The sequence below is a fragment of the Cornus florida genome, unplaced genomic scaffold (assembly GCF_030987335.1).
Source record: "Cornus florida cultivar Cherokee Brave unplaced genomic scaffold, ASM3098733v1 CherokeeBrave_3.0.0_Hap2_Chr08, whole genome shotgun sequence".
In the NCBI taxonomy this organism is placed as follows: domain Eukaryota; kingdom Viridiplantae; phylum Streptophyta; class Magnoliopsida; order Cornales; family Cornaceae; genus Cornus; species Cornus florida.
In genome coordinates this window covers 80,655,010-80,778,985 of record NW_026775578.1, presented here as the reverse complement: position 1 = coordinate 80,778,985, position 123,976 = coordinate 80,655,010, and the positions used below count along the sequence as shown (strand labels likewise).

General features: G+C 37.8%; 2 protein-coding genes across 7 annotated transcripts; one reads left to right on the top strand and one right to left on the bottom strand.

Annotated features, from left to right (window-relative positions):
- Positions 1–24,304: 24,304 nt before the first annotated feature.
- Positions 24,305–50,254, top strand: LOC132268191 (uncharacterized). Of its 5 annotated transcripts, none has more exons than XM_059768978.1 (9): positions 24,307–24,447; positions 24,552–24,600; positions 25,101–25,220; positions 38,072–38,152; positions 42,158–42,206; positions 42,365–42,461; positions 46,752–46,804; positions 47,745–47,807; positions 49,742–50,254. In XM_059768978.1, the coding sequence occupies exons 3-9, from the start codon at positions 25,120–25,122 to the stop codon at positions 50,021–50,023; spliced, it is 726 nt and encodes a 241-aa protein (XP_059624961.1). In that variant the 5' UTR covers positions 24,307–24,447; positions 24,552–24,600; positions 25,101–25,119; the 3' UTR covers positions 50,024–50,254. The 5 variants fall into 5 exon arrangements, with proteins under 5 accessions (XP_059624962.1, XP_059624961.1, XP_059624960.1 ...); XM_059768977.1 differs by having other exon boundaries at positions 24,307–24,457; XM_059768976.1 differs by lacking the exon at positions 24,552–24,600.
- A 1,629-nt stretch (positions 50,255–51,883) lies between these two features.
- On the bottom strand, positions 51,884–92,877 carry LOC132268189 (uncharacterized). Of its 2 annotated transcripts, none has more exons than XM_059768973.1 (18): positions 92,314–92,877; positions 91,620–91,678; positions 91,409–91,540; positions 88,375–88,515; positions 87,751–87,807; positions 80,921–81,015; positions 80,466–80,598; positions 80,185–80,364; positions 77,505–77,695; positions 77,336–77,402; positions 60,865–60,998; positions 60,439–60,505; positions 59,442–59,504; positions 59,104–59,348; positions 58,897–59,026; positions 54,568–54,660; positions 53,257–53,448; positions 51,884–52,262 (listed from the first exon to the last, which is right to left on the bottom strand). In XM_059768973.1, the coding sequence occupies exons 1-18, from the start codon at positions 92,657–92,659 to the stop codon at positions 51,969–51,971; spliced, it is 2,619 nt and encodes an 872-aa protein (XP_059624956.1). In that variant the 5' UTR covers positions 92,660–92,877; the 3' UTR covers positions 51,884–51,968. The 2 variants fall into 2 exon arrangements, with proteins under 2 accessions (XP_059624956.1, XP_059624957.1); XM_059768974.1 differs by having other exon boundaries at positions 91,409–91,544; positions 92,314–92,404.
- Between the last annotated feature and the right edge of the window lie 31,099 nt (positions 92,878–123,976).

Sequence of the window (123,976 nt, the reverse complement as noted above, 5' to 3'; positions counted from 1 at the left end):
AGGTTTGATCAATTTTTTATTAACCAAAACTCGGCGAACCAAGTATCTTCCTTCCCTAACGATTCTCATCGTGCATCAAATGAAACATGTATGACTTGTTCTAGTATTCTTCATTCTACTTCTCATTGTCCTCACGGACAAATGCAAAGTGATCCTAATGAACAAGTCAATGCGGCTTTTGTGAACCAAAGGAACACTACTTATGGTACTCATTATAATCCAAGTTGGAGAATCATCCGAATTTCTCTTAGAAAAACCAAGGAGAGGGCTCAAACCCTTCCCAAGGTGGTTTTCAAGGGAAGTACATTCCACCTCCACTTTAAAACCAAGGATCCCAAGGTTATAGACCCTATCAATCACAAAGGAATCAATTTGCTAATTCTCATTTTCCCAACCAATCTTATTCCCAAGGTAATACTAGAAGTCCCGCCTTTGAAGAGAAAGTTTTGAATGCTTTGGGCACTTTAGAGGCTAACACTCAATTGCTTCATTCTCACTCTCAATCTATTGCGAAGCTGGAAACCCAAGTAGGGCAAATAGCAAGCACTCTCAATGCAAGAGAGAAGGGAATATATGCCTATAAATGCCCTACCTAAGCAACAATGTGTTGTGGAAACCCATTCCTCATCGGAAGGCCACACCATTGAACATGTTAATGCGGTGACTACCTTACGGAGTGGTAGGATTGTGGACAATCAAGTTGGAATGTCTAATAAAGAGAGTGAACCAGTGCAACCTCAAGTTGTCACCCGTCCCGTTTCACATCCCATTCCTCTTTCATTGCATATACATGATCTTGTAAATGAGAAAGTTTTAAAAGATGTGTTTGGAAAAGAAGTTTTGAAAAATGATGTTGAAAAGGTTTTATTGAAAAATGATTTGAAAACTTCTTGTGTTGAAGAGAGTTTAAAAGAAATTTTTGAAAAAGTGTTTGAACCAAAGGTTCCATTTTCGGATGCCTTAAAAGGATCTATTTCAAAAGACAAGCAAAAGACAAAAACCAATGAAATCATGGAAATGTTTAGGCAAGTGAAAGTTAATCTTCCACTATTAGATGCAATCAAGCAAATTCCGACTTATGCCAAATTCTTGAAAGACTTGTGCACCCAAAAGCGGAAGAACAAGAGCCAAGCACTAAGAAAAGCGGTTTTGACCGAGCAAGTAAGCTCAATTTTGCAACATAACACTCTTCCAAAGTTTGAGGACCCTGGTTCAACCACTACATCATGCATTATTGGTGATCATATCATTAATCGGGCGCTTCTTGACTTAGGAGCAAGTGTTAACCTTCTTCCATACTTGGTTTATATCAAATTGGGCTTAGGTGAATTGAAACAGACGTCAGTAGTTTTGCAACTTGCCGACCGATCCATTAAGAAGCCTAGGGGTATAATTGAGGATGTTTTGATAAAGATTGACAAATTCTTCTTCCCGGTTGATTTTGCTGTCATAGACACGGAACCGATTCCCAATCCTAAGAGCCAAATTCCCGTTATCCTTGGCCGTCCTTTTTTGGCAACCGCTAATGCCAACATCAATTGTAGGACAGGGATAATGAAGATTTCATTTGGCCACATGAAGGTGAAGTTGAATATCTTTAATCCCATACCCAATTCATTTGACAAATATGAAGGAGAAGTTAATGTTGTAAATGAATGTCATGATCTTCCATGCCAAGGAAATGAGCTTTTGTGTAAAACCAAAACTTCCAAAGGATCATCTTCAACCTTGCATTCTAAAAGTCTTATTTCAAACTCTTGCTTTGAAAGGGCATGGAAGTCCAAAGGTTATAATTGTATAGATAAGGGACCAAAGACTTCTTTTGAGCTTAATCCAACAAGTTCTTCAAAGAACCATTTGTTGGGTGAAGTTCAAAGCATCTATCACCCCAACAAGGAGGGGATGCATTATAAGATCTTTGATCCGGGCTAAAAGAGCCCAATGTCTTGCTAGAGACATTAAAGACTAGCAAAAGCATTCGTAGGGTGTCAAAACCCTATTCCTCCCCCATTTCTATCTTTCATTTCATTTCTTGCGAAGTCTAGATACTTGTTTTCGGTTCATATGCATTTCAAGGAACTTTGGTGAAGATTGCATAAGCTTTCATGTCATTATTGAGTATTCTGCATAGTTCGATTGATCTCAAACTTGAGTTCGATCGATCTAACTCTTCTCTGCATCCAACACTTAGAAAAATTTTCGACCTGCAGCAACTTGCATCCAAATCACCTCTCTGTCCCATCATTCGAACCAACTCCAAAATCGATCAAGAAACCTTCGATCGATCCAACTTCCAAGTTCGATCGATATCATGACTCAACACTTAGAAAAAAATTTGAGCCTGTATCAACCTACATATTTCAGCTCTCTGTCTGATCGTTCGAAACATTCCAAGATCGATTTGAAAGTTCTTCGATCGATCCAACTTCCCAGTTCGATCGATCTCGTATTCCAACACTTAGCCAAATTTTTGAACCAAAAACCAGCTTATTTTTGCTCTCTGTCTGATCGATCGAACTCTTGTTTCGATCAATATCAATCTTCACTTCATTATTTTAACTTTATTTTGACTTTTCAAATTTTCAAAAATCCAAAAATATTTTCATTTTTATTTTTTTATTTTTTTATTTTATTTTATTTCATTTTACTTTATTTTATTTTCATTTTATTTTATTACATTTTCAAAAATCCCAAAATATCTTAATTAATTTTTAATTATTAAGTGTTTATTCAATGAAAAAAAAAAAGGTTAAAAAAAACCACTTTGAAGAGAGTTCATCAAAGTTCGATCGATCACAGTTGAGTTCGATCGATCGAACTCTGTCGGGAATGTTTTTAAAAATAGAACCGAGGGTTTCTAGATTGATACCTTAAATCGATCCAACCCTCTCAAACCCTATCCCTCAATCCCTCTCCGCTGTGAGCCTCTGCCATTTTCATCATCTCCGGCGTGTTTTCCGGTGAAATACAGTGAGCTTTGACTCTCTTTCTCTCTCTTGCATTTTAGATCTCACCCTCTCTTCGCATCCACTTCTCTTATTCGGTTGAGGTAAGATCCGAAGCACCATAGTTGATTGCAAGCTTCAATCTCATGTATCTATGCTTTATATGCCGAATCCATGTCATTTTCATGATCAAATCCTCCATGGTTGAAGCTTGAAGTATATTTGTATATATTTGTATATATGTGTATATATTTTTTGTATTTTGATTCAATTTGGAAGGATAGGCCATGATTGGGTGTTAGAAATTGTTGATTTGTTGTGTTGATGGGCCCACGAACACGTTCGTGTGGGCCCCATGCTTCCAAGGTCATAGTTATGTGACCTTTGGATTTTCATCGTCGCACAGTTCGATCGATCGAACTAGTATCTCCGATCGATCTCAAACTCATGTATTCGATCAATCGAAGTAGTGAGATCGATCTCACTTACTTTCGATCGATCCAACTTTTGTGATCGATCTCACTTCTTTTTATGATCTATCAAATTTCATAGATCTCACACACACACTTCACTCATCATATCCTATGTTCATGCTATCATATCTATGCCCAATGCCTGTGATATTCCACATTGGATGCATTTCATACTTACATTGTTTAGCATGTTTCATATTCTACCACTTGTATAGATTCATGTCATATTTGTTTTGTCTATTTTACTTGACATTCATGATTCTATTTCATGCTTTTAAATTTCTTATTCTGGCATTAACTCCCATTGCAAGTTTTTCTTTTTCTTTTTGCAGGCCATGGTAAAGAGGAAGACCGTTGCCAATAGGCAACACGGGCCCACCCGCCATACTAGGCCACAAATAGAGGAGCCCGCAGAGCCCTCTTATGCACAGCGGGAGCCAACACAGGCTATCCCGCCTCAGTCACCATCTCATGAGCCTGAGGATGACTAGAAATCTTTCATCTTTCAACCCGTGCTTCACTTGATGATTTTGCAGTTTAATTCACATGTGTATACTAACATGTTAACTATCTTCTAGCTGTGTTAATATTCTTGTCTTGAGGTCAACAGCTATGTTATCTATAAAAGAGCCATACACATGATTCCAAATCTGATATCTGCCCAATGCACAGAGCACCTCTATCAAACAAGGTATCTCTGTCATAAAAAGTTTCTCTGCCAAATGTTGTTATGTCATGTCTTAATCAAAAGGAGGTTTTACAATGGCTCTTGACCAAGGAAGATGTCTATATATGTTGAGTTTAGTTATCTGCAAAGGTGTGCTTGAGCCTCAATTCACAACGAGCTATTCATACCATCTTGCAGAGTAAAAAGTTTGGCCATCCTTCATTCATTGATTCTCTAAGCTAAACTTCTGATATTTCTTCTCTCACATAATTACATCATTTAGAGAAAGTGAGCTTCAATTGTATCATTTGATTCTCTAGAGAGTGTTCATTGTAATTACAAGTTGAGAGAGTGAGATATTTGTACAACACTTCTATACTTCATTGTAAGACTAAGAGAAGGAATTCTCTTAGCAAGGTTATTGTAAAGGGCTGGTTTAGCCCTAAGTAACGACTAAAAGAAGCTGTCTCTTAGCTAGAAGAAGAAAGGAATCACTTCTATTCAAGGTTTGCTCTCCACCCATAAGGAGGAGCCATATTGGATTGGGAAGTCTCAAGAGGGGTCTTAAGCCGAGGAGTAGGAGTTTCCGAACCTCGCTAAAATCGTTGTGTCTATGTTTGTAATTCCTCTATCTCTCCTCTTTACATTTCAGTTTATACTTACATCTATTGATTTACTTAGCACAAGACTGTCATTATAAAATTGCATATCTGTTTAAGTTGTTAACTATAATTGCAATACTATAAAACTTTGAATTTCCCATAGTTGGACAAGGACTCTATTCACCCCCCTCTAGAGTCTATTCTAGGGCAATAGTGGCGATTCCAATGCACCCCAAGACCTCATTCCTCATCTCTTAAATCCCTAGCTCAATTTTAGTTTTATTTTAATTACATTTTCATTAATTGAAGTAGTTTAATCACCAACCCAAATCTCTTTGCAATCATTTAAATCCCTAAAGTCGAAGCTAAAATTCCAACACGTATAATCTCTTAAGACGATCCTTTTTCACTCATACTACATAGTATAGGTGTTAAGCGGTTTATAAATTTAAAATATGATGCCCACTTGACACTAATTTCCATTCTCAACGTGTTGTGCATTATTTTGTGCACACGCTCGGGTCGCATCATAATTTTGGCGCCGTTGCCGGGGATTAACGGTTTTGTTGGAATTAAACTAGACAATAGTGTTTATTTGATTGTTTCTATTTTATTTTATTTTGCATATTCTTTTCTCATTCTTGATATTATTTGTTCAATTAGGTACTTGACTACAAGGAAGGGAAACATTGGATCTTAAAGCATTCATTGGAGCTTAAAGTTAGCATTAGAATTTGAAGTTGTTTAAGGACCTTTGTGAGCATTTCTTGAAAATCTTGTAACTTAATTGTTTCATTTCTTTGTATACTTGAGATAGCCCTTGTTGAGGCTAATTAAATTGCTTTATTTTAAGTCCGGCCCACATGGAGGCCTTTATTTGTTGCATTTGGATTTTGAGTGTGGATAGAGCCATTGTTTGATTCAAGTTTGGGGGAAAATCACTTCCCCTCACCTTATGTCCCTCTACCATATTTTGATCCTTATGAGATTAAGTCCAATGCATTTCAAGCATCATCATTTAACAATGGACTTAATCACTTTCATGATCCTCCTTATGACTACTACCCTCTCCCACCATTTTATGAAGTACCAACTCTATCATCTTATTCACCCGAGTTTCAAGAAAAAGTGTTAGCTTTACTTGATATGCATATTTCGCAAACTTAACTTACTAATTCTCATTCTCATATCTTAGCCAAGATTGAAGCTCAAGTTGAGCAAATTGCAAATACTCTTTCTTATCAAGAGGATGAGGAAGAGGCAAATGAACAAATAGCAAGCACTTTAATTTATATAGATGAGGATGAAGAGGATAAAACAAGTGAGCTAATGTCTGGCACTCTATCTTGTATAGAGGAGGAAGTGGCAAGTGAGTTAGTGGCTAATCCAATAGAGCATAATAAGATTAATGAGGACTTTCCTTGTTTTGATTATGATTTTATCCCGGCCTTTGATACTTTAGAGAGTGAGGAAACGATGACCACCATAGAGGTAGGAGATGAGGAGGAGGAACCTATTGAAGAGAGCCTTCCTTCTATTATCTCCAAAGACCATCTTGAGACATGCCTTGTTGAAATGTATAAAAATAGTGGTTTTGACCATGAAAGCTCTAAAAATGAAATGAACTCTCTAATAGACTCCTTAGCTAACTTGGAAGGTGAGGAGATGGTGATTTTTTAGGAAGATAAAAAGGATGAAGAGAAGGGGTGTTTCTTGATCTTCCAAATGAGTCTTTGAAAGACATTGACTTGCCAATTCACAAAGGGAGTGATTCTTTGAATACACTTCAAGAGCACAAAAGTGAGACAAGGCTAGATTGATTTTGTTTTCAAGACCATGGATGAAAGGAATGAAATCATCTTCTTCATTTCTTTTCAAGTGATTCTTTTAGAGGATGATTTCATTGTCGTAAGTGAGGCATTAAATAAGAAAATTAAAAAGAGGGTCAGTAAAGATGTTTCATATCCGATTTTTGACACTTTCGACTAGTGAGTCGAACCAACGTCTTACTAGAGACGTTAAACACTAGTATTCGTAGAGTTTCACAACTCTATTCCTTCCCCATTTATATTTATTTTTCACTTCTTGCGACGTCTAGATATGTTCCATTGAGCTTCATTAAATATTTCATGCATGTTAGGCCTAAGAAAAAAATTCTACCTTTGAAAAATGTGCCAAAAGTTTTAAAACAAATTCAAAAAAATTTCTGCCCAGAGCTAGTTCGATCGATCGAAGACTTTCTCGATCGATCGACGCTTATCACGATCGATCTAAATGGTTGTCGATCGATTAAAGCTTCTTTCGATCGATCGCCTACCACGTCGAAAATTTTCACGACCCAGGGGTATCCTTCGCAGAATTCTTGATTGATCGAGAATTTTCTCAATCGATCAAAGCATTATCTCTAAAAAAGAATAAAATAATAAAAATAATAATAATAATTCTTTGCATTCTTTATTTCATTGCATTTTCATTCGTTGCATTTTTATTTTATTGCATTTTATTTTTATGTGTGTGTACATACTTGTTATGTCTTAAAAATAAATAATAATAAAAAATAAAAAAATAAAAAATTCTTTCAAAGTAGCATTCCATCTTGCTAGAGACGTTAAATTTAGTATCCATATAACACATTATATCTTTTATCTCTTGTATAATACATGTTCATTTTCATCTTTATTTCTTTATTTTTCTTGCATTTTATTTCATTGTACATACTTTCATAAAAAATATATATAAAATCTTTTCACCATTGTGCCCTTATGTGTAGTCATGCTACTTTAGTGTTTTATCTAGGGCTTGATCTCATATCTCTCTTACATCTTGTGTTATATTGCCTTAGAATGCATGATTTGAGTATTCTTATCCCATTTGATATTTGATGTGAGTTTGCTAGTATGGTTATTCAAATAGGTTGTTGATTCCAAGTTTGGGGGAGACCCTTTTCATATTGGATCATTACCGGGCTTCATGCTTTTGCCACTGCGGTATACTCTTTCCATCTTTTCCATTGTTCTCATTGCACATTGAGGACAATGTGCAGTTTAAGTTTGGGGGTAAAGTGTCATTATTACATTTTACTTAAAGTTGAGTTTTAAATGCATGATTAAGATTGGAGATCCATGCTAGCTATGATTTTGATCTTTTAAGGCTTATGATCCTTAGAATTTAAAAATTGCTTGACTTGTGAGTTTAATACTCCTTGTATGCCTTATGGATGCCATTTAAAAGTAAATTTTTCGAAAGATTGATATCTTGTTTGCATTTGTGGTCCACATCATCTTAATCTTATGATTGTTTTGAGATTCACTCTAGGATTCTACACCAGTATAGGCGCACACTAACATTCATTTGTGGGGTACATGCTTTGTTGACTATTAATTTGGTTATATCCCAATTGAGCTAGTAGCGCTTTGAAAGCTTTCATTCTTGACAAAGGTAGATGACAAACCCTTTTCACTAAGTAGCCGAGATTCTTGCCTCATCAAGTATTGAATTTCTCACCGAAAGGTGGAGGGCCCAAACTCTAGGTTAAAAAAACTAAAATAAAAATAAAAAAAAGTTTTGCAAAAGCAAATAAAGTGGGGACTTCTTACCAAATGTGAGGAGTAGGAAATAATTAGATAGAGCTTGTTTTGATTTGTAGCCTAGTTAATTTGAACTTGTAAGTCCTTAGGAGTGTCTCTACACCTAATGCCCTAAAGTCGTCCAGTTTGAGAGTCATTAACCTAGTGTTCGCCTTATGGATCTTCTAGAAAGCTTAAGAGATCACTACATTGTACCATGCTTCCATCTTTGATCCTATAAAAATAAAATAAAATTTGGAGTGAAAAAAATAAGTGCACCTAGTTGAATAAAACTTTAATAAAAGGTTTACTCTTTGTCTTGATGATCAGTACTAGATTTGTGTGTTAGCTTAAGGCCAGATGTGACCATTTCATTAGTTGGCTAAGATAGCAACATATTTGATGCCGGTTCACTTAAAAAGGATTCTAGAGTTGTTTTGATTTGCATGATCATTCTCTTGACGTGTGAAGGACCATATTTGCTTGCATGTTGTTAAAAGTTTGGAGAGTTGCTTAGGGGTGGTTGAAAAATTGCATACTTGAAGTAGTTTTCTCCCAATGCTTGTTTGGAATGTTGGTGCCTCTTTAGTGAGAAAGAGCTTAATGTTTGTGGGCATCATTTCTGGAAATCTTCACGAGACTTCACACGTCCACTAGGGGTAACCTAGGAGTTTAAAAGGCTTATTGCATGCGCTAATGCAATCGTGTTTCCTACGAAAGTGGTGTTATCTTTTTATTGTTTTCTAGTTCATAGTTGTGTAGTTGTTTCTTTCTTTCTTTTCTTTGTAGTTCATTACTAAGGACTAGCAATATCTACGTTTGAGGGTATGATAAGTGCTCAAATGTTGCACATTTTAGCACCTAAGCTAGGGCATTTTGGTCCATTCATCTATCTTTATTTTCCTATTTTAGTACGAATTCATGTTTTTTTCTATTTCAGGTCAATAAGGTTCAAATAGGTTAAAAATGGTCCATTACAGCCTTTTTGGAGTCAAGCATAAAGTTCTGGAAAGTTTCAGAAAAATGCAGAATTTCACCACCAGGGACTTGGATCGATCAAAGAATTCTCGATTGATCGAAGATATTTTGGATCAATCGAGAATACGCTGGCAGTGAGCTGTTTTATTCCCGCGTTGTCCCAAACTCCACCTACCACATGGTTACAGTATTAGATATTTTAAAGGCTTATTTTCTAACTTGTTTACTACTCCAAGAAGCTTGTATAAAGGTGGAATTGAACCAATTGTAAAGGGACTTCAATTATTATTTTATTTTTACATTGTAATAGTTAGTTTCTCTCTCTAGAAAAGTTAGAGATTAGGGTTAGAAGAAAAGAAAAGAGTGGAGGCATCAAGAACACATCTCATGATCTACACACACTCTCTCTCTAGAATTCAATAATGAAGAAGATTGAGTTATGTTTGGGAATTACCCTTGAGGATTCTAAGATCACACGCACCTCCTCCATGATTGGCTAAACTTCTCCTTGGGGCTTGGATGAGCCCCAAATTTGTTATCTAAACCTCTATCTCTTTCATAGGGAATAATATCTTTTGATTAGTATTTTAGCCTTGTGAGTTTAATGAATCTTGGGTTCTCCTTTGATTTCTATGGTTAAATACTTCCATCTAATTCTCTATGTAATTACATATTGTCTTCTATGTGATTATTAGGGAATTGATCTTTACACTATTTTCTCTATGTTTGTTGCATGTCTATGTGGGATGAATTAAGGATTTAGTGATAGCTATGCATGATTTTTATTGAATGGGTTTGTTAATTAATTTGATGGGTTATGCTTATACTTGATGGGTTGTTCTACAATTTAATTCATGTTTGTAGGTAAGTAGACAATCTATACTTGATTTGATATTCTATGGCTTATTATTGCAAATTCCATGATTCTCTAGATGGATGTGTCCTATAATTGTCACTAATTTGATGGGTCATGCTTAGAATTGATGGGTTATTCTACACTTAGTTTAATTATTGGTTAGGTAGACATTTCATACTTGAATTTGATGATCCATTCTTAATATTGCAATTAGTAGTCGCATTTTGTTCACAAGAAGGTTTTCCCCAAATTAGTTGAAAGTGTATAGTTTGGCGAACGAGCTTCGTGGCGATTCCAATGCACCCCAAGACCTCACTCCTCATCTCTTAAATCCCTAGCTCAATTTTAGTTTTATTTTAATTACATTTTCATTAATTGAAGTAGTTTAATCACCAACCCAAATCTCTTTGCAATCACTTAAATCACTAAAGTCGAAGCTAAAATTTAAACACGTATAATCTTTTGGGACGATCTCTTCTTACTCATACTACATAGTATAAGTGTTAAGCAGTTTATAAATTTAAAGTATGATGCCCACTTGAAACTAATTTCCAAACTCATGTGCATTATTTTGTACACACGTTCGGGTCGTATCAGACTGCGAGGTCCTACATAACACAGTGGATGGGCAAGACATTATTATTTCCGTAGCTACTATCGAGATAGCTTGCAGATGCCCGCATATCCCTCCAGTGGCCACGGATTCAGAGCAGCCATTATATCCTTTATCACGGAGTATCCTTCAGTTCAGGATATAGTTGTCTTCCTCTCTCCTCATATGGCTCATTTGGCCAACACTTGTGCTGAGCGGGTCGAGATTCTCTAGCGGTTGTGGTTTATTGATTCAGTGTTATATCGTAATGTCTTTCTATCAGGGCATAAGACATAGAGGTAGAAGAAGTTTTTGGAGGCCCTTTACAGTATTCATATGGAATGTTGGCTCTCGATTCCCTCAGTCATCTGCAATGTTTTCCACAAGTACTGGGATGGTCTAGTGTTCAGGCGCAATAAAAAAACCAAGGCCTAGTCTCTTCCTTTCTGTTATTTGATCAGCTAGCTACTAGAAGATCAACATTTCCCATTCGACCCAACAGAGGAGCTTGAGCAGCCTAATAAGAAGTATGGTGCATCTAGTTGGAAGAAGAGTCGTGATAATATTCAGTAGAGTCTGAATGCTCCTACGAAGAATAGGCTCAGATCTATGGTTTCATCGGGTTAGATCTCCTTCTTCTTCAGGAACCTAGACTCGGCAGCACACATCTCAACAGCTCACATTTTCCACATCTCAGTAGCAGGAGCCGCCCATCCCATCCCAGTTTCAGCCAGGCTCATCTTCCGCTCCACCTCCAGATCTAGTGTCTTAGACAGATCTGCCCTCTCAGCACGCCAGTTCTTGTAATGACCCGGTCATTTTCATTCATTTCCCTTTTCTCAGATTTTCACAGATATTTTTTTTTCGTTGATCTTTTCCTTTCTGAGTTCAATTCCTCGTCGCTTAGTGTCGTCTCGAGTGCTCTGGAGTGATTTTCGAGACTCTTTTCTTTGGATTGACAACTTCATTTGAGGACCGAGTCATTTCCACATTTTTCGTTTTTCGACATTATTCACTTTTCATCCTTTTCCCTATTTCGTCTTTTTCCCTATTTTGTCTTTTCCCTGATTGTCACTTTGTTTGCAAAACCACACTTCTTGCATTCGGAGTTGGTTTTTGACTTCATGTATCTTCATTCTAAGTGGTTTCCACGAAATACGTATCTTTACTTTTGTAAGAAAGTACTCTGGTTGCTCCCGGTGTCCATAGGGGCATGGATGCATAGTTCTTTGGAATTATTTTCTTTTCTTGGGCTGTTTTTCGTAAATATCATTTGAAGATATTTTATTTCAGGGGTTTTTAAGAAAATATTTTTGGAAGATATTTTCTTTCTGTGGTATTAGTGCAGTTTTCACTTTTTAGAGGGGCTATTGTGCAATTAACGAAAGTTATTGCAAAAATATCTCATCTGGAGCCTGGATCCTCGCACGGGATTCATTTTCATATTTCATTAAGTCGTGTACTCTTAGAATTTCCTCCTGGTCATTGTTTTCCAGTTTCAGGGTTTCTGGCCCCAGTTGCCGCCAAACTTGTTTGGGGCATAACTTTCTGCTCGGAACTCTGTTTTTGACGTTGTTTCTTCTGTTGTTCATCTTTTCTCATTTTGAATCTTATTTGTTTCTGGAGTTTTGTCGTTTGAGTACGTCTGCTCAAATTCCACTTTTCCAGACCCGACGGGGCTCTTTCAGGGCACTTTTTGAGATTTTCTATAAATAAGGGACTTAAAGAAGAAAAGTCAGATTTTGATCATCTTCCTCCCCCTCTTAGCCGGTAGCCATGGGAGCTCCTTGGGCTGCCACCTTTTCTTCTTCTCCTCCACTTGATTTCCTAAGTGAAAAGTCTTCGGCCTTAACATTTGTTGTTCCCTTCGTCGTGCTCTATCTTTCATCCTTATTAGAACTCATTTCTGACCATTTTTTGAGTTTAGGTTTGAAGTCAAGTTGTGAATTTGATGGGGCTTCTTGGGGGTTCATATAGATCGTGTTGTCCCCTACAAAACCCTTTGGTATCGCCAGATTTGGAGCACTTTTTTTTCGGTGAGCTTTTAAGATTTTCATCTCAAATTGAGGTAGGGGATGTTTTAGGATTGTTTTGTGTTGTATTAAGTGTTTCCCATGATTATACAACTTGTATGCATGCTTTTATTTAAAAATCTAGAATTTAATTTAATTAATTTCTATGGTTAAGATTTAATTCTCACGATGTTATATGACTTAGAATTAAATTATGACATGTTAGAAAATTAAGTTTTGATATGTTTGTTAACATATATTAAATTAGAATTAATTGAATAAGAATTGCACTTTTTATTTAATAATTGTCTGTTGTGAAAGTTTAATTATCATGGACATACCTTGCATGAAATTAACTTGTAGCATGCTTTTAAATTAAGTCTTGGCATGTTGTTTAACATACTTTAATTTGAGAACATTTGGTTAATTATGAAAATCTAGAGATTTTAATTAAAATGATTAATTAGAATCTATTTAAAGGTTCCGTTGGCTTAATTAAGTTTTTAACTTAATATTTGTGATGACTAGGACTTGTACACTAGCATATGTTAAATTGGGACCATTCGATGTTGTTTTAGAATCTAGAAATTTAATTATCATGTTTTAATTAAATTCCATCATATTGTTTTAATGACCTAATTAAGTTTTTCATGTGGTATATGTAATGACCATGCTATGTTGTATAACATGTGTTAATTAGGGATCATTAAATCGAGACTTGAAACTTACAGAAATTAATTAGGTTATGTAATTAATTTTCGTCTCTATTGCGTTGAAGATTTAATCATGTATATAACATTGGTAGTATATTTGAAGCATGATTTTAGACTTGTAATGGATTTATAAGTTATGCTTTCAATATTGAATTATATTGTTATAGCGTGTAACGCATCGCACACTGAAGATTCGACATGTGATGTTATTATAACGCGTAACGAATCGCGCTCTGAAGATTCGGCATTGTCATCCTATAGTAGTTGTGGATTTAGAGCATGTATTGTGTGGTTTCAACCTACTTGTGCATGGAATGTAGTTTTGTGCTGTATATATATATTTCATATATAAGTTGTTAACTTATTTATTTTGGAGTCACTTGGACATGGTTACTATAACATGGCTAGAGTTTAGCTCTAGTGTGGGAGGTATGAGTTCTCCCCGTCGAGATAGTGCGCACTAGGGGTGGTATTACCAGCGGGTTAGTCCCCGTAATAGCCGTTGATGTCTCGGCAGAATTCCGAGCTTAGATGTCCAAGTGTTCCACTAATTAATTTCGCACTTTTAGATTTCTAGTTGATAACCTAGAGAATCTATGTCTTGATGTGTGGCATTAGATATTCTAATTATACTAAATTACTATATTTAGTTGATTTCGCACTTTTAGACTTCAAGTTGATGACTTTGAGAATCTATATCTTATTGCTTGGTATAGCATGCTTCTATGTTAGTTAAATTGCATAGATATTGTGATTGTGTTTTGTTGTTCAAATGTAGCTTAGGAGTGAACCTATAGATTCATTTGGAACATAGACGTTAGGTGGCATGACCCACTTTGGTTGTTTTCGCACCTTAGATTTTAAGTTGGTAACTTTGAGAATCTGTATCATGTTGCTTTGTATAACATGCTCCTATGTGGTTTGAATTGCATGGATGATGTGATTGATGCTAGAAATGATCTAGGGTAGCTTAAGATACTCCCTGAGTCTCATCTTAACATAGACGTTAGGTGGCATAAGCCTCTTTAGCATGTTTCACCTTAAGGTGATAAAATTGTAAAACGTTAGGTCGATGTATGCGCATTTCCTACGAGTAGCTTTATGTTGCTCACCCCAAAGTTACTGGGGCATATTTCGGGTACAAGATACAAGATTGGAGATTTGCACTTGCTTTGGTGATTTGCATAATTGAAGTTTCTTTAGAAGCATTCTTGTTCACATACAAGTGTTAGCATGTTTAAGTTTTGCCTATTAAATGTAATTTTTATAACTTGGAGGTTTGACATGTCAAATGTTGTAATTGAATTGTAATAAGGCCATAGGCCATTTCAGCATGTTTAAAATGTTATTTTACACTTGCGTGTATGTCCACATCATTACACACTTACATAGAATTCATTTTGATCATGCAATGGGGGATCCATTTGAGACTTAAGAATTTCTTTTCAGTTTTGGTTCTTAACAGATTCATTCTTTGCATTTTCTACCTGTTTCGGTCGACCGATGGCCTTTGAATTTCAATTGAACAGTAAAAGTCCAATTCCAGTAGCCATTTTTCACTTCGAGCCACAAATCGGTAGACCGGTTTGTCATTTCGGTCGACCGAAATGAAGGCTCATTTCTCTTCTCTTCCTGGTCCATTTCGGCAGACCGAAGCTCCATTTCGGTCGACCGAAATGAAGGCTCATTTCTCTTCTCTTCCTGGTCCATTTCGGCAGACCGAAGCTCCATTTCGATCAACCGAAATAGAGCTGTTTTGTGGGTTTTGCTTGGTCAGTTGTTTCGGCTGGTTGGCTTTATTTGTTTGTTCCAACATAACCTTGTCGATCTCGTTTAAGCCATTTAATAGTGTACGTAGTCTAGTTTGAACTAGATCACATTCCTTTAGTCGTCATTGGTACCATAAGGTATCATTTGACCTTTTTATTCTAGTTCCGCTTCTGGTTATTTCTTTGAGTTTCATGACTTCATGGAAAGTCATTTGGGTGTCTTAGGGATGATTGATATCTCTACAGGTCTTGTTTTTGGTTTCGCTTCCGTATTTCAGATCCTTTATCGGGTCAACCTTCGGTTCATCACTGACGCACCAGGTTGAAAAACTTGGGCCGTCACAGTTCTGACTTTAGCTTCAGGGGCGATCTGACTCAGCTCCGATCCGACTTTACAGCTTTCAGAGCTCGGATAGGACAGAAGGCTAATGACCTAGAGAAAGGTGTCATAGATGTGAGGAAGGATATTACATTATTTCATATAAAGGTGTAGCTTACTTTAACTAGCTTCCGCGAGTAAATTACAGACATGATTCAGCACCTCACAGACATGCTTGCCCCCATCGAATGCGACTCCATGATTCCACCATCCCTATCTCTTTACTCATCTACTTATCTGATATTAACACTATTCATACACTCTGTTTTTGGGATATGTACTGATTTGATACACAAGTTTTGGATATTGGTTTTGGATATTTATTTTTGGATATTTGTTTGGATATTTAGGTATTTGATTTGATATATACTTGATTTTTTTGCCCATTCAGTCAGAGTTCTCTATTCTCTCTCATTTTATCACTTTATGCATATGCTTTGACAGTTGCTAGTGTGACATTTTCTGAAGGGTTTTTAGAATCTAAGTTTGGGGGTACTCCTTATAATGCTTGAGTATTCCATTGCCCATCTGGTATATTCTTTCCACCTTCTGTCGTTCTCTTTGTACATTGAGGACAATGCACAAATTAAGTTTGGGGGTGTTTTAGCATGTTGCACTTTATTTTCTATGCATGTGATATGATGTGAGACTTTAGCAATGATTTTGATCTTTTGAGGTCCATATTCCTTTGAATTGAAAATTTTCTTAACTTGAGAGTTCAATACTCCTTGTATGCCTTTAGATGCCATTTAGGAGCAAATTTTTCAAAAGTTTGATTTCATGCTTATTTTGTGGTCCATATCATCTTGTTTGTAAGAATGCCTTGAGATTCGACTCTGGAGTACTACATTTGCACAAGTGCATACTAACATTCATTTGTGGGGTACATGCCTAGCTGATCATTGTCTGGTTATATCCCAATTGAGCTAGTAGGCTTTTAAAGCTTTCATTCTTGACAAGATGACCTTGCATGCTGATAACAAACCCTTTTACCGAGCAGCTGGATTCTTGCCTCATTAAGCATTGAATTCTCGCACCGAAAAGTGAAAGGTCCCACACAATAGTATTTAAAAAAAAAAAAAAAAGCAAAGAAAAGTGACCGCTTCTCACCAAAGGTGGGGAGTCCGGAAATGACAAGATGAGAGTTGTTTTGATTTATAGTCTAGTTGATTTGAGCTTGTAAGTCCTTAGGGATGTCTTTACCCTTAATGCCCTAAAGCCGTCCGATTTGGGAGTCATTGATCAACGCTTGTTACATGAATCTTTTAGAGAGCTTAAGAGATCATTACATTGCACCATACTCTTATCTTTGATCCCATAAAAATAAAAATAAATAAATAAATAAGAGAAAAAAAAAAAAAAGAGAGCATATTGGAAATAAATTGAAGAAGAAGGTTCATTTTTTGTCTTGATGATTGGTACTTGATTTGTGTGCTAGTTTGAGACCGGTTGTACCTATTTCATTGATTTGCTAAGATAACAACATATTTGATGCCAATTCACTCAAAAGGATGCTAGAGTTGATTTGATTTGCATGATCATCTTGCTTGATGTGTGGAGGACCATAATTGCATGCTTGTTGTTGGAATTTTGGAAATTGCTTAGAGATGGTTGAAAAATGGCATACTTGAGGTAGTTTTCTTTTAATATTTGTTTGCAATGTTGGTGCCTCTTAAGTGAGAAAGAGCTTAATGTTTGTGGGTATCATTTTAAAAACCTTCACGAGACTTCACTCATCTACTAGGGGTAACCTAGAGGTTTAAAATGCTTGTTGCATATGTTAAATGCAACCGTGATTCCTACGAAAATTGTGTTATCCATTTATTGCTTTCTAGTTCATAGTTGCATAGTTGTTCTTTTCCTTTTTACTTCGTAGTTCATTGCTAGGGACTAGCAATATCTAAGTTTGGGGGTGTGATAAATGTTTAAATGTTGCACATTTTAGCCCTAAGCTAGGGTATTTTAGTCCTTGCATCTATCTTTATTTTCCCTTTTTAGTTCTAATTTGTGTTTTTGTTTATTTCAGGTCAATAAGGTTCAAACGGGCTAAAAATGGTCCATTAAAGCCTTTTTGGAGTCAAGCAAAAGTTTAGAGAAAAATCTAGAAAAAGTCTAAAAATTGCCAAAAGGGGCATGTGATCGAACGCAGGCCAGGTGTGATTGATCGCATCGCCACATCATTAAGGGCATGCCACGTCAGCAAAATTGGCCAAGCTTCATTAGCACTTGCAATCACAAGTTAAGGCTGCGATCGATCGCAGCATCATGTCAGCTCCATTACAGGATAAAGTCTAATAATGCTAGCTAGCTACAATTGATCACAGCCAAGTTGCGATCGATCGCAACTTATGCTGGCAGATATTTTTTATGCTCGTTTTTTTGAATCTCCACCTACCAAAGGGGCTGCATGTTTGCATCATTTTTGGGCATATTTCTAACCCATTTTGGCCTCCAAAGTTCTTGTATAAAAGGGGAATTGAACCACTTTATAAGGGGTTGACCATTATTTTATTTAGAGAGCTTTTGATATTATTAGAATCATATTTTGTTAGATAGTTTTCTCTCTCTATAATTAGGGTTTTGAAAAGAAAAGAGGCAAGAACATCAAGATCTCTAGGGTTTCTACCAAGAAGACCAAGAGGAAGAAGATGAAGCCATATTTGGAGATTACCCTTGAGGGTTCCATAACCACACCCACTTCCTCCATGAGTGGCTAAACTTCTCCTTAGGGCTTGGATGAGCCCTAAGATTGTAATCTAAACCCTTGTCTTTATCTTTTTGGGGAATTTATTGTTGTAATGGATGCTATAGCCTTGTGAATAGATAAATCTTGGTTTTTCCTATGATTTCTATAGTTGAATTCTTCTTATTAATTCTCTAAATTGGTTGCATGTCTATGTGTGATTATTTGAGGATTATGTCTCTACGTTAGATACCTTTGTCTTTTGTATTTAGTGATGGCTATGCACGGATTTCACTAGATACACTTGTTGATTAATATGATAGGTTATGCTTATGCTTGATGGATTGTACTACACCTTTAGTTTAATTGTTTTAATTTCATTGTCTTAATTTAATTGTGGTTTAATTGCATTTCAATTCTACTTAGGTAGACAATCCATGCTTGAATTTGATAATCTATGCTTATTGTTGCAAGTTGTATAATTCTCTAGATTGATGTGTGCTTGTAGCCACATTTGTGTTACAACATGAAGTTTCCCCAATTAGATGAAGACTTGTGGTTTAGTGAATGAGCTTAGTGGTGATTCCTATGCCCTAAGACTCCCTTCCTATTTTCTAAATTCTACTGTCTTAGCTTTAATTTCCTTTGCATTGCTTAATTTTAATTGAACATTAAAGTAATAAACCAAACCAAACTCTTTTCAATCTCTTGACCTACTAAGCCAAGTTTAATTCCAAATACCTTCAAATCCTTTTGGACAATCCCTTTCTCACTATACTTCATTGTATTAGTGTTAAGTGGTTTATAAATTTTAATCTTTGATGCACACTTAGCATATTTTTCTTGCACAATCCAAAGTTCACACACTACACCTCCTCGTGCGCACGCACGGGGAACACATCAGATGGAAAAGGTGCATTTGCATGGCATGGTGGAAAAGAGGAATTGAGAAAGGGTTGAAATGAGGTTTTTATACAAAGAACCGAATTTTATGAGTCCGCTGCTAATTTTGACCTAAAGGGAGCGCGTGCTGGTTTAGGACGTGTAAAAAAATTGATTACTAGGCCCCAAATGGTCGTCGGTATAGAGACCAGGGATTGTTAATCAATCTCACCTTAGTAAAGTCGGTTAACGGTTTTCAGAATGGGTTAGGGTTGGTAGAGACCAAGGTTGGGGACAGGGTTCATTGCATTCATTCCTTGCATACTTGTGAGAAAAATGTGAAATGATCATAATGGAGATTGATATTATGATATAAGTGTTATATAACCCTAAGGCATGACACTGGTTCCGTTTTATTCCCATTATGTGTTTCATAGCTCAAGGGAGTCCAAAGTTGACACCTTATGCAACTTCAACTCAGCCTCCGTGCTCACTCCTTCATTTAATATTTTTTAGGTCATGGCAAGGACGTGATTGATGACGGACTTTCCCAAGGATAGATGATGTAGATATTTTTTTCTTTTTGTAGATTTTAGTAACTAATGCTAGTGACATGATCATTTTTGTATAAGGGTTTTAATCTTGGCATTTTTGTAATAAGTATTGTAAATTTGGTCTTAAGGACCTTAGCCATTTAGTTGCAACTCATTGGGCTACCCTTGAATTATTTTGGATATGTACATGATGGTAATGAGGACAATGTCCGTCTTTGATCATCTATGTATTTATTTTGAAATGGAATGATGATAATGATGTGGATATGTTAATACATGACGTTTAGATCATTTTATATCCGTATCTGTGAGTTGGGACAGGTATTCTAAGGTCTAATTGATCATATTATAGTATGGGATTGTGTACCAAGTTATGGTAAAAAGAATGGAAAATTTCAAAAATTTAATTTTTGGGCCGAATTATTGTTCACCAGAGAGTTGCCAAATGGGCGACCAGCCGCCGCTTATCAAGCGCGCGCCGGGTGGCCCTCATGCCCATGCCGAGTTGCTAGGGGTGCTGGGCGACTAGTCTATGCTTCCATACTTAGCCAAAATTCCTCTTTTCTTGTATTTTCAAAACCCGACTTCAACGCATCATATCTTTTTCATTTCAAACCCGATTATACTCATTCTTGAGTCAAAGTTACTTGATTTTAAACCCTCTTTCACATGGTGTGGGTTTTATCTCATAATTTTGACAAGAAGGGACGATTTTACTCTTAGTGGCCAAAAGGTCTTAAATGAACCCAAAGTCTGAGATAGGTTGTTCATATGACCCGTGGTGGCTAGAAATGACCAATATAACCTTTTTGTGACTCTTATTATGTAGTTAGTGCAAAATGACTATTCTACCCTTAAGTATCCTCGGGATCAGGTAAGGACCCAGTTAGCGATCCGGTTCCTCGAGTTTGGATCGTTACAGATTTGGTTTTAGAGCAAAGGTTCGAAAAACTTTAGGACGACAAGTAGTAGCTTACCTAAATGGGGTAGAGAGCTAATTTGCATTGAGTATGTGTTTCGTGTTAAAGTGTTAAATGTTCTGGATTCATCTTTACTTACTACATGATTACTTGCTTAAGTGTTATATGACTACATGTTTAAATGTTGAGGTATGCTAATTACATGGCCATGTATGTGAGGTATTTATATGAATTGAGCATGGATGTAAATTGATTCAATGTTAAGGATCATATGAAGCATGTTATGTGTTTACGTGTTACCATTATTGTTGAGTGTGTTGCATGAGGACGTCCATATGTGTGGGTATTTATATGAATTAAGCATGGATGTAAATTGATTCAATGTTAAGGATCGTATGAAGCATTTTATGTGTTTACGTGTTACCATTATTGTTGAGTGTGTTGCATGAAGACGTCGTTCTGGGGCAGGCTATATTTTATTGCTATTTTGGAATCATTTTCTCATTTTATAGCACCATGCCACCAAGAAGGGATCTCGAGGAAAGCTCTAGCTCCAATCCCATGGAGAGGGTTGAGGAGCAAGTTGAGGAAGATACACTATTGTGTGATTTGGTCCCGCCTAGAAGGGGACAAGTTAGAAGGAATGTTGAACCGCCTATCCAAGTGGGCGAGGACCAAGTTAGGCAAACCCTAACTATGGTCTTCCAGGAAGTTCTTCGGGCTATAGTAGTTTTTTCGTCACAAGTTGTGCCACAACCGGCACCACCCCCGGAAAAGAGTGAGTCGGAGAAGACTCTTGATTATATTTCAAGGTTTGTGAAGTTAATGCCGACCTTGTTTGAGGGCGGTCTGGATCTGCTTGTTACGGATAGTTTCATTGATAGGGTAGAGAAGCATCTTAATACTATGGAGTTGTCATCGGATAGATTGAAGATCATGTTGGCTACTTATAACTTCACCATAGATGCAGAGATTTGGTGGAAGACCATTTATCACACACACAATGTGAACATTATGACCTATGATGCATTTAAGAAGCTTTATTATGAGAAGTACTTTCCGACACCTAAGAAAAGAGAGTTGAAGATAGAATTTGATGGTCTCAAGCAAGGGAACATGACAATTACGGAGTATGAGAACAAGTTCACATCCCTTTCAAGATTTGCACCTGAGATAGCAAATGATGATGAAGAAAAGACCTTGAAGTTTGTGGGTGGTCTTGATTTCAGCATTACTCCAGTAATGGCCGTCGCAGAGTTGACAGAGTATGCAAAAGCGGTGAGGAAGGCCTTAGTGGTTGAGGCGTAAAGCAAGGATAAACGGGCTATACGGGAGTCTTATAGACAAAGCAGGAATGCAGGTGCTACTTTCGAGAGTCAGTCAAGGAAGAGGCACATGAATGAGCCATCAGGTTTCAGGGACAGCAAGCTACTAGGTCTCCACCAGCGGTTACGGCTTCTATAGGGTGTTCTAAACCGGATGCCGTGTGTTTTAAGTGTAAGCAGCCCGGGCATTTCAATGCATAGTGTCCACAGACTCAGTCTGTTCAGGGAGGATGCTTTGGGTGTGGCCAGCAAGGTCACTTGGTGAAAGATTGTCTATGATGAAGTAGTGGTACTAGCAGGGGTGGAGGCTCACAACAGAGGCCGACACAGTCTGCCACAGTTTAGTTAGGGTTTCGATCACCTCCAACTGGATAGAAGTATCACTTAAGGTCTTAATATATGCACGTTCAGGGGCTTGCATATGCAATATTTAGTGCTCATCATCAAGCTCCACACTACCAATTAATATATATATATAAAGTGTGGAGTCCATATAATCGTTCTCTTCTCTTATCTTAAGCTTTTGATGTGCTATACATGTAAATGAAAATTTGTAAAACATATGACAATAAAAAAATCAAGCATTCAACCTTAAAATGGTGACCAGGGAGCGTATGAGATGTAGATGTGATGCTTTGTGTACATACTCCATGTTACACAAGATGAATAATAGTTTATTCTCTTCCTAAAAGACTTTATGTTGCGTTTGGTGTGCAGGAATGGAATGCCCATTCCAACCATTCCTTTGTTTGGTATGCAATTTAAAGTGGGAATGACTATTCCTAGGAATAAAAATCAATTCCACAACTAAACTTATAGAATGGCCATTCCATTCCCAAGTAAACTTTTTTTTTTTTTTTTTTTTTTTAAATCAACTTCCCAAAAAACATTTATGTTCCAAGTCCAAAAACCACCACTACCTTCCACGACAACCACCTTCGCCTTTCACCGCCACCACCACTACTATGCTTTCCATCACCACCACTGCCACCGACTTTCATCATCGCTTTCTACTTTCCACCACCACCACCTTCACCACTTTTCATCACCGACACTGCCTTCCTTTGTTGCAACCACTGCCGCCGCCGTTTTTCACCACCTTCCACCACCACTGTCACCACTATCGCTTTTCACCACTACCACCACATTCCACCACCATCGCTACCACATTCCACTACCACCGCCGCCACCACATTCCACCACTACCATCACCGCCGTCATCACCTTTCACCATTGCTGCCACTTTCCACCACCACCGCCACGACCTTTCGCCACAACCACTGCCTTGCACCACCACTGCCATCATCACCTTTCACCACCACTACCACCTTCCACCATCGCCACCGTCTTTCACCACCGCCACCATCTTCCATCGCCACTGCCTTCCACTGCCACCGTTTTACACCACCGCCGCCTCCGCCACCACCACCACCACCATCATTACCTTCCACCACCACCACCACCGCCGCCATCGCTACTGCCACCACCGTCATTACCTTCCACCACCACCATCACCAATACCACGGCCTTCCACCACCACTGCCACCACTTTCTACCACCACCGCCTTCTACCACTGCTATCGCCTTCCACCACCACCCCCACCACTTTCCACCACCACCATTGTCACCCAAACCACTGCCTTCCACCACCACCACAGTCAACTCTATTGCCTTCCACCACCGCCACCTACACTACTATCTCTTTCCACCACCACCATTACACTACTGCCATCGCTTTCCATTAACATCACTGCCGCGCTTTCCACCATTGCACCACTGTCACCTTCCACCATTACCACCACCGCCGCCTTCCAACACCACCACCTACACCACTATTGCTTTCCACCTCCACCACCATCCACCACCACCACGGCCACTATTAATTTTTAAAAAATTATTAGAGATTGTCATTTTGTTAATTTAATTTATATGTTACTACGACGAATATATTGGAGAATTTAATTTGAAATTTATTTTATTCTAAATTTTAAATTGGTCCAACCAAACACTATGATGGTTTATATCATTCAATTCCTACACGTTTCATATTTACAATCAAACAATAGAATGAGAATGGTTATTCCATTACATTCCCATTCTCATTCCATTCCCACTTGCATTCCATTCTATTCCTGCACACCAAACACGACATTAGTCTTTTTTATTTATTCTCTCAATTTTAACTTCCTAATTATAATTGTTTTAATCATATTATAATATATTCCTAATTTTCAAGTGAGAAAAATGGGTTATTTTAGTTACTTCAGCTTTTGGGCTTTCTAGCCCATTTCTGTATTAAAAGCCTCAAAGCCGTGCTCAAATATAAGGAAGGGGTTTAAAGCCCTCTTTTTGGAGCCCAATCCCAAAAGATAAAACGATAAAGATAAAGATAAAAATACAAATAAAAAATAATAACAATCTGAACCTAGAGCTAGGGCTGAAAGTCGCGTGGAAGTCGCAGACGAACAGCCTCCGGACACCTCCGTTGCCTGACTCTGAAACTTCCGGCGGGGCACTATACCAGTTGAGAGGTTGATATCAGTATGGCTTCGAAGTTCAAAGCTTCTTCTATCAATTTTTGTTCTATTATTTATTTATTTATTTTGACAAGAAGCCCACTTCCCTCCCAACTCAGCTCAACTCGCCAGAGTCAAGCGAGTGACGGCCGATGCTATGATTATCGGGTAGTGTTTATATAAATGTGTGTATGTATGTTAGTTAAAAGCTCCGTTTCTCTAATCCCATGTGAACAACTTCACGATTACTTGCTAACAGATGGTTGTCACTTTGAATTTCCCACTAAGGATTCATGTATCGATCTCATATCCCAAAGTCATTCCTCTGTTTAGATTTGTTGATTTTTTTTTTTTTTTTTTTTTTTTTTTTTTTTTTTTTTTTTTTTCTGAATTAGTTGGTTATAATAAACGTTTGGAATCACCTTTTGTTATCTATCAATTTTTTTCTTTCTCTTTCCTTTTACTTTTTTGTTTTTGTTTCAAGTTATGTGGAGACATTATGTTTTCCTTAGTTTAAATTTGTTCCCACGGTCAGGTTTGATGTCATTTAAAAAACACCGATATATTTATAGAGTTTCCTGTTTCCTTGAGGATTTGTTTGATTTTGACACACACACATATCTTATGATTCAAACATTGTGTGATTATTGTTTTAATAATTTATTCAGGTGAAGGCCGCTTGGCTTAATGGAGACCTCAACAAATGAAAATTCGCAGCACACAACTGTTTCTCCCAATGACATCAATCACGACCATGATATTTTGATTTCTAATCTCTCGAATCATGGGTGAGTGTTACTAACCTTAAACCGGAGGTTGTTTCATTTCGTAAAATAGGAGTGTTTGATTTGGAAGATATGTGGTTATCAGTGAAGCCCAGTAATCTATTATGTCCATGAATGAACATCAATTTCGTTTTCATCAAATACCTTATTGAAAATGTTTCAGTTTGAAGCTTGCAATATTTGGCACTTCTAAATTTAGGTCACCAGACAAACCCAAGTATTTCCACGATCTGCCTTAGATACTATCGAACCAGACCTTCTTTTCAGTCTATTACAATTCTTGCCATATCTTAGCTCAGCTTTATGAGCTTGGGTTTTGTTAACATTTTTTTTTAACCATAAATAATACATGCATGCGTGTATAAGATTAATACAGATAAAAGGAGAGACAATACATGAACAATTATTGAATGAGAGGGCCTCCTGCCTGTGCTTTCAGAATTATAGGTGCTTCGTTAGCTTTATCTGTCTCCACCATTGCAGTCATAGTAGCTGTCAGACCCTAAAACCTTCCTTTCACCCAAGAACTGAGAATATATATATATGTGTGTGTATATCTAGAGAGAGAGAGAGAGAGAGAGAGGGAGGGAGACCAAATCTGACCTAGTTGCATCCTTTGTGATGCATTTACAAAGGTCTGCGTTTTGGTCATCTTTGTATCCACTGATTTTGATGCTAAGGAGCCCCACTTCCTAGTGGAAAGACGATCTTTAAGCCCTTTTTCTCACCGTATGTTCTATTTTATCTACAATTTATTTCAAAATTTAATTTGTTGGAACATGCTAGACTAATTATTTACTTGAGGGATTCAATTCTTTGCCTGTCGATCCCCTTTCCAAGCACCTAGGACTGTAATATAAATCTAGCCAAGTTGAGCACCTGAATTTTCCAGCTCAAGTTGAGCACACACATGAGTTTTTCGAGTTAAGCTTGGACACTACTCATCAAGTTCAAGCTCAGGTCGTATGACTCACTTAGTCGAATTTGAATTAGGTCTCGAGTTTGAGCTCAAACTCGAGCTTGAGATTACGGTTGATAAGGAGAAAATTTGATTATAAATCCTAACAAGTCTTAATAAAAATGCTTTATGTTAACAAGCCTTAGTGAGTTTATGAACATGTTCACAAGTTTAACAAGTCATAATGATTTATGTTAGATTAAGATTGACAAGGAAATTTTTTCGATAATAAATCCAAACAAGTCTTAATAAACGAGTCTTAGGGAATCTAATCATCAACTCCTGTTCAGTTAAACGATCACGAACCTAACAAGTCGAGTAACGTCTTGTTTGGACTTGGGCCGTTTTCCTATCGAGCTTGCAGATGCTGTTTGAGATTTTCTTTTCAGTTAGCTAATAAAAATGAAACCGAGCTGTTGTCAAGCTGAGTCTAAGGTTTTTATGAACAATTCCCACTAGAAAATCAAATAAACACTTAACTGTGAAAGGGCATCACTCCCATTTGACAAGGCATTTTGTTATATTAATCTAGAATTATATCCTTTTTAACGAAGGCTCTTTTTGCATTAGAGATGATCATATTTCTCTTAATTTTTTTTGATAAGTAAAAATAATATAAGAAAAGGCGTTCAAAAGGGGAACGCGTCCCAATTACAAGAGTGGGACCAAGACTAAGGCCCCAACGAATCCAAGAAAGTAATTAGATCATCCGAATAAGAACAAAAACTTCTCTTCACATAATTGAAAAGAGAGCGAAGAATGTAAAGTTTGACCATTGCCGTAGGCGACTCTTTCCCTTCGAATATTCTGCTATTTCTCTCCTTCCAGATGCACCACCATACACAATGAGGTACAATTCTCCAGAAATCGCGGACATCTCTTCTCACCCGACATCCTCTCCAAACATGAATTAATTCCTTAGTAGATTGTGGCATAACCCAACACATGCCAAACAACCCAACAATAAGATTCCAACAATCGGTCGCTAGAGGGCAATGCAAAAGGAGGTGATCAACGGACTCTTCAGTATCCTTGCATAGACAACACCAATTAACAATATAATTACCCCTTTTTCTCAAATTATCAACTGTCAAAATCTTTCTCCTCATAGCAGTCCAAACAAAGAAAGCCACTCTAGTTGGAGCCATAGACCGCCAAATGGTTTTCCATGGGAATTCTCGATTAACAAAATTAGACAAACATAAGAACAAGGATCTAACTTCAAAACGACCGTGGGAAGAAGGAACCCAAATCAAAACATCACCATCTCTACCAACGCCCTCCTACCGATACAAGAGATCCAGAAAAACACATACTTCGTCCATCTCCCAGTCCTGAAGAGAGCGCCGAAAATTCACATCCCACGTAATCCCACTGCTATCAAGCCGATAACAATCAACTACATAGGCATGTTTATCAACAGCTATACTGAATAATCTAGGAAATGTACGAGAAAGTGGCTGATCCCCACACCAAAGATCATCCCAAAAACGAATACGACGGCCATCACGGAGTTTGAATCTAATATGGGCAGGAAAAGCATCCCATCCTTTCCGAATAGCTTTCCACATCCCGACTCCTCCCGCGAGGGTAATTGGACGTGTAGACCAATCTCTAGCCTCGTCCCCAAACCGACAAGATACAAGCTTGCACCATGGACGAGGTCTTTCCCTCCCATATCTCCATAACCATTTACCTAAGAGAGCTTGATTGAAAGGAACTAAACGTCTTATTCCAAGTCCACCCAATTTCACAGGCTTACAAACGTCCTCCCATTTGACAAGGTGGTACTGGAATTCATCGCCCTTTCCTCCCCATGGGAAATCCCTTTGAATTTTTTCAATCCTATCTACAACGGAACAAGGAATTTGGAACATAGAAAGAAAATAAGTGGGAAGGCTCGATAACGTACTTTTGATAAGAGTAACTTTACCCCCCTTTGACAAGTATTGCTTCTTCCAACCTGCCAATCTCTTCGCATACCTATCAATCACGGAATCCCAACTCCCCACTAACCTTGCAGAAACCCCTAGGGCTAAGCCTAAATAAGGAATAGGGAAAGAACTCACTATGCATCCAAGGACTGCAGCTAAAGAGGAAATGTCCTGAACATTCCCTACTGGGACAAGCTCACTCTTAGCCACATTGACTTTAAGCCCGGAAACTGCCTGAAAACAAGTCAAGATACACCTCAAGTATCGAAGTTGAGACACATCAGCATCACATAAAACCAGGGTATCATCAGCAAAGAGTAAATGAGAAATCTCCATCTGATGGTCTAAATCTCTGCCCACCCTGAAACCTTTTATAAAACCAAGGTCTTCTGCCCTGCGCATAAGTCTGCTTAAGCCCTCCATAACAAGAAGAAAAAGGAAAGATGACAAAGGGTCACCTTGTCTTATTCCCCTAGAGCAACCAAAGAAACCAACGAGAGAACCATTTACAAGAACTGAAAACTTGACAGACGAGAGACAAGTCTCGATCCACTTCCTCCATTTACTTCCAAACCCCATTCTTTGTAACAAATAGAGTAGGAAATTCCAATTCACATGATCATATGCTTTCTCAATGTCAAGTTTGCATAAAACTCCAGGAATACCACTACGCAATCTGGAATCTACACATTCGCTAGCAATAAGAACTGAATCAAGAATTTGCCTACCGCCAACAAAGGCATTCTGAGAATCCGAGATGATTCCATCCATACCTTCCCTCATCCTTAAAGCAAGCACCTTAGCAATAAGTTTGTAAATACAGCCCACCAAACTGATTGGATGGAAATCCTTTATATCTGAAGCGCCTCCCTTCTTTGGGATAAGGGCAATGAAAGAAGCATTAAGCGACTTCTCAAAGACGCCAAAAGAATGAAACTCCTGAAAAGTACTCATTACCTCATTTCTTACAACTGCCCAACTTTCCATCAAAAATCGCATGGTGAAGCCATCAGGTCCCGGAGCTTTGTCCCCATTACAACTTGATAAAGCCTTAAGAACTTCCTCTTCAGTGAAAGGATTCTCAATCCTATCTCTTTCAAGCTCAGAGATAGCCTCAAAAAGAAGACCATCAAGTTTGGGCCTCCAAACTAAAGGCTCGGTATAAAGCTTCTGATAAAAGGAGGCAATACCATTACGCACCTCTTCCTCTCTCCACAACTCCTCACCATCCCCCCGAATTCTTCCTATGTGGTTACTCCTCCTATGAGCATTAGCAAGCCGGTAGAAGAATTTTGTGTTCCGATCACCTTCCTTTAGCCAAATAGCCCGAGATTTTTGTCGCAACGAGATCTCCTCCATACTTGCAATCTCAGCGAAATCCGCCTGACAAGAGACTCCTGGAACGTAAAAATTCCACATCCCCTCTTGCCTCTTCAAGACGATCAATCTCAGAAAAATCAACAAGAACTCTATTCTTTCTTCATTCCAGATTCCCAAAGACATCCTTGTTCCACTGCTTAAGAGCAAATTTGAGAGCCCTTAACTTCTTTGTAATTATTTTTTTTTGATAAATAACTTCTTTGTAATTATAAAGCTGGGCGATCCCGAAGCAGTAACTTCCTCCCACCAAGATCTGACTTTCCCTTGGAAATCTTCCGCTCGCAGCCACAGATTCTCAAATCTAAACGGGGATCTTTGAGAACATAAACCACCACAATCTAAGACCAAAGGAACATGATCAGAGGTAACCCTTGCTAACACTGCCTGAACAACATCCGGGAATTTCTCTTCCCAATCCCCTGAAATTAAAAATCAGTCCAGCCTTGAAAGAGTGATTCGATCCCTACCATTTGATCAAGTAAGGCTGCACCTTCCATTGGTAGATCAATAAGAAGATGCTCATCAATAAAATTAGAAAATTGGTCCATTTCCAGGGATCTTCTACCACCTGTAGACCTCTCTGACGGGGATCTAACAGCATTGAAATCTCCTCCCAAACACCAAGGGAGAGACCACAATCCTTGGACATGGCGAAGCTCCTCCCAAAAGATAGGTTGCTCATCATCAACAACCGGGCCATAGACACCAGTAAAAACCCATTTGAAGTTGTCCTCTTCCAACTTAAACACACAGGATGCTGAAAATCTCCCCATCCAGACCTCCGTTCGAGTTAACCATCTACTATCCCACATGACTAGGATCCGACCCGAGGAACCTATAGCATCCAAAGCCTCCCATTCCACAAACCTTCCTCCCCACAAGCTCTTAACCACCCTATCAGAAATGGATGCCAGCTTGGTTTCTTGTAAGCAAACAAGCTGGGCACCCCACTTCCTTAAAGCTACCTTCACTACCCTTCTCTTGTTCGGATCATTGAGACCGCGAACATTCCTGAGATAATTCGTAGCTTCATTGTAAACCAGATAAAATAATCTCCCCCCCACCCTTCCTAAGACTCCTGCTCCTGGTTCTTCCCCTTTCCTTCGCCACTCCTCCTTTCCTTTCGTAGTTGACTTCAGAGATGAGATTCTTTATCTCCTGTACTCCTTTCCAAGACGATAAAGGCTTCGTGTTCATAACCTCATTGGTAACTGCAACCTCTCTCCCTTCGACAATTGCTTGAAGGATAGATAATGTCTGAACATCATTACCTTCTGAAGAGACTCCCAAAAGCTCACTAGTTACTCCAATATTGTCAACTACCCAATCTTTCCCCATATCAGCAATATGTTCATCCGGTCGCACCGCAGCCAATGGTACCTCCTGTAAGATTTCAGAACTATTCTCCACCCAAGGTGTAAGCTCATTGGAGCAAACCTGTTGGATAGAACCCAAATCATCAGGCACCTCCTCATCCACCTCCCTGTCATTCTCATAAAAAGAATCAGTGTCTGTAACAAAAGGGCCCATTCCAGCGAAGCTACCAGAATCAGTCTCGTCAATCCCTGTATTAAGACCTTTCAGGGCTACATTTAATCGAAGCTCTTTGATCAAAGCTACTGCCTCCTCATTGGACAACTGAAAATGCAAATCTCTGCCCACACAGACTGTAACCCCTTCAGATAATTTCTTAACAGCACAATTTGCAATTATCATATGTTTAGAAATGCCAAACTCACTATCTCTCCGTCCCTCCGTATTCAACCTATGCGAAGAAACAGTAACATTATTCGTGACAGTCAATTCGCACCTCTTCTCCGAATCCGGCACAACACCGGCGCTCCTCATCGTACAAGAAGGGGTAGAAGAAGAGGATGGATCATTAAGATTCTGAGGATGTGAAACTGAATGCGTACCTGGAGCATTAGTAGGAATCCACTTTTGCTTCTCTTTTCGAGACCATCTAACACCATGATTTCTGTTAGTGTCCCGAAACGAAGACCTGACAGTACTTCCTTTTGGCTGTAAAGAATCAGAGAGAGATGAAGATGATAAACTTGCACAGCATTGAGAGTGGCGAAAACCTTTCTCAATAGGACCTCCACCAATCGCCGCAGCAGAAAAGTTCATCCATCTCCTTTTCTTCGGTGAACTCCAGAAGATTGTAGAAGTATCATCAAAACGACGCCTCTGTAATTGGCTAACACCTTTAGAAATAGGTGGGCTGGGCTTGGAATTGATGAGAGAGACAATTAAGATGTCACAAAATGGGATTAAGGACATTTAAATGACTAGCTTTCCTATTTTGTGCGGGAAATTTTTCTTTGAATTAATTAATTCTTTTGATCAGCTTTGCTGAGTGGGAATTTTCATTTCAACTTCCAAATTATAGTGATTGAAGAATAGTGACTTTGAGGAAGGAGATTTATGAGTGAATGTTTCATGGTCAATGCAAGACATCATTTGGTGTAGTGTGGACCTTGTAGATCAAGTTTTATGAGGGTCGGGGGATTTGTGATGTAGGACAAAGAATAGGCTCAAATAGAAGAAAGCAAATAAGAGTTGTGGGCTGGAAATTCAGAAAACAAAGCTAAGATTCAAGGGTTGTTAGCAGAGAAGAAGGATTGAAAATAACAAAGAAAAGCCTATTGGAATCCCTCCAATAGGGCCTAGGTATCGCACCTAGAGAAGGCCTCACACCCTTAGAATTTGTGAATCAGTCACAAGAAATCTCAGCAGATATTTTGTTATTCATTTATTCATTGACTGAGTAATCAGAATTACATAATATCCTTTTTATAATAAAGAACGACCCTTGGATTACACTACAATGGAGGTAATCAAAAGTTGACTCTAGTTTAATAAAGTAACAAATATCTTAATTGATGCAATTTAATCTAATTGATGCAATTTACCAAAACAATGAAATTTCACCATAATTAATGTAATTACCAAAATAATGCAATTTGACCAAACCCCTAATTATGCAAGACTCCAAATGGGCCCCCATCGTCTAGCATGTGCCAAATTAAGGTTTGAGCCTTAGAACCCTCCTTGCCACGCCTTTTTTGTACTTTAAAAGGCTGTTGCCACTGTTCTCTACCAATTCTCCCCGGCCTGGAAAAACTCGACCCCGGCGAGGTAAATGCATGAAATTGTTCATAGAGGTTTGGAGCTAGGTGTTGGAACTCATCAGAAAGTGGCCGTCCTTTCCACTTAACGAGGAATTTTTGATAACCACCTGCTCTTGTTGAAACAAGTTGGTGATCAACATCATCTTCTATTTCCTCTTTTAAACGTGGGGCTGGGGGAAGGCGAGTGATAGGATCAACAAGAAATGGATCAGCAAAATGGCCTGAATGCAAGGTGAGATCTTCTATGTTGAAGGCTTTACTGATACCCATCTCTTCTGGCAGGTCAAGGACACAAGCATTGGAGCTAATTTTCTTGAGAACTTTGTATGGGCCAGCACTCTTTGCGCGAAGCTTCTTATAAGCACCTTTAGGATAGCGTTCTGGTCTTATTCGCACCACAACCATATCTCCGTCCTCAAATTCAGCAAACTTCCTCCACAAACCAGCTTGTGTTTTGTAAGTTTCATAGCTCATTGCAATCTTCCTTCGAACTTCTGCATGGATGTCTCTGATATGCTTACTTAAAGCATCAGCTTCAGCACTAGGGCATGGCACAATTGGTAAAGGCACTAAGTCAATTGGTTTCCGAGGACATAAACCTGTCACAATCTCAAAGGGCTGTGCCCTGTGGATTTGTTTACAGAACTGTTGTACGCAAATTCAGCCATAGGAAGAATCTGGTCCCAGCTACTAATATGGTCACCAACAAGACAACGAAGCAAATCACTCAAGCTGTGATTAATAACCTCGGTTTGGCCGTTAGTTTGGGGGTGAAAAGAAGAGGAAAACTTCAGCCCTGTATTCAGCATCCTCCATAATGTGCACCAAAAATAACTCATAAACTTTGTATCTTGATCAAAAACAATGGTGTTTGGCAATCCATGAAGCCGAACAACTTCTTGAAAGAAAAGCTTGGCAATGTGGACATCATCGGATGTCTTGGAACAAGGAATGAAGTGTGCCATTTTTGAAAAACGATCCACAATAACAAATATAGCGTCATGACTTTGACTTGTTTTGGGCAACCCAAGAACAAAGTCCATGCTTAAATATTGCCATGGCTCATGAGGGACTGAGAGCGGCGTATATAAACCTGTATTTTGGCCACATCCCGTTTCAAACTTGGCCAAAAAAAATGATCTTCCAGCATTGCAATGTCTTATCTCTTCCAAAATAACCTGCTGCCCCACCAGCATGCAACTCCCATATCACATGTTCACGAAGAGATGTCTTAGGCAAACAAAGTTGGGTTCCTTTGAAGAGATAACCATCATGCACCGAATAATCAGGATATGTACCCTGCTGTCCAGCTATCAAATCAGCATGTATGATGCTGAAGTCCATGCAAGATAAGTAGTCTCGTTTAAGCATATTGAAACCAAGAACTTGGACAGCTATGGAGGCAAGAATATGAAAAACTCGGCTAAGTGCATCGGCTGCCTTATTCTCAACACCAGCTTTATGTTTGATGACGAATGAATACTCTTGCAAGAGTGAAACCCACTTCCCATGTCGGTGCCTTAACTTCTTTTGGGAGTTAATATATTTGAGGGCCTCATGGTCAGAATACAACACGAACTTCTTAAAAAGAAGGTAATGATGCCAGTAGTGAAGTGCTTGTCACAGCGTAAAATTCTGTGTCATAAGTGGAATACCTTTGCTTTGCTTCATTAAGTTTCTCACTAAAATATGCAACTGGATGTCCTTGATTAAGCACGCCACCAATTCCAACCTGTGAAACATCATATGCAACTTCAAAAACTTTTGAGAAGTCTGGAAGGCGCAAAATAGGAGCTGCAGTCATTCTTTTCTTCACTTCTTTGAAAGCATGTGATACTGCCTTTGTCCAAACAAACTGGATGTTCTTCATACTATTGGTGATAGGGGCCATTATTGTGCTGAAATTTCTAATAAATCGCCAATAGAATGAAGCTGGCCCATGAAAACTCCGTGCTTCCTGCGATGTGCTGGGAATTGGCCAATCTAGAATTGCTTTCACTTTATCAGGATCAACTTCTAGCCTTCTACCCCTTTTGGAAGAAACAACAAAGCCCAAAAACACCACACTCGGCAACATGAAGGAACACTTCTTCAAGTTCATGTAAAGCTTCTCTTGGCGGAGAACTCTCATAACTTGTTGAAGGTGGGAAATATGTTCCTCCCTCGTTCTGCCGTAGATTAAAATATGGTCCAAGTAAACAACCAGAAATCGACCAATAAAGGGGTGTAGTACCTGAGTCATGAAGCGCATGAATGTACTAGGGGCATTGGAAAGGCCAAATGGCATAACAAGCCACTCGTGGAGTCCATCTTTTGTATTGAAAGCTGTCTTCCATTCATCCCCGGACCTTATGCGAATTTGATGGTAGCCACTTTTCAGATCTATCTTTGAAAATATACAAGAACCAGCCACCATGTCTAGCAAATCATCGATTTGAGGAATAGGAAACCGATACTTGATTGTAATCTTGTTGATGGCTCGACTTTCAACACACATGCGCCAACTTCCAACCTTCATTGGTGTGAGCAAAGCTGGGACAGCACAAGGACTTAAGCTTTCACCGATAAATCCTCTGGACAGCAGTTCATTAACTTGCCTTTGAAGCTCGGCATACTCGCTTGGATTCAAACGATAAGCTGGAAGGTTAGGCAATGGAGACCCTGGTACAAAGTCGATCGCATGATGGATATTACGTAGAGGAGAGAGTTCATTAGGGAGATCTTCAGGAGACAAATCTAAGAAATCTGACAGCAAGTTGGCGACCTCTGATGGCACTGAAGAATCATGAACAACAACAGTTTCTTTGATTTCCCTTGCTACAACAGCATATATTACACCCGTCTCTTTAATTTTCAATTGAAACATCTTCTTGGAAAGAAGATGGAGGGACTTTTTCTTGCTTTTCGCATCATCTACAGCCTGCCCACCTTTATATTTCTCCATTTCAGCTGAAGAAATAGGCTTCAAAATAATCTGTTTGCTGTTAAACAAGAAAGTGTATTTATTCTCCTTCCCACAATGATACAAATCTCAATCATCCAAGGCTGCCCAAGGAGAATATGCATCACTTTGATGGGAATTACATCACACCAAACAGAATCATTATAAGCTCCACAAGAGAAAGAAATGAGACAACGTTGAGTTACCGGAATAGAAGTACTATCTATCCACGCCACTTTGAATGGCTGTGGATGCGGTTGGATTGAAAGCTTGAGGCGCTCAACCGTGGCTGCAGACACAACATTCATGCAACTTCCGCCATCAATAATGACCTTTCGCGCTTGATTCCCACAATGAACTGGCATTTGAAAAATAGATGTGCGTCACCAATCTTCATCTTCAACTTTAGGGTTTGCAAGGATGTGCCTGACAATGGAGATTGATGGAACATCTTCATCCTCTTCTAGATCATCAGGGTTGTAGATCCCATAGTCAAACATGTTCCCATTATCCTTTCCCCTTTCCCCTTTCCTCTTTGTTCTTCTGGCTCTTCTTCATGCATTATCCCAATGTGTAAATTGTCTTTGGACATTGGTATGCCATGTGACCTGTTTCTCCACATTTGAAGCACTTGTTATCCTTTCCACTATCTTTGTTGGCCACAATACTCTTCCCTTTAGGATTAGTCATTTTAGAAAAGTGCAGTTTTGATCCAGTATTTCCACCATTTGGCTGCGCTGCTGCTGATTGTGTGCTGTGATTTCCATCACTGGACTTCTTGGGTGCTGCCTCCCAGATTTGATATCCAGATCTTCAAGCTGTTTGATAACTCAAGTACTCCTCCATGTCCAATGCAACCTAAAAAACATGTTCAACACCATATAATGACTCGCGAAGCAATTCGCTTCTGATATCAGACCTTAGACCAGCCTTGAATCTTGCAAGTGTTTGCCATGGGTCTTCCACAACTTGACTTCTAGTCTTTAACTCATCAAATCTTTGCATATATTCCGCGATTGACATGCTGCCCTGCTCTAGATTGATAAGTTGATCACACAGTTTGTCATGGTAATTGGCAGGCATGTATTTCTCTTGAAGCTTTGCCTTCATTTCTTGCCATGTGCTGATTGGTGGTTGTCCCAGCCTCCTAATATCCCCCCCTTCAACACCAGTCCACTATATTTTTGCTACCCACAAGCTTCATTCTGGTAAATCTCACTCTACGATCATTACTCATATCATACCAATCAAAATATCCTTCAATCGAAGCAAGCCAATCCGAAAATACAATAGGATCAATCTTACCTTCAAAATCTGGCACCTCCATTTTAATTTTCTTCGTGATATCCCTAGCGTTATCATGTGGCTCATGATAATTCACTCCCAGCAGATTTCTTGGAAACTCGAACATTGGGAGTGGTGGTGGATCAGCCCTCACATTCTGCCTTTGCTGCACATTTAAAGGATGTTGTTGCTCTCGACCACTACCATCATTTGTCCTGGATGCAGTTACTTGTTCAATAGAAGCAAAATTGTTAATAGGTTGACATATTCGAGCTTCTAACTCATTGAATCAGAGATTCAACCCATTAAGCTGCTCCACAAGCTTAAATATTAGCTCATCTCGCTGATTACTACCCGATCTCTCACTTCCTGAGTGTGTCGACATGATGCCAACTAAGGCTCTGATACCAAAAACTGATGTAGGACAAAGAACAAGCTCAAATAGAAGAAAGCAAATAAGAGTTGTGTGCTGGAAATTCAGAAAACAAGCTAAGATTCAGGGGTTGTCAGTAGAGAAGAAGGATTGAAAATAACAACAAAAAGTCTATTGGAATCACTCCAACAGGGCCTAGGTATCATACCTAGAGTCTAGAGAAGGCCTCACACCGAGAATTTTTTGAATCGCTCACAAGAAATCTCAAAAGATATTTTGTTATTCATTTATTCATTGACTGAGTAATCAGAATTACATAGTATCCTTTTTATAATAAAGGATGACCCTTGGATTACCTTACAATGGAGGTAATCAAAAGTTGACTCTAGCTTAATAAAGTAACAAATAACTTAATTGACGCAATTTACCAGAACAATGAAATTTCAGCATAATTAATGCAATCACCAAAATAATGCAATTTGACTAAACCCCCTAATTATGCAAGACTCCAAGTGGACCCCCCATTGTATAGCATGTGCCAAATTAAGGTTTGAGCCTTAGAACACTCCTTGCCACGCCTTTTATATACTTTAAAAGGCTGCTGCCACTGTTCACTACCAATTTGTTTAAATCTCTGCTTACATTGTGCTGTTTTTCAATTTTTTCATAATACATTTTGTGCTATAATTTTACACAGGTCCAGTGGTCAATTCCCTCTTTTATTTATTACGGAGTACTTTTTAGCTTTTCTTCTGTTGTAATTTTTTAATTCCTAATATCTTCTATGAAAGTAAAGATAGTTTCCATTTTTTATAGTTTACTAAACATGTGTTGTACTTGAGGTTCCCAGAGGTGGGGAATCCAATGATGGGTTTGCGGAAGAAGAAATAAGAGGCATACTTGAAGTTATTGCAGCCACTGGGAAATTCTGGTATGCTTACGTGTTAATAAATTTCAGCATTTCAGCCTTTGCTCATTTTGCTACTGTTAGTGTCTACCTGCTCAAATCACCATCATCATCATTGTCCTCGTCTTCTTGTTTTAAGTTGGGTTAACAAGTATAATAGTTGTCTGATTCCTTGGTGTGCATGTGAGATAGCACTGCTGGCTATGAACATGGCATGTATGTCTTACTTAAAATGGGTTTGTTCAGCACATGGGGGTCTTTGGCTCCCTTTACCATGCTTGTCCTGTTGACATGTCAACAAAATTTAATTTCTTGCTGCAGTGGGAAAAAAAAGCAAGCACCCTCTGTCTGGGAACTTATGAGAGGGATTTCTGGAACTTCGTCTACTTCAGTGAAGACTTTATAAAACTCACATCAAAACCAAGCGTCTCATATGCTAGACAAAGTCACTACCATTACCACCTTGTTTCTATAACAACCATAGTCAATGTCACTGCCACCATCACTGCCTCTATGTCACCATCACTAACCATCAGTCTCCATTGCTACTGTTGCCATCATTGAGGTTGTTGTTGCCAACTTGCCACTGCTGACATGTTATCATAACATTCACTGAATTCACCACCACTATTGGTGATCCCTTCCGGCATGTGGTAGTTATTGGTACCATGAACAGCATCATAATGTTCCTGTGATTGGCATCACCACCAAAGTATACATGCTACCACTGGTGATGCCATCACTATTGCATTAACAACTGAATCACTGTCAAAATTCACCATCCTGATAGCACCATCATGTACTTTTACCTCAATTGTTGTTGCTGTTTCCACAAGTGTTATCATTGCCAGCATCAGTACATTAATTTTTCGAAGTCCATGCCATCACGGAACCTTCACTGTTGCTGCCAAGGTTGCCGTCATTGTCCCTGCCATTACCTTTTTGTAATTGTTTTCACAAATGTCTCTTTCTTCTCTAGGTACCCTTGGCTTTTTGCCCAAGTACAATAAAAATTTTAAAAGCCAACTTCATCAAATATTTTTTTCAACTACGTAAAGTTTGTTGTAGTAAGGGAACTAAAACCGTGATGTGTGTGCCAAGCACGATCATGTTGTTTATTATATGAGTTGATAGTTCTTTATGACTATTAATTTTGCTTATCTATTCCAAGGCCATAATCAGAGCATGGATGAGGCCCAAAAATGGGCAACAAGACTAGAATTAGAGAACTCCATCCCAATTACATCAATTGGGAGGCCCACTAGGATTGGAATTTAAACTGCTTGGGTTAATTATACAGCATTGAAAATAGCATGCAAGCCATGCATTTGAAGTCTTGGAAGAGAGTACAAAATTTTGATCACCTAACTGATGGAATTCTTGAAGACATCAGAGCCTTAATAAGAAAACATGTTTATTTTGTTGGGCTTCTTGTTCGTCTTCTGTGCCTATGCCACAAAGTGGATCTCGATTTTTGGTTATCAATTGCCAACACTCCTCCCGGGTGATTCCTTTTTTTCAGATTGATGCTTGAACAGATCAAATTACACAGACAAATTAATGTCTATGAGGATGTTTTTATTTTTTGTGGTAAAGAAGTTCAATTAGGGTTTTAAGTAGCCACTCCCGCTTTATTTTTTCAACTTAGGGTCTTGTGGAGAGCACACTTTTTCCATTATTACCAATTATTCTACTTAATGAGGAAAATTCTGATCTGACCTTCTCTTGCCGGTACTTGGATTTCTCTTTCTGACATGCTAATTTTATCTCATTTATTATTTTAGTAGAATTCTATAGTTTTTTTAGTTGAACAGGATAATGTTGGGAACTGGTGATGTGGCGACTTTGTGGGCGGGTGTGCCGTGGGCGGGTGCAAGAAGCACTGGCAGACTATCACACTGAGCGAGCTATAGGTGCACAATCCCACATTGCCTGGGTGTGGAAAGGGAAAATGCTATATATGTGGGATTTGTACACCAATTATTCTAGGGGAAAAATATGTCTAGCTTTTTCAAGAAGACATATTCTATTGATTTTCGCAAAAGTATTTTGTGGAAAATCATTTTCACCAACTAACTGGGCAAGCTTTAAAAATCAATTTATGTGAGTTTAAAGAAAAATATTTTTCCCAGTCAATTGTTAAACAAATTTGGACGCAAAGCTTTTTAAGCTCTTCGGTCATAGCTATTTGTTCAGCAATGAGGGAAGCAAGAGCACTCAGGTGTTGTCAGAATTTCTTATTGCAGTCGAGTTGATGCATTTTCCATACACCATTAATTTCATCATAGAAATTTGTTTCGGGGTGAAACCCAAGAGCAAAACAGTGCGGTCTCGGGCCTAAAGCGGACAATATTATACCATGTGGTGGAGTGGGTTGTTGCAAATGGTATCAGAGTCTGACCCAGCCGGAAGTGTGACCAACGAGGATGTTGGGCCCATTAGGAAAGGGGGGGGGGGGAGGGGGGTGCACTGGCAGGCTACCACACTGGGCGAGCTACATGTGCACAATCCCACATCGCCTGGGTGTGGAAAGAGAAAGTGTTATATATGTAGGATTTGTACACTCCAATTGGTACGAGGCTTTTTTGGGGTAAAACACAAGAGCAAAGCCATGCGGGCTTGGGCCCCAAAGCGGACAATATCATACCATGTGGTGGAGTGGGTTGTTACCGGTGAATTCAAATTTATATAGTGAAGCAGTAATCTGTTTTGCTACCCAGGTCCTTCACTTTCCAGGTTGTAATAATTGGCAAGAGTTTCAAAACAGGATTTGCTCCTTGTTTAGTTTTAGTTATCCATATTCACTCGTGTGGTTTTCTTTTTCCCCTTGAAATTCCTTCTTCACTGAGCTAATTGAAAAGAGAAAAAGCTTCTGTAATTAAAACTATAGAATCATAATTCTAATTTGATTCCAGTTTCAATGGAATTTGAATTTGATTTGGAGTTGGAATGCAATTCAATACTCCAATTCCTATTAGATCCTAAGATCACATAATGCTTTCGAGTGGTGACCTAGGTTCATTTGGCATAACGTCTAACCCCCACCACCCCACCCACCAAAAATAAATAAATAATAAAGTAAAAAAATAAAAGACAATTTGTGTTGAAGCGGTCTCGGCTTTCTCACATATAAGAACACAGGTCTTATACTTGTTTATGGGCATTGTGCATCTTATATTTTATATCTGGCCTATAAATTCTTGAATATTACATGTTTTATACATGTCTTTGTTTGTACAGACAATGGTGGCGTCAGAGCTTTTCCCTGTAGTGGGGGCCAATTATAAATGTCTAGATTATAGTTAAATAAAGAAGTTGTAAAAATAATTCTTCTGTTGTTAAAGATTTAAAAAGTTTTATCACCATGAATATGAAAGATAAATTTCTATGTGATGAACAATTCAATAAATCAATAAGAGTTGATGATGTCAACTGTGGTATAAATTTCTACAAAATTGAAAATAAGAAAATTTGGAATTGTACTTTACGAAATTGTCCTTGGTAGTTTAGATCAGTCTATAACTCCTTAAAATCATTTTTCTTGTAAAAAAAAGTTCAAAAACTAATCCGTACTATCTTCATCATAATATTTTATATTTATTTTTCCCCTGGGTAAAGTGGAAATTTTATGAAAATATGGAACAATATAGTACAGTACAAGAAAACAAACAAGGGCATACCTGTGAAAGAACAGCCACAAGGCTAACAAAAGAGTAAAACAGCCTACAAAAGGCACGAGAAGAGAACAAAAAAAAAAAAAAAAAAATTAGAATAACTTTCAGGGAACGTGTACCACCCAGGTATTTCTTTATACACTTGATAGGTTCAGGTCCCCTTCTTGGCATCTTCTTTTTTTTTTTTCTTTTTTTTTTTTCATAATTGGAGTTGTATTAAAAAAAATGGGAAGAATGGCCTCTTATCCTGGCACTGTACAGATCATGAAATTCTGAAGGAAAATACCCAAGCCGTAGATATTATCTTTTGTTTTATTGTTAATGACATACTCATGTTATGTATGTTGCACCTCAGGCATAATTGGGACAAATTGAAGAACATGCTATCCTTTCATCTAAAACAGGTAAGGGGATGTATGCCAGGCTGCCAGTATGTAGCTTTTAGTTCACAAAAATCATCCATGGTTTTCCTTAAATGCAATGGGAGTGAACAGTTTCTTCTTTAGTCTTTTTATGTCCTCGATGATGATCCTTATCCTCTTTACTCAAATTTATTTGGAAGGTCCTCTCAGAGTATCCAGAGGCAAAGATGGCTAGTGACCAACAAATTTCTTCATTGGGGGAGACTTTCCCAGAGTTGGTGAAAAGGTTGGATGATGGTATTTCCATAGTCATTTACCTTCTCTGAATTTTTTCTCTCTGCAATGTGGCTAGTCTAATGTTATTGTGGAATGACATTCCATGCATATAAACAAAAGATTGCCTACTAAATGTTTCTTCGTGGTATCCCGGTTCCTTTTTTAATTTTATTTTATATATTAGTGTATCACTTTTAAGGATTATGTAGCTTGTGCTGGAACAATTGTATTTTGGTTTTATTTATTTATTTAATTGGCCTAAGCATGCTGATAAATACAAATCAAGTGTAATCCTTATTTTCTTAAAGCTTGTCTTGGAATTGTTAGCGCACTACCAGCTTAACAAATAGTTCATATGTCACTGCTGTCTGCCTATTTCATCTTTTATTTGAATGGTGACCTTTCTGTAGGTCAAACTTGGTGACCGTTTAAGTTGATGAAATGTGGCTTTTTTGAATAGCCAGGGACTCTCCTGTCTTGTCTGCGTGTGTAGATTGAATTTTTTGGGAGAGTTCTATTTTGTATTTGTAAGTATTGTAACAATTAATTAATACTTCTCTTAGGTTTATGTGCGGTATGGTTTGTGTCTTGCCTAAAAGGTTGATTCTTCTCCAAAATGTGAGAAGTGCGATATATAATTTGTGTGACATTAAGGGGGCGTCCAAAAGTTTGATTTCCACAAATTTCCCATTTGATTAGGGGGGACAATGTGATTAAATTACAAGCCACCAAAGTCCTCTCTACTCTTCAAAAGGAAAGGGAAAAAAGTAATAATAAAAAGTGGCATAATGCGGTGGATTTTTTCGAAGTTTTCTTGTTCGCTAAGCCTGAAGGCTTGCATGTTGGCCAAGTGCAAATATTTCAACTGTGTCTGATATCTAGGGGTAGCTGTTCGTGTTAACCTTGTTATTTTTTGTGTAATGTGAAGCATGGGTATGCCAAACAATGGAAGGGAAGCATAAATTTGGTATATTATGTAAAGTGACATTATTACCCCCATCATTTTTTGTAAAATTATGTAATGAGTGTATAGTGGTAAAAACACAGTAAAAATACCTCCTCTCTTACCAAGCAATGGAATGTGTCACCCCCTTCTACACTCTTCCACTCAACCAAACAAAAAGTATCGGGCTTTAAAATGAATAACACATAGGTTAAAAGGAAATTCTATAGGATCGTTATTAGGCCAACTATGCTTTATGGAGTGGAGTGTTGGGTTATAAAAAAAAAAAAAAAAAGCATCTTCATGTTGCGGAAATGAGAATGTTAAGATGGATGGTTGGAGTGACTAGAAGTGATAGGGTCACAAATGAATGTGTAAGAAAAATTAGGTGGGGCACCCATTAACGAGAAAATTAGACAGAGTAGACTAAGATGGTTTGGGCAGGTTCCCCGGAGACCTATAGATGCACTGGTGAGAAGAGGAAGTTTAATTTCCATAGAGGTAAGAGACGAAGAGAGAGACAAAAAATAACGTGGGATGAAGTTATTAGAAATGACTTTAAAAAGTTGGTGATATGGAGGGTAATAGAATGGAATGGAGACGGAGAATTCATGTGGCTGATCCCATTCATATGGGAACAAGGCAAGAATGATGACAATGATGATGATGACATGATGATAAGTCTATTATGTTTCTTATTTATAGTGTTATTATATAGCATTAAATTTTTTACTACACAATGTTAATGAAGGTACTGTAAGAGTTCGCTTGTTGGACTATGATCTTACTGAGTTGCTAGCTCATCTTGTTGAATATTCTTTTAGGTAATGCTCAAGTGGTTTGCGAGTAGTGAATCTAGGTAGCTTATTAATCAATTTAACTTGCATGTGTTCATTTTATGTTATTTTAAGAGACTTGTAGTGAGTCTCTCAGGTTAGCAAGAGCATTGGTTTATTTTCTTATTATCTTTTCCTTGCTCAAAAGACACTGAGAATTGAGATAGAGAATATTATTTCATAATGATGATCCACCAAGCCTATTGTAGCAGAGTGACCTATCTTTCTCATGGACATGCATAAGACAGGGCCATATGTGGCCTTAACAGTAAGGATGCAGCATTCTCTACACAGGATGCATGTATTTGTGTAACAAAATATCATTGAATGGTGGATGCATGCAGGGTTGGAAGGACCAAAAAGCTGAAAAGGTACTTCAGTGCAACCCTTCTTTGCATGCCCGAACTCGAATATGCCCTCACCAAATGGGGAGAAGCACATCTCCAGCTTTGTTCATTGTTCAAGGCCTTGTATTTCTACACTATTCCTACACCAGTTCTTACTTCAATTCCGTGACTGCCATAATTTTCATCTAGCTTCGTCACTAACATTACCACTGTTTATGGATTTGGTGAAAGGCACCTGCATCATTCACCACCAAAGCCAGTTATGGCTGAATTTCCCTGACCACTTCACTTCTATTGATCTTCTTAATTTATGCTATGTTTGGTTGGAAGGAAGGATTGAGGAAGGATGGAAGAGAGGAAGGATGGAAGAAGCTTCCTTGTTTGGTTCGAAGGAAGGGAATAGATGAAGGAAGCAAGGAAGGATGAAAGCATTCTTCGTAAGCGATGTTTTTGGAAAGCTTTTTATCCGTCAACATTGGGCGGAAGAGATGAGGGAAAGGTAAAAAAAAAGTTACTATACAAATATGTATACCAATTTTTAGCTTTAATTACTTACAGAATAACTTGAACCCTAGTGAAATTTTCTCACATGTATAGTAAGGTTATATTGGTAAAAAAATATAAAAAATCTCATTCTCTTCCTTCCAACCAAACAAAAAAGGTGTCACTCCATCCCTTTCAATTATCCCTTCCATTCAACCAAACAATGAGTGAGGGAGACATCTTTCCTTCCCTAGGGATGCCTCAACCATCCCCCTTCCATCCATTTTTCCATCCCTCTAACCAACCGGAGTAGCGTGTTCAGATTTTTACACCCTTTTTTTTCTCCTGCTGTTATTTAACTTCCTGTACTTTTGCTCTCCCATGTAGTCAGGCCACTCCATTCTTTTGTTTCCTACGTCTCTTGGTAGTCATCATGTCTTAACAGGTTTGATCAAGATAAAAATAGTGAAATTTGATTTGTGTAATAGTAGAAAGTAATTACTTGTCTTGCTTTTCAACCTATCAAAGAAAAGTAATTTTCTCTATTCTAATCATAGTAAAGTGGTTGAGAATATAAGATCAGCTTATCTCGAGGGGAAAAAAAAAGAGGAGGGGGGGCTTGGGGGGTGGAAGTGGAAAGATGAAAAGAGAAATCTATACATTTCCGTTGCATAATCTCTCTTCTGCTGTGGACGAATAGACAACTGGAATAATATGGTGGATACATAGAGTGGCTTAAAAGATGTTTCCATGAGAGATTTCGGGTGGTCTCCGGCTAATTAGCAGAGACATGGACATCATACGCGGATATGTTGACAGATCGAATCCTAAAAAAGTAGGGCATGAACAAAATGTAGACACTACTATATATAAATATAAATTTTTATCTATGTACATATATTGCTTAATACAATGTAACTTTAATTAATTTTTAATTTTTATACTACAAGTTGCATAATTTAGAAGCTGAAACTATGAATAATATCGTAAAGATTATTATTTTATATATTATATGCAATTGTCTCCTACTTTGGTATTTATGACTATATTTTTGTGTTTTTTTTCCTTTTAAATTGCCATTGTATTTGTATGCTTGACTTTTGGTGACTTTGGATGCAATTTCAATTTTCTTATAACTAACAATGGTTGGACACATTATGCTGTATTCATATATTCAAGATAGTCTGACGTGAGTACTATTAGATGTGCTTATGTAATATGACTTGTGTCGACCAAGTGTCTAGATTGTGGGCAAGTGTTCAGGATGTGTGAGTATCCAAAATAATGATTTTTTTCCCTTTATTTATTTATTTATTTATTTTTTATAATTATGAATGTGTCCACATATGTTCGCCAAGTGTCGGTATTCGACATGTATCTAAAGTGGACCCAACACCTTTGTAGAAGTGTCGATGGTTCTTAAGTCTTCAGAGTTTGACGGGATGGCTACATATAGAAATGCAAGAAGTCTTTGCCACTTAATATGTAATAATTTAAGAATTAGGATAAGAGAGTTGGATGCCTTTAATGATTGATTGCGCCATAGCCCATTTCACAATTTTTTTCCTTGACAGAGTCCATCATCCCGCAGATATGTATAATTTTAATTTTAATTTTAATTTTTTATTTTTAATTAGCTGAGAATCATGTTTATTTCTTTCTTTCAATTAAAGCATTCACAATATGTCATTTTGTTTTGCAGCCCTTTATAGCTTTGTTGAAGGTCCTCCATTTACCCTACAGAGGCTTTGTGAGGTACTAATCATTCCATTCTGTATAAAAGTATCATCATGATGACAGTTCTGATCTCTCTTTTTTATTTTTATTTATTTTTATTTTTTATTTATTTATTGCTATAGTAGAAGTTTTGGAACAAAATTTCAAACTTCTTAGCTCATGATTTTTAATTGTTTTCTGCGCTTTTCTTTAATTTTGTTTTTTTTTTTTTTTTTGTTTTGGTGGGTTTACAACTTTACATTCGTATCTGTTCTCCTTTCAAGAAGAGGAAGACTAATTTGCATAGAAGGTAGGAGATTGAAGCAAACAGAAAGAAACATAAATCTTCTTACAGCACTAAGAAAGAATAGGGTTACTCCAATCACCGCTGGAACCTAGATTTCTAAAGGGAAATCTGGGAAAAGCCTTAGAGAAGTTTAAAATCTGATAATATCTCAAAGTCTATTGATAAAGACTTGGTTACAGCAGATAAGAGGGCTATCCCTTTTATAAGAGCACTATTAATGTCACTTACTTTCTCTAGACTGACTTTCAAGCTTCCCTCAAAACATTAATGACAACTTTTACTATTCCCATGACATTTTCAGATTCCCACACCGTAGTTAGTACTTTGACTAGAGGCTATTGACTTCATTAATCTGACTAGACACTTTTCAATACACCATAAATTATTTGCAGCTGAGATTGAGAGGGACATTGAAATTAACTGAGGATGAAATTATTGGGAATAATTTAAAAAATTCAAATATTGTGGGAGAGATGTCTTGTAATAGGAAAGAGTGAAAAAAGATAATTCATGTGGCTGACGCCATTTATATATAATTAATGGAAGGATGATGATGATAATCTGTTCTCCTTTCATATTGATATTTTATTTTTTATTTTAGCCATGTTAAATTTCCTGATGTTAGGTTGAGTATTTTCATTTTGTGTTTTCTTTTAATCTTGTATTGAACAGATCCTGTTGACTGCACAAAACATTTATCCAAATCTTTCAAAGCTTGCTCTAGCACTAGAGAAGGTATGTTGGTTAAATTTTTGTAGCACAAATCATATGAAATTCTTGGACTGCTTTCCTCAAAGCTTGTGATCTTCCCATAGGCATACTTAAGTTCCTTCTTAATTTTTGCATCTTCTATTGTTGATAACAAATTTCCTTCAGCAGTTGACATGCCTTCACTTTTTTCATGGACTACTGTTCCTAACCCTCATATCAAAGATGGTCTTTCTAAAGAGACACCATATAGGTTCATGAAAACACTAGAGTTGTTTTATATCCCTTACAATAGTTTTTGGTATGGTTTTTTTTTTTAAAAAAAATTAGGTTGCTCACCATCTTATAGTTTGTCTGGAGTCCCTTGTGTTCTTGATAAACTGAACGCTTGCGACATAAATCAAGCTATACATTTTTCATGGTACTTAGGAACTTATGTATGGGGAAGTTCTATTGGACAATTCATTAGCCAAATTATCGATTATTAAACTTGGTTGATGACCTGCACTCCATTTTAGGTCTGAGAGGACTCTATATTAGGGACACTAACAAGTTCTTTAGTATAATGTTTGGTATTGACATTTGTTTTTGGGGAGTCGACGATTGTGGTGTCAGGCCTCTTAGAGCATCCCATAATCCATCACCGGCACATGCAGTCCTCTCGTCCCACATGTACCGGGCATAGGGCTGTAAACGAGCCGAGCTGAATGGCAGACTGTTTGGGCTCGGCTCAATCATTTTATAAGACTGTCCGAGCTCGGCTCGAGCTTGAGCCGAGCTTCTACATTGCTGTCTGTGCTCGGCACGAACATAAGTATGTAAGCTCAAGCTCGGCTCGCTTAGCTCGTTTAGTTTAGCGAGCCGAGCTTGGGCTCGAGCTGATTATCAAGCTTGACTCACAAATGCAATTCTGAAGCTTGTTTCAAGCTTCACAACACTTGATGAAGAGAGAGAGAGAGAGAGAGAAGGGGGGGGGGCATGTGGGGTAACAATTTTGCAACATTACCCACCAATCATCCAACACAACTATTCAACAAAGAGAAATGAATTACAAAAATTAATGAATGAAGCCATAATAGAAAATTTCAAGAGACGAAATTAGGAGGGGAAGATGTTAACAAATTAAGCGAGAGAGGCTACATCATCGGTGAATATCGCTGGCGCCCTTGCAAGATGCGAACGCAAAGAATGAGAGCCGGAATGGTACGGATTTCAAAACAGAACCCCATTGAATTGATTTTAGAAAAACTTGTAGGAAGAAATGAAAACCGTAAAATGGCAGAGAAAAGATTGGAGGAGAGATTTAGATAGAAAAAGTAGTGAGAAACTAACCTGTAAGAAGTGTTTGGTGTCACTTGAATTCCAGAGACACGTTTGAGAAGAGTTTGTGAAAGGAGGCCATACAGAATAGCCTGGGGGTAGCCCCAAGGGGATTCGAACTCCTGACCTCCAGGAGGTGAGGTGAGAATCTTGCCATTAGTCTATCCCCCTTAAGGTTATTCATATTATATATATTATATCTTATTGCGGTTCTTCATTTGGATCCCATGTTTGCCATCCAAGTTATTAGATTCACTGTCATCAGCATTCTAGGGTGGGTATGGGTGTGTGGATATGGTGTACTTTTGGTCCTTCGTCCAAATACTGCAAAAAGGAAAAATAAAAAGCACAGAATGTAAAAACCTTGATATTGCAATCAAAATATGGCTCACATACCTATTTCAGCAGCGTGTGTATTATTTCTAAACAAGTTCCTATATGTTCATAGGATTTTTAAGCTATATTTCTGATGAGTAAATTATATTCCAACTGATTTCTCATACTAATGTGTTTAGTCAATGGGGTTTTTATTCCTTTGGTGCAGTTTTGCTAAACGTCTCGGCTTGAAAAATAGGTCTAAATAACATTAGTATTGTTCACTCATGATACTTCCATCAATGAAGTTTTTTATTTTATTTTAGAATTTGTTGGTGACATCTACGTTGACGATCTCTCCTGATCCATATCCACCAACAATGCAAAAATCGGATGTTCCGGACGAAGGATGCAAGGAGCCTCAGTTGCAGCAATCTAATGCCTTACAAAATGGTGTCGAACCTATGGTAGGAGATACGGATGAAATAATGAGTGAGGTGGAGGTGGAGGTGGCTGATGTTAATGATGATATGGCCTTTGATTTGGAAGCCTTAGAAGAAACAGTTGGATCATCAGAAACAAATTCCGCGCCAGCCAATCATTCTTAGCCTTCTGATGAATGTTTTGAATCTGTCAAGTAACAGATTACGAAATTGTCTCTCTATGTTCAAATCAAATGCAAGGTAAAGCTTTTGAAAGGCAATAGGAGAGTGCATAGATTGGTGTCACAAAATCAAAGATAGACCTATTAACACAGCCTTGGTGCTGTACTTATGCCACTGCCAGTGTAACTATTTTGTTTCTTGCCTTTCCAAGATTTGGTTCTTATTTTTAGTGAATTGTTGTGTCGTCTATATTCTTTTCGATATGTTTCTTTTGGGGGTGATAAACAGGCTGAATTCAGCCTGACTCGTCGGAGCTGGGATCCTCTGCTATATGCGGTACACCAACATCAGAGGAATAAGACAAAATAGTGGCAAGTTAAGGGGTAAAATTGTAAAAGAATAATTAAGTATTTTAGTAAGTAAATAAAAGAAATAAAAATATAATCCCAATTTGAATAGGATATCTATTACAAGGGGTTATTTGTTTGGCTTTGGAGATGAGAAAGTGATTGGGTATAAATGGGTGGGTATGTAGCATTATCTAACAACTTGAGTTTTTGGGTAAATAGGTTAGTGTCAATCCGTTACAGTTGGTATCAAACTTGGTCCTTGATTTGTTACTATGCCAAGCGCTTGCTTCGGATGGCATCGGGATAAGTTACCCCGAGTAGGTAGGGTGGTCCGACTGTAACGAGGGCGTTGCGAGTCCGGTGGGGGAGAATGTTACAAGGGATTATTTGTTCCACATCAGATCCGGATGGGAAAGTGATTGGATATAAATGGGTGGGTATATAGCATTATTCAATAACTTGAGTTTTTGGATAAATGAATAAGCCATAATATTGATAATATTCATGTATGCATGATTATAATGATGGGGGAGAATTTGCAAAAGTAATATTTTTTTGATTCCCAAGAATTTTCATGTCAGTGTCCAATATTTTGGATGTTATACAAGCAAAAGATTTAGTGATTGTATAATTTTGAAATTCTTAATATTAATACTGATTAATTGACTTTATGAAAATAATCATAACCATAGAGAGAAGTAGATTCACATGGGCATATGGTTTATCTTCAGGGCTCATATTAGCGAGGAGTAAGCTGACAGACCCCAGCGTCATGGTATCGCGGATTAATTAATTTGAGTGTTGAAAAAATAAGAACTTGGAGAATTGTTCTAAAAAAAATGGATTAAAAATTAGTAAGACTTAAAACAAATACATGAAATGTAAATTCAATAAAGATTTAGAAATTAATAATATAACAATAACATCATTTTTTATAATTAGGATCAATAATACAAAAAAATAAAATAAATAAATAAATAAAGATGGAGAAATAGATCAAGAGATTACTAGTAGGACTGGAATGATAGACCTAATAGAGACAAACTAATAGTATTTTGTGTGATAAAAAAAAAAAATCAAATAAGTTAAAAGGAAAAGTTTGTAGGTTGATCATTAATCTATGAAGCAAAGTAAAGGGCGTAAAAGTAATTGAAATGATGATGTTTATGTGACCTTTTTTTTTTTTTTTAACAAAAAAAAAAAAAAAATGAAATACTTATTTATTTGTATATAAAGATAAGAGATCGATTAACTCTATTTTATTTTATTTTATTTTATTCATAATTGATCTCACGCACTGCCCACACTCCAAGGAATTGTTTACGTGACATCATCTAGGGGGAAAAAAAAATTGTTTAAAATTTTCCAATTTAATCTGAGCAATAAAATCGGCAGTATGTACACCAAAATAGCCATACAGAGACAACCTGTGATCGAATGCTAGTCTTAGATTCTTCAACTGAATGTTTTCTTAAAATTTAAAAGCTCAAACAAGATGATGGATGACTGAAACTGAGAATGAATATGATTTTCTTTCATTTATAAATATAAGTATAATTTTTTTCTACATTAACCAACTGTACAGCCTATAGAGCTATTTACATTCTCACCTCAACTACATCACCATCTTTGAGCTCTGTGGCGGGCAATACAAGCTGGCCGTTTACGGAAACCAGCTTTCCTTCAAATCCTACTCTTCTTGCTGCGTCGGCTGCAGTGCTTCCGGTTCTTAACCTCATTATCTCACCATGAGGCCAACATACAATCACCACTTCCCCAAGAGCATCAGAGTTAGGGTTACTATACAGTTTCGAATTATGCATTGGCTGTTCAAGACTAGCCTCTGAACGCAGCTGCTCCTCCCATTGAAGCATTGTCCTCAGTAGATGAACCTAGAATTTACAAGCGTATATTAGTCTAGCATATATTTCACGATGAAGTGATCGATCATATGAGAACTCCATATTTGTTGTGCATGCATGCGTGTGGGAGGGGGACTGTTCGTGTGGGTGGGGTTCATCACTACTAACTCAACAGATCCTTTTCCCAACCCTAATTGTTAACTACTGTGGTGGGGAAACCATTTCTATTTCTATTTTATGGTCAGGCTCGCACAATCATTTATAAATTATAACAGACAATTTCGTAGGTCAGGAACAAAATAAAATTGCATGTCACTGTAAAGAGGCAATGGGGTTTAGAGAAAACAATTCAAATTTAGGTACTTATGCTATGTTTAGAAAGGGAAAAATAGGTCCAAGGTATGGTTCAAGATTTATCCAACAAAAACCTGTTGGAGAAGAAAAAAACGAAAAAAAGGAAAAAGGACTGATTCATCCAGAAAAGGTTTTCATTATATTGCAAAAAAAGGACAAATGTCTTTTTCTTTGTTCCGAAAAGGAAATTTATGACAGAACATCATAAAAAGCTGGTTCTACAGTATTAATCATCATGAACTTATGCAAATATAATAACAGAATACGAAATTATTTTTTGCTTTCAGAAAAAAATTTTCATTTCCAAATTCAGCCAAAGACGATAAGTGAGATAAAATATGTTCCTCATCTCTATTGCAAAATATGTTTGATGCTTTTGATTTGGTTCGGTTCAGTCAGCGAGAATAAGTGAGATCAAATATATTCATCTCTACTGAAACATGGGTTTGGGGATTTTGATTTGGTCTAGAATCAAAAGTATTAACAATCATCATCATTTGCTTCATATTACTCGCATAACTTGGCAACCAATGAGGTAATTATGCTCATATAGCAAGTGTTACATTCTTGTATGTAAAAAACCAAAACTCATGAAGATTATAATGACATGTTTCCAACAACTAGTAATAAAGGAAATGGACTTTCCAACGTAAGACAACTGTAAACAAACCTTGTTATTGATGCCAGTTCCCATAGAAGTTGAACTTAAAGAGTCAGAATTTGTCCTCTCATAGCGGCTAATGGAAGCAACCTGTTTTCCCTCAAAAACAGCAGATACAACTGCCCGATATTCAGTTCTATCCTGTTCTGTCAAATCAATAACTTGGATGAAGGTTGGCAGTAAGCGCTGGAATTGATCTTGCTGCACAGTAATATAACAGATTTGACTCATTTCTTTCAAACTCCAATGATAAAGAAATGATTCTGTCAGTATTAACTAAATAAATGCTAATATTATTAGTAGTTTTTGATAATTTTATGAACCCCGGTTAGAACAAATGCCAATGGAAGCAAAATCCAGCTAATACAGAGAAATTCAGGATGTAAACAAGTTTCATCGCCCACCAGAATGCCTTGATGAACAATAACATCATCGTTGACATCAGGAACATGCCATCAATCTTTTATCACTTCTACAAATACTGTAATATTTGAGAAAATTTTAAAATTATTTGATATTTTTTTTCTAGTACTCAATGTAATTCAATTTTTTAAAATGTACTAAAAAATAATTAAAATTTATAACCTAACGTATAACCATCACATATTTCAAATACTAAAAGCACAGAAAATCACAACAAACATAAAGAAAAGAAGCCTTCATAGAGGGGAAAAAAAAAGTTTCAAATGAGAATTTTAAGTCCACAAATATTTCTGATGGGTAAAATGAGTAATGCCACTGCAAAAAGTCATGTCATAAATGCATGGATGCATGTCACATGTGCATAATGATCCAGAGCGCCTCATGCATAAAACATGAACTCATTTTCTTATTAGAGAGAGAGAGTGAGAGAGAGAGTTGCAACAAAATATCAGATTATGTTGTATTAGAAGAAGTCCAAAATACCAATTTCCAGCATCAGTGCAAACCTGCATAATAATATGATACATGCAAGGGACACCCGGAAAGCTACAAAGTAGAAACTTCCAGCAACTCTGTAAACCATTTGCTCATTTGTTTCCAAATCGTAATACCATATGAGTTTGATTTCAAATTTCCTTTTTTCATATGGGCTATGCCCTAAGTAGTACACAATTGGACATGTAATACAGATGCAATGTCAACACAGTTACACAAACACAACAAATCCAAAAATGGTAAAATAAGGAGAAGGCAGAGACATGGACAGGACTAGTATATTATCATACATAAATATACAATTTTAAATGTATACATCTATTACGCAAGACAAATATATAACTTCGATTAATATTTTCAGTTTCTATCAAAATTGTAAAAGGAAAAGCTCATCGAACATACCTTGTGGTACATACCATCTCGACAAAGTGTGTATTTTTCGAGGCAAGTACACCAATCTCCATGTCCTGGTTCACACCACCACTCGTCAGACACCTGGAAACTAGTTCAGTCAGTACAAGTCAGATAAAGACATTTCCCATAATATCATTCTCGAACATGGTGGAAATATTATGCTTATGTATCAAATACTATTATATAGGAGAACAAAACAAATTATTAGTAGGGTTCCCCCATTTACTTAACTAAAAAATACCATATGAGATCTAACTTATCTCCTTATTTGGCAGATCAAGTAAGCTTAAATCATCATTTTTTTTTTTTTTTTTTTTTTTCCCTTTTCTGATACCAGTTCAATATATTCATGTTTTTGTTTTTATACTGTTGTGAGCCTGTGATGGGCACCACATGATCATCCAGTAGCAGTAGAGTGGTGGTTAGCCATCATCATAGCGAAGTTATCATGATACTCTGATAGTGGGCCGAGGCAACCCTAAGAGGGCCAACTGAAGGGAAAGGGAAGAAGTGCAGATGCCACGAGAGAGAGAATGTCATTCAGATGTTGAGACGAAAATTTGTCTGATGTATTACTGGCAACATAGTGATCACCAAGGGTTCACGAATGCTAGTTGGCGAACTTCATTGTTTGTAAAATTGGATATTTACTAGTCCAGAAAGAAATCATTTACATATAATCATATAAAAAAAATGGTGCTACAGACAAAATATGTTGAAATTTCTGAAAAACAAGAGACTCACTTGAGTTAAATTTTTAGTGATCAACATGTAATAATTCTCCAAAATGAATGAGAAGGAGACACTGCAGATCGAACAAGTTTTGGGTAAGACAGAATAGAATTAAGGAGTTGCCACATAATGGAGGCCTAACACTAAGTGCAAGAAAGAATTGTAATGAACTGAAGCATTGTGCAAACCACATTACTGGTTAAGGATGTGAACGACCCCCACACCATAAGGTAATTCTAACCAATGAATTAATGAACCATGTGCCAAAAATTACGACAGCAAAAGATATAAACTAGGCAAATCTGGAAAGGTCTCCAAGGAAGGGATAATCCAAATAGAAAGGGGGTAAAAGACACTAACTTTTGAATCTTAAAAACATTTGAAATAAATTTGATGGAATACTATGCCCTCCGACAGTTGAAAGAAATAACATTTGAATTCACTTAGGTCTAGAAGACAATAGTTATGGAGAACACATTTACTGCCAATTTACATAGAACTTTGCTGGATAAAGTAAATTTAAAGAAAACTTCAATGAAGATGTAAAAATTGAAATTAATATAACAAGAGGTCTTCATTCTTTTGTGAAATAACTATGAGTCATTATCGAGGAATGACCAAAACAAGGTCTATAATTAAATATTTCCAAAGGAATTTATCACGAATCTGTGGCTTGAATATCCTCTGTGACCTTTTATTAATTTTAAGGTGGTCTGTGTTTTGCCTTAGAAAGCAGGATGAATATACTTCAGTCTGCAATTTGATCATGGCTAATTTTTACGTCCACGAACATGTTACAGATAGAATAATTCAAAAATCACTGTTATTTTTATACATTTAACTTTGTGAAAGAATAGTTTCCAAAATTCTAAATATTTGATATACTAGGAGCACCATTGAACTCCAACTAAATTGTTTATATTTATAACAACTGTTAATACAAATCAAACAGTGTGGTCCAAACAAGAAGTATGATTTAGTTGTGATGGTAATGGCCTCAACAAGTCAAAAAGACACAACAGGACTTAAGAGCCATCGTAAGAAATCTACCACAATATTCCAGGAGAGAACCTGTCATATACCATTTTATGAAAAATTTTATGAAAATGACGAATGAATGGCTGGACAAACACAAGACAATTGTTTATAAGGTCCACCAACATCTGTTTTAGCAGACAACGAAAAAGACGAGAATCCTAAAATCAATCAAAAGATCTATTCTAGTTAAACCCCAAAATGTACTACTTCCTGGTGAGTCTAATTTCCAAATTTTTTACAGAAATACCATCTAGAACAAGCTTCGTGTATATGTTAAACAAGATTGAGCAAACACTCTTCATCAACTGTTTTATCGTTGGATTTAAATCCTATGCTGCCATCGTTGAATCTAAAACCATGTCTTGCATTTAAATCTGGAACTTCTTCTGCTTGATTTCTATCTTTCCTTTTAAAGCAGTGGCGTACAAAGTTTTTTTGCACATGACTAAATTATCTATTTCAGACAGCTCTATTCATAAATAGGCTACTTAAAGTCGTCTCTTCCAGGTTCTCTCCAATATAAAGAACTGCTAATATTGTCCTTCAGATTAGGCAACTTATTTACATTGATAAATTCCTCAGTAATGTTTAGTCCTTTAAAATGTTAAGTCAATTGCCCAAAATTCTACTCCATACATTTAGATAGATGCTGAATAGTATTCTCTACTAAGGTTTTTAGAATAGCATTGTCAAAGGACTGTTAAAGCCAATCCTATGCATCAGCCATCAATAGCTATGGGTTACGTCATCCTGAATATTGTCTTCCTAACACATGATTGATGTAACGTGATAGAGCGCAGGCGCAAGACCATAGATATGCTTTATTTTGCGTGCATCACACTCTAGCCTCGTAATCAACAGCACTTCACTTTCCAAAAAGAAAAATATTTTCAGCTGCTATGAAAATAAATCAGCATTCTGAGCATCTAATAAATAAATAAATAAATAAATAAAATAAAATAAAAAATAAATAAATGTGCTTGACAAAGTTGATGCAAGACTGGGCCATTGGAACACTATCAACCTTTCCTTAGCAGGTCGGTTGGAGTTGATTAAATCAGTTCTCTTCTCTTATTTAAATCATTGGATTTTTGGTTTCAAAATTCCTTGGGAGGTCAAAAATCTGTTGGAAAGAAGATTTAAACATTTTTTGTGGAGTGGTAAACAGGATACTAAGAAGATGGCTCAAATGAAGTGGAGTCTAGTTACTCTTCCTGCAGATGAGGGTGGTTTCAATATTAGGAGGATCAATGGCATTGATTGTGCTGCCAAAATGACCATGTGTTGGGATTTTGTTCAGAAAAAAGATAAGCTATGGATTAAATGGTTGCATGTTGTCTATTTAGGCAGAACTTCCTTTTGGTTAGTAGTCCCAAAAATCACTGATTCAGCAGTTTGGAAACACCTTTTGGGGGTTAGGGATTTGATGCTAGAGAATGTTTCATTCCAGATAGGAGATGGCAGGCAGTTCAAGTTAATGACAGATCCATGGTGTAACGAACAATCTTTGATTCAAATGTTTGGTGCTACTATGTTCAGGAATTTTGACAGACACTTCTGGCCTCAATCATAGATCTTTCTCTCCTCAAATTAGGAATTCTATACAACAGTTGGTTATACACCCTGTGTCTGATCAAATCAAATGGAAGCATGGTAATTTTTCTCTGAAGGCTGCTTGGAATATTTGCAGATCCAAAGGTCAGACTTTGAAATGGACATCTATATGCTGGAAGAGATGTAGGCCAAGGGTGAGTGTTTGCACTGCTATCATTCTTCATAACAAGAATCTGTCCTTTGCGAACTTACAGAAAAGAGGAATGCAACTTACATCCATTTGTCATAACTGCTTTGCTTGGGATGATTCAAATGATCATCTTTTCTGCACATGTGAATTTGCTTCAAATATTTGGAGAGACATCTTTGATTTGCTGCAGATGGAGAGGCCTACATTCTCTACTCTTCTTCAGGTGGTGGACTGGTTTATTCAACATACTTCTAACAAATCCATCAAATCCAAGATTTTGAGTGGTATTTTTGCAGTCACAGAATGGAAGATATGGGCTATCAGAAATGCTACTCTTCATAATGGGACTAGAGATCAGATTACTCAAGTTGTTCAGGCTATTGTTTGGGATTTTATTTCATATCTCCACATTAGTCTTTCAGATTTTCTGATTGTATTTGGTTCTTAATGTTTTTTTATTTGCTTGCTTTTAGCATTTACTGGAAGTGGACATATTCCATTCCTTGAGTAGTTTTATGGAGGTATGCCTCCTTGTGTAATTGTACTGCTTTGTTTTTTATTTATAAAATAGCCCATTCAGGGAAAAAAAAAAAAAAAAATTCTAAAACAAATGCACGGAAACTGAAAAAAGATCCCCATCAACTAATTTATTTCTGTTTGCAAGAGCTACACTGTTGTTTATCAAGAACTGAAGAAACAAGAAGACATGCAAAAATGTTACAACTTTTAAAAAATCTAGGAACTTTGTAAGTGATGAAGCTACTTTTCACTAAAACATAATCAAGAAATCAAAGAAACTCGACCTTTTTGTATAATCTTGCATAAGCTTCCAATCGCTTGATTTGGAAAGTAGATCTCCTGTCTGCCACTGCTTCAGAAGCTGCTAGTCCAAAGCTCACAGCAACAAGCAGCTCTCTTCCACCCTTATCTACTCTGGAAATGCAAGTTTTGGGCAAAGACTTAGTGAAGGAAAAGCTTCGCATGCAAGTCCATAATTTAAAGATGAAAACCTGACAATAACCGCAGCAAGCAAGTGACTTCCTTCCACTCTAAGGACTGGATGTCCCGCTTTCAGGGAACTGTACTTATGAAACACGTCTTCTTCAATAGAACTTTGATCCTCCATATCTTTTGAGAGATATGAGGACGCTGTTATTTCAGGATCATCCATGCTGCTTACAGAAGGCAATATGTTTTCAGCTTCTTTATACAGCCAATGTGCAGCAAGTCCATGTTCCGCATACTCGTGCATCCTCTGAAAATTTAGTAGTGACTATTACCATGATCTAAATTAAATGCATGTAAAATTCAGTTTGACCTGAATGCAGTATTGGAAGAAGTAAAGCACCTGCGTTCTAATTTGAACTTCCAAAGGGGTATTATCAGGACCTTGTACTGCAGTGTGCAGAGACTGAGATTAGAAAAGGAAAGTTAGGGTCTGTAGAGGAGTAAGAAAAGAGGGATAGATAAGCATATATAATGTATTTACTATTTATACATGTATGTAAATATGTTGTTATAGTGGTAGTTAGAAGGAATATAAAATATGTACGCAGTTCATAATATGAACATAAAGATAAATAAGCGACTCAATTGAAATAACCTCTAAACCATCCCTATTGTTCGTCACAACCTAGTGCTGGAAGTTAACTGGGAGCCTGTGAATGTAGAAAAATCTTTCACAATTACATGTCATAAGATGAAGGATCCAATAATATGACTGTTCTGACAAACTTATGGTAGGGTCACAGGTCACCTGAAATAAGTAATATATATTTACGAGTACAGGCTATATGTTTGTAGGACATAAGGAGAAAGTACAATTTATAGTTTCTAGCTCTGACAGATCAAAATAATGTTGTTGAACTTTGTTGTGAAGTTCCCAACAATGATCAACATAATGGTTGGTACATGTCCAGCCACCACAAACACCTCAACCACGATGCCACCTCTGCTAGGGTGTGAAAGACCACGTCCCTCTCAGCTACCTCGTGAAGTATCTGATCGAAGGTAATTGGAACTTCAATTTGGTAGTAGTTATAGAACCGAAAAAGAGTCCTTGTTTTTTGATTTGTCACCCATGATAGTAGAGACAAGACAATCCGAGTACAAGTGTCAATCATGAAAAACTAATGAATTCTCAGCATGAAATCAAAAAGAAAGGGACTACTGAATTTTGAGCATGAAATCAAGAAGAAAGGGACCAAAATGGAGCTCTTGCGAAAAATATGTCCCAATACCAACAACCTTGTTTTGCGTGTGTGTTACGAATGTATATTTCCAATGAAATTACCAGTCGGAATTTTCCATTAGTACTAATACTGAAACAAGAAGGGAAATTCAACCTGATAGCCACTTGGTTTTGGATTAACAATGTAGTCATCAAATTCACCATCAATAGGGGTCCAAAGCCTGCACAGAGTAAAAGAAAACATTAGCCAGTTTTTGGTCACATTAAGCAGGTGCGATTTAGAACAGATGCCTTAGTTAGTTTTCGATGAATCATGCGATGTCCTTTCTAAGTAGTTTATGCAGACCTATATCCAGTGACAATATCGTATCTCAGAATTGAGAAGCAAAATAGCACCAGCACACATTTCATATCATTCAGTAAAAGTATAATTCAATTGCATGTATCACATAGATAGAGGGTCTACAATTTTTTATATCCATTCACCTGTGCACACATTTCATATCATCCGTTTTAAGTATAATTCAATTTTATGTATCACATAGATAGAGGGTATATCATTTTTTTTATATCCATTCACCTGTGCACGATGTTGAGAAGATTGTAACAACACTGAACTGCCTGTCCGTGTAAAGTCCCATTTTTGTCTCCAACAACTACCCTCAATGCACGGGCATCACATACTTTATTGATGCCGACCTCTTTTCGTTTCATCTATGACAATTGAAATTAAAATCAGAATTTTCACACAAAAAATTAACATGAGTTTTCTGCTGGGGCTTATCCAACAAAACTTCATGTGGTGAAGGTAAATGATAAATATACAAAACACTACCTAAATCCACAACATACAAATTGAGAGTAACTAATTGTAATATTATCAGACAATAGCTGCACACTGTAACTTAAACATGAAAGATAATAGTAGTAATATTCAATGATTGGCGTTTAAGAAATAAGAGTCAATCAATGCATAGCTAAATGTTGTTGATACAGACCAGCATATGCCGCACGGGCTACTTATTGTCAGGGGCTTATTTGTTATTACTTATATAATGTTGGGGCTTATGTGTAATTTCTAAAACTTGTTATTATAAATAGAATGTGGTGGAAGGATGAAAGTATTCTTTCATTCTTTCTCTCTTTCCCCGTCTCTCTTTTTTTTTTTTTTTTTCATCCGCTTTCTTCTCTTTTTCTTCTTCATCATCACTTACTATTGATTTAATTATATCTTAAAGTCAACATGGTATCAGAGCATGGTTTGTAAAGCTCTAGGTGTGTAGTTGAAACCCTTGGGCAAGTTTGTGTACACCCTAGTGAGTGTGAAGGGTTTTGAAGAGATTCCATGATGGGATTTGTTTGCAAGGAAGTAGTATTAAAAAAAAAAAATTGGACCTGTTTTTTATCTATTGCAATCTCGATCGGTTTTTTTTTTTTTTGTGTTCGCAAGGTTCAACAACAGCGGCTTTTTCTTCATCATTCGTGATTCTGGTATAGTATACTTTGTTGCTTTCTGGGGTTTATGTGGTGACTGTGTGGTCGCTTTTTTATGCATCTCAGAAGATGGTAATCTTTTTAGTTGAAGTTTATGTGTTAGAGAGGTGGTTCTCTACGTATTTTGTTGCTGTTTTTGTTTCTGAGGATTGTATACCCAGAAACTGTTTGATAAAATGTCTGGCTCAGAGGTGACTTCAAAAGAAGATGGGTCTGCTCCTAGTCTGACTCCAGTATTAGGTGGTAGTAGTGATCATTATCCAAGCCTTTGTATTACGACTGTTAGGCTGGATGAGACGAACTATGTGAAGTGGGCTCAATCTGCTCGTATGCATATCACTGGTCGTAGAATGATTGACCATATCGAAGGGATTGTCATGTATTGCTCCAAGAGCGATCCTGAATTTAAAGAGTGGAGTGCAAATAATGCACTAGTTATGACGTGGTTGTTGCAGTCAATGCAACCAAAGATCAGCAAAGGGTTTCTGTTTGTGAAAACAACTAAAGAGCTATGGACGGCTATGGAAGAGACGTAATCCTCGGTTGGTAATTTTGCAAAATTGTATGAACTCCAACAACATATTTCAAGATTCAAGCAGGAAAACCAAACTCTTGCTACATGTTACCACACTCTACGTGATAAATGGGAAGAGTTAGATCACTACCAAGACTACATACCTGTGTGTGCAGCTAATGTTAAAGCATTTTATGCTATGGTAGAAAGGAATTGAATCTATGAGTTCTTGGGTGGTCTACATCCGAGATACAAGCATGCAAGGGTACAAGTGTTAGGCAGGTATCCAGCCCCTACTTCTATTAGAGATGTGTTTTCGTATATCCAGGAGGCTATGTTTGCCCCTGTATACACTAAGCCTGAGCCAGAAGTACAATTGTATGAGAGGTCTACTCTTGCCACACAACAATGGAACAAGCCCAATCCTCTAAAAGGAGGGAAACAGGATGACAAGAGCAACTTGAGGTGTGATCACTGTGGGCGTATGCGCCACACTAAGGAAACATGCTGGAATCTACACGGTCGCCTTACTCTAGCTCCTGCTAATGGGAATGTTAGGCCGAGGCCTAGTCCATTTAGGGGGTTATCTACGGCACATACTACAGAGTGTGAGATTGCTTCTACTGGTCATGCCTCTTTAGGGCCACCGAGTTCTTTGTCCGGGGTTGAACTTGATGCTCTCCGACATCTACTAGCACAACATTCCTCCATTTCCACCTCACTTCGCTTAAACAGGTACCTCTCATTCGGCACATCAAGGTTTCCACATTATCTAGTGGGCCACCCTGGATAATTCATTTAGGAGCCACTTATCACATGATTGGTATAGCATCTAATTTTTCTTCGTATAATTTATGTTCTGGTAAGGATAAGGTTAGAGTGGCTGATGGCACCTTCACCTCCATTGCGGGGAGGGCACTGTTTTTGCCTCTTCTAATCTTACCTTATCCTTTGTTCTTCATGTCCCAAAGTTTACCAATAACCTCCTTTCTGTCAGTCACACTACAAAAGGCCTGAATTGTAACGTAACCTTTTTTCCATCTCACTGTGTGTTTTAGGACTTGGACACGGGGAAGACGATTGGAAGTGGATGTGAGGACAATGGCTTGTATTTGCTGAACGCGAGACCAACTTCTTATTATGTTGCAAATCAATCTGGTGTTAGGAATAGTAATGTCAATAAAAATCTGTTAATGCGATGGCATAATAGACTAGTTCATTTACCTCTTCCTGTTTTAAAGCATGTGCTTCCCCAATTTGCTTCTGTTGAATCTTTTGAGTTAAATTGTGAAACACGCGTTCTTGCCAAACAATGTCATGTTTCTTATACTACTAGTATTAATAAAAATGCAGCTCCTTTGCAGCTTGTTTATTCTGATGTGGGGGGTCCTACTTTGTTACTTGGTTTTCGTTACTTTGTTGTGTTTGTTGATGACTTTAGTCGATATATTTGGCTTTATCTTTTGAAAACCAAAGATGAAGTTCATTCCATTTTTAAAACCTTTCATAGGATGGTATGTACTCAGTTTGGTTGTCCCCTCAAAATCCTTCAATCAGAAAATGGAGGAGAGTTTATGTATGGTGGTCTTGCCTCCTTTTTTGCTGATAACAGTATTGTCCATCAAACCTCTTATGTCGATACACCACAACAGAACGGTGTAGCTGAAAGAAAACACCTTATTATTATGGAGGTGACCTATTCTCTTCTAATTGGGATGGGAGTGCCTAAAAGTTATTGGGTTGATGCAACCTTAACAACTACATACCTTATCAATCGCATGCCTTCTAAGGTTCTTGGCTATCAATCCCCCGAAAGTGTTTACTATCCCTACGAAAGTGTTTGGTTGTGTTTGTTATGTTCAAATTCATCATCACAAGGACAAAATGGACCCTAAGGCAATCCGATGTGTCCTTCTTAGCTACTCTGCCACTCAGAAAGGGTATTGGTGTTATAACCCTACCACTCGTCGTCGCTTTGTCTCCAGGGATGTTACATTTTTTGAGTCTGTTCCTTTTTTTTCCACTGCTCGGGATTCTCTACAGGGGGAAACTACTATACAGGTAGAGAATCTGTTGTCCATTCAGAGGGAATGCCCCCCTTCCTTTGCCTGTTCCCATTCAGGGGGAGCTTCTTACTGAGGTGCCTATGTCTAGTCCTCCTAACACTAATGATTTACAGCAGGGAAAGCAACCAATTGTCTACACTAGGATGGCAAAACAAGTTATTGACTCACCCCAGGACTAAGAAGTCTCCCTCGATCCAGGTAATTCCTTAGTTGACATTGATACTCCTGATTCTTTTCCTAATAGCATTCCTGTTGATCTTAATGTCCCTATTGCCTATCGAAGGGTGTTTGTAGTTATACAAAGCATCCTATATCTCAGTTTGTATCCTATGATGCCTTATCTCCAACATATCGTGCTTTCACTTCGTGTATCTCCTCTGTATCTGTTCCTTCTAGTGTTTCAGATGCTCTCAGTCAAACTCCACGGAAGAAAGCTATGCTTGAATAAATGATGGCCCTTGAGAAGAATGGTACTTGGGATATTGTTCCATTACCTAGGGGTAAGAAACCAGTACGCTGCAAATTGGTCTACACAATAAAGTATCATGCAGGTAGACCAATTGAGAGTTATAAAGCTCGGTTAGTTGCAAGGGCTTCACACAGACCTATGGAATTTGATTATCTGGAAACATTTGCTCCAGTTGCCAAAATGAACTCTATACGTGTTCTTCTTTCTTTGGCAGCTAATTTGAATTGGCCCTTACATCAACTGGATGTAAAGAGTGTTTTCCTTCATGGTGAGTTAGAGGAAGAGGTGTATATGACTATGCCACCAGGGTTTAAGCTTGCTAATGGTCAGAATTTAGTGTACAAGCTAAATAAAGCCTTGTATGGCTTAAAGCAGTTGCCACGAGCTTGGTTTGAGGGGTTCAACACTGCTGTGAAAGTAGGGTACACAGAGTCAGGCAGATCATATTTTCCTCATTAAGAAGCATCAGGGCTGCACCACTGCCCTTATTGTATATGTTGATGATATTGTTATCATTGGAAATGATCCAAAAGAGATTCGTTGAATGAAGTCATTCCTGGGACAGAGTTCGAGGTTAAAAGACCTCGAATCATTGAGATACTTTCTTAGCATCGAGGTGTGTAGATCGAAGTATGTGTTAGATTTGTTGGCTGAAACAGGTAAGCTTGGAGCTAAACCTATTGATATTCCCATTGAGCAGAACCATAGGCTTAATGATGTAGATGGAGACCCATTACATGATGTGGGAAGATTTCAGCGATTGGTTGGAAGACTGATTTATTTCTCTCACGCGCCGGGATATTGCCCATGCTGTTAGTGTGATTAGTTAGTGTTAGCATTTATGATACCACGATTTATGGTATAACTTACCATAATAGCCGAGATATGATAGGCCCAAATCATGGGATGTGATTTACCATATTATCTGTGAGATATGATAGCCACTAATCATGTATTTGACTTTATTTACGCATATGTTTAGGCATAGAATATGCAATGGTTTGATTTTGTTTCCTTTCTTGTAATATGAGCATGTGCTCATTTTATCTATAAATACTAGAGCTGTGAATGGGTAATTCATCTCATTCAAGTCTTTACGCAATTCTCTCTTTTCTCTTCTTTTTATATTTCTACTTGGTATCAGAGCCAACACCTTTCCACACCTTTCAGCAGCCTTGCTACTCGTGCGACAGCTACCTTAGGCTATTTGTGACATCGTGTGACGTTGCCTACACATGTTTTTCTGTGTTGCTGTTTTGTGATCGAAAACAGGTATTTTCAAGTTTAACAATTTCTTTTTCCCTCTTCTAGGGTTGGGTAAATTGGGATAGTTGGTTTCCAACACCTAGAAGGGCTTGGGTAAAAAAAATTAGTTTACAAAGAGGTTCCGAATATTAAGGAGGAGGCTGTCTGGCTATATGTAAGCGGGCAGCGCTCCTTAAAAAAAGTATTTATTTGGATTTTTTGAGAATGGTCTGAGGAGACATTGTTTATGGTCTGAGGAGACCCTTTGATTTATTAACAGAATTTGTGGTGTTTTTGGAGTTCTTTTTATTGTCGTGTGACAGATTATGGCAGATTCAGGGTCCTCGACTGTTAATTCTCTTGGCTCACGTTCTGTGGGTGGTGGTGCCATTTTTCCTACCAACTCATCAGAAAATCCAGGACTTCAAATTACCACAGTGAAGTTGGATGGTTCCAACTATTTGATTTGGGCACAGTCTGCCAAGATGTTCATTGGTGGCAAAGGCAAGATTGGCTATATTACTGGTTCTGAAAAAGAGCCAGCTGAGTCAGAGAAGGCATATCCACAGTGGTTTGCAGATAACGCTATGGTTATGTCTTGGCTAGTCAATTCGATGCAACCAAACATAGCTGTTGGCTATATGTTTATGAAGACTGCTAAGCAGATTTGGGATTCAGTTCAACACACTTATTCTCAGAGGCAGAATAATGCACGAATTTTCCAGCTGGGGCGAGATATCACCAGGATTTCTCAGGGTGACTTGACAGTTTTAGGTTACATCGCCAAGCCTCGTGCTATTTGGGAGGAGATGTCATATTATGATTCCTTCCACTCTTGGAGGGATCCTGATGATGCAGTTTTATATGCAGGAATTGTGGAGAAGAATCGAGTGTTTCAGTTTCTTGCCGGGTTGAACGACGAGTTTGAGTATGCTCGTGTTCATTTATTGGGCTTATCTTTATTCCCTACTCTTGAGGATGCATATTCCTATGTGTTATCAGATGAGAGCCGCCGGACTCATCCATTAGGTGTTGCTTCTGTTAATCGTTCTGCTATGGCAGTTCGGATTCCCAACCTTTTAGGAACTTCACCATCCCAATCAGTTTAGAGCACTACCACCGGTCCTCCTCTGGGACGACAACGTGGACGGTGTGACCATTGCGGAAAAATTGGTCACATCAAATCTCGTTGTTATGCTCTACATGGACGTCCACCGCAACAGAAACAACAGCCTCGATCCTTTGCACATTCTGTTACACAACCAGTCTTGTTGTCAACTCCTGACAACCCTGCCTCTACATCTTTTGCCACAGTTACCTTGACTTAAGCTGATTTGGACAAGTTCAAGCAATTCTTCAACCAAATGGAGGCATCATCTCAGCCAACCTCCACTTATGCCCACTCAGGTACTATTACATCTGCACATAGCGTATCTACATCTTCAACACCATGGATCATTGATTCTGGTGCTTCAAACAATATGACTGGTATGTCCTCACTCTTCCAATCTTATAGTATCTGCTCTGGCCAACGCAAGGTCCGCCTTGCAGATGGCTCTCCATCTTCCATTGCTGGGAAGGGTCACATATCAGTTACTCCTTCATTAACTTTGTCAAATACACTTCATGTTCCAAAGTTGACTACAAATCTTATTTCTGTTAGTAGCGTTACCAAACAATTAAATTGCAGTGTAACGTTCTTTCCCTCTCATTGTAGTTTTCAGGATTTGGTGTCGAAACGGACGATTGGCAGTGGGCGTGAAGTGGACGGTTTATACCTGTTGGATGCTCCTTTGTCACCGCAAGCACATTCAGCTTCATTTTCTAATATTGTTTCATCTAATAAAGCCCAGCTTATGCGTTGGCACATGCGTTTAGGACATATTTCTTTTGGTTATTTGAAACATTTATTTCCTTCCTTATTTTGTAATGTGGCAGTGTCAGATTTATCCTGTGAAACATGCCATATGGCTAAACATGTTCGTTCCAATTATCCTACTAGTAGTAATAAATCTGCTTTAACACCTTTTGATCTTGTTCATTCAGATGTGTGGGGTCCTTGCCCAGTTACTTCTAGTCTTGGATTTCGATATTTGGTGTTGTTCATTGATGATCATAGTCGTGTTACTTGGGTTTATCTTATGAAAACAAAAAATGAGGTATACACCATTTTTAAAAATTTTATGACAATGGTTCAGACTCAATTTGATCGTACCATTAAAAAATTCTGATCTGACCAGGGTACAGAGTACACTTATGGGGAGGTACAACGGTTATGTACAGAATTTGGGATTGCGCATCAGCTGGCTAATGTTAAAACTCCTCAACAGAATGGTCGTTCTGAGAGAAAGAATCGCCACATCCTTGACTTAGCCAGAGCAATCTGCATTGGCATGAATGTTCCCCAGTCATTTTGGGGAGATGCAGTTCTTACCGCTGTTTACATCATTAATAGGACTCCTTCTAGGATTCTTAACTTTGCAGCCCCACTCTCAATCTTACATCCCAATTCATCTCTATTTTTGATTCCTCCTCGAGTCTTCGGGTGTGTGTGCTTTGTTTAACAGTTGGGGCAAACTCATACAAAGCTTGACCCTAAGGCTTTGAAGTGTGTGTTTTTGGGCTATTCTCACTCTCAAAAAGGTTATAAAAGGGGCCTTAGACAAGGAGATCCCATCTCTCCTTTTCTATTTGTTATTGTCATGGATGCATTTTCCTCCATTGTCTCCAATTATGTGAGTAGAGTTTCTTCCTTCAAGTACCATTGGAGGTGCAAAGAACAAAAAATCACTCACTCATCCTATGCTGATGACCTACTCCTATTTTGTCATGGTGATATCTGCTCAATTCTAGTCCTCAAATCAGCTATTGATCTTTTCAGCTCAATGTCTGGCCTTGAGATCAACTTATCTAAAAGTGCAATGTACTTCTCAGGCATCAATGATCACACTTAGACTGAAATCTCCTCTCTTCTTAGCATACAAGCAGCTACTCTCCCAGTAAGATACTTAGGAGTGCCTCTCATATCCACTAACCTGAAGACTGAGCATTGCAGCTTACTGGTTAGTAAGATCACTCATAGAGTCACAAGTTGGACATTAAGATCCCTCTCCTATGCAGGTAGATTGCAGTTAATCAAATCAGTTCTTGTCTCCACTCAAAACTACTAGTGCAATATCTTCATCCTTCCTAAGGGGGTTATAGATGATTTGAACAAAATTTTTAGAAGGTTTCTATGGTCTGGTCCAGAGTTGAAAGCTATAGGTTCAAAGGTGGCTTGGGGCAAGGTTTGTACCCCTAAACTTGCGGGGGGTTTAAGGATCCCAAATTTGGAAGTTGCTAACAAGGGTGGAATTCTAAGGTTCATATAGGACCTCCAAACTGACAATACAAATAGGTTATGGGTTAAATGGTGCCATTCACACCTCCTTAAATCCAGGAACCTATGGACTCTTAATTTCCCCCAACCATGCTCTTGGAGTTGGAGGAAGATGCTCCAGTGTCGGCGGTTTATATCCATGGATGTTTCTTTCTTTGAGCATACACCATACTATAGTGGTTCAGTTGGTTCTCAAAGTGAATGGTTCCCATTGAATATAATGGATGATCACCTTCTTCCGTCTTCAACTCCTCTACCATTACCTGTTTCTTCTTCTATAATTCCTCCTCGTGATACCCCTCCAGCAGGGGGAATTGTTCCTTTTTCACAGGTTTATAATCGGAGACAACAGGTACAAGCTTCTACTCCCACGATCGACTGCCCTGTTCCTTCGGCACCAGCTCCGCCTTCTTAAGCTATTGTTTCGTTTGATGATCGCCCCATTGCCCTTCGAAAGGATAAACGTTCTTGTACTTACCCTATTTCTAATTTTGTTTCTGATTATGCTCTCTCACCCTCCTATCGGAGTTTTCTTGTTTCTGTTGCCTCGGTTCCTGTTCCTTCCAGTGTTGCAGATGCGCTAGCACAACCTCAATGGCGTGATGCTATGACAGAACTACAAGCACTTGAGAAAAATCAGACTTGGGACATGGTTCCGCTTCCTATTGGACGAAAGGCTGTGGGTTGTCATTGGGTGTTTACAGTCAAGCATAATCCAGATGGGTCAGTTGCTCGTTACAAGGCCCGATTGGTTGCCAAGGGTTATGCTCAGACTTGTGGCATAGATTATCAAGAGACTTTTGCCCCTATTGCCAAGATGAATACCATCCGTGTATTATTTTCCGTTGCTGCAATTCGATCTTGGCCTTTATTTCAGTTAAATGTCAAGAATGCCTTTCTTAATGGTGATTTGCAGGAGGAGGTGTACATGCTTCCTCCTCCGGGCTTTCGTTCTCCTGCTCATTCTGGTATGGTATGTCGTCTTCGTCGTTCTCTATATGGCCTCAAGCAGTCTCCTCGAGCTTGGTTTGATCGCTTTGGCACTGCTATGCTCAAGTTTGGTTTCCATCAAAGTGCAGCTGATCATACCTTGTTTCTACGTCATTCAGGCGGTAAGACAGTTGCTCTCATTGTGTATGTCGATGATATTATTCTTATTGGCGATGATACTACCGAAATTAATGAGATTAAGAGCTATCTTGGCCGTCAGTTTGAGATTAAGGATCTTGGTCGCCCACGATACTTCTTGGGCATTGAGGTGGCTTGCTCCAAGACTGGCATTTTCATCTCTAAACGCAAGTATGTTCTTGACTTGCTTTTTGCTTCTGGTCAGCTTGGCACTCGTCCTGCTGATACTCCGATTGAGTAGAATCATCGGTTGGCTGATTCTGAGGGGGAGTTGTTGTCAGATATTGGTCAGTATCAACAACTTGTGGGGAAGCTCATCTATTTATCCATGACTCGACCTGACATCGCTTATGCCGTGAGTGTCGTGAGTCAATTCATGCACTCTCCTCGTGCCCCACACCTTCATGCATCTATTCGGATTCTTCGCTACTTAAAAGGGTGTCCAGGCCGTGGTATTTTGTTTGCTAATCATGGTCACTTACGTGTTGAGGCTTGGACAGATGCTGATTATGCAGGATCAATTTCAGATAGGAGGTCTACTTCAGGTTATTGTACCACTATTGGTGGTAACTTGGTTACTTGGCGCAGTAAGAAGCAGGATGTTGTCTCTCGATCTAGTGCAGAGGCAGAGTATAGGGCTATGGCTCCTGGGGTAGGTGAGTTGCTTTGGCTGAAAACCTTGATGACAAACTTATGCCTTCCAGTGTCGCTTACATTCTCACTCTACTGCGACAACAAGTCTGCCATTAGCACAGCAGCAAATCCCGTTCAGCATGACAGGACTAAGCATATAGAGGTGGACCGTCACTTCATTCGAGAGAAGATCATCTCTGGTCAAATTTGCCCTCCATTTGTCACAAACTCTAAGCAGCTTGCAGACATTCTTACAAAGGGCGTCAACAAGATTGTGTTTGAGAATGTATTGTCCAAGTTGGGCGTTTCAGATATCCACGCACCAACTTGAGGGGGAGTGTTAGCATTTATGATACCACGATTTATGGTATAACTTACCATAATAGCCGAGACATGATAGGCCCAAATCATGGGATGTGATTTACCATATTATCTGTGAGATATGATAGCCACTAATCATGTATTTGACTTTATTTACGCATATGTCTAGGCATAGAATATGCAATGATTTGATTTTGTTTCCTTTCTTGTAATATGAGCATGTGCTCATTTTATCTATAAATACTAGAGCTGTGAATGGATAATTCATCTCATTCAAGTCTTTACGCAATTCTCTCTTTTCTCTTCTTTTTATATTTCTACTGTTAGTTTATGCATGCTTCACGTACACCTCACCTTGAGGCAACTCATCATGTTCTTCGCTACCTCAAGGGCTCACCTGGTAAGGGGATATTGTTTGGCAGTCATGGCCACTTGCGTGTTGAAGCCTATACTGATGTTGATTAGGCAAGGTCTGTGATAGATCGACGATTTACTTCAGGATATTGCATATTTGTTGGAGGTAATCTTGTTTCATGGCGAAGCAAGAAACAGTCTGTAGTAGCTAGATCTAGTGTAGAAGCTGAGTTCAGATCCATGGCACATGGAGTTTGTGAGTTGCTATAGCTACGTTCGATGTCGGGTGAGTTAGGTTATCCTGTTCACGAGTCAACAAGGCTGCTATTAGCACTGCCCACAATCCAGTTCAACATGAGAGGACAAAGCATATTGAAGTCGATCGACACTTCATCAAGGAAAAGCTTCGTTTTGGGCTGATTTGTACTCCATACGTCAATACACATGATTAGATGTTTTGACTAAGGGTGTGAACAAGACTTGCTTGCAAAAAATGTTAGTCAAGCTGGGCATGGTAGATATCTTTGCACCAGCTTGAGGGAGAGTGTTGTTAGGGGCTTATTTGTTATTACTTATATAATGTTGGGGCTAATGTGTAATTTCTGAAACTTGTTATTATAAATAGAATGTGGTGGAAGGATGAAAGTATTCTTTCATTCTTTCTCTTTCCCCATCTCTCTCTCCTTTTCTCTCATGCTTTCTTCTCTTTTTCTTCTTCTTCATCACTTACTCTTGATTTGATTATATCTTAAAGTCAACACTACTCTCCTTTTTAGAATCTAATTTTATTTATTTATTTATTTATTGATAAGTAAGATTTCTTAAAAGACGCTCAAAAAGGGACCGTGCCCAAAGAAAACAAAAGCCATTCAGGATGCCCCTATAGCTTTAAGCTATCAACAAAATCCAAAAGACAATCCATAGAACTACAATCCCGCCGATTGACCCAAAAGAATAAATAAGTAAGAATAATGTATTTAAAAGCCCAAATGGAGACTCCAATCCCGCCCAATAACACTGTTATCTCCTTGACGGATCTCTCTGAGTTTCAGCGTTAGTTCATAGACTTGAGGCTGATTTCCCAGGTCTGAATACATCTGGTTGACATTGTCCTAGAGTTCTTTTGCTGTGTGGTAACACATATAATTAGAACTGATGTCCTCCTCCATAGAATTCACCAACCAGGTCATCACCATCGAATTCATCCCAGGTCGAGTAGGATGGATCTTCAGGTTTTGGTTCCTTCTTTTCTCCTGTCAGGTAGCCGATTTTGCCTCTGCCTCGAATGTACGTCCACACGGACTGGGACCAGCGAAGGAAGTTTTCATCGTTCAGCCGAATTGTGGTAATCTGGACCGAGTGTGTCTGAGAGTTTTGGACTTGGGACTCAAAGGTCTTGGTCTTGGACTCAGGTACGTCATCAGACATGGTGATTAGGGTTGTTTGGAAGAGAGAAAAAAAAAGAGACGGCTAGGTTTTTTTTTTTTTCTGAAGAATCGGTAAGATACTCTGATACCAAATAAGCGATTTCAAGATTGAAAAGAATCTGTATATTGCCGTACAAAGAATGGTTTACAATGCTTTAGTTACATAGGAAATACGAGGAGCTAAAAAAAGGAAATTACAGGCTGTAACAGGAAACTACAAGCTGTAACTACAGGCTGTACACTAACAGAATTTCCTAATCTTAGTCATTGACTATTTATATTTACACGCCTATCATATCCCCTAAAATCTGGTCTTATTAAAACCGAATATCTCTTTTTCAACAACATGATCCCGTCTACTTTTTGCCTATTCTTTGTGTGGATTCACGGGGTCATAAGAGGTGTGTCTTAGACACCTCCTACTAAGCTTATGCTCACCCCATTATTTTAACATTTTTCAGGTTTGGGGAAAGAAGGGACGGGCGGCAACCCATCGCAAATTAAGACTGGACTAGAACTCTTATTTTGTTGTCTTTTGTATAGAAACATGATCATGTACCTTTTATAAATAAATAAAAAAATTAAGTGTAACTTGTATAGTGTTGTAATGGTAGAATTTGTGTAAATAAATATATTTCATGGATTTTAACTTAATGTAATTAAAGTGATTCCTTATTTGGAGGAGATGGAGGAACGGGAAATTTTGTATGTCCGTGTTGATTTTGGGAATGTTGTATATTATTGCATTGTGCGTTGGGACAGGATAGATTAGTTTTGAGGCCAAGTGAGACTATTGCATATTATATGTATTTAAGCAGGTCGTAGTAGGACTTTTTCTGTAGAGGTCATGCCGAAATTTTTATTTTTATTTATTATTTATTTTTTATTTATTATTTATTTTTGGTTGTTACATATTCCTCGGTTGGTAATTTTGCAAAACTGTATAAGCTTCAACAAGAGATTTCAAGATTCAAGCAAGAAGCCCAAACTCTTGCTACATATAACCACCACACTCTACATGGTAAACGGGTAAATTTAGATCACTGCCAAGACTACATACCTGTATGATGTTAAAACATTTTGGGCTATGGTAGAAAGGAATCGAATCTAGAGTTTTGGGGTGCTCTACATTTGAAATACGAGCATGCCAGGCTACAAGAGTTGGGTAGGTATCCAGCCCCTACTTTTGTTAAAGAGGTGTTTTCGTATATCCAGGTTGAGGAGAGTCGAATGAAGGCTATGTTTGTTGCAACTGTATACACTAAGCCTGAGCGAGAAGTACCATTGCTTGAAAGGTCTGATTTTGCCACACAACAATGGAACAAACCCAACCCTCCAAAAGGAGGGAAGCAAGATGATAAGAGCAAGTAGAGGTGTAACCACTGTGGGTGTACGCGCCACACTAGGGAAACATGCTGGAATCTACTTAGACGCCTTACTCCAGCTTCTACTCTTATTCATGCAAATGCTAGGCCAAGGCTTGGTCCATTTAGGTCATCTACAACACATGTTGTTGCATATGAAACTACTTTTACTGTTCATGCCTTCTTAGGGCCGCGAAGCTCTTTGTCCGGGCTTGAAGTTAATGCTCTTTGACATTTGCTAGCTCAAAATGCCTCCACTTCCAACCTCTAACTTTGCTCAGATAGGTACCTCTAATTCGATACATCATGTTTCCACATTATCTAGTGGGCCACCCTGAATCATTGATTTAGGAGTCAATGATCACATAACTAGTATGACATCTGATTTCTCTCAAACAGTTTATGTTCTAGTTGGGATAAGGTTAGAGTGGCTGATGGTACCTTCTCCTCCATTGCGGGGAAGGACACTGTTTTTGCCTCTCCTAATCATACCTTATCCTCTGTTCTTCATGTCCCAAAGTTTACCAATAAAATCCTTTGTTAGTCACATTACAAGAGGCTTGAATTGTTTTAGAAGTTGGGCATGGGGAAGACGGTTAGAAGCGGACATGAGGACAACGGCTTTGTATTTGCTGGATGTAATGCCAACTTCTTATTATATTGAAAATCAATCTAGTGTTAGGAATAGTCATGTCAATAAAGATCTGTTGATGCAAGGGCATTATAGACTTAGTCATTTACCTATTCCTGTTTTCAAGCATGTGCTTCCCCAATTTGCTTATGTTGAATCTTGTGTTAAATTGTGAAACATGTGTTCTTGCCAAACAATGTCGTGTTTCTTATCCTACTAGTATTAATGAAAGTATAGCTCCTTTGCAGCTTGTTCATTTTGATGTGTGGGGTCGTGAATCTACTACTTCATTACTTGGTACTTAGTTTTCGCTACATTGTGGTGCATGACATAGTGTTGTTAGAAACCTCTAGGGAAGGATTAGGACCAAAATTAGAAACTTGGAGAAATGCATTTGCAACAAAAAGGTTTAAAAAATTAGTAAGACTAAAACTGAACATATGGAAAGTAAATTAAATTTAGATTTGAAAAATAACAATATAACAATGGCAATCCAAGACCATAAGGTTTCTCAAAATCATCATTTTTGATAATCAGGATCACAATACAAGAAAATGGAGAAATAGATGAGGATATTACTAATAGGATTGGAATAGGATGGTCCAAAAGGAGACAAGCTAGTGGTATCTTGTGTGAGAAAAAAATACCAAAAAAGTTGTAAAAAAAAAAAATTAAAAATTTATATGGCGGTCATCAGGCCAACTATTTTATTTGGGGTAAAGTGTTGGGCGATGTAACTGAAATGAGGATGTAGAGGTGGATGATAGGAGTAACTAGAAAGATAGATTTACAAACCAAAGTGTGAGGGAGAGATTAGGAATAGCGCCTATTAGTGATAATGTAAGAAAAAATAGACTTAGGTGGTATGGACATATAGAACGTAGACCCATGGATGCACCAGTAAGAAAGGGAATACAAGTTCGCATAAAAGGTAAGAGAGAACGAGGCTGACCAACACAAACAAGCAATAGAGTAATTAAAAAGGACTTCAAATAATTAAATATTAAAGGAGATATGGCATAAAATAGAACAGAATGAAACAAGAGAGAATTCATGTGGCCAACCCCATTCTTTTGGGAAAAGGCTAGGATGATGATGACTGGTGGATGGAGTTCCAAATCTATTCGGAAGCATTGTAGAGTCTCGAACACTAAGAAAATTTTGCACAAGATCCATTGGTACAATGGCAGACCTACTGCCAGTGTGACTTCATTTCTTGTGCGGCAAAATAGAGTCCCCACTCTTGCTAATATATGGAAAAGGGGCATCAGCTTGGCCCCCATCAGCCATAACTGTATGAGAGCTGGGGATACTATAGACCACATTTTTTTTTTTTTTGTTATGTGGACATCGTTTTGTGACTTGTTTGAGTGGAACTGAGGGCAGATCTGTAGCTTTGAAGAGTTGATGCAGTGATTTGTGACTCATTTCAGCCTTAACTCTACCAAAACAGAGTTTTCAGACAGCTTTTTACTGCTGCAGTGTGGAAAATATGGAAAAAGGAATCAAAATTTGTATGAGGGGCTATCTCAGTGTCCTATTCAGTCTGCCAGGATGGTTGTGTTGGAAGTGTTGGATTCCTTGGGGCTGCAGATTTCTGATCTTAACCAACTTCATGGCTAGAAGTGGTCATATTTCTGTATATAGGCTGAACTGCTACATTTTACCATGGAGAAGTTAGTATCATCCTTTGCGATTGATGGTTTAATCTCATGCTTTATTCTTTAATTATTTACTCTTTCATTATTTACTCTTTCTGGTTATCGGAAGTGGTTCTTCTCTGGCTTTCATATAATGTGACGGTATGCCTCACTTCAAGCCTTGCACATTGTTCTTTTGATTGTTCTAATAAAATCACACTTAAAATATAATTATTTATTCAATTAACATAATTACTCCTACAGAACATTTTCAGCATAAAATTAATTAAATATGTGCTTTATGATGTCTTTCTACTTAAATTACAATGATAAAAGTCCATGCCTAATTTTTTATTGGCTACGCAAGTATTAAATTCCACTTATACCTTGCTGTAAATACCGTACAAGCTCTTTAGACGGCTGGATAAGGTTACTTCCATTCCAGGAACATAACTGCAAACATAGAACAGAGAACAAAGTCATTGGGAACCACATGAGGCCCAAAATGATAACAGTTGATTTCACACACAAAATGAACAGATAAATTAAACGTACGAATTTGAAATTAGTAACTCCTGCTCGAGTGCTTCCTCACAAACTACAAGAGATGCTAAAGCAATTCCAGCATCCCTTACAACTTTCGGTTTTCGTTGAGACTCTGAATATGACCCAATAGTATGAAGAAAATTAATTCGCTTTCTTCGATCGAGCAAGAGATCAAACGGAAGAACAGCCTGCAATAGGTCCTGCAAATAGAAAATAATTTAAAGCAATGAGTTTTCCCATTCAATCAAGATCGAAAAACTTATGGTGTGCAGATATTAATTTACATACCAAAAAAAAATCGATTATTATTTGTTACGATATGTTGAATTCGGAACAAGTTTGTCAGTAAAAGGAGGTTCGGCAGTCAGTTTTTGGCCTTCTGAATTTTGTTTTTTTTGTTTTTATCTGATATTGCTTCTGGTATATTCTGGATATTTGAGCTCTCAAGTTTTGTACTTGGTTTGTCATTTAGACCCAATTTCTTAGTTTGAATATTTTATCCAAGTATCTAATCTCTGTTTCTGCTTCAGACTCCCAAGAACATAATTGCATTCTGTCCTCTTTTACATTTATTGATTTTAGTTTTTTACTTTATTGGTTTAAATCCTACCCATGGCTGAAAATAAATTTCAGCCCCTCAAGGATGATGATACGCCTAAGTGGATCACCTCGCAAAAATATTAAATGGCATTAATTATCTGTCTTGGGCTCATGTTCAGATTTCTCAACGTGGAAAAAGGAAGTTGAAATACTTGACTGAAAATCCCCCAACAAGAAGGAACTTGAAGACTCGGTATGTTATGATTGTTGTTTTGGAGCTATGGCATGGTATGGAACCTGATATTGCTAGTACAATTGAATTTTGTGACTCTTCCGAGAACATTTGGGACTCTCTTGTGGAGTCGTATTCGAACCAGAGCAATGTTTCTCGGGTTTATGAGTCGCATGAGAAGATTTTTGCTACTAAGAAGTCTGGGAAACCATTTTCCGAATACTACAGTACTGTAAAGAATTTGTGAGATCAATTATGCAACGACAGCCATTTACTACTTATTTAGAGCAACAAAAACGTCACTGGGAGGAGTTTATGATTGCTTCATTGCTATCTGGTTTAGACACAGATCTCTCTTGTGGAGCCGTACTCGCACCAGAGCAATGTTTTCGGGTTTATGAGTTGTATGAGAAGATTTTTGCTACTAAGAAGTCCGGGAAACCATTTTCTGAATACTACAGTACCCTAAAGAATTTGTGAGATCAATTATGCAATGACAGCCATTTACTACTTATTTAGAGCAACAAAAGCATCACTGGGAGGAGTTTATGAGTGCTTCATTGCTATCTGGTTTAGACACAGATCTTCGTGGCTTTAAAGATCAGATTCTCGCTAGCGAGAAGTTACCTACAACTGCTAATGCTTACTCTTGAGTCTTGACTATTGAGATCATCTTTGGGGTCAAGTTCCACTGTACCTTCTACAGTGTCTTTTGCATTAGTATCTAGCAGTGGAGTTCGTGGTAGCCATGGTGATTGTGGTTTTCGTGGTGGTGGCCACTCTAGTAGATTTGATGACAGGAAGTGTGATCATTGTGGTGGTACAAACCACACCAAACCTCACGAAATATGGCAAATCAGAGCATGCGCATCAGATTACCGATGGTAATGCATAGCCACTGAAGCCTCACTCTACATCTGGAATGTAGCTTCTGATTCTGGTTCTCGTGATGCACTCACTACTCAGCTTAGTGAGTTTATTCAAACATTACAAACACCTCTCCCATCCACTACCACTGCTACCTTGGCCAATTCAGGTAATATTGCATGTGTGGCTCAATCTCCTCCGTCCTGGGTCGTTGACTCCAGAGCTAGCTCGCACATGTCTGGTACATCATCTCTCTTTCCTGCTTTAACACCTATTAAACACCATATTGTTCTAGGCCAGTCCTTGGGAAAGGTGTTCTTCACCCTACCAATTCATTGTCCTTATCATCCAGTCTCTATGTCCCCAATTTTCCTTCTAGTTTGCTTTCTGCAAGTCAATTGACTAAAGCATTACATTGTTTCATAACCTTTTCTCCCATTTCATGTGTTTTTGAGGACATCAGGACGAAGAAGATGATTGATTCGGGGCATGAGAAGGACGGGCTATATTATCTGGATCTTGATGACTCTCTCTCTCTCTCTCACACACACACACATCAAAAGGTAGCTTTACAAAGAACAAATTTGAGACGACAAATACATATGGTTGGCCCCAAGCAGTTAGGAATGAGGTTTGTTGAAATAAAAGGGCTCATTTCATCTAAAGCAGGGTTCCTCGAGAAATTTAGCCATAATCTACAAATATTTTCCCCCCTCTTAACACCATGAATCAAAATCCTTTTTCTTTTCCCTTTTTGGTCATTAGAGGGGTGCCCTTCCACAGCCATATTTTAACCAAGGGAAAATCTTGTAAGGCTGGCCTTGAGTGGGAAATCGATCTAAAGACCTCCACCTTAGAAGTGTAGTTCTTAACCAACTCTTCCACTCCCTTGAGGTTGACACTAATGAAACCAAAAATATATGGACATTAATGTTGGCATCACAGAAGCTTCATTTTTAAGAACATGGTAAATTTAAAAGCAAATTTTCACCTAATTTCTTAAAAATATATCAAACAAAGAGGAATAAGAATTTCCAACCAATATCATACTTTCATGCATGTGTTGTCATCATCCATTGCCGTGGACCCTTGATAGAGACAATTTGAGTTCTTTTCATCCAATGATGCAAGCAAGCTGGCTTTTGCAGATATTCTTCTCAGATTGCCTGCCCTGTTGCTAGTGCTCCACATGGAAGCCAATTCAGCTCGCATCCAGCGAAACATTTGAGGCTGCATATAGCGTATATATGTAGTTATAGTCTACCATGCATCTTGATTCCAACATAATTTCATTTTCCCATCAAATGAGAAAGCTAAAATTATGAGCAAACCTGAAGAACAGCAAAGCACAGATCTTCTAGTTCAGCTTTTAAAGCCCACAGACCCAATCGAGAAGCAAGTGAACACCAAATAACTAACGTCTCTTGTGCAACAGCTTGAGCCTTGGATGAGGGCAGAGCATAACTGTAAAGAAATTCATCATCTACACTGTGAACTAATGCTATTGTCCTGTAAGTTTTAGTATGGTCAACCATGCCACTAAACATTTAAAGATAAAAAGCATGTCAATTGCTAGTAGATTTCTCAGACCTTTGAATAACTAGGAAGCAAGTTTTCAAGATAACATCAAAAGATTGGAGATGGAAAAAAATTAAAATGTGAAAACATAATGAAAGATAAGACATATAATAATAGAAAGACGTGGAATAATAAATTAATTTATAAAGAAATTAATTTTTAACAGGCTTACAACTAAATAGAAATACAAAACAAGTTTAGAGAGTACATAGTTCTCATGTTATGAAGACGATCTGCAAGCTTGATGAGCACCACACGAGGATCATCAACCATGCCCAGCAGCATCACTCGTAAATTGTCTGCCTAGAAGATGAACAGTGGAACAATGAGAAACAAAAAACTGGTGCAGCTGGATGTTGGAGCAGATGTTTTAATTTTTTAGAAGAAAGAACTGCAAAGACCATGCTTCTTCTATCACCTCATACCTTAATTTAGAACAAAGTCTAATTACATTTTTCTTCCACTGTATTAAACAAGAAAAATCACTGGTTGAATGTGATGAAGAACTGGGCCTGGCCTGAGAGCTTGAAGTCCATATGGCCCACGTCTATTATTGGAGACGTGGGAAGGAAAGATAGAATTAGGGATTTTGACTTTTATTATTATTATTTGATTTTAGGATTTCTATTTATGGTAATAATTTGATTAGGGTTTTTCTTCGATCCTTATATAATGTTGGTTAAGACATTGTGAAAGAAATCTTTTGATGATTATTGATTTTGAATTGTGAGATTATCGTGATTTCTTCTTCCTCATTTATCCTTCTCTTCCCTCTATTCTTCTACCCTTTCTCTCTCAATCTCGTTCTGAATTCTGATTTCGAATCGCCCCTACCTGATGCTGCATCAATTGGTATCAGAGCAAAGATCCATAGATTTCTCTACTGTTCACAACAATCAAACCCACACTCTACTGTTCACAGTAATCAAACCCACACTCTACTGTTCACAGCAATCAAACCCATACTGTTCATCAACAATCAACCCAGGCAAAACCCTAGCTGCCGCCGCCGTCTGCAATCCAAACAAACCCTAAAATCCAAGCAAACCCTAGCCACCACTGCCGCTGCCATCTATCACAACCATCATAGTATTTACCCACAACCAAAACCTTGATTACTGCCACCCATAACAACAGCCATCACCTATTCAAATCGTAGCTGTCAGCCACCACCCTCCAAACCCTAGCTGCACCACCATCTACAGCAAGACCTAAGCCAATTGGATCCAACTCAGCCACTGTAACCAAGCCAGCAATCATAAGACCAAACCTTAGCAGCAAGACACAATTGCAAAACCCATACCCATCGACCCGACCCAAACCCATCGACCCAAACCCATAGACTTATGAAGCAAACCCAAACCCACCAGCGCAATCCACAGCCCCTCACGCCAATAATCAACTACCTTCCTTACCAGAATATTCTCTGCACATCATAGCCAGAATATGCCACAGCTTCTGGAATCTGCAACAATTGCCGTTGTCAAAGAGCTTCTTGTTCGTTCTTGTCGTCTCCAACCTTCACCACAGCTGCAAATCCTTGATGGAATCTGCTACAAACATCATTGCCAGAAACCATCATCGGAATCGCATCGCGTTGCCCTCGCCATCATTAGTTTTCGTCGCCATCGCCGGAATAGTAATCTCTGAAGTAATTGCTGGTCATCGCCGGAATAGTTGCTGGCCGTCGCCGGAGTTGATTCTGCTGTTTGTTGTTGTCATTGCTAGGTCATAGGGTCGAGCCTAAAGTTTTGGCCTTCTCTTCCTTTGGAAAGAAGGTCCAGGGTAAATATATATATATATATACATATCATCAGATCAGATTTGCGCTGTTTGGCTACATGTTCAGAGTTATCCTAGTTTTGGACCCAGCCCAGAATGGAACTAGTTTTAGCAGTAAACCAGTTCAGGAAAAAAAAAAAAAAAATTGCTATTTCTGTTTGAGCAGCCACTTTTGTGGTAATCTTCAACACTTGGGAGCATTCAATTAGGATCTACATTGGACTTCAAAAAGGTACATATACTTCAATTAAAATTGTTGTAGTACTTTTATCTATTTGATTAGTTTAGAAATTGCAAAAGCTCCTAATTGAACCCATTTGATTCTTGAACCAAATTATTTACTATATTTCTTTTACTATTATTTTCCTTTGAATGCCTTTTTTGCCAAAGGTTTAAAATATATATATATATTTTTCATTGTTTCCACCTTTATTGCTACATGTACTCCTGCATTTCATGTTAAGGCCAAGCAGCCTACTTGGGTTCTGGATTTTGGGGCCAATGATCACATGACTGGTGAGTTATCAATTTTTTCTTCCAATGTCATACCATTTACCCAATTTGTGTGTCTTGCGGATGGCTCTACATCTTAAATTCACTGTATGGGTGACGTTTGTCTGTCTCCTGATATTACTCTTTCATTTGCCCTTCATGTACCTAAATTTGTCTTTAACCTTTTATTTGTTAGTTGGCTTGCAAAAAACCTCTAATGTGCAGTTATATTCTTACTAGATCATTGTCTTTTGCAAGACCTTCGTTCGAAGAGGATTTTTGGCAAGGATTATGAGCGTGATGGGCTTTACTACTCTAGGGAACCACCAGGAACGGGTCTTCAAGCTTCTGTCCTACCAACTTCTAGTGCTTATGATGTTTCTTTTCGCACTTTTAGTCTATGACATGCCCGTTTGGGGCATGTAAACTTTTAGTATCTATGTTTGTTATTTCCTTCATTAAATAAAGCATGTACGGACCACAAGTTTCAATATAAAGTTTGTGAGCTCTAAACATACTAGAACTAGCTATATTTCTCATATGAGTCGCGCTCCTAGTAGGTTTGATGTTATCCACTATGATGTTTGGGGGCCTTCCCCAGTTTTCTCTGGGCATCGATATTGTGTGACATTTATTGATGATTATTCTCGTTGTACTTGGGTATATTTATTGAAAAAGAAATCTGAAGTGCTTCTTTTATTTACCCATTTCCTTCAAATGATCAAAACCCAGTATAACACTGTTGTCCGTAATATTTGTTCTGATAATGGGCGTGAATATGTTTCGAATGAGTTCCAGATTGAACTTAACAAAAAGGGGATTTTACACCAACTCACTTACCCCTACACTCCTGAACAAAATGGCGTGGCTGAACGCAAAAATCGTCATCTTATGTCTGTGGTCTGATGTCTTTTGAGTGGTATGCATGTGCCTAAATTCTATTGGCATATGGCTGTTCTTACAGTTGCTTTTCTGATTAATCATACTCCCAGTCGAGTTTTGGGTGGTAAGGCCCCACTTCAGATTCTCCAGTCTGATTATACCTTGTTTCGCCTTCTACCTCGTGTTTTCGGCTATACTGGTTTTGTTTATAACCATAGTCCTTCTCGTCATAAACTTAATGATAAATCTATTATGTGTATTTTCTTGGGGTATTCTGCTACGAGGGCTATCATTGTTATGATCATGTGGCCAAACATATGTACCATTCTGTTGATGTGACATTTCATGAAACTGTTCCTTTTATAGTACTAATTCTGTGGTACAGGATTCTCTCTCTTGTGGTCTGGAGAAGGAGATCTCTCCTATTGCCCGTCCTGTTCCTATATTTGAAGATCACACTGTCCTGGAATCTTCTTATCCACCCATGTGGGGTTCCCCTCCACCTTTGCAAGTTTACTCTCGTCGCCATTGCACTCAACCTCCCGTGCCAGAATCATCTTTCGAACCGGGTCTAGGTAACTTCCCTTCTCCCGTGGCTCCTACCGTTCACTAGCATACATCCCGTCTAGGAAGCACGGACACTCCAAAATGGGCGAAGAATCCGTGTCCGACACGTGTCGGACATGGACACGCGTCGGACACGCCCCGACACGTGTCGGACACGCCAAAAAACGTGTTTGGAATTTTTTTATTTTTTTATTATTTTCGGACACGGCTGGGACATGGCTCGGACACGCCACGGACACGGCTCAGACAGCTCAGACACGGCTCGGACACATCTCAGGCAGCTCGGACACGGCTCCGACATGGCTTAAACACGGCTAGGACACACTTTTCTGGAAATTTTTTTTTTTTTTTTTTTCAAATTTTTAATGCTGATATGTTCTATTTTTTGTTTTGTACTACCCTAAAGATGCTGATATATATATATACTAACCTAAAGATGCCACAATTCGCCGTGTCCGTGTCCTAAAGATGCTGATATATATATATACTAACATATCAGTGATATATATATATATTCCAACCTAAACATATCAGTATTTTTTTTTTAAATTATTAATGCTGATATATATATATATATATATTATTCGCTGTGTCCGTGTCCTAATTTTTTTGGATTTGCCGTGTCGCCGTGTCCGTGTCGTGTCGTATCTGTGTCCCGTATCCGTGTCCGTGCTTCTTAGCATCCCGTTATCCTACCCGTGTTCGTCACCCTCCTAATTGGTATGGTTTCTCTAGTAGCACTAACCACCATATTTCCCAGTATGTCTCCTATGATGGTCTTTCAGGTGCATATATATCCTTCCTGGGCAAGATTGGGTCCGTTTCTATTCCTCGATCAGTGCCAGAGGCCCTCCAGGATCCCAATTCGGTGTCTGCTATGATAGCAGAAATGGATGCTTTAGACCGTAATAATACATGGGAACTTGTTGCTTTACCTGCTGAGGAGAAAACTGTTGGCTGCAAATGGGTCTTTAATGTGAAGTACTTAGCTAATGGTTCTATTGATCAGTATAAGGCTCGGTTGGTGGCGAAAGGCTTCACTCGGATTCCGGGTAAAGACTTTGGGGCTACCTTTACTCTTGTGGCAAAGTTGACGTTTGTGCGACTGCTCGTCTCCTTGGCTATTGCCCATTCTTGACCTCTACATCAGTTAGATGTCAAGAACGCATTTCTTAATGGAGACTTACTTAAGACTATATATATAGATCCACCCCCCTGGATTTCGGGCTTAGGGGGAGTAGGCTGGGAAAGTATGTCGGTTGCAGAAGTCTCTTTAAAGTCTGAAGCAATCTCCTAGAGCATGGTTTAGTCGTTTCAGTGATGATGTTCTATCCATGGGCTTTGTGCGTTGCCACTCAGACCATACTTGTTTTATTCGACGTCACTATGATGGTCGCTGCATCATGTTATTAGTATATGTGGATGATATCATTATCACAGGCAATAATGCTTCAGGGATTGCTCAGGCAAAACTTCATCTTCAAAAGTCCTTTGATGTGAAGGACTTAGGTCCCCTTCAATATTTTCTTGGAATTGAGGTTGCTAGATCCCGACGTGGAATTTCTTTATCTTAAAGGAAATATATTTTGAATCTTCTTCAAGATACTGGCATGCTTGGGTGTCGACTCGCTTCCACTCCTATGGACCCTAATCTCAAACTCTCTATTGAGTCAGGGGATTTACTTCCAGATCCATCCGTGTATCAACGTTTGGTAGGTCGTCTTATCTACTTGACTAACATAAGGCTCGATTTGACCTTTGCTGTTAGTGTGGTTAGTCAATTCATACATGCCCCTTGCTCAGCTCATATGGATGTAGTCTACCATATTTTAAGGTATCTTAAGTCGTGCCCTTGCCTTAGTCTATTCTATGCCTTAGGAAATCAGTCCGGACTCTCATGCTTTACTGATGCACACTATGCTGGATGTAAGACAAATAGACAGTCTACCTCTGGTTTCTGTACTTTCTATGGTAATCATCTCATATCATGGAACAGTGAGAAGCAAGTTTTTGCCTCTAGATCTTTTACTGAAGCTGAGTACTGAGCTATAACTCAAGGTACTTGTGAGCTCCTTTGCCTTCAATCAATTTTGGGAGAGTTGGGTCTTGCAGAGAAAGGTTCTTCAAGGTTGTTTTGTGACAATAAATCAACCATTATGCTTGGTTCTGATTTTGTGTTACATGAAAGGTCGAAACATATTGAGGTAGACATTCACTTCATTCGAGAGAAGGTTCGATTAGGTATCATTAATTCTATTTTTGTTCCTTCTTCAGAACAGATTGCAGATGTGTTCACAAAGTCTGTTGGGCCTTCTCTTCTTCAGTCTTCCATAGTCAAGCTGGGCTTCATCAACATATTTGCCCCAGCTTAAGAGGGAGCGTTGGAAATCATATCTATAGATTGACTCGATGATTGTGGCAAATTTATTGGGTGTTCATTATAAGCTTATGTTTAGGCTTTTGTTTAGGGATTTGATTTTTATTCTCGATTGGATTTTTATTCTCTTTCCATATTTGTAATTTTCCACTTGTATATAATGATAGTTAGGCTCTCAAATTGAGTACACTAATTTTACCAAATCACTTTTGTAACCCTATCTCTTCTAGTCACTCCTACCATCCGCCTTAACATCCTCGTTTTAACAACATGAATAATATATAATATGCAATAGAATTAATTTTAGCAAGCAATTGAGTCATCATTCCTTGTACCAAGGGAGAGCAGAGTCACGAAAACCAAATCTAAATTATGGATCCTAAGGAATATAATGAGTATTATGGGTCGTATGCAATGTCATAGAAATCAGCTTTATGGGTTGGAATATCAAATGAAAATCAGTTTTGTTTATATATGCATCAGTATAAAGATGAACATGGCATGCAGTATTGAATTATAATAAATAGGGTTATATGCGAGCATCATTCTCCTCAACAACATCACCATAGGGTTGTAGCTTAAGGAGGAAAACAACTTCAAATCATCTTAGCAGACAATAGTGTTGCCTAAGGCTTAAATCCACGTAGGAATACAAAACTGAAAGCACTGTAACAAAGTGACCGACATACATTCAATCACTACCCTCAAATCTCAACGTAATATTCTATAAAGATTAGTAATATAGGCCATAAAATAGTTATATTACAAAAGAAATTTTTTATTTAAATCATCTGGTTTACATATATAATAAATCATACATCATTGTATAAAATTTGCTTTGTATCATTTGTGATTAAAGTATACCAACTATACTTTTTGATTTCTACCATTCACAATATGACTGATGGTTAACATGATGTAGAATTTAAGTCTTATACCTCTTCATGACCAAGGGCAGCTTGATTCACATTTAACCTGCGGTGTCTCCGTAACAACTGCAAAACAAATTATCAGTTGAAAACAACATTAAGAAGAGAAAAAATTTACAGGCAAGGGGATGGAAGTGGGGTGGCGGTGGGGAGGCTAGGGAAATACTACAATCTCAGTGGATCCAAAATAAGGGCATGGATCTTTAAGAACAAGAAGCATGCAGTTACCTCTATATCAGAATTAAACATCAGAATGCACAGACATCATCCCAATACTACCTACAGAGGGTGGAATAATGTAATTGAGGCAGCAGTATAATAGAAAGAGTTGAAGAGGGTAAAGTTCTCAAGTCTACAGCATTCTAATTTAAACAGCATCCGTGTATTTCTCTGACATCTGCCATCCGTTGGACAACATTATAAACCTTCATAACCAACAGTTTTAAACTTATAAAATAAATAAAATAAAATAAAAATCACTAACTACCCAGTACAAAGGTTTAACTCCATATTCCCAACTAATTACTCCAGTAATACATAAATGAAAATTGGATTTGTAATGCATTAGGACTGCCATATCAAAAGTTCTAATTCAGTGTGACTCTGAATATCAATATTACCAATTTACCATACCTGATTGATATAACTTAACCTGGAAACACCAGCTACCAACTTTGCTACATCATCACCAAACTCTCTCTCTATGCTGTGTAGACTTTCACACGTATCATCAACCACATCATGGAGAATCCCAGCCACTACTGTATCGACAGCCTACATCAAAATATTGTGATTTTAGCAAAGAAACCAGTGGGCACAGAAATGAGTTTTAAGTAATGTTGTATGCAGCAAATTGTTTTAGCGGACACATTGTGATAGACATGCTAGAGTCAAACAACCCTGATGCTGCAAAATGTTAGGCAAAGTTCAAATTGTTTTACACTCTTACTTGACATAAAGAATATGTGAATACATATATATAATTATAACCTTCTATAGACAGCAATTTAATTATCTATTGACCTATTTTCGTTGTATCTGTCATATTTTTATAAAAATTATAGGTTTATCTCAAATGTAATTTATTCACAATGCATCAGCAGTTCTCAAAGTTAGCTGCTGATCTGCAAACGTATTAGTAGTTATTTTAGTATCCTTGATATATTTTGATAATATTATATACATTATATCTCCAATGTAACAACTTTCACACTACATAATAAATTTCTTTAAGTTACTGAATCAATTGGTCAACATACATATCAACGACTACTTAAAGCATTGGTGAAACTTTTAGATAGTACCAATTCAAATTTTGAGATCATTAATGATAATTCTAATTGGTAAACAGTGAATCCCATTAGGAACACAATGACTGATATGCACTGCAAGAACAATGGCGAACAATGTGAGATGTAAAATTATTATTGGCATATTTTGGTGATCAAAACAAGTCCGGATCGAGTTGTAAAATTTGTTTATCATCAAGTCTCGGTTACGGAAGCGGAAATTTCAAGTGAAGCTACTCACGACATTCTTGTTTCAACAATGAACAACAAATAGTCATGGTGTGTGTGTGTGGATCACTTAGATTAGGGTTACAAGTTTGATTTTCATTTTTAGGGTTTTTCAGCAATCCAACCAGTTGGACTTCACTCTTGAACCGGTTGCTTTTTCTGTGCAAAATCCTGTCTCATGAAAAATCCAACCGGTTCTAATGTAAGCTTAAACCGGTTGCATTCTCCTGAACCAAAAAGGAAAGTTCATGTTTTTACCAACTTCTATTACCTTTTGAGTCTGACTTGTAGGGATATTCCAGCACGAAATTTGGTGTGTTTTCTTACCCAATTAGGACTATCTACTTGTCTATATAAACTCATATTCACACACATTAATATACGCCTTTTGCATTAAAATTTTCATAACCCTAGAAAGCTTTTTTGTGTGAGTTTTTGAGAGTTTATTATTTTTCTGTTTTTGAGAGCACACAACTATACACAGAGTGTTTTAGGTTGTTTGTTCATCGTTCAATCGGGATTGGCGTGATTGAAGATTTTATATCTACCGGTTGCATAGTTGTCAAAGGTGTTCCGGTCGCTCGCCTCGGGCGCCGGGCCCATCAAGGCGCAGCTTTGTGCCTTACATGCACCCAGGCGAGGCTCTCTACATAGGTGCACGCCTATTTGCTAAAGGCGATAGGCCCAAGGCGCATGTGGGGCGCGCCTGTTTGAAGGGCTTTGTTTTTATGTTATTTAAAGAGTTGTGACTTTTCATTGTTGGTTTGACTTTTCATATAATTGGTATGCAGATGTTAAGTGGTGGACCCTACCACTTATTATAAGTTATATAAAGCCAAAAAGGTCAAGCAAACAAAAGAATGCTTCTTCTTTATTCTTCTCTGCTGCATATGTTAAGTGGTGGACCCTACCACTTATTATAAGTTATATAAAGACAAAAGAATAGGCTCAAACACGCTGCTTCTTCTTTCTCTTCTGCTGCATATGTTAAGTGGTGGACCCTACCACTTTTTTTCTTTGTTCTTCTTCTACTGCTGCTTTTCTCTTCTCTCTCCATCTCTTCTTCTTCTTCTGTCCTTTTCCTCCTCCTCTTCTCACTTATATTTCTCTCTCTCTCTTGCTTCTTATTCTTTATTTTTTTTTCCCCCTGCTTTGTGCTCTACTACTTACTGCTTTAATAATTATTCCATACTAATTAGTACAATGCATGTTATTTTTTCTTTTCTTTTTTTTTTCTTTTTTTGTTTTTACTATGAAAAATGAAAATGTCTACTATGTTAACTATTAAAATGCTTGTTATTTTCTCTTGTGCCATTTTTTTATTTTTTTCTCAACTTGCACCTCATTTCAGTCCGACGCGCGCCTCGCCTTGCGCCTCGTGCCTCTGGAGGCCTTAGCGCCTTACTACGCCTTGAGCCTTTAACAATCCGGTCGTAAAGTAGAACTTCTTGCAAACTTCAGAAAATCAATTTTTGAAGAAAATGAGAAGAAGACACACTTTGAAGGGATCAAGATGCTCGTGGAGTGTTGGATGATCTACCAATCTTTCTACCGAAATCAAGAGGTTGAGAGTTATTGGACGGGGGAGTCGCAAAGTTAGGGATCGTCAGCAGTTGGTTTTTGGTAGAGTGATAGGGTGTGATCCTGAGTCGGATTCAACTGTACTTTGCTTCATACAAAGTGGATCTTTTTGCTCTGGACAACGTAGTCCACGAGTTTTTCCCAAATGATTGGTCTCTTCTACCAGTTAGGGTTTCCTCACTAAAAATCCGGTGTCACTCTAAACTCACTCTTTACTTTACTTGCAATTTATATTAATCTTGTCGGTGCATAATTTTAGTTTATTTCGGTAAATTTAAATTAACAAAAAAATCGAGCAAACATGTAGTTGAACCTATTCAGCCCCTCTAGGTTGTTTTTCCATACTATATTCCCCAACCTTTTCGCATTGTGAAACTCACAAACAATTATCACAAAAAAATTGTTTGTCATAATATATATAGCATTTAACGTCAGATTAAATGAAAAATAATAATAATAATAATAAATAAATAATGGAAACAATGACTGTTAAAACAATTAATGACTGACAAAGTTGTACAAGATGCCACAAACTTAAACCATAAAGAAACGGAAAGAGGATTACGTACTCCTTTCCCACTTGATGGAACTAACACTGCTAAAATCTTTCCTGTATGGATACAGTGCGTTAGATAAGGGTCTCCTGTTTTCCGTAACTGGCCATGATGAGCCTTCCTTGCAAATGCAATTGCCTTCTGTACCTGCCTTCAAAGATTCAGTGTCTTAGTAGTGGCAGCAGATGACTATATTAAGTCAATGAGGCATGTATAGAGGGTAAACCTGCGCATCATAAAATATGGGATACCCGGTTACATCTACTCCATCCAGTATAAGAGAGCCTGCACCATATTAGATACTGTTGTTAATATGGACTAAATAGCTGCATATAACAGGTACAAAATTTACAAGCAAATAGTTCAGAAGTTAAGACCATTGTTCTAACATAGTTTTGAAGGCTCCCACTCTCAACAATACAAACTTGAATTCCCCATTTGGTAGCATCTCACTTCTTTACTCTATTGTCATTTAAAACTTAATGATACAATATCCAAGAGTCGGACACATCCGACTAAATTTATGTCAATAAGGGATGCCGTTATGATGACATCATATTTAATGATGTCATCCTTTCAAACAACTTATCATTATTCAAACTTAAATCTCCATACAGCATTCCCATTTCCTTTTATTTTTCCTTTTCATGTCTTGATTATATTGTGTATAGACTCAATTCGAACATTTCAGGTTCTTTTGCTTATATGAGAAAACAAGTTTTTTGTGTTTTTTGGGGGAACATTTGCAAACTGGCCATATGTTCATAAACAATAACATAACCTAGAATTCTAAACTATCAACCATCTAACTAGAAAACAGAGTACAATTACATGTAATTCCATAAAATTGCTTCCAATACTTTTTTTTTTCCTTCAACAAACATACATACAGACATATAATATATATAGTATCAACTGACCAGGTTGCTCCTCCTCTTTAGGCCACAAGAAATCAACCTTAGTAGAGAGACAAGCCCCCGAGGCAATGGCCACCGCCGTCACCGCCACCTGCGTTATGGCAGACGTCACCGCCCCGTGAACCGAACCCGACCCGGCTGCCGCTGCAACCGCAATCATGTTGCCGGAGGTAAGAACCGAGCTCAGTGATGACGAAACAACGAATTTTGGCAACATTTGGTCGAGCAGGCATCGAGATTTCATTGAGTTGCCGAGATTTTGATTGGGTTTGTAAAGGAAATATGGGTTTTTGCGGAAGAGTAAAGGGTTTCTGCGACCAAACATCGAAGAGGTTTGGCATGAAGACATGTCTGAGAAAAAAATTCACATGTCACAGAGACAAAATGGAACAGAATTCATATATCTATACATATCTAACATATATATATATACTGACTTCAAGGAAATATAGGATTGGGCAATTCCGCCGGTTCTGGAGAACTTTTTGATATATATTTATATATTATATTTATATATTTGTAGTGGTGTGGTTGAGAAATTGAAGTGATGCTACTTATCAAAAAAAAGAAAAGAAATTGAAGTGATGTTTATGTATTTTATTTAACCCAGTGGAGTGTGTGGTTGTGAAGGAGTGGTCTGGGGTTTGCAAATTGCAAGGCTGGGAAATTATACACGCGAGAGAGTGAGAGGTGGCAGTTAATTGGTTCTGTAACGGAAATATGGAAGGGAAGTGAATAAATAAATTGGTACTGTGATTGATTTTGGGTGGGGTGGGGTGGGGTGGGGTGTTCTAAAATTTTATTTTATTTAACCCAGTGGAGTGTGTGGTTGTGAAGGAGTGGTCTGGGGTTTGCAAATTGCAAGGCTGGGAAATTATACACGCGAGAGTGTGAGAGGTGGCAGTTAATTGGTTCTGTAACGGAAATATGGAAGGGAAGTGAATAAATAAATTGGTACTGTGATTGATTTTGGGTGGGGTGGGGTGTTCTAAAATTTTTTGAACACTTTACGGTATATCTACCAGTAATATAATAATAAAATATAATTTAATTATCATACAAAGTTAAAAAAGTTGTACTTAAACCATCCTTCTCCTTAATTTATTTTAGTTTCTTTCACACCATCTAATTGCAAGTCTCTTAGTGGTTGGTTGCTCTTCCTATCTAAGGAGATTTTGTTTGAACCTTACATCTCACCTATTCTTTCGTCTAATTCTTAACATTCTTGCCATGACAAAAAAAATAAAATAAAAAATAAAAACCTAAAAAATTGCACTTAATCCAAGTTGTACATGCATTTATTCTTCTACATAATTTATTTAGTTTCGTTCACTCCACCTAACTGAGTGGAAAAGAATATCTTATGGCTCAATTTGGTTATAATAAAGAATATTGGATGGTTAAGAAGTCCATTCAATGCGAGTGCTCAATGGATCAAATAGATTACAAGTACGGCTACCTATCCTCGGTAACTCTTCTAGTCCTTAATGGAGATTTCAAGGGGACTAATTCCCTACGAGGATACTACTACGACCCCTTATTAAAGGAGGGGTCGGTCAACTCATTAAGGTATGGCACAATTTTTTACATCCTTCCTTCTCTCACTTATCATCGAGTACTAACTTGACCGTCAGAGTTCACCGGCCAGCACCATACCAATCGTCACTTTTATTCTCTTGCAAGATAAGCGTCTCGCTCTGGACTGTGTTGAATTTTGCATCAACATTTGGTGTAGTCAGTGGGTAATGTATACTAGTTTCCTCAAGAAATTGTGACTAAAACGCGATCTGGTCTAAAGGTCAGGGCAGCCAATCGATGCAAGTCTATGATCAAGGGGAATCGTCTGAAACACAACCCAGTGTCCCAACTGATCAAGATCGTAAAGTATTATGGTGTCAAAGCAGTAGGTTCCTTACTATAGTAGAACCCATAAGAAGGGTATCAACATTAGGATCCCTCATCCATTATACTAGGGCAGAACAGCAGATTATAGGATAGCAATCAATCGCATGGTAGTAACTCTGTACATACGACAATGCTCAAGAGTATGGTTGCTAGAAGGTCTTGAAGAAGTCAGGAGGTCTCAACAAGCCAAGTAAGCCCTCATTACCAAAGCCCCATCTGCAAGATCGATGTCAGGATTCCTAGGCTTTTGAATGCAATTGATCTCCATATGGAGGTTAGTCGTTGAAGCTTAGAAAGAATCGTGAACTTAATACGACGGAGTGGCTACGACATGAACTTTATTTTTTATACTACGGAGTGGCCAATGTCTATATTTTGGAGTCGACACCTAACATTGAGTTTTGGTGTGTTAGGTCACCGGATTATGAAAATGTTTAGGACTTTCGGCTAAATTTGAATATGGACCCTATTGTTCGATTCTAGACTGATTTGTGTGAACCAGAGAAATTGATTCGAGGGTTTGCTTACACTTGGGAAAGGTGTTAAGCACCCCAAGGCACCCGTACTACATACGGTTACTTACTTCATCTTTCATGTTGCTCTCTTTCCTTATGAGTTATATGTATAACTTGAACTTATTAGTTCAATTTAATTGAATATGGATGGTTTGAAATGGAATGATTGAACTCGAGGATGGTTGTAATGTCCCAGATTTTTCTGAATTTTTTTAATTTTTAATTTATTTATTTTTCATGCCTCATTTTGAGTGCCACGCAAGCCCGAAGGGCCGTTTTGGTCATTTTTTAAGCCGATGGTTTTAGAAATATATTTTTATTTATTTCAAGTCATTTAAAAGTGACATGATCATTTTTAGAATTTTTTTGGAAGTTGGGACAAATTCCAGGCTCGGGAACTTCTCACAGTTTTGTCAATTGCGTTAAGGGGCATTGTGGTTTTTTCACACATATATACATACATCTATATCTATACATTGAGGTAGATATTTTGGGAATATGGATGGCATTGCATTGGTTAAGTGAGGGCAAATGAGTAACTTAGCAAAAAGCCAGGATCATTAAGAAGTTGACAAGTGGCACCCTTAGGACCATGAGGTCATTTGTAAAACCAAACCAACCCCTTTTTCCTCTCCCCATTTTGGCCAAGCCATTTCCCTCTCTATATCTTCTCTTTCTCTCTCTATATCTACATAATTTGTATATTATAATGCTTCAAGCTTGATTTTGGAGAGGTTGGAATGAGATTTTGATGAAAGCCATGAAGGAGAAGTTGAAGAGCTTGGGGAAGGCTTTCATTTGAGACCATTAATGCTAGGGCTTAGGGAAATTTTGAATTTAGGGCTTACATAAGGGCTTGTTTACTTGCCATCCTTGAGGTAGGGATTTGATGCTACCCGGAGGTATACTCAAAATAGGTGTTTATATGTGGCAAATGGGGCATCAACTTTTATATTTATAAAACCACTAAACACTTATACGTTAGTATAGTGAGAAGGGATCGTCCACAGGGATTATTGGCTTGGAATTTAACTAACATTAATGAGCATGAGATAGAAAATATGGTGATTGGTTTGATTAGACTAATGGTGATTTTACTAATTAGAGCATACATATGAAATAAAGCTAAAGTAAACTTGGTTTAAGGTGATAAAGAGAGAGGCTTAGGGCATGGATTATACCACTAAACTCATGCGACTATACCAAATGCCTTCAATTAATGGGGAAAACACATTGTAATAAAAATGTGGCTACAAGAACACATCAATAATCAAGAAGATAATACAAATTGCAATGAATAAGTATGAACTATCAAACTCAAGTATGAATTCTCTACCTAACTACAATTACTCTAAGGTGTAACACAACCCATAAAAACTAAGCATAATCTATCAAACTAAGAGCAATTGTATCCAATAGAAATCATGCATGGTGATGCGTGCTCAACTTTAAACCTTAACTGAATCACAAATTCACATAGAAAATGGTTGAGTAAGGGTATCGATCCACGAAGATTGCTAGCTTATGGCGATCAAATTTCAAAGATTAATTTCAAGTTTGTAAAATGTCATGAGATGGTTTGGTTGTTTGTCACTAGCATATAATTAAAACAGAATTAAATCAAATTCAAAGATTGAATTAACAAATGGGGAGACTAAGGAATTGAGTTCACTGAAATCTCATAAACATGCTACAGTATATACTTAACTTGGGCAAAATCAATTATATGTAACAATAGTGTATAGAAGCATACAATGACTACAACAATTTTTCAGAAAGTCATACAAATCAAGACTAAGCATAACCCATCTGCAATTGACATGGCTTATCCACCTAAACAACGTTGTGGTATGAGCCATCTTCCCTAGGCATGGCCTATCAAGGTCTTGAATTTGTAAGTTTAGCACATGAGAATAGATCATCTAGCATAAACTATCTTTGGTTGGCGTAAACTATCTACCTAACTACTTTAATCTAGGGGTGTAGCATGGTCTATCTTCCTTTGGCATAATTTATCTAAAATCCTATATAACATGCCCATAAAAGCATTTCATGAAATCTATCCTTAATGTCACTTTAAGAATATCAAAAGTACAAGTATGTCAACATAGTTCTAAGACAAGAATTGCATAGCAATCATACTCATATATATGAATTCAATATAGATCATACATCAATTTAATATGAAAGACACCAATCTTAATATAATTTTCATCTTATTCATAAAATATGTTACAACAAGTTATTTCCCCAAATTAAAATACAAAGAATTACATGCTTAATTGGTCAAGGCTACCTTAAACCCCTAGAAGGGGATTTTGCTCATCCTGGTAGTGGTGATAGCTCTAAGGATCGAATAGGAAATCTTCATCTTCAGCTCCACAGCAACCCCTCTCAAGAACACTTAAGAACCCTAATTATCCTCACTTTCTCTCTCCAAAAAGTATAAAAAATTTGAATATGATATGATAGATGATGTGTAATACAATATAGAGAGGTGTACATAGCCTTTTCCGCCAGAATCAGTCAAAAATCCCCCCAAAACTCGTGCTTGAAGTTGGAGAAGAGAAAGAAAAATAACTAAAAATTCAAAATCCACATTAATTCGCAGGTTGGTGTCAAATGTAGCTTGTCAAGTCGTGTGCCCTGCGCGCACTGGGGAGCTTGTCTGCAGGTATTTGGCATGTGGCGTCCGAATGCAGAGCTGAGTGTTTGGACGTAAAATTGCTTGGCTACTAGAATTTTACTTTTCTTGAAATTATAATTGCTAGGCTACAAATACACATGGCGTCCGAATGCCCAGAATAGTCTTAGAGGGTGCGTCCAGGGGCCAGTTTTGTTCTTCTAAGGTGCCTTTCATCTTTTTGCCTAGCTTCCCAGGTCAATGTCCTTCCCAGGTTGAGCTCACTCTTAGACTTTGAACCACTTTGCTTACTTCTATAGCTTGCCATGAACCTTGTTTATTAAAAACCCATAAAAACTTGCTGTTATTCCATTTTGGAGATAAGTTGTGATACCCGTCGACTCCGAGACATGGGTTGATTAGGGCCAAGCCCACAACCGAGGGAATAAAATCCTCCAATAAATAATCTAATAAAATTAATCCTCCAATAATAATCCGAATCCTCTAATACCAGCAACCATCATGATTACAACTCGGGAATATTAAAATGATAGTCTTGGTATTAATTTATTGTTTTATTGCATTTTCAATTGATTAAATGATTTATTTGATTACGTGGCTATTTGTTTATTTGTTTTAATTGAATTATTTGTTTAAATTAATTTATGTGCTTAAATGTTATTTTAATTAATTATTGGTATGAATTGATTTATTTAAATGCTAAGTGATGATGTGTATTTATTTGTTTACATGCTATGTGTTTATTTGTATTTAAATTGTTATTTTATTTTATTTTATTTTTAAAAGAGTTAGATATGGATAGTAGTAATGGACCAACCATTTGGGTCACATGAACTACTTGGATAGGAGGTTTAATGGGTATGGATATTTACTCATGAATAGTTGTATTTATATATTTATGATTATATATATATATATATATATATATATATATATATATATATATATAATTACTATTGTTATTATTATTTATAGGAAAAGTTAGTATTATGTGTAGTATTATTATTATTTTTATGAAAAGTTAGAATTATATCTATTGTTATTATTATTTTTATGGAAAGTTAGAATTATATGCATTATAATTAAATATATTATATACATATATGTAACAAATTTGGTATATTTATATTTATATTTTTTATTTTTCTTTTCCTTTATTTTTATTAAGGTAAGTTGGATGGGGAATATGATTTTCTATTTTCTATTTTCCTTTTCCTTTATTTTAATCAAAGAAAGTTATATTATAAATAGGATTTTATATTTTGTAAGTTGGAATGAGAATAGGATTTTATAGTTATCTATATATTTGGGTATTGGGGGCTTGTAAAAAGATTAGAAAACTCTATTCACGTACAAAATATTAGAGAGAGTTTTAGAGAGATAAAGAAGAATGTTTTGGCAAAGAAGAGGGCTAAAATAAGGAAGAAGAAGACTAAGGTTTTCAATCTGAAAATCATAAGGCAAGTTCTTTTCTAACTCTTCTCCTTTGATTTGTGTTCTATACATGTATAGATTAATTCCAGAATTTTTAAATTTAATTAATAAACCTAATTGCATGTAAAAATCATATTTATAAAGTATGATTATATGTTAATGGGTTTGTGTAATTTTTGCATGATTTAATGAATTGATGCATGAATTGTGTTCTACAATGTTGAGATCATGTTTATATAATGTATTGTCATTGTTGGGACATTCTTGGATGTTGAATTGAAGCTTTGAATCTGTTATTACATGTTTTAATTTGTTTAATTAGATTCATGGAGGATTGATCAGTTGATCAACTATACATCAACCTTCGCAATAGCACGAATCATTGTAAAATAGGGCTATTGGTCGGGTAAGTCGAACCACTGGGACTGCGCTAGTCTTAAGGCAACCTAAGTATCTAGAGTTATTTAAGAATGATAAGGTGTAATAAGGAGTTGTTGGATGTCACTTAAGTTAGGAAATTAAAAGTGCATAAAACAATAAATTGCAAGAATTCAAGGGAGTGAAGTACAAGTAAAGAAGGCTAGGGAAATGAATCCACACTACACCCTAAGTACATGCTAGATTAGGTCTAAATTTTGGGGATAAATAGCATATATGCAATGGTCAAGAAATATGAAGCAACTCTGTTGCTTAATAATCATCAAGAAGTTCACTTAATCAAAACAAGAATGATCCATCAAAAGCTACCATAGTTGAACTACTTAAACTAAGGTGTAGAATCAAATATACTATCTCAAGCAAAAGACCATCAAGCATTCAATCAAATAGTGAAGCACATGAAGGTAGGAATCAAGTATAAACCATCAAAGGAGGTACATAAGCAATGGAATATCAAGTTTCAAAATCAACATGCCTTGAAAAACATTCATAGTCTATATTTTCATTGTCACTATGAAAATAAAAGCAATAAGATTGATCCAAGAATCATCAAAGATATGACAATGAACTTACATCAACCATTTACACATTAAAATTCATTACAAGAAGGAATATGCTCTTAGACTATGAAACTACCATACATTATACATTATAGTCCCCAAAAGTATAGCCTAATCTAGAACATGATCAAAAGAGGAGGCTTCATCACCTCCCTAGAGAAGATTTAGTTACCCATAGGAGCAATGGAAGAAGGAAGAAGCTTGAAGACCTCCTCCATTTTCGTGCTCCCTTCTTCAAGCTTGAAGAACTCTCTCCTTGCTCTCTTCTCTCTCCTCTAATCTTGTAGAATGAAGCTTAATGTATTGTGTGGCTTCCCTCTCTCATCTTCTAGAGATAAGGCTCAAAAAATCCCCACCAACCAACATCTCCAACCAACCATTAAAGAGGGAAATTAGAATTGAGGAACCCAAGATGCAAGTGGCTGAAAATGGGCCATTTCCGGATGCAATTCTGCCCTAATTTCGAGCACTCGAAATAAGGGCTCGAGCACTCGAAATTGGAGCAGAATGCTCCATTCTTGCCTTGCTCCGCCCAGACCTACTTCGGTTAAACAGCCATAACTTTGCTCTCCCAACTCTGAATGATGAACTGTTTAAAGATTTGGAGAGCTGATTCAGAGTTTTAAAAACTTCATGTTTTGATGAAGACCCAAATCTCAAGTCTGGTTGGTCGAAAATGGGGAGAAAGGCAGTACTTCAGTGCTGCCAGGCAGTTCTGCGCACCTCTGGGAACAAGGCCATAACTCTCTGCTCCGAGCTCCGAATGATGAACCGTTTGAAGATTTAGAAAGCTAATTCAGAGCTCTAAATTTTTCATGTTATGATGGAAGTCCAGTTCTTGAGCTTTCTGGGTCAAAATGGCAAGCAAAGTCCTGACTCCACTGCTGATCTCGTGAAGCAATCTGCTCTAATTTCGAGCACTCGAAATAAGGCCTCGAGCACTCGAAAATTGGCCAGAATGCCTTATGCTTGGTTTGCTCCGCCCGGACCTAATTTGGTAAAATGGCCATAAATTTGCGCTCTGAACTCCAAATGATGAACTGTTTAAAGATTTGGAAAGCTAATTCAAATCTCTAAAAACTTCATGTTTTGGTAGAGATCCAATTCTCAAGGATGGTTGGTCAAAAATGAAGATCAAGGCAGAATTTCATTGCTGTCAGGCAGTTCTACGCACCTCTGGTAACAAGGCCATAACTCTCTACTCCGAGCTCTGAATGATGAACCGCTTGAAGATTTGGAAAGCTAATTCAGAGCTTTAAATATTCCATTTTATAATGGAAGTCCAGTTCTCGAGTTTGCAAGGTCAAAATGGTGAACAAAGTTTGGGCTTCACTGCTGCCAGAATTTCAGAATTGGCACCTTTGATGTTCAAAACTCCACAAAGCATCCTTCTTGCTTCTTTTTGGCCAATGGACCTGAAAATGTGCAAAAACATACAATTGGAGATAATCTATATAAAATATACAAATAAAGAACTTAACTAATGCAATTTAGGGTACTTGAATATACAAGATTCGGCGTTTATCACACCCCCAAACTTACATTTTGCTAGTCCCTTAGCAAAACCAAAATGCAAAACTCAATGGAATGACAAGCATGGGACTGCTACTACAAAAATATCTACCATGGTAAAATAAAATAGATACATAGCTCAAATACAACTTGAAACAGACAAAAACTGGAGATGGGGTCATTGGGAAAACTACCTTGCATATATGAAGCATTGATACAAAAATTGGCTAAATACATTTCCACATACATGTATCAACATCAAAGTCTATATAATTAACTCAGTTATCATCTCTTGAATGGAAATCAACTCTAGCTTTAGTGAAAGTGAATTGGATTCTCAACATGCGGCTTTTATTTTTTTTTCCAATTCCCAAGCACAAGTTTTCAAATCATTGAATTCCCCTTTAAATGAGGTCCCTAAGGCATGATTTTTATTTACACGACAACTTTTGTTGCTTGTTGACAATTTATTGCAACTCATAAGCGAAACATAGAATGGTTGTGCAATGCTAAAGTCCCTTAAGCTTTCTAACCAATCTAAGTAGCAAGCGTTAGGCCAACAACTCCCAAACCAGATGGCTTTAGGGTGTTAAGTGTAGAGCCACTCCATAGAGCTTAATAGCTCAAGTTGGAAAGGCTACGAACTCCAACGAACCATGTTTATTACAATTTTTTTGAATGACCGTGCAATGTTTAAGTCCTTTAAGCTTTCTAACCAACCCTTGTAGCAAGCGTTAGGCCAACAACTCCCAAACCAGACGGCTTTAGGGTGCTAAGTGTAGAGACACTCTTAGGGCTTAATAGATCGAGTTGGAAAGGCTACGAACGTCAACTGGTCATCATTTTTTTTTTCTTTCTTTCTCAGTTTTTTTTTTTTTTTTTTTTTTTTTTTTTTTTTTTTACATTAGGTCCAACTTAAATCATGCCAAAGTTATTCATCTATCAGGTTCATCAAATCAAATTAACTAGGCCAAGGTCAAGGTTGATCAAGTTGCATGCCTCACAGTTAAGTTTCCAATGTGCATCTATGCATTGTGAAGCTTAAAAGAGTGTCAAATCCAGCGAGAATTTAATTGAGACATTTATACAGACTAATTTGAATCTACATGATCATTTCAACTCAAATTTTTCTTTATTTTCAAAAATGTCAATTACTTCTATACACAAGGTATTAAACATATGCTTCATCTCCGACAAGTGTCAAGTTATACTATCATTGCTTAGCAAAAATTATGAAACCAAAAATGCATAAATGCACCCCAAAACTTGAATGTCACATTGTCCTCAATGTGAGAAGACAAGTAAATCAAAATAAGAGCAAAAAGGGGGGAAAGGAACAATAATACCAAGTGGAGTGACAAAGGCGAAGATGTTCAGCTATGTGAGTGCGTAACTGCGTCCCCCAAACTTGGACATGAAGACCTATCAAAATACAATGAATATACACAGGTAAAAGCATAGGTCTCTTAAGAAAAATCAAAACAGAAATGAAAACACTAAGATGAATGTTATTGCAAGGTAAAAATCCATACAAAATACAAATTGGCACACATGAGTCATAACTTTAAAATGGAAAACAAAATAATGCCAAAAGCCGTGCATTTAGAGAGATGAAGTTGGCTTAGGCAATTCGTCAAACACGTGGTGTGCAAGACAAAAAGGAAGAGGGCCAAAGGTTGATTAGAGATGAGAAAATCCAAAAATTTGGCCCTGCAAATGCAATACACAACTCCCAAACAATCACAAATCCTTCACACAAGCAATCCCATCCTCCATTGATCAAAAATGGAAAGAAAAAGAGGGTTAGACACTTACCCAACAATGGAGAACACAAGGCCCATTATTTGTGGTTAATGGAAGATGTGGATGAGAGATTGATGGATGGGTGGGTAAGCAGGCATGGGGAGTGGAAGGAAATGGACAAGCATGTATGGAGAGGTGCACGCATGCATGCATGGTGGGAAATGTGGGGTGGAAGTGGTGGTGCATGCATGAATGCATTTCCTTGTGTGGTGGTTTGGTTATGGAGGGATGGAGTGGTTGAGTTACAGAGAGGGAAAGATGGGTTGTGTGTGGGTTAGTTGGTTAGTGTGGATGTTGGTGAGGCTCGGTTAAGAGGGATGAGTGGTTGATGTTGGGCTCGAGCACTCCAAATGGGAGTTGGAGTGCTCGAGTTTTGGGCAGTGGGTTCGGGATTGTGAGGATGGTGTAGTTGGTTCACACTTTGAGCACTCGAAATGGGACTTCGAGTGCTCGAAGTCTTGGCAGTGAGTGAGGGAGATGTGGTAGTGAGGTGGTGATTGGTCGAGAGTGGTGAGTCAAGCAAGGTGGTGAGGGTGGGTTGAGGTTTGCCGAGAGAGATGAGGAAGGTTGGGGGGTTGATGGTGGTGAGTTGTGGGTTGCATGCATGGTGGGATGAGATGAGGGTGGTGAAGTGAGGTTGATGGTGGTTGAATGGTGTGAGGCTGAGAGGGATGGTGGTTGGTTTGGGAGGTAAGATGCGGGTTAAGGATGATGAGGTGAGGTTGATGCGTTTGAGATGAAGGTTGTGCATGCATGGTTGTGTATGCATGGTTGTGGGTTGATGTAGGTTGGTTGAGGAGTTGCCGAGAGGGAGGAGGGTGGTGTGTGGGGTTGAGGTTGAGTTGGTGGTTTGCAGGTGAGGGAGATGGGGAAGATGGTTGATGCCGAGAGCTGGTAAAGGTTATGGTTTGGTGAGGTGAGTTGTGAGAGATGAGGGATGGTTGGAAGGTGAGTGTGTGCTCGAAGTGAGGGTAGTGGGATTAAGAGAGGTTAGTATGGGATGGAGCAAAATTCGAGCACTCCAAAGAGGAAGCTGGAGTGCTCGAGCTTGGGGCAGAGAGAATGGCCAAGATGTGGAGGGATGTCGAGCACTCGAAATGCCAATTCGAGTGCTCGAAATTGGATCAGTAAGCTCGGGAAAATGAAGAGGCTTAGGAGATGAAATGCTGAGCACTCGAAATGGGTGCTAGAGCCCTCGAACTGGAGGCAGTGAGCATGCTAGGCGGATGAAATCACTGGGAAGGATTTTTGAACAATTGCAACATTATGCCAATGGAAAATTTTCCAAGCTTGATACATTGCAACATGATGTAAAATGGATGAATTTCTCAAAAATGAAATTTTCAAGCTTGGCATGCATGGGAAGAAATGGAGACTTTGTATTGGAAAATCATTGGAAACTTTGCATGCTATTCCAATCCAATGCATGGATAGATTTTTAGGAAAATTTTGAAAACTTTGCATGCCATTCCATGCATTTAAAATTTTTCATGTCATTCCCATGCATTGAAAAATCATTGCAAGCAGCAGCTTCAATTCAAGCCATGCATGGAAAATTTCTGGAAAATTTTTTTAAATTGCTTAACCTCTCTTCTAATGCCTGGATGAAATTAAAAAAAATTTTAAATTGCACACAATCTCTCCAATACATGGATGATTTTGAGAAAATTCTCAAAGTTTGCAAGAATCATGTTAATGCATTAAGATAGAAACTTCCAGGAATGAAAGTGAGAATTGAGATAATCTAAGAGGCCAGTCTAAAATTGTGGAACACAACTAAAAATATTTCCAGAAAAATTAAACTTTTGGCTTTTCTAAACCGTTTCCCAGAAAATTTCAAGGCACGAGCAATTGAAGACAAGGGAAGCATGGAAATTGGAAGAATTGCTTCCCATGAGTGCTAAATTTAACGTCGATAGCTAGACGCACCGAGATCAAGTTGGTCCTCATCACCCTATACCATGTCTCTCAAGAGATTCAAGCTTCCCTAAATAGGATAATTCTTTTAAAAGCGAAGGAGGAAGAGCTTGAAGACAAAAGTGGAAAAAGAGGTAGCGGAAAGACCTCAACCCACTCTTCATCCTCAATGAAGAACTTTGGATTATGGGGCTTATTTGGATTATAGGAAGATAGAGTAGGTGAGAGTGCACCTAGCAAAGGCTTTTGAAGGGTCATATTGAGCACGGGAATGCTCGACAACTTATCCTTCAAAATTTTCAACATCCTCCTCACACTTATCCGGCGGTTCAGGCTCAATAGCATGAGATAACTCAGGAGAAGGAATGAGAGGAAGTGCAAGCTCCCAAGAGAGGGATACATTTGATGTTGACAAAGGAAGAGAATGAATAGGAGGAATATCAAGCAAAGAATTGACCTCGCAAACAGAATTGGCAACATTAAAATCCTCAAAATTAAAATGAGCTAAGCATGTTTTTAGAGGATCCTCCATTAAAGGAGGTGCATCAAGCAAGGGATTATGTAGGGGCTGTGCTGGATTTTTATAGGATACAATCTCATCATCATTAATTTCCTCATTTTGAACCACAAATTCTTCAATTTTTTGTGTGGCGACAATTTGATCTTCACCCACTATTTCTTCATTTTCACATGCGGTAACCACTTGAACATTCTCGTGATGAAAATTACTAGAAGTAAACTCATCATTCATAGAATTCTCTTTTGGATTCACCACAAGTTCAATTGGAAATTCTTCTTCCTTTTCCTGATTTAGAACATCAACCATTTGTTGAATTTGGGTTATCTGGTCATCTAAATCAACTCTAGATTGGGAATGAGAATAGGCGGTGGATTGCATGCTAACAATGTCATCCAACATTTGCTTATTGGACTCCATCATTTGCGTATGCATAGACTCTATCATTTGTTCGTTGGCAGCTATTAACTCATCCAATGGAGACGGTAGAAAAGGAGAAGAAGAGGGCTGGAAATAATGATCATTGGGTTGAAAATTGGAGTGAAAATGTTGCCCAAGAGATTGTGGGGCTGAATTTTGATCGGTTGATCAACTATACATCAACCTTCGCAATAGCACGAATCATTGTAAAATAGGGCTATTGGTCGGGTAAGTCGAACCACTGGGACTGCGCTAGTCTTACGGCAACCTTAGTGTCTAGAATCTTTCTAGAATGATGAAGGGTTTATAAAGGTTTTGTTGTTTGTCACTTAAGCTAAGAATATTGAAATTGCATAAATTAGAAACTTGCAAGAATTAAAAAGAAATGAAATACAAGTAGAGAAAAACTAGGGAAATGAATCCACTCCAACCCTATACAAATTCTAGATTGAGATTAAATTGGGAAAATCAACATAAATGATGGTCATGACACATAACAACCCTTGGTTGCTATACTATCCTCAAGAGGTTCATTAAATCAAAAACAAGAATAATCCATCAAAGATTCACATGCTTGAACTACCTAAACTAGGGTGTAGTCTTCAACATGCTCCCTAAGCCAAAGATTATCAAGCCCTTAATTAAATGATGAGAGCACACAAAGTTAAGAATCAAGTATAAACCATCAAAGGGCATCCTAAGCAATGATTTATCAAAGTTCTCAAACTCCATGCCATTAAAACCATTCTATGATCTAACTTCCATTGTCACTATGGAAATGCAAGCAATATGATTAGGAAGAGAAACCATCTAAGACAAGATGAATAGCTCAAAATAATCATGTATAGACATTAGAATTCATTACAACACATATGATGCTCTAGATCATAAAATCACCAACAATAATACATTGAAATCCCAAAAGTAAAATCTACACTAGAACATGCTTACAAGGGAGGGGCTTCATCACCTCCCTAGAGAAGATTTAGTTACCCATAGGAGCAATGGAAGAAGGAAGAAGCTTGAAGACCTCCTCCATTTTCGTGCTCCCTTCTTCAAGCTTGAAGAACTCTCCTTCTTGCTCCCTTCTCTCTCTTCTAATCTTGTAGAATATGGGATAATGATATGTGTGGCCTTCCTTGCCTTATCTACCACCAAAAGGTCACCAACCAACATCTCCAACCACTTCATTAAAGAGGAAAGCAAAGTGAAGAAACCAAGGTGCAAGTGGGCTGAAATGAGCCATTTCCGAAGGGCATTCTGCCCAAAATTTGAGCACTCTAAGCAAGGCCTCGAGCACTCAAATTTAGTGTAAAAATGCCCATGCTTCACTTGCTCCGCCCAGACCTACTTTGGTTAAACAGCCATAACTTTGCACTCCGAACTCCGAATGATGAACCGTTTGAAGATTTAGAAAGATAATTTAGAGCTCTAAATATTTTATGTTTTGGTGGAGATCCAATTCTCAAGGATAGTTGGTCGAAAATGAAGATCAAGGCAGAATTTCATTGCTGCCAGGCAGTTCTGCGCGCCTCTGGTAACAAGGCCATAACTCTCTGCTCCGAGCTCCGAATGACAAACCGTTTGAAGATTTGGAAAGCTGATTCAGAGCTCTAAATCTTTTATGTTATGAGGGAAGTCCAGTTCTTGAGTTAGGAAGGTCAAAATGGCGAGCAAAGTTCAGGATCCACTGCTGCCAGAAATTCAGCCTTGTGCCTTTTGATGGCCAAAACTCCACAAAGCCTTGATTTTGCTCCTTTTTTGGCAAATGGACCTGAAAATATATACATACACACAAATGAAGATAATCTACTTAATTAAACAAACAACGGACTTAACTAATGCAATTTAGGGCGCTTAAATATACAGTATTCAGCGCTTATCAAATTTCCTAGGTCATGCCACAAGAAGTTTTGATGATCTCCTGAACCCGAGTTATAACCATTGAAGTATGGATCACTACCCGGATCAGAGAAATTTGCATGTGGTTGCTCTAGATAAAAATCCGAGAATTGTCTCGTTGGAAGATAATCTCTTGTATGATGTGTATTACTAGAGCAAAAAGCACAAAACGCATGTGGTGTGTAGAATTGAGTTGGGAGATAATTATTCTCCATTTAGGAGTAATTCAACAAGACACAAAGCAATCAACACAACACTTCATCACCATAACCTCCACATATGATATTCCCTTTCTCCTCAATTATCAAGACAAAAATTAAATTGGCCACGACAAGGACCGATGCTTGGAATTGAAAATACACAATAAAGATTAGCCTCGACAAGGGCTTGCAATTTATCTACTTCTAAGCTTAACACATGCACGATATTCACAATTCGAAACTAGAAGGTCAAGAGACTTACCCGGGGTCCTCTAGACTTACAATTTGCTAGCATTCCCACGGCGAGCTTCGAGTTCCTAGAATGTCACTTATAATTTAAAGATGATTAAAACACACAAGGAATATTCACAAAACACGATATTCACAATCAAACTAAAATTTAACCCTAGAACTTTGGTCGCTAAACCGTTTGCAGTCCCCGGCAACGGTGCCAAAAATTGATCGGTTGATCAACTATACATCAACCTTCGCAATAGCACGAATCATTGTAAAATAGGGCTATTGGTCGGGTAAGTCGAACCACTGGGACTGCGCTAGTCTTAAGGCAACCTAAGTATCTAGAGTTATTTAAGAATGATAAGGTGTAATAAGGAGTTGTTGGATGTCACTTAAGCTAGGAAATTAAAAGTGCATAAAACAATAAATTGCAAGAATTCAAGGGAGTGAAGTACAAGTAAAGAAGGCTAGGGAAATGAATCCACACTACACCCTAAGTACATGCTAGATTAGGTCTAAATTTTGGGGATAAATAGCATATATGCAATGGTCAAGAAATATGAAGCAACTCTGTTGCTTAATAATCATCAAGAAGTTCACTTAATCAAAACAAGAATGATCCATCAAAAGCTACCATAGTTGAACTACTTAAACTAAGGTGTAGAATCAAATATACTATCTCAAGCAAAAGACCATCAAGCATTCAATCAAATAGTGAAGCACATGAAGGTAGGAATCAAGTATAAACCATCAAAGGAGGTACCTAAGCAATGGAATATCAAGTTTCAAAATCAACATACCTTGAAAAACATTCATAGTCTATATTTTCATTGTCACTATGAAAATAAAAGCAATAAGATTGATCCAAGAATCATCAAAGATATGACAATGAACTTACATCAACCATTTACACATTAAAATTCATTACAAGAAGGAATATGCTCTTAGACTATGAAACTACCATACATTATACATTATAGTCCCCAAAAGTATAGCCTAATCTAGAACATGATCAAAAGAGGAGGCTTCATCACCTCCCTAGAGAAGATTTAGTTACCCATAGGAGCAATGGAAGAAGGAAGAAGCTTGAAGACCTCCTCCATTTTCGTGCTTCTTTCTTCAAGCTTGAAGAACTCTCTCCTTGCTCTCTTCTCTCTCCTCTAATCTCGTAGAATGAAGCTTAATGTATTGTGTGGCTTCCCTCTCTTATCTTCTAGAGATAAGGCTCAAAAAATCCCCACCAACCAACATCTCCAACCAACCATTAAAGAGGGAAATTAGAATTGAGAAACCCAAGATGCAAGTGGCTGAAAATGGGCCATTTCTGGATGCAATTCTGCCTTAATTTCGAGCACTCGAAATAAGGGCTCGAGCACTCGAAATTGGAGCAGAATGCTCCATTCTTGCCTTGCTCCGCCCAGACCTACTTCGGTTAAACAGCCATAACTTTGTGCTCCAAACTCTGAATGATCAACTGTTTAAAGATTTGGAGAGCTGATTCAGAGCTTTAAAAACTTCATGTTTTGATGAAGACCCAAATCTCAAGTCTGGTTGGTCGAAAATGGGGAGAAAGGCAGTACTTCAGTGCTGCCAGGCAATTCTGTGCACCTCTGGTAACAAGGCCATAACTCTCTGCTCCGAGCTCCGAATGATGAACCGTTTGAAGATTTAGAAAGCTAATTCAGAGCTCTAAATCTTTCATGTTATGATGGAAGTCCAGTTCTCGAGCTTTCTGGGTCAAAATGGCGAGCAAAGTCCTGACTCCACTGCTGATCTCGTGAAGCAATCTGCCCTAATTTCGAGCACTCGAAATAAGGCCTCGAGCACTCGAAAATTGGCCAGAATGCCCTATGCTTGGTTTGCTCCTCCCGGACCTACTTTGGTAAAATGGCCATAACTTTGCGTTCTGAACTCTAAATGATGAACTGTTTAAATATTTGGAAAGCTAATTCAAATCTCTAAAAACTTCATGTTTTGGTGGAGATCCAATTCTCAAGGATGGTTGGTCGAAAATGAAGATTAAGGCAGAATTTCATTGCTGCCAGGCAGTTCTGCGCACCTCTGGTAACAAGGCCATAACTCTCTGCTCCGAGCTCCGAATGATGAACCGCTTGAAGATTTGGGAAGCTGATTTAGAGCTCTAAATATGCCATTTTATAATAGAAGTCCAGTTCTCGAGTTTACAAGGTCAAAATGGTGAACAAAGTTTGGGCTTCACTGCTGCCAGAATTTCAGAATTGGCACCTTTGATGTTCAAAACTCCACAAAGCATCCTTCTTGCTTCTTTTTGGCCAATGGACCTGAAAATGTGCAAAAACATACAATTGGAGATAATCTATATAAAATACACAAATAAAGAACTTAACTAATGCAATTTAGGGCGCTTGAATATACAAGATTCGGCGCTTATCAAGGATTTAAATGCTTGATTTAAAGTTTATATGCTAGGTATGGAATTTAATTAATTTCAAAGATTAAATTAATGGTTGGATTAAATTATTTTGATCAATTGTTTAGATTTAAATTAATTTAATCAGAGTATGTAGATGTACAATTTAATTGAGATACATGTTAATTTCTTATGATATAATTTAAATGCTTGCTACTTTTTACTGTTATTTTTGCTCAATTAAATGCAAATGATGTATATATGATTTATACCATGTTTATTTTGGATTATTAGATGTAAATATTATTTGCATCATCCTTGGATTAGAAACCTTTATTTGGTTATGTTATGGATCAATGCACCATTATGGAATGGGGGCATATTAGGGACAGATTAACTTATAAGTTAAGTCCTATCTATTTATACTTATAAGGGAATAGATTAATCATAGAGTTAAGTCTTACTTATTCTTATTAGGTCAACATAATTGTTAGATGACATACCATTAAAATACATGGTTGGATAATTTAATTTATGTTTGGATAGGATGGACTTTATACATGTATATAGTTATATGCCATGATATGAGCTTGAGCCTTAGGATAAGTGGTTAGGGTGCGTATATTGCTAGGGATGTGTAGCTAGATATAGTGAATAGTTGTGTGCCCTGGTAGGTCTAGGTACTCACACTGTGGCGGCCTTGATTTTTCAAGCTAGTGCGTTCTGTGATGACCAAAGTTTGACCCGATAATGGATCCCGAACGCGGAAGCAAAAATAGAAATCAAGTCTCTAGAGATGTACTTCATCCCTATGACACCAATGTGACCTCCCATGAGTCACGGAAACTAAAAAGAAAACAAATGCTGAAGCGATGTTTTTTTAAAAATGAACAAGTTTAGTGATGAGTACTGAAAAGTGCGCATTTAAACCCCTTAAGCTTTAGTATTTTAGAACCTTTATCTATTTTATTTTCCCGTCTTAGACTAATTTCATGTTATTACCCTTTTCAAGTGTTTATCCCCAAAATAAGTCAATTCAGCCCAATTAGAGCCTAAAAGAAGCTATCTCAAACTGAATGGAAGAAAGAAGCAAAATGGTGGAAAACAGCAAGCTTCGATCGATCTCACAGTGATCGATCTAGCCTCATCAAGATGGATCAAACACCTTGTCCTTATCTTTAAGAATTTCCATCTTCGATTGATCTCACTATTCTTTCGATCGATCGAACTTCCTTGATCTTATCCTCACCTACCACTTTTGTCTTCATCCCAAAATATCCCAAAATATCTCAGAGATTTGTTGTATTCCAAAAAGGCGCCGCCAAGGATTGATCGATCTGGCCAAACTTCGATAGATCTGGCCATAGTTCGATCGACCTCATCTGAATTCGATCGATCGAACCTTCTCAAGTCCGAAATAAAATAGAGTCCAGCTCATTAAAAGATGGCTCGTGGTGCAATCATTGAAAGGGCCCTAGTGCACGAGTCCAGACCATTGGGTGTGACACTTGAGCTACCTATATAAAGGTTTTGAGCCATTTTACATATATAGAATCATAGAGAACAAGAGACAATTTGAGAAATCTGCAGAGGAGGCTAGAGATTAGAGAGCTATACACCATTTTAGGAGTTCTTCCATTCATCTAGGGTTTCCATCAAGAAAGAGATCATTCCTACCATGGAGATAGCCCTCGAGGGTTGGATGACTACTTCAATGAGTGGCTAAACATCTACTTGGGGCTAGAGTAGCCCCTAAGTTTGCTTCTTAGACCTAGTCTTTTGTATATTTTTTGGGATGTAATTGCAATAAATGTTTTGATCTTGGATTTATATATATATATATCTTGTGGTTTCTACTTGATGTGTATGGGTTAATGCTTCCAATTGATTATCTATTTCTAATCATATGTCTATGTATGCTAGAATGGATGATTCATGTGTTTTTCTCTAGATTTAATGGAATTTATGTATGTCTAAGTGTATTGATGAAGTTAATCTAGAGATGATCAAAACATAGTGCTTAATTGAACACTCTTGTAATTTATTTGATGGTTTACACTTGTTTCTTGATGGATTGTGCCACACCTTGAGCTTAATTAGTTTAATTTTCATGTCTTTAGTCTAGATGTGGTGTAGTTGCTTTAAATTCCTAGATAGGTGGACAATCTATTCTTGTTCCTTGGTGTTCCATACTTATGAATATAAATGGTATATGTCTTTAGATAGTTGTGTGTGCATAAATTATGGTTTCATTGAATGGATTTTGGTTTCATTTGATAGGTTGTGCTTTCTATTTGAATTGGCTAGACAATCTATACTTATTTGCCATCCTTGCTTAGTTTCAATTAATGTCACACACACACACAAGTTACAATTTAATTTCCCCATTGATGTACAATTACTAGTGTCTAGTGAAGTCAATCTTAGTGGTGAGTTCTAAAACCCCAAGTCATCTCCTCTATATCTTTTTCTCTACATTTTAAATTATTTGGTTTGCTTGCTTTAATTTTAATTGTGTTGTAGTTTAATTAACCAAACAAACCACATTTTGATCACTCGACCTACTAATCCAACCTTGTTTCCATTTCAAATACGCAACTAATCCCTTGGGATGATCCCTACTCACCCTAGCTATATTTTAGTTAGAGTTAGTAGTGGCATTTTATAAATTTAAACTTGGCCACACTTTAAATTGCAATTTGGGAGCCATCCCGGCAGGTGCACATCAAGTTTTGGCACCGTTGCTGGGGATTTGGTAACGCCGTATTTATTTTGGAAACAATTAGGAATTAGTACTCTTTTGATCGTGTTTTTACTTTATTTTATCTTTAGTTACTTATTGTGTTTTTTCTTGATTGGCTAGGTGAATTGAGCAAAGGAAGTCAAGCAAAGGAGAATTGAAAAGCAAGGAGCTAAGCTAAGCATATAAAGGCTAAAATCTAAGAATTTGCAAAGCATAGCAAGCCTTGAAAATTGAAAGTTAAATTGAAGTTACTTAAGGACCCTTTGTGAGCTCTTTCTAACTCAATCTCTAGTTAAATCATCGGCCCACGTTGAGGCAATTTATTTTTCTTTACATATTGTTCAAGCATAGGAGTATAGGATCAATGTATGTGGATGAGTGTTGATTATTGATTTGTTGTAGAGGCGAAGTGATTGCTACTTGCTTGTTTCTTGTTTTTATTTTGTTTATGCATGCATGTTTGTAGGTCATTTAATCCTACTCTTGTCCCTCTTAATTTGACTCTTGAATCCATTGTTCATAATCCATGGGGAAGGGGTAGTTCTCATCACTCCATTTTTCCAATGGAGGAGCAAAATAATGACCATGTGGAGGACCTTGGTCATATAGACCAACAAGGTATCCTCCACCCCAATGTGCATCATGACAATATTTAAGTACCATTAGGTATGCCAAGACCTTTTATTCCACAACAAGGCCAAGTTCCATTGGGAATGCCTTGGCCAATTTTTGCTCCACAACCTCCCATTATGCAAGGCAACCAAGGTGTTCGTGTAGTACCGCCGGTTGTGAATCCTCCCATTGCTTTATGTGATCATTATGTGCCTAATGAATACAATGCACCTACATGCATTCAACTGCCCCCATTTAGAGCACATAACTATAAGATTAAGCCACAGACTATTCAAATGCTTCCCAACCATCATGAACTTCCAAGTGAAGAACCTTATAAGCATTTGGATGAGTTTCTTGAAGTGTGTTCCACCGTGAAATACACGGATATGCCAGAAGAAGTTTTAAGACTCAAATTCTTTCATTTTACCCTTAAGGACAAAGCAAAATATTGGTTCAACAATCTCAGGCCTTTTTTGATAACTTCTTGGGTAGAAATGCAACAAGAGTACTTAAAGAAGTACTATCCGGTATCAAAGACCAATGCTATGGGAACTTCTATTCGTGAATTTTCTCAAGGGGAAGGTGAATTGTTTCATGAGGCATGGGAAAGATTTAATGACTTACTTAGGAAGTGTCCACATCATGACATTCCTAAGTGGCAATTAGTCCAATACTACTTTAAAAGCTTGCCGGATAATAAAAAAGGAATGGTTGATGCATCCATGGGTGGTTCTTATCTTGATAAACATGAAAATGATGTTTGGTAGTTGTATGAAAGCATGAGTGAGAATTCAATGCATAGATCTTTATCCTTTAAAAATGGTAGAAATCTAGGTGGACGGAAGAATGTCGGCTTATATCAAGTTGACAATTCCAATGACATAGCCGCCAAGGTGAAATCTTTATCTCAAAGGTTTGATTAATTTTTGATATACCAAAATTCGGCAAATCAAGCGCCTTCCTCCCCTAATCATGTTCATCATGCATCTAATGAATCTTGCATGACTTGTTTTAGTGTCTTCCATTCTACTTCCAATTATCCCCATGGACATGTGCAAAGTGAGAACCATGAATAAGCAAATGTCGTTTTTGTTAACCAAGAGAATAATCCCTATGGCTCACACTATAATCCCGGGCGGAGGAACCATCCAAACTTCTCTTGGAAAAGCCAAGGGGAAGGCTTAAACCCTCCCCAAGGTGGTTTTCAAAATAAGTATGTTCCACCTCCAATGCAAAGCCAAGGTTCCCAAGGTTATAGATCTTTTTTTCAATCATCACATGGAAATCAATTTACTAACTCTCATTTTCCTAATCAATCGTCGTATTCTCAAGGAAACTCAAGGAGTCCCGCTTTTGAGGAAAAAATGTTGACCGTTTTGGGTACTTTGGAGGCAAACACTCAATTGCTCCATTCCCATTCCCAATCCATTGCTAAGCTAGAAATCCAAGTCGAGCAAATAGCTAGTACTTTGAATGCTAGAGAGAAAGGGAAAATGCTTTTAAATGCCCCACCAAAGCAACAATTTGTTGTAGAGTCAAATTCCTCATTGGAAGGTCACACAATTGAGTATGTCAATGCGGTGACAACTTTGAGAAGTGGGAAAATTGTTAATAATCAAGTTGGAATCCATAATGAAGAGAGTGAACCATTGTAACCAAAAGTTGACACCTATCCCGTTTCACATTTTATTCCTCCTTCATTGCATGTGCATGATCATCTTGTTGAGAAAGTTGTGAGAAATGATTTGAAAGATGAATTGAACAATGATTTGAAAAATTCTTGTGTTGAGAGTGATTCAAGGAAAAATTTTAGAAAAACTTTTGAGCCTAAAGCTCTATTTTTGAATGCCTTGAAAGGATCCATTTCTCTTGAAAAGCAAAAGACCAAGACTAATGAAATAATTAAAGTGTTTAGGCAAGTGAAGATTAATCTTCCATTTTTGGATCCAATCAAACAAATTCTGGCTTATACTAAGTTCTTGAAAGATCTTTACACCCAAAAGAGGAAGAACAAAAGCCAAGCACCAAGGAAAGTGGTCTTAACAGAGCAAGTAAGTTCTATTTTACAACATAACACTCTCCCAAAGTTTAAGGACCCCGGTTCATCTACTACCTCTTGTATCATTGGTGACCATGTCATTAACCAGGCTCTTCTAGATTTAGGAACAAGTGTTAACCTTCTTCCATATTCAGTGTATGTCAAATTAGGCTTAGGAGACTTGAAACCAACGTCGGTAGTTTTGTAACTTGCCGATCGATCCATCAAAAAGCCCTGGGGTATTATTGAGGATGTTTTGATCAAGATTGATAAGTTCGTCTTCCTTGTTGATTTCGTTGTCATTGACACGGAACCGGTCCCAAATCCTAAGAGCCAAATTCCCGTTATCCTTGGCCGTCCCTTCTTGGCAACCGTAAATGCCAATATCAATTGTAGGATGGGGATAATGAAAATTTCATTTGGGCATATGAAGGTGAAATTGAATATATTTAATCCAACCCCGAGTTCAATGGATAAGCATGAAGAAGTGTGTGTTGTGGAAAAGTGTACTGAAAATGAATTTGATAAAATTGATTCTTTACTTGAAAGTGGAATTTTAAAAGGTTTGCCTTCCAAAAAGATTTTGAAGAATGTTGTGTTGAAACCAAATGTTGAAAGGGCATGGAAGCCCAAAAATTGCATAGACCAAGGACAATCAATCTTTTTTGATTCAAATACAACAAGTTCTCTAGGGACCATTTGTTAGGTGGGATTCAAAGTGCCTTTCAACCCTTCAAGGAGGGGATGCACAACAAGATTTTTGATCCAGACTAAAAGAGCCTAACGTCTTGCTAGAGACGTTAAAGACTAGCATTCGTAGGGTTTACAACCCTATTTCTCTCCCATTTCTATTTTACCTTTCATTTCTTGCATCGTCTAGATATATTCTAGGTTCATACACACTGTCAGGGACTTTGATTGAGAATGCGTGCCTTGTCATGTTCAAATCAAGCATTTTGTGCCTGTTCGATCGATCTCGGAAGAGGTTCAATCGATCGAACATTCATCTCTGCATCCAATCATCTCTCAGTCCCATTGTGCGAGAATTTCCTGCATATTTCAGCTCTCTGTGTATCGTGCGAACTTTATTTCAGATCGATCAGAGTGTTCCAAGATCGATCAAGATTTTTCTCAGATCGATCTTCATTCCATAATTAGAAATTTTTTTGAACCCGTCAAAAATCACCTCTCTGTGTATCGATCAAACTTGTTTGCAGGTTTTCACCTATTGGATCAATCGAGCTTTGATCGATCTATGTTCGATCGATTTGAATGCATCCTGATTGACTTTGACTTTTGTTTTTAAAAATTCAAAAATATTTTGTTTTGATTTTGATTTTGATTTTTGTTTTTACCTTTATTTTATTTTATTTTATTTTCTAAAAATCTAAAACTATTTTATTTTATATTCAAATAAAAAAATAAATAAATCCAAAATCCAAAAATATTTTTTTTTTTGAAAAATTCAAAAATTTTCAAAAATACTTTGTTGTTTTGTGGTCCAGATGATCGATCTGATTTCCTAGTGATCGATCGAACATGTCAGAGATCGTTTTTAAAAATATGACCTGAGGGTCATTTTGATCAATTTCATCATCGATCTTGACCCTTTCCTTTCTCCCACCACTGTTCATCATCTTCCCAACCTCTGGCGACATCTTTAAAGCTTCCAATCTCTTCCTCGCTCCTAGATCTGTTCTCTTTCTTGGACCACTCCTCTCATTTAATTTTAGTAAGTTTTGACTTTCGATCTTAAGTTCACATCTTGAGTTTCCATGTTGCCATGCTTAGATCTAGAGTCCCATGTTGATTATTGCCATTTTTGAAGCCTCAAAGCATTTGTGTATATATGGATATATATATATATATATATATATATATATATATATATTTGTATGTTTTTGTTCCGATTTCGATTTAGGAGGTCACGTGCCTATTTAAGTGACCAATAGTGACTTATTGATGTGTAGAGGGACCCACGAGCTTGCTCAGGTGCCCCCGTGTTGTCCACGTCACAGATCTGTGACTTTTCGTATTTTTGCAGAGTTCGATCAATCACATTTTTCTCTGATCGATCAGAGAAAGATCGATCTCACCATGTCCAGATTGATCCAACTTAGATCGATTTCATCTTTTTCCTGATCGATCAAATTTCATCACTTTGCATATTTATATCTCTGCACCCTCTATAGTGTTCATGCTAGTTTATTTATGCCTAATGCCTGTGTTTTTCATATTGGATGCATTTCATACTTATATTGTTTAGCATGCTTCACTTATCTGCACATTCAATGTCTATACCTGGCTGCATTATCACTTGTATAGATTCATGTGATTCATTCTAAGTTGTTTATCTTAACCTGACAAACATGTTTCTATTCGTGTGCTTTAATTCTTTATTTCATATACTATACTTCTTACTGACTCCAATTACAAGTGTTTCTTTCTTTTGCAGGCCATGGCCCAAGTCAAGACTATTACTGACTGGTAGTATCATTGCCGAGTGTGACAGCGAGTAGAGAGCTAGAGCAGCCAGAGCAGCCTGAACAACTTGAGGAGTACGAGGAGCTAGCTCTAGCTCAATCTGAGCATTTCGCCTCTCCTACTGCTGTATCTTCATCTTCTTCATCAGTAGATGCAGCTGAGCACATACCATCTCCTTCACCACCTCTAGCACAGCCAGGCCAGGTCCGAGATAGACCTATCCGGAGATACTCACATCTTTCAGTGGCGCATGAGTCTTTTTTTTTACATTGTCTTTTTCTCTTGGTCGATTCTGACTAAGGCAGCTTTTAACGAGATTGACTGGCGAGGCATTTCAGCTATTTTAGCCCTGGTAGCCTACCCAGTTTACCCGCGGCTTATCTGGTTCTTCTACCAGAACCTCCAGCTGGCCCGAGTAATCTATCAGAGCTGCGGACTACTATTGATGGCCGTTTCATCCATATCACAGTTGAGTCATTGACCACTTCTTCTCGACGCCCACACGTCTGCCCTCCCGGTCTTGCTTATCCTATTTTGAGGAGGCCTTCTGATGCGGACATGGCCATTGCTTTGACAGGCCCTTACAGTAATGGCGAGACATTCGCCACCCGGACTTATTTGCCCGACAATTTTTGGTTTTTTGATTCGGTTCTCTTTCGAAATGTATTTATGGCGGACCGTAAGATCCAGCGGCGTTTAGACTTTTTTGTTGCCCTTTACGCCTTCTATACAGGGCATTGGTTTTCTGTCCCAGCACTCTACTGGAGTGTTATGATGAGATTGTATGCGAGCTTTATCAGCAAGACCAAGTATGGTCAAGCTACTTTCCTCCCCTTCGGACGTCTTATTACCCAGATTCTCCGAGACTATCCTGAGCCAAAAGCTTGCCACTATTGCAAGAAGGATTGGAACAAGAGCTATAACGCTCTCATAAAGAGTCTCGAGAATGAGGCCATCATGGTAGCTGAGGAAGCAGAGGAGGCAGAGTTAGCAGAGATAAAGCTACAGGCAGCAGCAACAAATGATCTAGTAGACCCACAGGTGGCTGCGGATACATATATGGATATCGATCTGGAGCGAGAGCCTCCACAAGAGTCACCACATCACTCTCTGGCAGGGTCGCCACTACATTATCAGGAGTAGGGTCAGGATATACCTCAGTTTCATGATCCAGTTATCCCTTACGCTCTAGTTCAGACACCCAGCTTAGGAGAGCGTATCCAGACATTAAAGGATGCGGTTATCTCTCTTAGAGCAGATGTGACTACTCTCTGTACAGATGTACTGACTACGCTACAGGACTTATCCAGAGATATCCGGAGATCATGACCCGCTAGACCGTCCTCATTTGCTTGACCTTTATCTCTCTACCCTCATTTTTATATATCTGTGATACTTTGCTGTTATTTTGATACTATTATCATATTTTTGCGGCCAGTCTATTGGCCCAAATACTGTGTTATACCTTATACTGTTTTTATTTTCCTTATCCTATGCATGATTTTTTTGGATGTCCAGTTGCTGTATTGATATATCTATCTGTGATTGACTCCATTATCATTCCAGTGACTTCAGTGAGAGAGTGCTGCCCAAATTATTTTTTAGGACCATCCTTATTCCTTTCTCCTTAGCTCATTTATTATCCCATTTACACTTGCATGTCCACTGTGCACTGTTATTATCCCCTTTGTTATCTGATAAACATTTCTCCCAGTACCACTATCAATCCCAAGTTTGGGGGAGTTATATCACCTACTTTGGATATTTCTGTCCCAGCCATTCTTTAACATAGCTGCACTGATATACTCTTTCCTTTAATTTCTTTGCACATTGAGGACACTGTGCTATTTAAGTTTGAGGTAATGGGTGTTATTTGTAGTGTTTGTTGTCAATTCAAAATTTTAAGCATGACTTATGTATTTGAGAGATTTTCTATGATTGGTCCATGACTAGCTATGATTTTGATCTTTTGAGGACTATATTGCTTAAAATTTAAAAATTGCTTAACTTGAGAGTCCAATACTCCTTGTATGCCATGTGGATGCCATTTAGGAGTAAATTTTTCGAAAGATTGATATCATGCTTGCATTTGTGGTCCACATCATCCTGATTTTGTGATTGTTTTGAGATTCACTCTAGGATTCTACACTAGCACAGGTGCACACTAGCATTCATTTATGGGGTACATGCTTTGTTGATTATTGAATTGGTTATATCCCAATTGGGCTAGTAGTGCATTGAAAGCTTTCATCTTGACAAAAGTGGATAATAAACCCTTTTCCATTGAGTAGTTGAGATTCTAGCCTCATTAAGCACCGAACTCAAAGTTAATAATTGAATGCTAAAAAAAAAAAAAAAAAAAAAAAGAAAAGAAAAGAAAAAAGAAGTTGTTGCAAAAGCAAATAAAAAATTGAGAACTTCTCCCAAAAGGTGAGAAGTGAGAAATGATTAGATGGAGGTTGTTTTGATTTGTAGCCTAGTTGATTTGAGCTTGTAAGTCCTTAGGGATATTTGAAAACTTAATGCCCTAAAGTCGTCTAGTTTGGAAGTCATTGACCTAACGCTCGACCTCATGGATCACTAGAAAGCTTAATAGATTAACACATTGCACTATGCTTCCATCTTTGATCCTTAGGGATAGAAAAAAAAAAAAAAAAAATTTAAGTGGAAAGAATAAATGCACCTAGATCAATAAAGCTTTAATAAAAGGTCCACTCTTTGTCTTGATGATCAGTACTAGATTTGTGTGTTAGTTTGAGGGTAAGGATGTGATCATTTCTTTAGTTGGCTTAGATAGCAAAATATTTGATGTTGGTTCACTCAAAAAGGATTATAGAGTTGTTTTGATTTGCATGATCATTTTCTTGATGTGTGGAGGACCAAACTTATTTGCTTGATATTGAGATTTTGGGAGATTGCTTGGAAATGGTTGAAAAATTGCATATTTGAGGTAGTTTTCTCCCAATGCTTGTTTGCAATATTGGTGCCTCTTTTGTGAGAATGAGCTTAATATTTGTGGGTATCATTTCTGGAAACCCTCACGAGATGTCACTCATCCACTAGGGGTCACCTAGGGGTTTAAAAGGCTTGTTACATACGCTAAATGCAATCGTGTTCCCTATGAAAGTGGCATTATCCTTTTATTACTTTCTAGTTCATAGTTGTATAGTTGTTCATTTCATTCCTTTACTTTGTAGTTCATTGCTAGGGACTAGCAATATTTAAGTTTGGGTGTGTGATGAGCACTGAAAAGTGCGCATTTAAACCCCCTAAGCTTGAGTATTCTAGAACCTTTATATATATTATTTTCTCATCTTAGACTAATTTCATGTTATTACCTTTTTCAGGCGCTTATCCCCAAAATAAGTCAATTCAGCCCAATTAGAGCCTAAAAGGAGCTATCTCTAGCTGAATGGAAGAAAGGAGCAAAAAGGAACAAAGTGGTGGAAAACAGCAAGCTTCGATTGATCTGACAAAGCTTTGATCAATCTCACAGTGATCGATCCAGCCTCATCAAGATGGATCAAACACCTTGTCCTTATCCTCAAGAATTTCCATCTTCGATCGATCTCACCATTCTTTCGATTGATCGAACTTCCTTGATCTTATCCTCACCTACCACTTTTGTCTTCTTCCCAAAATACCCCAAAATATCTCAGAGATTTGTTGTATTCCAAAAAGGTGCCGCCAAGGATTGATTGATCTGGCCAAACTTCGGTGGATCTGGCTATAGTTTGATCGATCTCATCTGAATTCGATCGATCGAACCTCCTTAAGTCTGAAGTAAAACAGAATCCAGCTCACTAAAAGATGGCTCATGGTGCAATCATTGAAAGGGCCCTAGTGCACGAGTCCAGACGATTGGGTGTGACACTTGAGCTACCTATATAAAGGTTTTGAGCCATTTTACATATATAGAATCATAGAGAACAAAAGACAATTTGAGAAATCTTGAAGAGGAGGCTAGAGATTAGAGAGCTATACACCATTTTAGGAGTTCTTCCATTCATTTAGGGTTTCCATCAAGAAGGAGATTATTCCTACCATGGAGATAGCCCTAGAGGGTTGGATGACTACTTCAATGAGTGGCTAAACATCTACTTGGGGCTAGAGTAGCCCCTAAGTTTTCTTCCTAGACCTAGTCTTTTGTATATTTTTGGGAATGTAATTGTAATAAATGTTTTGATATTGGATTTATATATATATCTTGTGGTTTCTACTTGATGTGTATGGGTTAATGGTTCTAATTGATTATCTATTTCTAATCATATGTCTATGTATGCTAGAATGGATGATTCATGTGCTTTTCTTTAGATTTAATGGAATTTATACATGTCTAAGTGAATTGATGAAGTTAATCTAGAGATGATCAAAATATAGTGCTTAATTGAACACTCTTGTAATTTATTTGATGGTTCACACTTGTTTCTTGATGGATTGTGCCATACCTTTAGCTTAATTAGTTTAATTTTCATGTCTTTAGTCTAGATGTAGTGTAGTTATTTAAATTCCTAGATAGGTGCACAATCTATTCTTGTTCCTTGGTGTTCCATACTTATGAATGCAAATGGTGTATGTTTTTAGATAGTTGTGTGTGCATAAATTGTGGTTTCATTGAATGGATTTTGGTTTCATTTGATAGGTTGTGCTTTCCATTTGAATTGGCTAGACAATCCATACTTATTTACCATCCATGCTTAGTTTCAATTAATGTCACACACACACACAAATTGCAATTCAATTTCCCTATTGATGTACAATTACTAGTGTCTAGTGAAGTAAAGCTTAGTGGTGAGCTCTAAAACCCCAAGCCCTCTCCTCTATATCTTTTTCTCTACATTCTAAATTATTTTCTTTGCTTGCTTTAATTTTAATTGCGTTGTAGTTTAATTAATCAAACAAACCACATTTTGATCACTCGACCTACTAATCCAACCTTGTTTCCATTTCAAATATGCAACTAATCCCTTGGGACAATCCCAACTCATCCTAGCTATATTTTAGTTAGATTTAGTAGTGGCATTTTATAAATTCCAACTTGGCCACACTTTAAATTGCAATTTAGGTGCCGTCGCGGCAAGTGCACACCAATTATGCTTAGTTGCAAAGTAGTCTTTTCAAAACAAAAATGGGTGCCACCATGCACACCATTGGAAAGACAACGAAAAATTAATAAAGTTAGACTCAAGAATCCCCTGATTCAGAGTTTAGACGAAGGAGATATGACCATTTGAAAACGGAGCGTTAAGGGGCACCATGGGCGCCCACGGCGCACGCCGCATGCACGTTGGTGCACGCCGTGGTGTGTCATCGGGCACCGAAGCACAGAAGTCTGTAGTGTGGCCAAGTTTGAATTTATCGAATGCCACTACCACTATTAACTATTAATGTAG

Bases quoted from the DNA above. Each gene is read 5' to 3' on its own strand.
- LOC132268189 (XM_059768973.1), bottom strand. From the start codon at position 92,659: ATGTCTTCATGCCAAACCTCTTCGATGTTTGGTCGCAGAAACCCTTTA. The intron at 59,027-59,103 runs GTTTTCATCTTT...TTGCATTTCCAG, and splicing joins CTTGCTGCGGTTATTGTCAG to AGTAGATAAGGGTGGAAGAG. The intron at 54,661-58,896 runs GTCGAGTTTCTT...ACTAGTTTCCAG, and splicing joins ATGCAAGATTATACAAAAAG to GTGTCTGACGAGTGGTGGTG.
- LOC132268191 (XM_059768976.1), top strand. From the start codon at position 25,120: ATGGAGACCTCAACAAATGAAAATTCGCAGCACACAACTGTTTCTCCC. The intron at 38,153-42,157 runs GTATGCTTACGT...GTTGCACCTCAG, and splicing joins GCAGCCACTGGGAAATTCTG to GCATAATTGGGACAAATTGA. The intron at 46,805-47,744 runs GTACTAATCATT...TGTATTGAACAG, and splicing joins CCCTACAGAGGCTTTGTGAG to ATCCTGTTGACTGCACAAAA.